Genomic DNA, 141762 nt, shown 5'->3' with positions numbered 1-141762 from the left:
ACGTATTCAGAGGCCTTTTTGTCCCGAAAATATTCTGAAGAAAAAAATTCCAGAAAGTTCCAAAAAACAAAACTTAAATTTGCCCCACTCTGGAAACTTTACATAGTGTTTACATTGTATTTACAATTATTTACATAACATTTACGTTGTATTTAGTAATATAAGTAATCTAGAGATGATTTAAAGTAGATGGGAGAATGGGACTTCCCTGGCCGTCCAGTGGTTAAGAAAGACTCCACGCTTCCACTGCAGGGGGCGCGGGTTCAATCCCTGGTCAGGGAACTAGGATTGCACATACCATGCAGCGCGGCCAAAAAGTTAAAAAACAAAAAGTATATGGGAGGATGTTGCATTGGTTATATGCAAATACTACGCCATTTTATAGAAGGGACTTGCGCATCCAAGGATTTTTCTATGGGGGAGGGGGTGGCGGGGGGGAGTCCTGGACCCAATCCCCCATGTATATGAGGAACAATTCTGTACTATAGGCAGAATCACAAAAGTCCTTTCCAAGGAGCTGTCTCGTTGAGAGATGACTCAAGAGGGAATCACAGAAATTGGATTGCCTTTTCCCTAGGGAAAAGCACACCTCTTTACTTTCTTACTACTGAGCGAAAATGGATGTGCTGTTTTAAGGGGACCTGACGCTTGTCACAGCAGGCTACAGGAAACCATGTTATGTGGCCTCCTTAATTACCCAATGAAGCTGTTATCTCCTGCCTGGCTGCCTGCTCTAAGGCTTCTGCTTGTTTTATCTGGCCTGGCTCCACTGGTTAGCTTCTAGCTAGTTGGAAGACTATCAGATTATAATCAGTCATTTCTTCCATACTGATGTATGAAAAACAGGACCAGCTACATAATTTGTGAGACCTGGTGAAAAATGAAAATGCAGGACTTCTTGTTCAAAATTTATTAAGAATTTTCAGAAGAGCATTAAACAAAGAGTAGAGCCCCAGAGGTGCCACACCCATGAAGCCAGCCTGGATGAAAAGGGACTGAGCCCTTCTCAGCCAACAAAAACCAATCACAGAAAGCTGAGCATCGGGACAATTATCTCCAAAGCGCTTCACCTCCCTTCTTAGTACAAACACTGCTGAAAAGGAAACCACCCATGTTCTGTGTTATATTCGGCTGATTGTTATGGATTGAACTGTGCCCTCCAAAAAGATGAATTCCTAAGCCCCCAGTACGTGTACGTGACACTATTTGGAAATGGGGTCTTTGCAGATGATCAAGTTGAGGTCATTAGGATAAAACCCTAATCCAATATGACTGGTGTCCTTATAAAAAAAAGTGGGGGGCGGGAATTGGGACTCAAAGACAGGCATGCATAGAGAAGATGACGTGAGGGCACGCACACAGGGGGAGCACACTATGAACACGAAGGCAGAGATGGGGGTGATGCAGCTACACACCAAGGAATGCCGAAGATTGCCAGCATGGAACAGATTCTCCCTATAGCCCTCAGAAGGAACCAACCCTGCCTGACACCTTGATCTTGAAACCAGGCAGGGCCCTGTGGGGCTCCTGGACACAGAGGCCTTTTTGTCCCGCATTTCTTGTAGGCAAGACTCCAGCTTCCATGACCTTCCCTGAGTTCCAAAGGGCAGATTCGAACAGTTGCTAATCAAGGGGGGAGCAGCCACGAAGCCACCTGAGGCAAGATTACAGGGACCAGAGAAGCTCCTCAAGATTAGGAGACCCTGCACACACCCTAATCTTGTCAGCACCCCCACCCTTTAGAAACTCCGCAGAAGAAAGAAGAATGTAAGACTATTACCGCCTTGATCCTTATTGAATACCCCTGACCACAAGCCCCGAATATGAGACCTCTCCCTATTCCCCAGGGAGGGGGGGGGGGACAGTTCTTGAGGTGCTGGCCTGCTGTGGTCCCTCTTTGCCTGACAAAGAATAAAGCCACCCTTTCTTTCTCCTCCAAGACTCTGTCTCTGTATCTCATTTTGGCATCGGTGTACAGGGAGCCAATATTTTGGCATCAATCTCAGACTTCCAGCCTCTAGAGCTGTGAGACAATACATTTCTGTCCTTTAAGCCACCCAGTCTGTGGTACTACACCCACCAACCACACCAGGTTCCTCCTGTTACCCTCCTTAAATTTGCCCCACTCTGGAAACTATTTACATGGTGTTTACATTGTATGTACAATTGCCAATGTCCTGACACACCTGGCAAAACAGATGTCCCAACAGGATTAGAACAAGGACGGGCCAGCACAATGTCAGTTTTGTTTTTCAAGACTTTTTTTTTCCTACAGAGGGAGGGAGTGTCTACATCAGCCAGGCCTCTGTGGTCACATTTTAGGAAAACTGAGAAACGTCCCTTCTGTGTCTCAGCCCCAATTTCAAGGAAGTGTGTGTTAGTATCCTATAAAGTGAGGCCTTTTTCGAGCGTCTCCCAGCCTAAGCTGGACTGTGGCCTGCTTGCCACTCATTAGGATGACGTCCCACAGTTAGGGGTACAACGTTCAATTCTGAGGTCACAGGTGAAGGGGCAACATTGGCTCAGATTCCTGCATCCTGAACCCCAGGAAGAATCTCCCTTCTTCCTGGCCCTTCTAAGGCTTGCCGGGTCGCCCTTCCATGTGGGCTCGCAAACGGGGCTCCCCCAGCAGTTCTTTGAGCTGAGGCCGGGGTGGGGGTGGGGAGGCCTCCCCTGGGGGGCCTGACGTCACGGGCCACCCGGGGAAAGGAAAGGGGAAATGGGGCTGGTGTCAAAAGGGCGGAGCTGCTTCTTTGTGAGGAAACAATTTGCAGAGGCTGCCAAACCGGAGAGTCGGCAGGGTCGGCCCTCCCTAAAGTGCCGTAAGCAACTCGAGCTGGGGAGCAAGCCAGTGTCTCAGGGCCGAGGGGCGCCGCGTGGGCCGCGCGCACCCCAGCACAGCCGCCGAACCCAGGGTCCCGGGCCGCAGCCGCGCCTGTGGGTGACGCCACGGCGGCGGGTTGCATCAGCCTGCTCCCACGTGCTCCGCCCGCCCTTCCGCCCACGGAGCCGGGCGCCGATTGGGCCACGTTAGGGCAGTGCTCTCCGCCCCAGCCAATGGGTGGCAGCCACAGAGGGTTCTGTCCGCAGAGTCCGGGCGCGGGGTTCCTATAAAAGGTCCCCGAGACGGGCGCGCGCGCTCCAGAGAAGCGAACCGTTTTTGTGGAGGTTGTGGCGGCGGCGGCACTTCCTGCCTGGCATCTGGGAGCGCCGCCGAGCCCACAGCACCGTCGACATGGAGCCCGAGCCCGTCACGCTCCTGGTGAAGAGCCCCAACCAGCGCCACCGCGACTTGGAGCTGAGCGTCGACCGCAGCTGGAGCGTGAGCCGCCTCAAGGCCCATCTGAGCCGCGTCTACCCCGAGCGCCCGGTGAGAGGAGCCCCCGGCTCCAGCTGCCAGCACTCCCCTAACCCCGGCTGTCATCCTCGCAGCCCTCCTCGCGTCCCCCTTGGGATGCCACGTCCTCCTCCCCTTTCCCTGTAACTTCTCGCTTCGCCGGCCTTCCCCTGCTGCTCCCCAGGTCCCCTCTCCCAGGCCTGTGGTCTCCCCCTTTCTGCCCTGCCGCCGTAGGCGCTCTCTGACGTGGCCCAGAGGCTGTCACTTCCTCGTTCTAGGCCGCCATCGTCCCGCCTTCCTGACGGGCCGCCTTCCCCTGTCACCTCGCGTCCTAGGTCCCCAAACTCTAACGGCTGTCACACTCCCGCCATACCTCTTCAGACCTCTTCCCAGTTCCCTAGATCTGGCTTCCAGCCTTAGCCAAGCCGCTGAAACAGCAGTTTGACCTTGAGTGAGTCATTTCACCCTCCAAGCCTCAATTTTCCCAAAACGTCGGAGTGACTGGGTGTTCCTCGTTAGGATTGCATCCGATGGGTAGGAATAAGGAAGCATAAGTGCTGCGAAATGAGTTTTCTGAATGTAGCCTCTCATTGCAGAGAGGTGAGGGCAGGGGCCAAGGCCTGGCCAGTGGCTAGAGAAACCTGGTGAGCGCCCAGGCAGCGTGTACTCAAGGCCCCACACCCAGGAACAGGACGTGGCGCTTCCCCTCCCTGTGAGCTGGACTCCACAGCCTTTGCTTAGTCCCAGGGAGGAGCCCGGGGCACTTTCCGGTAGAAAATGATTTAGAAGGAAAATAGGTGGAAGGAATCTCCTGGAGTCTGGGTTTTAAGACTCTGGTCCCTCAATTGCAGAGACTTCCTTGCCTTGTTGTGGTTGACATATCTGTCAACATCACCCTTAGGGCCACCCTCCCTCCCCACCACGTGATGGAGGCTATGAGCTGGACCTTCCTATGTTTACTTTCTACTCTGATATTATGTAAGTGTCAACAGTGTTTTTTACTGCCCACAACTGTAATTCTCCATCAAACAGGAGAGGGCATCAGGACAGGAGAAGATTGTGAAATTGTTCTTTCTTATCTGAAGTGTTGCAACGTGTCAGGTTGTAGCTCATGGGTCAGGTTGTTTTTGTTTCATATTGTCAAGAACGTGGTAGTGAGTTTCCCTTCTGAGTCGTTCTTTTGAAATGTGCTTATTTATTTAATAAGCTCCCATTCCTCTAGCATTCGCCTTGGCACTATTTGCAGTTTCACCATAGCTGCTCCCAAGAAACAGGTGGCAGTGCTGCTGCAGGAATGGCTATTAGGTACGCAAATTGGCGAAGCACGTGCAGCCTCTAGTTGCGTCATTTGGTAAAAGGCGGTGTTTTGGAGGAGGGCTTTCCTTTAGGGCTTCCTTGGGTGAGGAACATCATTCCTATTAAGTCCAAGGATCCAAAGTTGTAAATAAAAGGTCTCTCAGGTCTGTATATTTGTGTTTAAAAATTTTGGTTGGAGCACATTCGTCATTTGCTTTCTAATATGAGAAGCCTTACTTTATAATAGTTGTTTGCTTAATATATATATTTTTAAATCAGCCTCTGGATAAAGACGCAGAGTGTCGGTTCAGGCCTTTAACAGGCCTCAAATCACGGTCACCCGTGGTTTTCAAACCTTTTCTAGTGTGAAACTCTTTCATATAATGCAGGACCCCACCTATACAATAACATTTACAAGTCCAGGTTTATAGCATTTACATATGAAGTTCAGTCAGTGAGAACAATGATGAACACAGCATCCAGTATATTTCTGCAGTTTGTTATAGTTGCCCAGTGTCCAAAAAAAAAAACACTCCTGATTTATGCAGATAAATAGGTACGGTTATTTTTTGTTAGTTTTAAACAGCTTTTGCTTTATAATCATGGGCTACTTGGCAGGAGCAGCTTTGTTCCAAATTTTGCATAATTGGTTATTTTGGCAAGAGTAGATTGAGTAGTTGCTGGTGAGCTCCGGTGTACTGACTTTGGTATGTATCACTTGAAGCCATTATTTAAGTCCAGTTTTAAATTTTATTTATGTATGTTTGGCTGTGTTGGGTCTTTGTTGCTGTGCGCAGGCTTTCTCTAGTTGCAGCGAGCGGGGGCTACTCTTTGTTGCGGTGCGTGGGCTTCTCATCGCGGTGGCTTCTCTTGTTGCCTAGCACAGGCTCTAGGCACGCGGGCTTCAGTAGTTGTGGCACGTGGGCTCAGTAGTTGTGGCACGTGGGCTCAGTAGTTGTGGTTCTCAGGCTCTAGAGTGCAGGCTCAGTAGTGGGGGCGCACGGGCTTATTTGCTCCGCGGCTTGTGGGATCTTCCTGGACCAGGGCTTGAACCTGTGTCCCCTGCATTGGCAGGCGGCTTCTGAACCACTGTGCCACCAGGGAAGTCCCTTAAGTCCAGTTTTTAAGGGAATTAAAAATGGATTTTAAAAGTGAGAGTTGTATAAAAGTGAGAGTTGTATAAAAGTGTGTGGCACGACTGTGGTTTTAAAATCACTGGAGTGGAGTGGAGGGTTCGGAATCTTGACTCTTTAGCAGCAGGTGACCTTGGACAAGTGAATTTTAGACTTTCCCCCTTAAAATAAGCATGGTAAATATAGGGTTGTGGTGTGGAATGTTACCACACACCATCTCCTCTTTAGCTGCATTTGTATGTTGGGAAAAGTCTCTTTGAGGGCTTAAGTTTAGAATTGCTTCGTGTTATCTTGGGACAATGCTAGGTGGTTTTAGGGAAGGCTGACTTTGAGTTTTCTCTGAGACCAAACTTTGAGTTTTGAAGTTCGTTGCTGTAGGAGCCCCAGATTTGTGCTTTTTGTGGCAGAAAGCAATTTCCCTGGGAGTTAAGAAGTCAGGTAGCCTGCCATAGGTTTTGTGGACTGGAGGTAGTTTGCCGTCCTAAATTTGTTTGCATGTTAGAGATCAGTTTAAAGTTAAGTACTTCCTAAGTAAAAGTTTTGTATATGGAGCCTTTGGAAAAATGTTTTCCTATGATGCTGGGAAAAACACATGTTTAAATTATTTGTATAAAACAGTTTCTTCAATGTTGGGAACTTGAGGGGGCTAAATGCTGATCTGTGCTGCTCTTTCTTTCCATAAGCATCCAGAGGACCAGAGGTTAATTTATTCTGGGAAGCTGTTGTTGGATCACCAGTGTCTCAGGGACTTGCTTCCAAAGGTATCACTAAATATATTAACTTTTTAATGTTTTTGAGCACTAACAAGGTTGAATTCAGGTCCTAAAGTACCTCATTACTTTCAGCAGGAAACCCGGCATGTTTTGCATCTGGTGTGTAGTGTGAAGAGTCCTTCCAAAATGCCAGAAGCCAGCGCAAAGGTATGTCTGCTTTTTCATGATGATAGCAGTTTGTGTCATTCAGACTCTCAAGGTCAAAATAAAGGAAGTTGGATAAAACTCTTAAGTCTTTTTATCATATAATATTTTGTCTCTTCCCCAGTGAGAATCAGGAATAAGAAACTGTTATCAATACAAGTGAGAGTTCACTATAATAGTAGTAGACTATTCCATTAGTGTTGTAGTGGAAAAGTGGAGTTCTGCAGTACACTCTTTTCTGGGATTTGATTTGATCTATAGTGGCTGTGTATCCAGATCACCGAACTAGCAAGGCAGTCATGAATTTAGCACATGATAAATTTCTTCTAAGGAAACATTGATTTTTATAAAGAGTAAAAAATGACTATATTTCCTTTGGAAATTTTCATTGTGATTATTTGTTTGGATAGGAAAAGGCCGCAGTCTTAATCAAGTGATCTCTTAAGACTTGCTTATGTTAGATGGTCAAAATCCCTCATTTTTCATTTCACAGTGTTAGTTCAAATATACGGTATTAAGGGACTTCCCTGGTAGCACAGTGGTTAAGAATCCACCTGCCAATGCAGGGGACACGGGTTCAATCCCTGGTCCGGGAAGATCCCACATGCCGCGGAGCAACTAAGCCCCCCCCCCGCGCCACAACTACTGAGCCTGCGCTCTAGAGCCCGAGAGCCACAGCTGCTGAGCCCATGTGCCACAACCACTGAAGCCCTCCCATCTAGAGCCCGTGCTCTGCAACAAGAGTAGCCACGACAATAAGAAGCCGGCACACTGCAACGAAGAGTAGCCCCTGCTTTCCTCAGCTAGAGAAAGCCCGCGCGCAGCAACAAAGACCCAATGCAGCCAAACATAAAAATAAATAAATTTATTTTAAATATATATATACAGTATTAATATTCTAATGTGGTGATACATTCTAAATTTGCATTACAACTGTACATCCTGAAACATCTGAATATAGTGTAAGAAATTCTTTAGGTTGCTGGCTGGGTTGTGTTTATAAATCTTATTGGTCAAATTTAATTTCTTAGTAAATTTAACACCATAAGATGTATAGAAAAAAAAAGACGTATAGAGCATTAACAGGAAGCTTTCTCACCAATGATAACTTCATTGGGAGATTTTAGTGAAACTACAGCATAGCTATTCTAGGGAAAAATATGGATTTTTTTTTTAGTATCTGTATTGATACTGTGTTGAACAAATTTTAGAATATTCATGTAACATTGCATCTGTTTGATTTTGTCAAGTTCAGAGGTCAGGGTTGGGGACATAAGCCATTCACAGAGAAAGAATCCTTGAAGCTTGATTTCACACAGTTGCACCAGGCCTTTTGTTCTCATGTTCATGTTCCACTTATCTAGGTTGCTGAACCCATAGAGCAGCCCGCTGGTCTTAGTCAGGGACAGTCTCCTGGGGATTCCTCAAGTGACGGTTTAAGGCAAAGGGAGGTTGTTCGGAACCCTTCTCCCTCCGGATGGGAGAATATCTCGAGGTGAGTGTTGTAATAAAGAAGCAGGTTGTACAACATGAATGTGCATTATTTGCATCAACTTAAGAATAAGCTCTGTTTATACTATATAATCATAGAATTTTTAAATGGACAAAATTTTGCTTTATAAGGACTTCACTTTAAAGATCTCTTCTGTATTTAACTTTTCTTAATACATAGCCTTTTAGGAACATCTAAAAAGTGGAGATGCATGTCCTGAAAATCTGGGCATTTCTCCTCCTACGTGGGTGTGCTTCACATTGCGCTGACCTCATGGTAGGGAATTAGTGCTGGTGCAGAAAAGCAGCTGTTGTAAGCGCTGTGCAGCTGCTTTGCCGAGTGGCTTTGTGCTTTGTCTGTCGTAACAGTGGGTGACAAAAGGTGAAGGGATTGTTTGAGAAATGCTCTGCCAAGTACCCTGTGGGTGGTGCTAGGAGAAAAGGAGCAATTAGAGCTTTCCTTAAGCGCAAAAGCCAGAAGCGACTAAATGCTGTGATGTTCGGATTTCACAGCTCTTGGAACACCTTACTATGAAAGATCCTATGGGAAAAAACAGTTTATTAACTACAAGTTGAAACTCTGTTACTCCCCGAGTCCTCTGCCCACCATTTCCTAGTAGTTTTTAATATCTGATTGTTGATAAAGTCAGGTGTTTGAGGAATGAAGAGTTGGTTTTTTTCTTAATGGAGGTTTTCAAATATACACAAAAGTAGAGGGAACTGTACAATGAATCTCCATATAATGATCAAAGTTTTGCCGTACTTGCTTTATCTATTCCTGCTTCCGATTTTTGCGTGAAGTATTTAAAAGTAATTCCCAGACATTATGTCAGTTCACTTCTACATACTTCAGGATATAACTCTAAAAACCTTTTAGTTATTTTGCATATCTACAGTATCATTATCATCAGAGCTAACAAAAGCACTTTGTTATTTTCTCATTTCCATGTACTGTATCTTTTTTAAATGATCAAAAACAGTATCGTACCAAGACCTATTTGTATTAGAATACAATTTTAGAAATACTCTGGGTATGGAATTTGGTTTAAGTTCCATACCTACCATATAAAGTGGATAATTGAATTCATTATTGGATAGAAACGCTTTAAACTGTTTCCGTTTTTCTGGCTATACGATTTGAGAATTTAGGCTCATATCTGACTATGAATTTTACCATAATAAAACTTGATTTCGTCCAACAAATATTTATTGGACAGCTGGTGCATATAAGTTTGTTTAAGGATAGGAGTTGACCAGCAGAGATGACCACATAACAACTCCTGATCTTTCTGCAGTTCTGTTAGTTTGAATTTTGTGAAGTGATGCCAAAGAAGTTCACTGTGTAGAGTTCACAGAACCAGAGATGACTCCCACACACACCCTGCCCCAGGCTGCGCTAGATGATAGAGGCATGAGTTTGGTGTCAAACAGGTCTCAAATCCAGCCCTACTACTTACAGGTTCAGTGACCACGTGCAGATCCTTTGTCTTCCCTGAGCTGCACTCGGGGTCCCCTCTGTAAAATGGCGGGGTGGAGAGCTCCCTCCCACAAGGTTGTTGGGGATCCTGTGAGATAACAGCCAGGAGGCCTTACAAGGCACAAGTGGTCAGCGAGCATGCATGGGTGGTGCCACACATAACTCTGCTCCCCGTATAGTTCAGATCTAGGGGTGAGGGAGAAATGGGTATTGGGAGGAAAGGAGTATTTCCTGCAGAAAAGACTTTGGGAGAGGTGTGACTTTTTAGAGCTGCTCCCTAAAGAATGAATAGTGGGGTTTAGACCTTCAGTGAGACTCAGCAAGTCTAAAATAAGGGTGGGGATCCACTTAGACTGAAAGGGTCCAGCTTGTTTGTACATCATGGTGATGACATCCTGAGACCCCAGTGCTGGACAGAGGGCTCTTGTCTTCCCGCGGGATCCCGGCCATGGGAGGGGGGCTTTGTCAGTACTTCCTGTGACTGTATTACACAGGTGCATCACCCAGAAATCTACATGTAACTGTCATAAAGCTCAGTCTTCTGTCTCTTTGTTTTGAATTCCTGATTGTAATTTAAACTTAATTTTCATTTATTCATACTAAACCAACTCAAAAAGAGCATTTTTTGAAATCTTTCATAGGCCTGAAGCTGCCCAGCCGGCGTTCCAAGGCCTGGGGCCTGGTTTCTCAGGCTACACAACCTATGGGTGGCTGCAGCTCTCCTGGTTCCAGCAGATATACGCACGGCAGTACTACATGCAGTAGTGAGTCTTTCCTCACGTGCTGGGTGTGGCCAGGGCTCCCAGAAATTGAGGGAACTCCCATCCCTCAAAAATGCCTAACTTACCCATAAAGTTAGGAAGGGTGGGATGAGTGTGTTTTCATCACTTATCTGCAGAGTCCTTTCTGTGGGTGGAATAGAGTATAAATGATAACTACTGATTTGTGTATTGATGCATAGTTTGCTGACTGATCCGTAGTTTGATGACTTTATTTAGAATATGTTATTTCCTCTTTTTTTCTTTTCAATTTGTGATATCTTTAGCATTTTATGAAAATCTTAATTTGCTACTGCACCATATTTTCATGGTGGTCTTGGTGTTTAATTCCAGATGAAATTTACCAAGCACCTTCTCTTAGGAGTAGAAAAGACATCTATAGATATGACTATTAGTAAAGAAGTTCTTCACTAAGTTAAAGAAAAATCAAGTTTGTGTATGCCTGCTTAATAGTAAAAGACCCCTGCGTAAACGAGCTTATGAGAACAAGTCTTCATGGTGCCTTGCTCTCAACAGTATTTGCCTCTGTCATTTTTATTTTAGCTTAGCAGCCACTGCTGCGTCAGGGGCTTTTGTCCCCTCGCCAAGTGCACAAGAGATACCTGTGGTCTCTGCGCCTGCTCCAGCCCCTATCCACAACCAGTTTCCAGCTGAAAACCAGCCCGCCAATCAGAACGCTGCTCCTCAAGTGGTGGTTAATCCTGGGGCCAATCAGAATTTGCGGATGAATGCACAGGGTGGCCCTATTGTGGAAGAAGATGATGAGATAAATCGAGATTGGTTGGATTGGACCTATTCAGCAGCTACGTTTTCCGTTTTTCTTAGTATCCTCTACTTCTACTCTTCCCTGAGCAGATTCCTCATGGTCATGGGGGCCACCGTCGTTATGTACCTGTAAGCAGATGATTTCACTTTCCCTTTTTTCCCTTTACTACAGATTACACTATGTGGTGACTCAAACCGAGTGCAGATTTTCCTCTTTTTTGAGCAGTCTCAGTCAATATTTAAGGAGGTGTATTTAAATAGTATGTCATTCTAGGATTTTCGATGCAAAGAATTGATGGCTTGGTTACGCATTGCCAAAAACACAACTAATTCTGTGTTAATACAGGAACAACATTCTCTTCTTTTCCTCTAGTTAAGTTACCTGCCAGGCTCATGAACCACAATAAAACAGCCATACTGAGGCATGGAAAGGAAAATTGTATTTGTGTTGAATAAGAACATATTTGTCTTTTATCAGGCTGCAGCTGCCTTCTAGGATAAAGGTCAGGCAATGGCTGTGGCATAGTCCTGAAGGGCCAGAGATCCGTCACAGACCTGGCATTTGGCTTCATCCATGGCTTAGAGCAGTGGTTCTCAACCAGGGTAGTTTTGCATCTGCCTCTACCCCCGTCCCCAAGACGTTTGGTGGTGTTTGGAGACATTTTTGACTGTCACAGCGAGGGGGGTGGTCCTGCTGGCATCTGGTTGGTAGCTGTTAAACATCCTCTGGTGCCCAGGACAGCCCCACAGTAAATATCCAGCCCGGTATGTCAGCAGTACCAAAGTTCAGAAACCCTGGCCTAGAGTTATATGTCCTTGTATGTGGTGAAAACTGACAGAAGAAATTTTTCCTCTATAGGAAAAATGGATTTTTATTTTAGTTTTTAAAAATCTTAAAAAAGAAATATTTAGAATAATGCATTAAGTACTCATATCCAGTATTAATCACTGTTATATTTTGTCATATTTGCTTCAAGACTTGGGTTTAATTGGATTTTTCAGATGCAACTTTTAGTTAATTCTTTAAATTCTATAGTCTCTAGAATCATATATGTAGGTGACCAAGTCTAGGTCTTATTAGTATGTTATTACATATAGTCACAGCTGTGTATGTATTTCCCCTTCCCCCTCTGTTCAGGTTTTCGTGTCTAAGGTTTAGGTCAGATGAAGAAGTATTTATTGAGCACATACTATGTGTCAGGTGCTGTTTATGTTGCTGGGCACATGATAATGAATAAAGCCTAGTTTCCATAGTGCCTGTCAAGAACCTGACAGGCCAGTGAGAAAGTCTAGGAGCTGGTGTGGTGGAATGTCTCTGTAGATGGGCCTGGCTGCGAGCTTCTAATCAGGTTCTGCTCTGATGAGAGGAGGGGAGCAAGGGGGACCTCATCTCACTGAGAGGACCCTTAAATTCTTGAGTACATGTCACTCTGATGTTCACTAAGATGGACTTTATATGCTTCCTTTGAAGGCATCACGTCGGGTGGTTTCCATTTCGACAGAGGCCAGTTCAGAACTTCCCGAATGATGGTCCTCCTCAGGAAGCTGCAAATCAGGACCCCAACAATAACTTCCAGGTATGGAGCTTCTGCTGGAGCCCGGCGATCTCGGTGTGAAGCACCGGGCTCTCGAGTCCCTAATCTTTAGACACCTTGTGGTGTACCATTTTATTAGGCTCAGTATTTCAAGATTTTTTTCAAATTTATTCTTACAGCATTAGCTGTTTTTAAAGCATTGTGTCATAAAATCCAGCAGGTATTTTGGTCATGTGGCAATTTGCATTTTGGCATATATATGTAATGTTTTTTTTAAACTCACTATTTTTAGTGTTCATTCTCAATAATATGTTATACCATGGAAACTGCTAATGGAGAGTTATTCTAATTAAGGATTAGGAACATAAGCCTGTCTCACAGAATAGATTTCCTGGAAAATAACATACAGAAATAGAATTTTTAGGGACTTCCCTGGTGGTCCAGTGGCTAAGACTCTGTGCTCCCAGTACAGGGGACCTGGGTTCGATCCCCGGTCAGGGAACTAGATCCCACATGCTGCAACTAAAATATCCTGCATGCAGCAACAAAGATCCCGCGTGCTGCAACTAACACCCATCACTGCCAAATAAATAAATATTTAAAAAAAGAAATAGAATTTTTATAAGGCAGTTTAATGCATAATCCTAAAGGATATTCTTTTTAATATAAAGTGTCACCCTCGAATCTGTTTTTAGAATCCTGTGTTTTCGTTTTTTTTAGTTTTAGTTTTCTTTAACTCGGGACGCTGCCAGAATTAGAAAAATACCCACGTTTAATGAAGTGGCTAACTTAATTACTAGTTTAATAATAGTTGAAGATCTGGTTACAGTACTTCATTTGATCTGATACTTGCTGCCAGGAATATCGAAAACTATGAGAATGTTCCAGCACAGTTGTGCTACGGAGGCTGGAGAAGGAGCTCCGTCCAGCCGGGGATGTCGTCCCCGGGGTCTTGCCTGCCTGGCTTGGCTTATGGGGCAAGGGTCCAGGGAGCCACTCTGCCCTTTCCTGACATTATTGGGTGTTTGTCACGGTCCTCTTTTCTCCTTGTGTTTTATTACCTGTAGGAAGACCCTGATCCTGAAATTGCAGACCCCAACCGCCTCCCTCCAGACAGAGACGTAGTGGATGAGGAGCAGACCAGTCCTTCATTTATGAGCACAGCCTGGCTCGTCTTCAAGACTTTCTTTGCCTCTCTTCTTCCAGAAGGTCCCCCAGCCATAGCAAACTGATGGTGTTTGCTCTCTGGCTGCTAGAGGCTTTGGCAGGCGTGGACTGGATCATCTGGTTCTGGCTAGATTTCCTTACCTGGATGTGGCGACAGCACAGAATTAGTAAAAGAATCAACAAAGAGGATGATATGCTTTTGCGATTCTGCAAAGGCAGAAAGTAAGACGTGAAGCCATGATACAAATTGATGAACAAAAAATGCCTAAGGCTTCTCATATCTTTATTCTGAAGAGCTTTAATATATATTGTTGTAGTTTAATAGACATTGTAAGTAGAAGGCATTAGTGTCGCATGTTTATGCCTGAGGAACTTTTCCAGATGTGTGTGTCTGCATGTGTGTTTGTACATAGATGTCATAGATGCAGAAATGGTTCTGCTGGTACGATTTGATTCCTGTTGGAATGTTTAAATTACACTAAGTGTACTACTTTATATAATCAATGAAATTGCTAGACATGTTTTAGCAGGACTTTTCTAGGAAAGACTTATGTATAATTGCTTTTTAAAATGCGTGCTTTACTTTAAACCAAGAGGAGCTTTGCAGAGGTGAAAACCTTTGCTGGGTTTTCTGTTCAATAAAGTTTTACTATGAATGACCCTGGCAGAGACTCCTGTCATCTTACCAGTTTACTCCGTTTCCATCATCCCTGGTTGGTCAACAGCTGAGTTGCTGATTTTTGAGTAACCTGAATATTGTGCTTCTTTTTATTAAAGGACTGTTTGTACTGATGAAGAAGATAGGGTAAGGCCACGAAAGTTTTAATTTACTAAGATTATGCTTGTGTTTGCCCCCCATTTCCTGATTTAAACAGTACTAGCTTATGTTGTAACCCATCAGAGTTAAATTCCCACGATTTAAAGTTAATGGCATTAAGGACCTTTCATCTGCTCACGTGTCATGCTGAGCTTACTTTTGGACTTTAATCCTTCTTTTAAGTATTATTTTTGAGACTAATCTGAAAAGCAAAGTGCTGTGTACTTTTTTTTTTTTTTTTTTTGCGGTGTGCGGGCCTCTCATTGTTGTGGCCTCTCCCGTTGCGGAGCACAGGCTCCGGACACGCAGGCTCAGCAGCCATGGCTCACGGGCCCAGCCGCTCCGCGGCATGTGGGATCTTCCCGGACCGGGGCATGAACCTGTGTCCACTGCATCGGCAGGCAGACTCTCAACCACTGCGCCACCAGGGAAGCCCTGTGTAATTTTTAACATGAGTGATGCTGTAAGTAGAATGCTGAAGGCCTGGGAGTGTTGTTTTGGGCAAAGTATAATGAGCTTCTTGTGTCATGGTCATGATCATTTGAATGAATTGTGACTGGACACATTGACATCAAATAAACATTCACTGAACAATTCATAGCCAGGTGCTGGGTAGATACAAAGCTGTTTTATGTATGGTCGTGCTTTAAAAAGCCAACTAAGATAATTACGTAAGGCGTGAAATGGCATAGAGTTTCAGATAACACCAGACCTCCAGAACAGAGGAATGGTCAGTCAGGAGGCAGTGATTATTGATGAGTTATGAAGGCAATGTTTGCTTGAAGGAAGAAGTGACTTGAGACTAGAGGTTTTGTAGTTTTACAAGTGAGGAAGTAGGTGACAGAAAAAGCCTGAGGAGCTGGAGAGAGAAGCGTCACAGCCGAAGCAAGAGTGCAAAGATGAGACTTCCCTCCTGCCATGAAGCTGGATTGATGAAAGTGGTCATTAAGAGTTGATACGAAGGCCTTTTAAAACTGTTGGGTGGAAAATCCTATCATTTTGCAGAGCAAGGGGCGTCATCCTTTGGAAGAGGGGCCTGGAGCCCCAGGCAGCTGGCAGTGCCCAGCTCCTGTTTCTGAAGGAGTGGGGCCTCTCTCCCTGTGGTGTCAGGTTGCATCGATTCAACTCCAGATTCCACCAGCCCAAAATAGTTCCAGGATGGTTGGTGCTCCTGAGGACAGCTGACAAGGGTTCAGATTGTCCCAAGCCCCACTAATACAAGAGAAGAACCTTCAGACAAGAGCCAAGGCTTAAGAGCGCTGTTGGGTGGGTGACATGGAAGAAATAACAGTGCTTCCACAACAGTTACTAAATATAGCATAAGGATGTACTACGTATCACTGTTAATACTTCGGAAATTATTGGTTGGGGTCTCTGTTGTTAAGTAGCAATTAAAAAGCTAAAAGCACAAACCAAAAAATTTCCAAATGTTAGCTCAAGCCATAGTAGCTTTTTAAGTTTGCATTTTCCAAGGTGTGTTTTCTTGAATCCTAGTTCTGTAGAAGAAACACTCCAGAAAATGAGCCCATGGTAAAGTAAATTTGGAAACCAGGTTGATTCCAGTTGGTGGGTTTCTTCACTGCAGGATTCCCGGGGCCTTTAATATGCTGATGTACTTCTGAAGGAGGGTGTGTGGTCTGCGGGGCCCCTCTGTTCTGTGAACCTGCCCATGACTGAACGGTGTGCCACGGTTGGGGAAATGCAGTTGTTACTATTAATCAACACCTTGTTTGGCATTCTAAGCAGCAAACAGATGCATGGTGAGAAGTGATGGCATACATCCATAATGAACAATGGAGATAAATATTCTTTATGTGGCCAGGGAGGGGATCAGAAGCCATGCGGATCTATAGTCTGACTGAGAGGGAGAGATTACAGGTCATCTTTGTCAGAAGTAGCTCTTTTACCCATTTCTAAGGAAGTTAGCCCTTTGTCAGAAGAAAGTGTAGTGGCCTCCCCGAGGTAGTTACCTTGAGAGGTGCTGCTGATTCTTCTCAGGACCTATGCCCACCCCACCTCTCTTTGCTTCTAGACCTATAACCAGACTCAAGTCCCAGCAGGCCTCAAGGAGTGAACAGCTTTTTGCTACACACTGAAAGAGCTGCATGATTTTTCCAATTTATACAGACAGATCTTGGGGGGTGCGTGGGAATGGATATTAATGGGTGTGGGTTAGTGGTGGAAGCAACATTGAGTTGGGTCAGGCTGAATTTATTAACGTGGATGCACTAAGCAGAGATTCTGCGTTTACTGTTTTAGCATGAAGAGTGAGGAAGGACACTGATAGTTTAGTTGGCTGAAACATAGTCTAACAGGTGGCCTACACTCAACGAAGTTGAAGTGCCAGGATTGCTTTAGGGAACTGTAGCGGAAGGTATTCTGAATCTTAGGAAGATTGGAATGTTAGAGTGGATTTTTTTTTTTTTAAATATTTATTTTGGCTGCGCCGGTTCTTAGTTATGGCACGGGGGATCTTCATTGCAACACACGCGATCTTTTAGTTGCAGCATGAGGATTCTTACTTGTGGCATGGCTGTGGGATCTAGTTCCCCAACCAGGGATCGAACCCGGGCCCCCTGCATTGGTAGTGCGGCGTCTTACCCACTGGACCACCAGGGAAGTCCATCGGAGTGGATTTATCATGTCAGACCTGCTCACCCACCCTGCGAGGGTCCAGAGACACACCTTTCACCACGACTGAGAAATAAATTTGTGAGGGGAGCCCAGCGTCATTGCAGAGCTCTGTGGTCATTCTTCTCTGTAGGTCAGAAATTACAGTGGGAACCACAGTTACTGAACTAGGATCCTTAAATGCAATAGGGATAATCGGATTCCTGGGTGGCAGGGGCCAAGTGGTAGAACTTAAATCACCAGAGATAAGGTGGCTGTGGATACCATTATGGTACCAGCGGAGTCTAAAAAGAAATAGAATCGTTGGACTTGCAGAGACCTAGGGCATTGGCCAGTTGATCATGGTATCCCTTGGAAAGAAAGAAATGGGGGCAGGCTAACTGAATTCTTGATCTGTGTAAGCAGAAGTGAACAGAAGTCTCAGTTGAATCACCCAAACGGAATCAGCTTCTCCATCAGTTCCCGGACTTGAGACAGTTTCCAGACCCAGAAACCCTCGAATGAAGGGGGGCAAGTCTCCTTGAGGAAGGACCCTGCAACACTGAAAAAATTTACACTGTTTTGCCCAGCCTTCCCCTAAAGGAACCTGAAGCTTTTTATCAAGGTGACTGTGCATTGGGGGAAAGGAAATAATCAGACTTTGGGGGGATGACTGGACACAGCCTCTAAACTAAAACTAATTCAAGGAGACCCAAAACGTGACTGTGGTCCGCCAGTCAAGAGTAGAAACTTATGGGGCTTCCCTGTTGGAGCAGTCGTTGAGAATCTGCCTGCCAATGTAGGGGACACGGGTTCGAGCCCTGGTCCAGGAGGATCCCACATGCCACGGAGCAACTAAGCCCGTGCGCCACAACTACTGAGCCTGCGCTCTAGGGCCTGCGAGCCACAACTACTGAAGCCCTCCCACCTAGAGCCCGATCTCCGCAACAAGAGGAGCCACCGCAATGAGAAGCACGCGCACCTCAACGAAGAGTAGCCCCTGCTCGCCGCAACTAGAGAAAGCCCGCACTCAGTAACAAAGACCCAAGGCAGCCAAAACTAAATTTTTTTAAAAATGCTCAATTAAAAAAAAAAAAAAGAGTAGAAACTTATGGAGGTCAGGTCCATCTCACAGTAGGTCCAGTGGGTCCCTGAACCCATCTTGTGGTTATGTCCCCAGTTCCAGGATGTATAGTTGAAATGGACACACAGGCACATCTTGTTTTACTGTGCTTCCCTTTATTGTACTTCGCAGATAACTGTGTTTTTTTTGCAGATTGAAGGTTTGTGGCAACCCTGCGCTGAGCAAGTCTATCAGGACCATTCTTCCAGCAGCATTTGCTCACTTCGTGTCTCTGTGTCAGATTTCTCTCAATATTTCAAATCCTCCACCAGCAAAAAGATGATGACTCGCTGAAGGCTCAGATGATGATTAGCATTCTTTAGCAATACAGTATTTTTAAATTAAGGTACGTACATTGTTCTATTAGACATAATGTTATTCCACACTTAATAGACTATGGTATAGTGTAAACATAACTTTTACAGGCACTGGGAAACCAAAAAAAGTTCATATGACTCACTTTATTGAGATATTCGCTTTATTGCAGTGGACTGCAACCAAACCCGCGGTATCTCCGGGTGTGCCTGTACTTAGCAACGGGCAGAATCCCCACATTGGTTCCCTCACGTGTGGAGTGAGGGCTATTACGGTGGGAAAGGCCAAGTGCAAGCTATTAGGGCTGCCTCTACCTAGGAAAATGGTAAATGAAAAGCAATACCGCATCCCTGGAGGGACTGCAGAGATCAGCGCCACCATCAAGGACTTGAGAGATGCAGGGGTGGCGACTCCCACATCTCCATTCAACCCCCGTTCTGTCTGGGCAGAAGACAGATGGATCGTGGAAGATGACAGTGGATGATCATAAACTATGATTGGAGGTGGTGGCTCTTCCAGATGTGGTTTCATTACTTGAGCAAATTAACACGTCCCCTGGTTCCTGGTTTGCAGCTATTGATTTGGCAAATACATTTCCCTCCATCCCTGTCCATAAGGACCAGAAGCAGTTTACTTTCAGCTGGCCAGACCAGCAGTACACCTTCACTGTCCTGCCTCGGGTAGATCAGCTCTCCAGCTTGATGTCATTATAATTTGGTCTGCAGGTATCTTGATCACCTTTCCCTTCCACAAAATATCCCACAGGTTTAACATCGATGATATATGCAGATTCCATCTAGAGAACAAGAAGTAGTAACTATAGATATACTGGTAAGACATTTGCATTGTCGATGGTCGGAAATAAATTTCACCAAAAGTCAGGGGCCTTCCATCTCAGTGAAATTTCTAGCGATGCACTGGTTGGGTGCATGTCAAGATATCTGTTTTTTCAGTGAAGGATAAGTTATTGCATCTGGCCCCTCCTGCAGCCAAAAAACCAGGCACAACACCTAGTTGGCCTCTCTGGATATTGGACCTCTCTGGGTGTGTCACTCTGACCCATTTACCAAGTGACCTGAAAAGCTGCCTATTTTGAGTGGGGCCCAGAACAAGAGAAAGATTTGCACCAGGTCCAGGCTGCTGTGTGTGCTGCTCTGCCACTTGGGCCACAGGATCCAGCAGATCTCCTGGTGCTTGAAGAGGCGGGGGCAGGCAGGGATGCTGTCTGGAGCTTGCAACAGGTCCCTACAGATGAATCACAGTGGAGGCCCTTAGGATTTGGGGGCAAAGTCCTGCCATCCTCTGCAGATAATCCCTTTCCTTTTGAGTAACTACTGAGCCATTGGATTTACATCTGCAAAGACTCTATTTCCAAATAAGGTCATCCAGGGTTCTGGATGGACGTGAACCTGGGGGGACGCAATTCACCCCACAACAGGGAGAAGTGCTTTCCGGAGACACAACATTGATGTCATTGAACTGGAAGTTCAGACAGCTACCAGCCACTTTGGGCTCCTTAAGCCTCCGAGTCATCAGGCAGAGAAGGGAGTCATCCTATTGGCTGGGGTGACTGACCCTGACTACCAAGAGGAAATCGGGCTGCTACTATACAATTAAGGAAGAAGATGTGCGGAATACAGGAGATCCCTAAGGCTACCCTGCCTTAAAGTCGATGCAATTAAGGCAGAAATGGAAATGCAATTAAGGCAGAACTACTAATGGCCCTGACTCTTCAGGAATGAAGGTTTGGGACACCCCAGCAACCATGACCAGCTGAGGTGCTTCCTGAGGGTGTGGAATGGGTAGTGGAAGAAAGTAGTTGTAAAGACCAGCTACATCTGTGTGACCAGTTGCAGAAATGAGGCCTGTAATTATCATGAATCATCTTGTAGTTTTCATGTAATTCATCATCTTGTGCTGTTTGTATCTTCATACACAAACTTGTATAGATATATAGTAAGTATAAAGTGAATCTTTTTGTCTTCTTCCCTTATATCCTTATCATGTAACATAAGATGAATTAATAATAGTTAACTTTACATAACAGGATCTTTCTTCTTTGGCCACGCAGCCTGCGGGATCATATTTCCCCGACCCCTGCTGCCTGCAGTGGAAGCACAGAGTCTTAACCACTGGACCACCAGGGAAGTCCCTACATCACAGGATTTAGGTTACAGGATCTCATAGAGAAGAGTAACTGTCACCCAAGGACTTGGCATTCTCTTCTGGGGAAAGGATCTGTGTGTTTTGGGTTATAGACAGGATAGTTGCATCACATTAGATGGAAGCAAGGCTTTGTTAGTTTCTTTATCTGGAGATTAAGTGTGGTTTAAGGACGTGTGCCTGGGTAGCAAGCTGATAAAAGGTGAACTGGGCTAGGCCTAGTCATTCAATCAAACAGTAATCTAGGTGTTGCCGGGAGGTTATTTTGCAGATGTGATTAACATCTACAATCCGTAGACTTTAAGTAAAGGAGATTATCCTCTGCATCTGAGTTGGCCTCATCCAGCTAGCTGAAAGATCTTAAGAGACAAATTGAGGTTTCCAGAGGACGAAGCCGTTAAGGCCGCGGGTGGCAGTATCAGCTTCTTCTCAAGAGTTTCCAGCCTGCCGGCCTGCCCTGCAATGTCAGACTCACCTAGCCAGCCTCTACAATCATGTAAGCCCATTTCTTGAAAGACAGAAACAAGCAAATAATCTCCTATGGGTTCTGTTTCTCTGCTAGAGCCCTGACTGCTAAAGGGCCCCAGCTCTGGAGGTTAGGAGCCCTGCTCCTCAGCCTGGTGCACCACACTGACCAGTGGGGTTGCTGCCAGGCAGGCTGTGTCCCTTGTTCAGAATCAGGCGCCCCCCGGCTCTGCTTGAGACCAAAGGCATATGGGGGCAGCTCCAGAGCAGGTATAAGGCTTTGCTCTGTGCCTCACAAAGAAGGTTTCCCATTCCAGAAGTGAGCTGGGCAGCCTTGGGGAAATGGGAAGAGGCAGCCTCCGCTGGAAGCACGTCCTTAGGGTGGCAGGGGTGGGATATAACGGTGCAGGGAGCAGGAAGTGAGGTGGGGCTAGCTGTCTCCAACGTGACACATCCAAGAGTGGCTTTGCCCGCAGTGGTACCCAGTGGCCCGGCAGCAGCCGACTCGGACGCTCTGATGCCTGTGGTACTCAGGCATGGCAGGAGCTTGCGTTCCCTGCCACACAGCTGGCTGAAGAGCACACAGGCAGGCACGTGTCACGGGGTCGACACTCACAGTTACGCACTCAGGACCTTCCTGGTGCCGGGTGTTTCTGCCCTCATGGAGCTTACATCCTGGCAGGATGACAGAGACTAAAGAAGGAAACAAGTGGACATAAAATGACAAGTACTGGGGAAAAAACAGAAAGAAAAGAGAATAATGGGATGGGGTTAGCAGTTAGCAGTGGGTTTGGGGGAGGACAAGTGGTTAGACAGTGGTCAGGGAAGGCCTCTGAGGAGGTGACACCGGAATGATGAGCTGAAGCAAACCAAGCAAAGATTTGGGGAAGGGTCTTCCAAGTAGAAAGGCGAGTGCAAAGGTCCTGAGGTAGGAACAAGGTCAGCATAGCCAATGCCTTAGAAGGTGGCAGGCGGCTGAAGTTGAGTGAAGGGGGTGGTGGGTGAAGGGATCCAAAAGTGGGGGGACAGATCATATAGGGCCTTCTAGGCCATCGTAAGGAATGTGGTTTCTAGTCAAAGTGAGATGGGATCCATTGGAGGAGTCATAAGGGAGGGAACACTATGGTCTGATGGATTATAGTTCAAGGAGCTGGAGTTTTCTGGGATGAGGGGGAGGGAGGAGAAACGATTTACACACAAGGGGTATAGGAGGGAGGACTGCTCACTGAGAACCTGCAGGGAAGGCCTCAAATCCAGGGTCAGAGCAAGGAGCCGAGGGCATGGAGGAGAGTGCCAGTGACGACAGAAGGCAGGTGGGAGGATTTGGGGTCAGGGAGGACTAGGGGGTGGGTTGGCTGAGGGCTGCAGGGAGCTGCAGAGGGTAAGAGTCCTGGTGTGGGCTGACTGGGAGACCCGCATCTAGGTGGTGCTGGAGACAGACAGGGAGGTGTTGGCAGGATGAGGCCAGAGAGGTCGTCCCTAGGGAAGGGCAGAGGGTGCAAGGGCAGGAGAGCTGGTTTGAGCCCTGGGGCCTCTCCAGGCTGAGCCCCTGCTCCCTCTTCCAAGACATAGACCCCTAGGACATAAAAAACTGCTCTGTCCACCCCACAGGGGCCATGAGGCTCAAAATAACGCAGTGTTCTCCAAAGGTGGCAAACGTGCCCTGGGGTGGGTGTGCAGAACCAAATCTAGAGGGTCTGTCCCTTATTTTAATAACCGTGTTACTTTTCAGTGTATTAGATAAGCGTATTTTTCTACTTAAAGTGGAGATATGGAGTTCCCTTTTAAAATACATTGAAGTAAAAAAAGCGAGTCGGTTTAAAAGGTTAAGTAAGTAACAGTCTAAAGCATGTGCAGAGAAGGCAGAAATCATGGCAGTAGTTTTTGAATGATGGAGGTCAGGAAACACTAAAAGCTTTGTGAACATACAGCCCATGAAAATGTTTAAAAAAAAAAAAGACACGAATCTCATCGCGATCGTTTGTGTTTGGGTGGCTCTCGTGGGTTCATGTGCACACGTGTGGGCGTGTACGTCTCATAGGCAGATGTAGCTGGGGTTGGTGTGTAGGGGACCTGTGTGTGTACGTGGGATGTGCACATCCGTGCACACACGCACGCAAGGCTATTTGCATGTGCACGTGGATTGCTTTATCTGGGCAGGTGTGTGGATTCGGGTACACCAGGTATGCGAGCATTTTGGGTTACAGCTGCCTCCCCCTCCCAGCCCTCAGCGCTACCCAGTGGCCCTGGGCTGGGCCGGAAGCCTGGGGCCAGCTGGTCTCCAGCCACCAGGGGGCAGCAGAGGCCGAGCAGGGCCTTCTTCAGGACGGGTCTCCTCTGAGTTGGGCATGCGAGGCCCTCGGAAGTCTCCCTCTGTTCTGTCCCCACTTCCCCAGATCGCCCCAGGCCTCTGCCAGATTAGCCAGCGGCCCGTGGCTGAGGCTGGCTGGAAGACCTAGGACTCAGAAAATGGACCTGCGGTCGTAGGTGGTGTGGGACTCCTGGGGTCATGGGGGGAAGGGACCCGGGTCCCTGAGGTGCTGGCATCTGGAATTCTGGGGGTGTGTACAGCTGGCTGGCCACTTATGACTCTTCTGCAGGCTGGGCTCTGGGTCTCAGGGGTGCTCTGTAGCTGTCTGTCTCCCCTACTCTCAGCCCCACGCCTGTTCAGAATACAGCTGAACCCTTGGGCTCACCCCTGGCTTGTGGCGAGTAGGCCCCTCCGAGGCTCCCAGGTTGGCATCACAGGGGCAACTGGATCCTAGAGCCCTTCGGCTCTGTCCCCGCATCCAGGGCCACCACCTGCACTAACAGGGAGGAGCACCCCCAGGTCAGCCCAGTGGCGACAGTGACTAACCCAAATCCCGGAAGCCCCCACAGTCTTTCCATCCACAAATATGTAACGAGGTCCTACTGTATGCCGGGCACTGCTGCAGAAACTCACCTTCTAGTGATGGGCGACACTTCTTCCCTGCCAGCCTTGAGGACCACAGAGTATATTAACACCCAGCAGCTTTCCTCCCAGCCTGGAGAAGAGGATGAGCCATGATGATAAGACAGCCGACTGTGGGCCAGGCAAGCAATAACCCCTTTAATTCTCCCACCAACCCTAGGAGATGTGTAAAATGCGCCCATTTTATGCTTGAAGAAACTGAGGCTCTGAGAGGTTAAGTGGCTTTACCCAAGTTGCACAGCCGGTGTGTGGCCCACGCTGGGAGCCACGTGTAGCCTGCTCACATTCATAAGTTCTCTTTCTTTAGAGACCCCTGGGCACGACGTAGACACAGCCGCCTACTCTTTGTTGTGACTGAATATGAAGGAGCAAGTCAGTCCCCCGGGGCCTCAAGGGTGACTTTATCTCCCCCATCCTTGCCCTCACCCCCACCCCAGGTGACCAAGTTACCAATCTAGTGTGTGTCCTTCCAAATAATCCGATATGGCCCTACATATACGTAATCAGGGTCTGGGGCTGTCATCACTATCTGCGTTAGAGACATTTTTCTCCCTCAGTGAAACTGTGGTAAACTGAATACTGCCCCCCTCCCCCCTCCCCCCACTAAAAAGATATCCCCGCCCTAATCCCTAGCTGACTTTTGGCACCTTTACAATCATCGTGATGTAGGATTCCATTTACACAAAAGGTCCAGAGCAGATCTGTGGTTGCCAGGGGCTGGGGGGTTGGGAGGAGTGACTGCTTATTGGGTATGGAGTTTCCCTTTAGGGTGAAGAAGTTGTTCTGGAATTTGACGCTTGCGCACAGCGCTGTGAATATATTAAATGTCACTGAACTGTACCTTTTAAAATGGTAAACTTTAAGGTATGTGTATTTTACCATGACAAAAGTAAAAGAGGATTAAATGAGATGATGTAAACAGCATATAGCTCAGAAATATAGCTGAGATTATGATTATTAAGTTTTAAGAATTTAAGATGCAGGGTTCTAAGTTTGAAGGGATAGATTTTTTATTGAAATATAGTTGATTTAAAATGTTGTATTAGTTTCTGGTGTACAGCAAAGTGATTGTTTTTTATATATATATATATATATATATATTCTTTTTCAGATTCTTTTCCCATACAGGTTATTACAAAATATTGAGTATAGTTCCCTGTGCTATACAGTAGGTCCTTGTTGTTTATCTGTTTTATGTATAGTAATGTGTATCTGTTAATCCCAACCTCTTAACTTATCCCTCCCGGCCAGGGATAGATTTTTTTTTGGTTTTGGTTTTTGGTTTTGGTTGGTTGCTTGGTTGGTTCTATTTGTTTTATTTTGCCTTTTAAACCTTTTTTTTAAAAAATTAATTTATTTTATTTATTTATTTTTGGCTGCGTTGGGTCTTTGTTGCTGCGTGCGGGCTTTCTCTAGTTGTGGTGAGCGGGGGCTGCTCTTCGTTGCGGTGCACGGGCCTCTCATGTCGTGGCTTCTCTTTGTTGCAGAGCACAGGCTCTAGGCACGCAGGCTTCAGTAGTTGTGGTGCGTGGGCTTCAGTAGTTGTGGCTCGCGGGCTCTAGAGTGCAGGCTCAGTAGTTGTGGCACATGGGCTTAGTTGCTCTGCGGCGTGTGATATCTTCCCAGACCAGGGCTCGAACCCATGTCCCCTGCATTGGCAGGTGGATTCTTAACCACTGTGCCACCAGTGAAGCCCTTATTTTGCTTTTTAATCCATTACCCCCTGGGCCTCTCACACTCCCATGCCAGGCCCCCCAGCAGCCAGCTGCACTAAAGGATGGGCATGCCTCCCTTTCTGCTGTGGGTACAGCCGCGACCGCCAGAACCCTGGCCGGGGCACCCTCAGTCACTGCCCTCCACGACCCCAGGAGTGGAATATGAACAGCAGCCAGGAGGACAGTAGCCCGCCAAGGAGTCTTCCCGTTCCTGGGAAATGGAGCCCATTAACGAGGCTCCCGAGCCCCAGCCTGTGGATGGGGGTGTTGGGGATTCCTGGGCGGAATCTCTGCCCTCCAGCCCCCACCCTGGTGTGGCCAATGGGCACATGCCTGCTCATCATACCCTCGCGATGACTGTGGGTATGCACCCCCCAGGGGCTGGGTGCCCAGGGGAAATAGGCCCCCCCCAGCTGGGCCTTGGGAATCCGTGAGGCTCACCCAGCTCTGTGAGTGGGTGTATCACGTGGGGCTAGGGAGGGACCTGCCCGGGAGCCGTCTGGGCAAGCCCTCCCTTTGTGGATAGCATCCTGTCACATCCTTGCGTCCCTGGCTCCCTGCCTGAGGACTCTTGAGAAGGAGAAATCGGCTGTTTGATCTCAGCTGCTAAGGGGAATTCTTGGCCCCAGCTGTGAGTAAAACACCATATGTCATAGTTTTTGAAAAATAATACATTCATGTGACCCAAAATTCAAAAGGTGTGGAATTCCCCCACCCCTTTCTCCCAGACACCCAGTTCCTCCCAGAGGTAGCCCATGTTTTCAGGATCTTGTGTACCCACCCAGAGATACTTTGTGCTGATCAAGCCAAAGCCTATATATAGGACTCTTTTTTTTTTTTACTGGAGTATAATTGCTTTACAATGTTGTTAGCTTCTGCTGTACAGCAAAGTGAATCAGCTATATGTATACATATTGGGTCCACTGCCTTTATCTCCTTGGATGCAAAGGGCAACGGTCAACATTTTCCCATTTTACAGATGAGGCAACTGAGGTTCAGAGAGAGCCAGTGACCAATCCACGGTGACACAGTGAGTGAGTCAAGGGCCAACTAGACCCGATCCCTGACTCCCAGTGTGTGCTCCTACCCACCCCCACTCGGGGCTCGGGGACTTGTGAAAGCCCTCTGCACAGAATACAGACCTTATAGTTAGGTCCTCCTTCTAACGTCTATCAGCTTCATCATCTAGAATATGTTAGTGCACCTCTCTGAGCTCAGATCCCTCACCTATGAAATGAAGATAATAACTGACAGCTCCTTATGAAGTTATCGTAAGAACCAAATAAGATAAAGCATGTAAAGAGCTCAGCACAGCACCTGGCTTTTCTACGCCATTCAACACGCTTTTATTGCGGGCCTACTATGTGCTGAGCACCTACTGTGTGAGGATCCAGGCAACCATGATCCTGGCTCAGGGAGCTCACGGCCTAGCAGGCTCACAATAAGAGCTCAATGAACGGTGGATGTTATTATTCAGCAAATAGTCATCTTGCCTCCTGGTTCTGGGAAGCGGAGGTGAGACCACCGTACCTGAGTCTCCACCCAAGTCTAGAATGTGGGACTGTGAGAGGAGGGGCCGGCATCTTGTTCCCCACCCTCTGTGTCCCTGACTGGGGTCACATTAGTTGAGCAGGTGCTCAGTAAATATTTGTGGAATGAATGTGCAGAGGCAAAAACCTTCGTGGAGAAAAGCCCCTCACCCCCCCCGCCACACACACACACGCATGCACGGACACACACACAGATTGCTCCAGGATGGGAGGACTGACAAGTGACTTGATTTCCTTTTCTCTGTGACTTTTGACTATGCAGATACCAGTGTTATACTTTAAAACTTAATTGATTAATATTTGAAAATGGAATGGCACAGGAGCTCATCCATGGTGAACCATGCTATGTGTCCTGTGACTGGTACTGAAGAGAATTCAGAATGGGAGGGGGTGGCAAGGACGAGGTACGTACTCCAGGAAGGCGTCCTATAGAGGGTGGCCACAGAGACAGACCGTGGCGCTAGGAGCCATGATCACTGTCAGCCTGGCTCCTGTTACCATCTTAGGACGTGGGGTTAAGTTCAGTGTGGCAGAACGCCATTCTCTCGGTGTGTCCCCAGGCCTCCTGCCCCGCTGGACCTAGGCGTCCCAGACCTCCGGAGCTGCAACTGTGAGGTGCCAGGTGAGTGCCAGCACGTCCCTCTGTGTGTTCGCCTGTCGGTAGAGCTCCTGGCGGTGCGGGAGGGGGACACTGACGGTGAGTGCGCTGCTCGGTCCTGGGTGTGGCAGGCGTTCACTCAGAGTTGTTCCCTTCCTACCTCTCAATCCTCTGGAAGCCAAGGACATGGGAACCCAGCTGGCAGGAGTGGTCCCGACACCCCCAAAATACTGTAATCGCAAAGAGACCTTGAAGGGTACCAGCATGGGGCCGGAGGTGTACTCCAAGATAGCCCCTTGCCTCATTCTGCCCCAGAGACAGGCTGTCGGTGAGGGAGGGGGTTTGGGAAGCTCCAAGGAGGGCAAAAGCTCTGGGGAGACAGCAGGTCAATGGGGGCAAAGAAAGAACCCAAGGTGGGGAGGCCCTCTCACTGACTGCTGTGTGGCCTCAAGCAGCTCGCTTCCCGTCTCTGGGCCTCAGCCTCTTGCACAGTTCAATAAGGGAGGCTAAGGGCAATGATCTCTAAACCAGAATACGGAAGTGTGGGGCACGTACCCCTGGGGGCGTGCAAGATGTTGCTGCGCGGTACACAGATGCAGCGTTAAGTACCCTGGTACCAAATTCCAGCGAGGGAAAACCCACAAAGCTGTCTCCCTTTTTGAACTGAGTTTTGATTTACATGCAACAGCATGCCTCAAACTTAGGGTCATTGTCAAGCGAGAGTATCTGGCAACAATGAAATGTCTTCATTTTATTGTCATTATATGTTAGCCTCTTTCTATTTATAGCAAAAGAGATAACGTTTATTTTTACATACATTTGTTTAAGTAAAAAAAAGAATAAATTTTGTTTTAAGTATTAAGCAATTATCCAGATACATAGGAGAGGGCAAACATGGTGCCAGGTGGTAGAGGGGAGACACGCAGAAGGTGGGAATCCTGGCTGGATGCCTGGCTCTGAACCTGAGAGAAGGCCGGAAGGGCAGCGAATTAGGCAAGACCCTCTGCCCCGGAAGTGCCTCCTGTCCCGTGGGAGCTGTGCAGACATGAGCTCCGCGTGGGCCCGCGCATGGCTGCCCGTGGTTGAGAACCACACTCGCTGCCTCTCTCCTGCCCCAAGCCCTGCTGGGCAGTGACCGCGCCTGCCCCAAAGGCATTTTGTCCCAGGCGTTGTGTACCGAGTTACCAAGCCTGCCCTCCTGGGGTGTAAGTACCACCACCACTGCTCTGTGCATGCATCTGTCTGTCCACCCATTTGTCTGTCGGTCCAGGGCTCCTTTGGGGGGCACCCACTGAGAAGGAGACTCCCTGGCCAGAAGCCAGCTCTGATGCAGGGGCTGCCACACTGTAGCCCAGAGAGAGGACAGCCCTGGGCTGAGTGGAGCAATCCTCACTCTCTCCTGTCCTCACCTTCAAGTAGAGCTCTTTGGTGAGAAGGTCCCTGAGGGGCTGCAAACAGCCTGATGTGGGAGTTTGTGTTTGCCTGGGACCCAGGATCATTCTGGGGTTCGAGTTAAGTTTCAGAGCAGAGCCAGGTTGAGGGTCAGGTTAGAAGGTGAAGGTTAGGAGGTCCGTGTGTATTTGGTGTTGGGGATCCTTCCATGGCTGGAGTCAGGGGTTAGCATGAGCCCAGGATGGGGAGGCTCTGTCACTCACTCACTGCTGTGTGACCTTGGTCAGCTCCCCTACCTTCTCTGGGCCCCAGCCTCTTAAGGGCATAGGGAGGCTAAATGCAATGATCTCTAAAGTGGAGGATCTCAAAGTTTGAGTCCCAGGACCAAACACTCAGTTTGTATTTAGGGGAGGAGGTGTCCCAGCACAGTGACGGGTGACGCTGGGCTTAGTGTGTGGCTGGGTTCAGAGGCTGCCATTTGACTAGGATCATGGGGTTCCTGTGTGTTGGGATCCAGAGGCTAGGGTATGACTGGGATCTCTGGCCAGGGTCAGGGGTCAGAGCTCTCCCTCTATGTGCCCTGAGCGTAGCCATCTAACTTATGCCAGAGTGAGGCCAAGTCCAACCCCTCATCCCAAAGAGGCTGAGCCACAGCTGAGGCCAGGGGACAGGGCACTGATCCTGGGCCTGCAGCCCCTCACCACTGCCCTCCCTTCTCATGAGCCAGGAGACCACCAAGGTGATCCAGACAGCCTCCAGCGATATCAAGGGCAAAGGGCCATGGTGATCCTTGGCCAAGTCAAGTAAGGTCTGCACAAGTGAGTCAGGCCTGGGGTGTGAACAGTTGGGGATTTGTGGGGAGTAGCCTGAAACTTGCCCCCGGCCCCCAGAGAGCAAGGGCAGCCAGGAGAACTCAGACCTCCCCACCTGACTTGACACCAGGGCCAGAAGCCTGGTATTGCACGACCTGCCCCCACCATGCTGCTCCAACCCACTCACCGTCCCCCAGTGCCCCTGTGGGGATTTATTGGAAGGTAGCAGTCTCTCCAACAGCCCCAGGAAGATTCGGGCCTTAGAACAGCCCTTTCTCTCCCCTACTGATGGGGTCTTTTTTGGGTAGAGGGAGGCAGGGTAGTAAGATCTCTTGGCAAACTGAGTCTCCTGACTTCACCTGGGCTGAGGCTGTGCTATAGGCCAGGCGCCTTTACAAACAATACCTCATTTTACCTTCAGCGCATCCCTCTACTGGCCCTGCTTACTGCACAAGGAAACAGGAGCTCGGAGAGGCTAAGCAGCTTGGAGGTCACACAGCGAGGCTAGCAGCGGCAAGCTCAGGTTCCAACCCAGGTCTGAGCACTGGGCTTGGCCCCTGGAACACGACACATCCACCTTCCGGGCCCCTCAGGCTGCAAGGGAACAGATTCTGAGTCTGTATATCTGTGTGAGCCCTCAGGGATGGGGAAAACACTGCTCAGGGACCTAATCTTTGTCCTAAAACCTCATCTTCCCCAACCCCCCCCCCCCCCAAGGACAAACTCAATAAAGGTGGACTCTGATTTGCACAGGTAACCAACCTGGTGCTGGAGTCGGTGTAAACATTTTACTACCACTAGGGGGCGCTGGCGATGCTGAATGCCACCGTTACCTCTTGGGAGGAAAGCACCTGCCGCCAGCAGCTGGAGTGGGGGTATCCCAGGTCTAGTGGGGCGTCCAACGGGGCTGCCCCAGCCCTGCACTCTCTGTGTGACATTAGGCTTCAGTTTCCCTTCTATAAAATGAGGATAAAGCCATCTTAGACCTACATCACAAGAGGTCAGAGATGGCAAAGTTGCCTGGAGAAGTTAAAAGAGATATTACCCTGAATAAATCATCAACAATTCAATAAGACCAAACTTCCATAGAATAAATTTCATTAATATATAACTTATCCAAAATAAACATGGGTGGAGTAGAGATTAAATGTGATTGACCATGACTGATACTAGGTGAAGCTGGACTCAGCTCCAGGAGGATAGGGCAGGGCTTTGCCCACTGCATCCCTGGGCAGCGCAGGATGACAAGAAGTGGAGATGTGACAAAACACCCCCTTGCCTTTTCCCAGGCCCCCGACGCCCTTCCTTATTTCCCTTTGTTCTCCCAGCGTCCAGATCAGCCACCTGTCCGTCTCCAGCAGCCAGGTAGAGCTGGTGGAAGACAAGTCCACCAATGTCTCCATTCAGAATGCGCCTGTGATCTTCAAGGGGACGCTGGGGCGCCTGGAGATAAGCATTCCCATTCAGCTGACATGCCTCTCCCTGGCCCTCTCTGGGCCGAGGGCGGAAAGAGGGTCTTGGGCCGTGGCCTCCTTGCAGGTTGAGGGTTGATCAGCCTGTCGACTTTGAAATCGACTCTACTGACCTTCAGGTCAACACACACAGCTGAATATGTGTCCTACTCCCTCTGGGGAGGCAGAGAGGCTGGACTCCAGGAATCGGCCGCAGCGGAGAGGGAAGGCTAGGCAGACCGAGGATTCTGAGGCTGCCAAAGACAGTCCAGCCCGGGAAGTTTGCTGGCTGGGGGAGCCCAAAGCTAGCCTAGCTCCTGGCTGGCCTGGGCAGCACATGGGCTCTGCCTGGAGGCCGAGGCTGCCCTGATGTGGTGTCAGGGGACTCTGCAGCCTGTGATTCTGGCAGTGTGTGGACCAATGTCCCTGAATGCTACCTATCTTTCCACAGGCTGCTCCTGCATCTCCAAGGGGAGTGCAAGTAAGTATGCTGCCTCTGTGGCCCCCATTTCTACTTGTGCCCCTTCCTGTTAGCATGAGCCCCAGGAGTATGGAAGGGTGGTGTGTCCACTGCCCCTCCGAGGGTCAACCCCAGACCATGCCTGTGGCAGCCAAACCTGGGGGATCAGTCTTTTCAGTGGGGTCATTACCTACCTCTCCCCATCAACGCCCCCTTAAAGGCTGGAAAAAAATAATCGCTTACAGTTACTGAGAACTTGCTATGAGCCAAGCACTTTTCCAAGCCATTTGCATGGATTAGTTAATTACATCCTCACAACCCAACCCTGGAAGGTAGACTGTGTTATTAACCCCATTCTTACATATGGGCAAACTGAGGCACAGAGAGCTTAGGAAGGAAAGAAAAACACATATCTGCTGGCATCCCAGGCATCACACAAGTTCGCAGCTACAATTCCTAGCCAAGCTAAGTAACTGGCTGAGGACACACAGCTCGCCACTAGGGGATGGGGGCAGGATTTGAACCCAGCAGCCCCCTGACTCTGGAACCTGAGATCCTGAGTACTCTACTCAGATCTTTGTCTTGGCCAACCCTCTGTCAAATTGCTGTGAGCATCCCTGATTCAGGCCCCTCTCTGCCCATGGAGCAGATGGACACGTGTGTGAATCTGGATTCAGGCATATCCGTATGTGTGAGTGTAACAGGTATGAACATCACAGGCAATGGGGCCTCCTGAGGGACTCTGGGCTGGTTAACACTCAGGTCTGAGGCTCCTTCTGAGGCTCAGTGTTCTTAGCTGTGAAATGGGGTTATAGCTGGGTTATGGGAGGATTCCAAGGCTGGCAGAGCCCTGAGCAGTGCCTGGCACACAGTAGGTGCTCAATGCATGCACAGGACTGGAGCACCGCAGCACTCGCTCCCTTCAGGCCCAGGTGGACCAAGCAGCTGTTCACAGACTTCATTTCCTTCACCCTGAAGCTGGTCCTAAAAGGACAGGTGAGTGGGGCTCGCCTACCCCTCTGGCCCGACCACTCGTTGTGGGGAGCAGTCCAGGGTTATGCCCCGAGGTTGGGTCCTCCTCCCCCCACTGCCCTTCCCTGAGAAACAGCCACCACTTCCCAGTGTGGTCAGCCCCCTGTGCCTATTCCCAGCACTGCCACCTCCACGTGGCCCTGCCCCTCTTCTGGTCTCCTTTCCAGCCTGGTGAGCCACCTGCCCTGTCCGCCCCAGATCTGCAAAGAGATCTGCATCATCTCCAACATCATAGCCACCTTAGTACAGACAAGGGCTGGTGAGTGTGCTTTGGTCTGCATGCCTTGGAAGGCAGTGGTGGGAACCAGGAGGCCACCTGTGGTCACTGTGAACCTTGGGACAGTCGTTGCCCCTATCTGTGTCTCACAGCCCCTGTGTGGCTCTACCGTTTGGTGATTAGTTATGGTCAGGCTATGGCAAGTCACTTCCCTCAGGGCTGCAGCCTGCCAGGCTGTGACCTTGGGCAAGTCACGTAACCTCTCTGAACCTCAGTTTTCTCATCTGCAAGATGGGGGTGATAATAGCAACCACCCCATATGGTGGTTGTGAGAATTGAGTGGAAAAAAATGTATATAAAATGCTTAAGATGGTACCCGGCCCAGTTGGTCCCTATTATTACTACTGCTGTTACTAGCCTGGTACCCCCAGCATGAGCATACTGTCAAGTACTTCTCAAGCAGCAGCAAACAACAGGTGAAAGCTAAGAGGAAGAAAGTGGTTTGGAGATCTAAGACTCCCTGAGTCTCTTCCCTCCCTTCCCATACAGCCTTGGGCTAAGGGGGAACTCCCACAAGGCTGTGCAGTGAAGAAAAAACTACTCAGGACTCAGTTTTCTCATCTGTCTAATGGGGACATCACCGGGCCTTTGAGAGAGACCCAGGACAAGAGGAGAAGGTGATCTGAGAGGTAGGAAGCACTGTCCTGTCCCAGTCCTAACACGAATACAAGCCAATGTTTGCAGAACGTGCTACCAACCAAATACTTGACTTAGATTAACTGTGGAATGCTCACAATCACCCCATTTTATGGATAGAGAAACTGAAATTTAGGGAGTCGAGGGGAACCCATCCCCCCTCCCCCAAGCTGGGAAGCAGAAGAGCAGGATTTGAGCCTGGGCCATCTAAAAATTCCAAGTCCCTGTTCTTACTACGTCATAACTGCTCCCACTGTGGTTGGCCAGCAGAGGGGGAGGTGGCCAGGCTGAGGGATGCGCCCGGCTCTTTGGACCCTGGCACGTGGTAGGTACTCAGTGAACAGAGGCAATAACGGACAGTGAAACCCACTGGGTAGACCCTCTGGGCTCCTGTGGGGGCCTTAGGAGGGGAGACCCCTGGTGGCACCAGGTCCGGGGCAGTGTGGACTGGCAGTGGAGGGGTGGAGGAGGGGGTGGAGTGAGCATAATTGCGTCTTCCTATGTGCTAGGTCCTTCCCCCGACCCCACTCCCATCACTGGCCAAGCCTGGAACGGGAACCTTGCTCGTCTCTCTGGGAGCACCACGCCAGGGGCTGTGCCATCAGAGTGCACGTAGGCAAAGCTAATGCGAGGGTGAGGCCAGCCTCCCTGGACAGGCCCAAGCAGCTGCCAGAACACAGACAGGGCCAGGGGCCCGGGGGCCTCACCAAGGGCGTGGCTCTGGATGCAGTACCACTACACTCCCCCGCCACCCTCCAGCCCTCGTGCTGGTTCTGCACCAGGAGTTGGAAACTACCTCCCGAGGGCCAAGTTCGTCCTGCTGTCTGCTTTTATAAATAAAGTTTTATTGGCTCATGGCCACGCCCACTCATGTAGATGCTCTTGCCTGTGACTGCTTTTGCCCTGCAGCGGCAAAGTGGAGTCGTTGCACAGAGACTGCATTGCTCGCAAAGCCTAAGATATTTACTATGTGGCCCTTTACAGATAAAGTTTGCCGACTCCTGGTCTGGCCTGTTGAACTCCATGACGCAGACCAGAGCTGGCGGTGGGGGCGATCTCCAGGTTTCTCTTGGGAGAAGATTAGGAGGAAAATCAGAGTAGCTCATGTTACTGGGCGCTCACCCACTTTTACCAAATTGTTCCATTAAATACATAGCTCTGAGGTGGATGCTCTCATTGGAGACGAGGACACCGAGGGTGCTGGGGGTGAGGCTTGGTCCCTGCCCACGGATCACCCAGCAGTAGAGGGCTGGGATTACAGCCCACATCTCCGACTCAGAGTCCCACACTCTGAACCACTCTTCTAGAAGGGCTCCTGCAGGGCAGGGCCACCCAGACAGACAGAAGTTGAGAAGAGGGAGAATGACAAAGTGCACCCTGTGCACCCCAGGACCCATTTTACAGATGGGAGCCCTGAGGCTGGAGGCTGGGGGCACCTGTGAGTGTTGGGCAGGGCCAGGAGGAGCAGGTGACTCAGGGCAGGCGCCCCATTCTGAGGCTCCACCCTGATCTCTCCCTCCCCACAGCCAACATCCCCTCGGATGGAGACGTCGGGTGGACGTTTCCCTGACAGGATTGCCTGTCATCAAAACCACCCACCTAGGGTCCCATCACGAGGTGGGAGTGGTGGGAGGGCAGCCTCCACGCCCTCGCCAGCATCTGTTATTTGTAGACTTTTTAAAGATGGCCATTCTGACCAGTGTGAGGTGGTACCTCACTGCAGTTTTGATTTGCATTTCTCTAATAATTAGAAATGTTGAGCACATTTCCATGTGTCTATGGGCCATCTGTTTGTCTTCTTTGGAGAAATGTCTGTTTAGGTCTTTGCAGCTCAGAATCTTAAGCTTGCCCTTGACTTGCTCTTCTCATCATCCCCATTACGGAGTCCCTATTATGTCCTCAGTATTTCTGGAGCCTGTCCACTTTTCTCTGTTTCCATCTCCACCTGGGCCAGACTACCATTATCACTTGTGGGGACCCATCTACAGCCTCCTGCATCCTGACATCTCCTGAATCTGTTCCCCACAGTAGCCTCCAGAAGCAAAGCTGATTGTTCACTTGTCTGCTTAAAACTCATCAAGAATAAAAGTCTTAGGATAAAAGCAAAATTCTCTGACATGGGCTCCAGGGTCATGTATTTTCTGGCCCCTGTTTACCTCTCAATCTAGTTGTTTTGGACTCAGCATAAGCATTCAGTTTAAGGGATGGTGTCTTTCAACAGGTTTGGAAATTTCTCAGCCACTCTTTCTCCAATTATTGTCTCTCCTCTATTTTTTCTATTCTTAACGTCTCGAATTTCCACTAGACGTATGTTGCGCCTTCTCTTTCCATTCTATGTCTCTTAGTTGCTCTGTCATAGTTTCCATCTCTTTCTATCTCTATGCTAAATTCTGAATCATTTCTTCAATTATCTCTTTCAATTCACTCATTCTTTTTATAGCTGTGGCTCATCCGTTTACTCATTCACTGAGTTTTTCCTTTTAAAATTAATAATTTTCATTTCTAGAAATTCTATTAAGTTCATTTTTTAAAATTGAAGTATAATTGACCTTCAACACTATGTTAGTTCCAGGTGCACAACATAGCGATTCAGTATTTCTATAAATTACAGAATGATCACCATGATAAGTCTAAGTACCATCTATCACCTGAGTTATTACAGTATTATTGACTATATTCCCCATGCTGTACATTTCATTCATGTGACTCATTTATTTTATTCTATTTTTTAATTTATTTATTTTTGGCTGCTTTAGGTCTTCATTGCTGAGCGCAGGCTTTCTCTAGTTGTGTTGAGCGGGGGTTACTCTTCGTTGTGGTGCGCGGGCTTCTCATTGCAGTGGCTTCTCTTGTTTCAGACCACGGGCTCTAGGCACATGAGCTTCAGTAGTTGTGGACCGTGGGCTCAGTAGTTGTAGCCCACGGGCTTATTGCTCTGCAGCATGTGGGATCCTCCCAGACCAGGACTTGAACCCGTGTCCCCTGCACTGGCAGGCAGATTCTTAACCACTGCGCCACCAGGGAAGTCCCCATTTATTTTGTAACTGGAAGTTTGTACCTCAGTCTCCCTCACCTATTTCATTCATCCCTCCAGCCCCCTGCCCTCTGGCGACCACCTGTTTGTTCTGGGTATCTACGAGTCTGTTTCTGTTTTGTTATGTTTGTTCATCTGTTTTGTTTTTTAGATTCCACGTATAAGTGAAATCATACGGTATTCGCCTTTCTCTGTCTGACTTATTTCACTTAGCACAGTACCCTCTGGGTCCATCCATGTTGTCGCACATGGCAAGATTTCATTATTTTTCATGGCTGAGTAATATTTGTTATACCACATCTTCTTTATCCATTCAACTATTGATGGACACTCAGGTTGCTCCCATATCTTGGCTTTTGCAAATACTTCTGCAGTGCACATGGGGGTGCATATCTTTTTGAATCAGTGTTTTTGTTTTCTTTGGAAAGATACCCAGAGGTGGAATTGCTGGATCACATGGTGGTTCTATTTTTAATTTTTGAGGAATCTCCATACTGTCTTCCATAGTGGCTGCATGAATACGCATGCCCATCAACAGTGCACAAGGGTTCCCTTTTCTCCACATCTTCTTGAGTTTATTTTCAAGTTTTCCTTTTCAAATCTATCTTTTGTTTTTTCCCCCTGGAGTCCTATGCTTTCATTATGGATCTATTTCTTTAATCATTGAAAAATTAGTTCCTTTGTAGTTTCTTCCATGTTCTCTCATGTCAGAGCCTTGAGGTGCTTACCCTCTTGCTGGTTGTGTTTGCTAGCTCTCTCTCGTGGTTTCCTTGTGTGGCTTGTAATATTTATTTTCTTAGAAGCTCACCTTTAGTGGAATTTGGTTTTTCTGTGGACAGACTCTGCTCCCTGAATCACCCACATTTCCTTAGAGAATAATTTTGCACTTATTACTGCCAGGGACCCCAAAGGTTACATCATTCATCCCTTCCTGGCTTTGTAGGTCCATTTCTCAATTCAGGAAGTCCTGCACCATGCTGGCAGTATAAATACATACATAATTCAGAGCTGCACATCTGAATTATGCTGACCCGGAGCTGCAGGCTCGGGTTCTCAAATTATAGCCTCCCAGACCCACCTTGACGTTTCTTGTGGCTTCCTTTGGTGGGTGAAGTCATTTGGTCTCCTTTTCACTGAGAGGAGGTATTTCCATCCCCCCTCCTCTCACTTCTCTCCCTCTGATAGTGTTAAAACCCCACTTTAGTGTGGTCTGAACCCACATCCAGTGCCTGTCTCTCTGGGCCACCTTACTTATGGTTTTAGCTCTCATTTCCCTCTTCATCTTTAGTATCTGGGATTGTCCCTTTCTTTTGTTTGAGCTCAGCTGTGTATTAAATAAAACATTTCGTTGCAAGGCACCTATTGGTTCAATTTTTTGATGGAGAGAGGTCTCCCTGAGCCTAGCCCAACAGTCTGCAAATCGGAGGTCCTGCCCTCCTGCCCAGGCCACCTCGGGCCGTACTTCCCAGCCCCTGGCTGCCTGTGCATTCTGTGCATTGACCACGTTCCCCACCCACCACAGGGCTTTTGCACATGCTGTGCCCCCCTGCCCAGAGGTGTCCCCTCTTCCTTGCCCCATCTGATTACTCCTTAGCCTCAGAGAGGGCCTCCCCATTCCCTAACTAGGTGAGATTTGCTCTCCAGGGCTCTCAAACCACAGCCCGGTGGATCCATCCTTTAAGACGCTCCTCAGGTGCCATTTTACATTTAGTTCTGGGATTATCTGATAAGTGTTGAGCCTCCTGAAGGTAGAGACCAGGTCTGTTGAGCTCTGCACTGCCCCGCATATCCTCACCCAGGGCTGAAGCATAGTCAGCGTTTCGTGAATATTGTTGCACAAAAGCAACGGCGGCTTCTTTTGGAGGGTGACCATGCGCAGGTCCTTCTGCAAGTTCTTTATGTCGATTCTCTCATTTAATCCTTGCAACAACCCTCGGAGGTAGGTACTATTATTATCCCCATTTTACAGCTGAAGAAAGTGAGGCACAGAAGGCCTTTCCACACGCTAAGAAGTGGGCAGGGCAAGGGATTACTTCACTATCACACAGGTGAGAAAGCCAAGGGCCAGAGAGGGCAAGAGTGATGCCCAGGTCACTGGCAAATTAGTGATGGGGTGGCCTGGGCCCCAGCCACTGCCCTAGCTGCTTCCTTTTTTTCTCAGCCCTGGGAACCCCGAGTCAGCTTTGTCCCTTGTGTCTCCAGAGGCAGTGGCCACAGCTGTTCTGATGGGCCCCCATCCTAGCCATGGGACCCCCTCTGTGTCTCCCACTGCTTTCCCATAGCTTCCCCGCCAACCAGGCCCAGGTAACTGTCTACAGCCTCAGGATGTGCAAGCTCTACTGTCAGAACAAGGGTATCATGGTTCTTCACTGATGGTATAATTCCCCTCCCTACGCCCAGGCAGCCAACTTTCTGTGGCTTACACTGTTTTTTGGCTGCACCAGCAGCATGTGGCATTTTAGTTCCCCGACCTGGGATTGAACCCACGCCCCCTGCATTGGAAGCACAGATTCTTAAGCACTGGACCACCAGGGAAGTCCCTGAGGCTTACACTTGAAGAGGTGAAGTGGGTACAGACAGAGGAAGGCAGGGAGATGGGGAGGCCGGTAGTTGGCAACCCCTCCACAGATGGACCTCTGAAACCTCCAAGTTCTTCTCACTGCTTCTGCTGTGACTGGTTGTTTCTAAAACATGGCTGTCCTCCTGATCATCAAAATCACACAATACAAGTTATGAATGGGGTACACATGGGAGTTTTGACAGTTTTAGTAATATCTTATTTCTTAACCTGGGTGGTGGGACGTGGGTGTTTGGAACATAGGTCCCCAAACCGCTGTCCATCTCCATTAGGGCCACATGACTTTCCAAATCCAGAATTTTGTGTATTTTAGAAGGTAGTACAGGTACATGCACACTGGATATATTGCGGGACACCCGCATGGGGTCTGGGGTGGCACCCCACAGTCAAGTCCACTGACATTTCTCTGCATATGAATTTTCACATAAAGCAAGATAAGTACTATAAACAGCCTTCCATCCAAACGGCCAGGTTTGCTGACAAACTTAAGAAAAAAACTTGTAGTCTTCAGAGCGTGTTTGATTTTGTCATTGTAGGTAAGGAATTGATGATCAGTACTACTCCTAATGCCCCTCTGCATGTCTTCAATATTTCTTCATACATGAAACGGCAGACAAAAGTAATGTAGGCACAGAGTGGAAAACAGAGAATAGTATAAGGAAGAAAAACCACCACGGTCATTCACAACCATGGCACATTTGTTGTAACTTAAGAGATTAATGTTGGTATATTGCTATTAACCAAACTCAGACTTTGTTTGAATTTCACCAGTTTTTCCACTGATAGACTTTTTCTGTCCCAGGATCCAATCCAGGTTACCACACTGCATTTAGGTTGTTTTTTTTAATCTTTTTAAATTTTGTATTATTTACTTTTTTTTAAATCTAGGAATCTGAAAAGCTTAGAGTACTCTTAACACCCAGCTGTAAACTCCACCTCCCAGAATATCCCATTTCATTTCCCCTCCCCTTACTTTTCTCAGAGTCCCCTGTTGTTTCTGGGTCCTGAGGACTTCCCTTCTTGCTTTTGAGTCTGACTGTGGACATACATGCTTTTTAGGAATCTATTAACCAAGACTTCTATGTACTGGAGTGCTTCCAGAAGGCAGTTTGGACTGGCTCTTAAGGGGCAGGGAGAGAGCCAAGCGCAGGTGTCCTGCCTGGGGAACAGCAGTGACAGGACCGGGGGAGGAAGGAAGCCCAGCGTGGCTGAGGGAAGGGTTGTTTGGGGGTAAAGGAGTTGCAGATCAGGCCAGGAGTTAGGTTGAGATCATGTCAAGGAGACTTAAAGGCCAGAAGGAAGCAGTAGAAGCTCCAGAAGGCTTTGGGGTGGGGTGTGGGAGGAGATGCCTTGGTTGGCGCTGGTGCGGGATGGCTGGATTGGGGAGGCGTCAAACTGAGCCTCTGCTAAAATGGTAGAGAGCGGCGTGGCCCTCAAGGGTCAGCTGGACCCACCCCTTCACTGTACAAAGGGAGTTCCAGAGGCTGAGAACTAGAAGGACATTTGTTCAAGGTCACATGTCACATTCATATCAGAGTCAACAGTTTCTGTGGCCCCAGCATTTTTATGTATGGATGGATGGATTTTCAACAATATCTGTTGAGTTCTTACTCTGAGCCAGGCCCATATGGTTTATGACTTTGTGAAGCTTATAGTCTAGGGGACATAGGCAGAGATAGATAATATCTAGCCAAACAAAAGACTATATAACCACTAATTGTGCCTGGAGCTATGAAGCAAAAAGGGGTGGGTGGTTGGGTGCTTATACAACTCCTAACCCCAAATCAAGAGGCTATTTGAAAGTTATCTAGTGCTATGGGTCTCAAACTTTGGCCTGTATCAGAATCACCTGCAGGGGTTGTTAAAACACAGATTCCTGGGCTCATCCTCAGAGTTTCTGGTTTGGTGAGCCTGGGGTAGGGCCTGTGAGTCTGCATTTCTAACAAGCTCTCTCCCAGGTGGTAAAGCTAATGCTCCTGGTTGAGGATCCATACTTGGTCTCTGGAATGTAAAAATGCAGCTAAATCCAACTGCCAGCAGATGAAGTGTCACCTTGTTTTGCTGATGGTTTCATTTCGAAGGTGGAGGAAGTCCTGGTGCAGGTTCAAACCAGGTGGAGGTGGAGGAAGTCCTGGTGCAGGTTCAAAGCAGGAAGAAGCTGATGGGAATGTGGATGAGTGAGAATCCAGGAGAGGACGTGCCACAGAATCCCCACGCGGCAGGTCCTGGGGAACTCCCTTGTGTTTGTAGACTATCAATGCTAGGCTGACCCCAAGAGTCCCCAGGGTCCACCTTTCCCCACACCTCTCCCATCACTCAGCATAGAGAGTTGAGGGTCCTGGGCTTGGGGGTTTCTCTCTGCTCTGAGGAGGGCCCCTGCTCACAGGGAACCTGGTTTCTCTCCCCAGGATACCACCTGTGGGCTGCAGTCTGCAGGCCTGGGAGCCTTGTAGTTGCCCAGCCTCAAGACCATTGGGGATCTTGGACAGAGGATCTTAAGCAAAAGGTTCTGGAGCGACACCTCACTGGTTAATGCCGGACAGGGCGGGGGTGGGGCGGGGAGAAGGAGGCTACCATTCATAGCGTAATTGACATCAGGTGGGGTCATCAGTTACCAGGGAAACCAGCAGCTGGGGCGTGTCCCTCACTGACCCTCAGGTTAAGGACCATCAGGAGGGCAGTTGTTTCCCTTTAATGAACTAGCAGGTGGAGCCACTCTGGCCTAAGGATTAAAACAAGCACTAGCTGGGCGGGGCGGGGCGGGGCGTGGGGGGCGTGGAGGGCGTGGCGGGCGTGGCAAATGCGTTAACGTGAGTGGGGTGAAGGTGAAGCGGGATCTGGTCGAGCACGGGATGTGCAAAAAACAAGAGAACTTCTCGAGTGGCCTGACCACACACCATCACTACCACCCAGGCCTCCTGCTCCAGGAAGGAGAACTTAAGCCTCTTGGATTCCCAGTATGTCTGCAGAGAGGGGTGAGTGGTTGACTCAGCAAATCCCTCCCTTGTCACTCTGATGTCAGGCACAGGATATTGGTGGGGAAATATGGCTCCTTCCCTCCAGGACTTAGGACCTGACTTCTGGGGGGAGAAGACTCCTCCTAGAGTCTTAATTCAGAGGAAGAGGCACCATGAAGGAGGGAGGGAGGGCATAGCCAGAGGAAGGGCCTGCCTGAGCAAAGGCCTGGTGGCTGGAATGGCAAATCTCATGAGAGAGCTCAAAAGGGCTCTCTGTGGAGGGCCCTAAATATAGACGGAAACACTTGAAATAATTCCTAGAGTTTCTTTTCTGGGGGGTTGGGAGCACAATGGAGGGCCAAATTCTCATCTTTTTGACTTCAGGATTAAACTGACTTTTCCCACACTGACCAAGGTAGGTGGTCTTGGGTGCACCTGGAGAAATGAGCGCCGTAGCGGGACTTCCCAGGCCGGCCAGCGGTCAAAGCTCCGCACTTCCACTTTAGGGGGCAAGGGTTCTCGGGGTGCGGCCAAAAAATAAGCCCCGTGTACCTCATGTCTTAAAGAAAGTGGACACAGAGTCCTAAAGGAAATCAGGCAACGGGACCAGATAATCCCTCCCTTATCTTGTGACCCTTCTGCCTGTGTGTCTGTTGGGACGACGCTGAGATTGCAGAAATGGAACCCTGGTGGTGTGGATTAAGGGGGTGGAGAGGGCAGGAGAGCACTGGCCAGCTGGCCGCTCGCCGGGCCTTGGTTCCTTGGATGGGATGCAGTCACAGCCCTCCCCAGGGCCTAGGAGGGACCACTCGGGAGAGGTACCATTTGGGAGGTGGGGACGGGAAGAGAGGGTGGGTTGAGATGGAGTTTTTCATGGGCATATAGATGAAGGCCCTGCAGGCTGTGGGGCCGTCTGCCCCATGGGTCACCTCTGTGCCCCAGGGAGCACTCACAGTGGGCTTGTCATCTGAGGAGCAGTGTTGAGTCTGCCCAGAACCTCCTGTGGACAAGGGTCACCACAGTGGGCACCCCTGAGGTCATGTCTCGAAAGTCTGGGCTGGAGGAGGCTTTGGGGACACATGCCTGACAGGGAGGCTCTCATTCATCTTCTAGGCCCTTCCCAGGCGGAGCTGCAAGTGCCCCTGGTTCTCCAGTCATCGAAGCTTAGCAGTCCTGGGTCCCCTTCCCTCAAGGTGCCTCCTCCTGTGGGTGGCAATGCACACCCATGACTTGGCCAGAGCGTGGATCCCTGGTCCTGCTTCACTGGAGAATATTGTCTCTGCCACCCCACGGATAGCTCAACCCCCCTTAAGGGCACGGGTCTCCTAATGGCACCTGATGTGGCAGGAAGAGCCCTGGGCTGGGAGGCTCGTTCACGCCCGGCCCCGAGCCTCAGTTTCCCTTCCTGTAAAATGAGAAAGTTAGACTTGATGATCCCCAAATTCCCTTTCCATGCTGACCTTGTAGGGTATTTGTCCACATGAGATGACTCTAATGGTGGAGTCTCAGGCTCCATTACTGGGGTGTGCAGGGGGTATTCTGGAGAAGGCCCTGCCCAGAGCTTTCTGTTTCCCCACAGGATACGCTGAGCTGACCCTGCTGTCTTTTTGAATATCTGCCTGTGCGTGTGGCTTTGGTAGAGAGAAAGGGAGCAGGAGCTGGCTGGGTTTCTTTCTTTTTCTTTTTTTTTAAGGAGAGGTTTTTTAAATTTATTAATTAATTAATTTATTTTTGCCTGCATTGGGTCTTCCTTGCTGCGTGTGGGCTTTCTCTAGTTGCGGCAAGTGGGGGCTACTCTTTTTTTTTTTTTTTTTGCGGTAAACGTGGGCCTCTCACTGTTGTGGCCTCTCCCATTGCGGAGCACAGGCTCTGGACGTGTAGGCTCAGCAGCCATGGCTCACGGGCCCAGGCGCTCCGCAGCATGTGGGATCTTCCCAGACCGGGGCACGAACCCGTGTCCCCTCCATCGGCAGGCGGACTCTCAAACACTGCGCCACCAGGGAGGCCCGGGGGGCTACTCTTTGTTGCGGTGCACGGGCTTCTCATGGCGGTGGCTTCTCTTGTTACAGAGCACGGTCTCTAGGCGCACGGGCTTCAGTAGTTGTAGCACGCGGGCTCAGTAGTTGTGGCGCACGGGCTTAGTTGCTCCGCGGCATGTGGGACCTTCCTGGACCAGGGCTCGAACCCGTGTCCCCTGCATTGGTAGGCAGATTCTTAACCACTGCGCCGCCAGGGAAACCCTGGCTGGGTTTCTTAGCCTCCCCATCGGTCAACAGAAAGCGTCTCTCAGACCATCTCTCTTCCCTCCCCCACAGCACTGGGCCCTCTTCCCCACCCACCCACCGAGGTCCCATCTCCTGTTCTGACCAGCTTTCTGTATGAGGTGTCACCCATTCTGTGTTCCATGTGGTTCCAGTGCTGGATAGGAAATATGGGACCATAGGGGCTTCAGATCCAGAGGATGGCAGGGAGGGTAGGGGGCCCTCACAGAGGTCTGGTTTCTGGTAGAAGAGGACGAGGATGGAGCCTCTAAAAAGCAAATCAGACTTTAACATGGAAGAGTAACCTCGTATGAGCACCAGCCAGACCACCTTATGATGCGCAAAGCGTGTCTTCTTCCCACTCAGGCTAGAATACAGAAGGCTTCTTTCTGCCATCTCAGTCTTGGGAGGTACCAGGCTCCAGGGAAGGTGTGTGAAGAAAATCCCTCGCTGCCACATTGGCCAAATGGAAGGGGGAAAAGCATAGGAAGACTCTGGCATGTGCAGAGTCCCTAGGAGGAACCATAAGAGAGTCAAGAAACTTAAAGGAGGCCGGAGTAGCACGGAGAGCAAAGAGGAGAGGGAGAGAGAGGAGGTCAGGGCCCACACCATGAAGGTGCAGAGGGGGCCTGGCCTTTACTTTGACGGGCAGGAGAGACGGCCAGGAGGCAGGATCTGGGGTGGAGCTTCGCAGAGGGACACCTCTTCAGGTTTGGGAAGACTTGAGGGGAAGGCACCATCTTCTGAGCCCGGTTCCTTCCTCCTTGGTCCCCTCTAAATGCTCTCTTGGGCCTATTTCTCTTCCTCCCTCAGGGTCCAAAGAAAGGGTCTGACCCACTAAGCTGACCAGGAGTGCTCCTGGGGGCTGGAAGGCAGGGCCCCTGGCACAAAGAGTCAGAGTGGTTTCACCAGTCCCTAAGTCCTGAGTCCAACGTGGAAATTCCAGGCCTTGGGATGTAAGCCTCCAGGATAGTGACACCAGTCGGGAGACTCACTCTACTCAAGAGAGCACCCCCAAAAGGGTTGGGAAGCCCAGGCCCCCAACTTGATGCCCCAAGGACAGTATCAGGATGACCTGGCAGCCCCGGGCAGCTCCTTCCCCAAAATGAAAACTTTCAGCATCACAAGGGGCAGACAGAGAGCTTGCTTGGAGTCTTGCCCCTTGTGGACCCCAGCCCAGCTGGGACCCTAGAGGGCCCTGGGGCTCATTTCTGCTCCAGAAAGGTGCAGCCCCTCAGCTTCCTTTGCCGCCCCAGGCGCAGGAGAGCGTCTCAGCCAGGTCTGCACAGGAGGACTTACAGACGTGGAACCCCAGAGCTTGCCAGGACAGCACCAACTTGCTGGACCCCTCCCAGTCCTGGCCCTTCCATCCAAGCCCAGAAACTCAGACCTAGGCCTACGACAAAAGACCAGGAAGTCCCCCAGCATGGGTGGGGGCATTTGCTGTTTCCTCCAGGGAGGAAACAAGGGCTGCCCAAGGCCAGGTCCTGTGGAAGCACATCCTGCCCCCTGGGCTGCTGACCCAGGACAGGATAGGCCCCTGGTATTCCGGACCAACCTTGGGCAATGGGGAACGCAGAGGGAAGGCTTGGCCTTCAAATCTGGGTCCAAAGCCCAGTATCCTGAAATACTAATTTTGGGTCCCTCTGTGCCTCAGTTTCCTCGTCTGTTAAATGGGATGATAATAATACCTTCCACATAGGGTTCTGGTAAGAACTGTGTTAGCCTAGAGGGAGTATCACATGGTGACCAAGAGCAGGGGTTCTGGAGCTGCCCTGCCTGGGTCCAAATCCCGGCTCCTGTGCTGCTAGCTGTGTAATCTCGGCATGTTACCCTCTCTGTCTCTGTTTCACCTGTAAAAATGGATAAAAGGGCTGCCATGAGGATTAAAGGAGCAAGCCCACGCACCCAGAACACTCTCTGGTATGTCCTCAGTGCTCACAAATGCCACCTGTTGGCTGTACTCCACAGAGATGGTACTTGGCACACAGAGGTGCCCAGTAAATGTGGGCTCCATCCTCTGGTCCCCGTGACTCTCACATCTTGTGTTTCCTACCCCCAAATCCAAACACCCAAGATTCCCTTTGATCTCCCACCAATAAAATCTTATTAGCTTATTCACACTCAAGTGTAAATGATGGATGGCCATTTAACTTATACCAGAGGAGCATATGCACGCCTTCAGCCAAAGGAGCAATGTGCTGATGGTGGACTCCAGGCCACAGGCCGGGCTGGGGGTAGGGAGCATTTGGGAAGGTAGCTCTCCCAGAGTGCTTCAGTGATAACCACCTCAGCAGGCCAGGTATCTCCAGGCTGGAAAGGGTATTGGGTTTAAGACCCAGCTCTGCTCCTGATTGCTGTGTGACTTTCAGCAACTCACTTGACCTGTCTGAATCTCAGCTTCCTCATCTGCCTAATGGGATAACTTGTCTTCTGCCATCCTCAAGGGGCTGTCCAAAATTAAATGCATCTGAAAACGGTCTGCCTTTGTCTCTCAGGATTGTGGTTATTTGTCCACGTGTCCATCTGCTCTTCTCAGCCTGGATAGGGAGCACGTGTTCAGTGAACATGAGCTGAACTGCAGTGCACATCCTGATCTTGGGGCATAATCCCTCCTGTGCACCCAGTCACAGCCACATTCGCATTCTCATCCATTCCCCACCATGCCCCACAGTGGCCCGGGGAAGCTTGGAATACCCCATTTAGCAGATGAGGAAACTGAGACCTGGGGAAGTCAGGGCATTTACCTGAAATGGTGGAGCTGGTCATCACCCACAAGCACTTGACTGCAAAATCCGTGCTGTCACGTGATTTCTGGCTATCAGAGTTGGTGCTGGAAGGGGAGCAGTTTCCCTTCTCACAGGGACGTGGGACCAGCAGAAGGAGACAAAAATACAAGGACACCTATTGGCTTCAGGCACAGCCTACATTAGCCTGAACTTTAGGTCATCAGATTCTCATGACCTCTCTGCGTGGAGGGGTTCTTATCCTACAGATGGCAAACTTCAGGCTCAGCGAAGTAAAGGCATTTGGCCAGTAAGCTGAAGAGGAGGACTTGAAGCCAGGGGTGTCTGACACTGATGGTTGTGCCTGTGACCATCACCATGCAGTGCCCTCACCCACACTCACACACACCCGGCTGGCTTGAGAGGCAGGGGGATAGAAGAGCTGGGAGTGGAAGCTGCTGCACTCTGGGGATGTCGTGGGAAGGTGGGCGGATGATCTTCCTAGAGGGCAGACCTGTCCACGGGGATGGATGTATCCTCTGCAGGACAGGAGCTCCTGTCCCCGGAGGAATGCAAAAAGCCAGGGAGGTTGTAGTCAGCTCTGAAAGGGTAGTGGACTAGTGGCCACTCAGGACTGCTGCTGACCCCCGCCTGGGGGAGGCTTCTCACCCTCCTTCTGCTTCTCCTGTCCTCTTTGTCCCATCTCTTCCTCATCTCTGCCTGTGTCCCTTGTGTGACTTGGACAAGTTCCTTCACCTCTGTCCTAAATTCATAGCGTTTAACACCGTCCAAAGGGCCAAGGGCTCAGTAAAGGCAATTATGGTCATTTTTCTTTTCTCCCCTCCCTCCATCCTGGAGAGCACTGAGGAAAAGGAGGCTGGACCCCCTGGGTTCTAAGTCTCCTCCTGCACAGCGAGCATCTTCTTCCTATCCTGTCCCATACCGTCTTAGTCTCCAGAGAGGCAGGGAGAGCCGAACTCAGCCCGGGGTCTACTGGCGCGACCCGGGTGTGCCAACCCTCATCCCTTCGCCTCAGTATCGCATCCAGGAAAGGGGCGAGCGCTCCCCGCGTCCCTTGGTGCCGTCTCTGGGTGTCCTCCGTACAGGTGGCTGAGCTCCAAGAGGCGCGGGACGCGGGCCCTGCAGGAGGGCGTGTGCTGCCCCCGCCCATCCCGCGCTCGCGCCCTCGCCGGGGCACCGAGAACCCACGTGATTTCCCGGCAGAGGCAGCCGGCTCCCCGCGCCCGTCGCCAGGCTGCTCTCCGCGCCTACTTTCAGTTTCGTGCTCAGCGCGGGCGAAGCCGGGAGCGCAGCCGGGAGCGCAGCCGGTGAGTGCCCACCACTTCGCGGGGCAGCGGGACTCGGCTGGGGCGAGCTGCGCAGGGAGGTTCGGGGTGCAGACGCCGCGCGGAGCGGGGAGGAGGGTATGCCAGAGGACTCTGGAGCTGGACGTACCCATGGCCAGGTAGCTGACCTGATGGATGGTCGGGCCGACGGACGGCTGGACTGATGAACGGGTGGGCAGATGGGGCGCCGATGGCGGGGGAGCGCTCAGCCTGCCACCCTGCAGAGTTTGGGGGATGAGTTTCGAGCCGCAGAGGAAAGCAGGTCTGGGTTACCCGGGTTGGGTTTCGGGACGCGGCTGCGTTCCCGCTCCCTCCCATTCCTCCCCACCTTCGCACCGCTCCTGTCACCTCCTGGAGCTTCACCTTCTAATTGTCTTTTAAAGAATTCAGAAGTCCCCGCTGCTCATTGAGTGGGACTTTTTAGCCTAAAAGAGCTTTTTATGATGGACAGTTCCAAACATGTGCAAAAGTAGAAGGAATAGGGGCTCCCTGGAGGCGCAGTGGTTAAGAATCCGCCTGCCAATGCAGGGGACACGGGTACGAGCCCTGGTCGGGGAGGATCCCACATGCGGTGGAGCAACTAAGCCCGTGCGCCACAACTACTGAGCTTGTGCTCTAGCGCCCGTGCTCCGCAACAAGAGAAGCCACCGCAGTGAGAAGCCCATGCACCGCAACGAAGAGTAGCCCCCACTCACCGCAACTAGAGAAAGCCCGCGTGCAGCAACAAACGCAGCCAAAATAAATAAATAAATAAAAATAATAAATAAAAGTAGAAGGAATAGAATTAGGTTGAGCTGTACAAATATGTCAGTTTTGATATAACCAAGCCCCACGTAACCGCCACTTAGGCTTCAACAGTCATCACCCCAGACCAGCCCAGTTTCGTCCCTACCACACTTCATTTTGAAACAAATGGCAAACAGACACAGCAGCATCTCAACTGAACTTTCCCACAATGTACTAAATTAAGAAGATTTTAAAAAGACATAACCACAATACCATCAGCATAACTTTAAACATTTTAACAGTAATTCCTTAATGTCAAATCTCCACAGGCTATTCCTGATGAGCGTTTTAACCTCATAAGTAATAGGTGAACACATGGGTGCCCTTTTGTTTACATGGGTGTCGTTTTGCTACTTGCTTTTTGCGTTTCCAAGTCGTTTTCAGCCATTTTCTCACCCAGGGGGCCAGGACCTGGAGTTTGCTGGGATGGCCATTTGGGGAGGTGCAGGGAGGCCCCCCACCTTCAGCACCGTTTGCATCCATTTTATACGTTGGGGTTCTTATGTTTCCTTTTTAAGAGGTTGGGGGTTCTGCAGGCTTCAAAAGCAGTTTGAAACCCAGCACTTCCAAGCCTCCCAAACCTGGGGATGGCAGGAGGTAGGGTGTACCTGGGGCCAGTACGTGGAACCCCATCCCTCCAAATTGCTTTTCTTTCTAAGAAGCAGTAAGCTCGGAAAGCACTAGGCTTGATCTCTTACCAGAGAACAGAGCAGGGGTGAATCTGATGATTTCATGGTGCATGCAGGCCCCCCATCCAGCGTGCTTTCCTCAAAACTTACCGATAGCACCGAGTGGCCATTGATTATGCCCACCTGCCTCCCCTCCAAAGCACAGCACCAGGACTTCCCTGGTGGCACAGTAGTTAAGAATCCGCCTACTAATGCAGGGGACACGGGTTTGATCCCTGGTCCGGGAAGATCCCACATGCCACGGAGCAACTAAGCCTGTGTACCACAGCTACTGAGCCTGTGTTCCGGAGCCCGGGCTCCGCAACAAGAGAAGCCACCACAATGAGAAGTCCACGCACCCCAATGAAGAGTAGCCCCCGCTCGCTGCAACTAGAGAAAGCCTGCGCAGCAACGAAGACCCAACGCAGCCAAAAACAGAAACAAAAACAAAGCACAGCACCAGCTAGATTGGAGCCTGGCATGGGAGGCAGAAGGACCAGGGCTCTCAGCACCTTGAATTTGCTTGGTGACCATGGACTATTTTATCTCTCAGAACCTCAGTTTCTCATCTGTAAAATGGGGATGATAACATGTCCTTCAAGGTACTGCACCAGCATGAGGAGTGATGGGTCCTTGATGAAAGCAGACAAGCGGAAGGGAAAGTTCCTTGGAAGAGTTTCCCAATACGCTTGGCCATATTCCTCCACCAGATACAGAGGTGCCTGGATATTTGTAGGGCCAAGTCAGTCTCCTTACACCCAACACATATACCCACCTCCCCTCTGAGAAAAATTCAGCCAAATTACTTAGTATGTCTTCCCCTGTCTGTTACGGATTGAATTGTGTCCCTGAAAAGGATACGTTGAAGTCCTAACCCCTCTACCTCAGAATGTGGCTTTATTTCAAACAAAGGTCGTAGCAGATGTAATTAATTAAGATGAGGTCATACTACAGTAGGTGGGTCCTTAATTCAGTATTATGAATGGTGTCCTTATAAGAGAGGAGGCCAGCATAGGAATATTGAGATACACGGGAAGAAGACAGCCATGTGACACAGGCAGAGATTGGAATGAGGTATCTACAAATTAAGCAGGTCCAAGAACTGCCCAGAAACCACCAGAAGCTAAAAGAGGCATGGCAGGGCCCACCCCTAGAGGTTCCAGAGGGAGCATGGCCCTGCCCACACCTTGGTTTCAGGCTTCTGGCCTCCAGAACTGTGAGAGTATAAATTTCTTACATTTTAATCCACCCAGTTTGTGGTTCTTCGTAGCAAAGCTAGGAAACTAATTTGCCATCCCAGAATCTCTCCTCTGCTTTCCACAGAGTCCCACTAAGGATTAAGCAAATTAAATACAGGTGCAAATACTTTGTAAAAACTTTTTGGAGGCCTTCTAAGGATGTAAACTACGGGTTTTCTTTACCGGATCTATTTTTTGAGTGTTGCTGGTAGCCCAAAGTCTATCTTGGATGAAACTCAGTCTGCAAGGCAAACACCCAAATGATTTGAGAAGGAAACAAACAAAAAGTGAAAAACTGATCAGTCTGATGGTTAGTGCAGGCTGTCTGGAGAAGGGAAGGCTTTTGGTCCCTCAGACCACCCTGAAGATCATATCTCTGTCATCCACTGCCCTTAAAACCAGGAGGAAGTGGTGAGGCAGGCAAGCACTTGGTTATATGTGGGACTTGTTACCCATAAAATAAGCATGCTTATGTAACCTGTATGCCATCTGGGGTTTCCTAGATCCTTGAGAGCTGGGTGAAATTGCCATGAACCCCCATTATGCTCCTTTGGGGGGCCCTAAGTATTTTCAAGCTCTCTGTGGATCTGGAAGGTGGAGATGAATGTCAGAGTAGTGCTTCTGGCCATCTCTGACCCCAGACTCTTCTTCTGCTCTGCAGTCATCCTCTCTCACTAGTAGAGCAGGGCATGAAACCAGTAGGTTTCCTGGGGTGAAAAGATGGGAGACCTGCGGAAACCTGAGTTCACTCATTTACCCTGCCTGTTTCAACCCTGATTCTCTGTGATGGGACTCCTGCTACATCCTGTGAGTCACTCCAAAGTCTTCTGATAAATTCCCAGACACAGGAGTCTTTCCCAGAAAGGTATTTAGCAGCCCTTCCAGCTGGGATGCCTCTGACATTTGGCAAAGGAGAACCTCAATGAACTTGAGGGAACGTTGAGTTCACACTCAGATGACCTCTATTCTCAGTTTGCTCTTCTTCCTTCCAGACTTTTTTCTATATGTGTATATTCCTATATGTGTATATTCCTATCTTTTTTAGTGGACTCATAACATAAAAACCAAAATGGAATTAACACTTTTTAACATGGAATTATGTATTAAAGGAAGATTAAATGCTATGATATCCTTTTTTTAATTGTTTAGTTTTTAGTAGCTAGTACATTCACATAGTACAATAATATAAAACAAATAAAAAGGTATGTAATGAAAAGTAAGTCTCCCTCCCTCCCCAGTCTCCTGGACACCTGATAACCCTTCCTGAAAACAACCAATGTTATCAGGTTCTTATGTCTCCTTCCAAACACAGTCCAGGTGGGCACATGGAGATATATATATGTGTGTGTGTGTGTGTGTGTGTGTGTGTGTGTGTATATACACACATATATATGTATATATACATATATATACACACATATATACATATACACATATATATACATGTGTACATGTATATACATATATACCTGTATGTATACATATATGTATGTATACATGTATGTATATATGTATATATGTGTGTATACATATATATACACATATACACATATATATACACATATATATATACACACATATATATACACACACATATATATATCCCCTTCTCACAAGTGGTAGTATACTGTATATAGTGTTTTTTATCTTGTTTTTTTTAATTTAATGTAATTTGGAAATCTTTCCACATCAAAACAAAAAAATCTGCCTTTTTTCTTTTTCTTTTTAACAGCTACATAGTATTTCAGTGCGTGGCATAATTGATATAACTGTTGTTGGGCATTTAGGTTGTTTCTCATCTCTTGTTATTTCAATCAGTGCTGTAACAAATATCCTTGTTCAAGCATCGTTTTTGTCTACGTGAGAATAAATCTTTAGGGAAAACATCCAGGAGTGTGTTTGCAAGGTCAAGGGGAAAATATGCAGTTTGAACTTTGATAAATCTGGCAAATGACCCTCCTTAAGTGTTGTACTAACTTTCACTCCCACCAACAGGTATGAGGAGGCCAGCTTCCCACCCATTCCCCAACACGTTATCAAACTTCTCCATATTTGCAGATCTGGTAGACAAGTAATGGTGTCCTATTTTTTTTTCATTTCTCTTATTATGAATGATTTTGGGCATCCTTTCAAATATTTAAGGCTCACTTATAGTTCCTTTTCCATAAACTGTTCATATCTTTTGCATACTTTTCCATTGAGTTGTTGGTGTTTTTCCTATTGAGCTGTAAAAGCACTTTACACATTAAGGAAATTAGCTCTTTGTAGTATGAGTATACTGTCGTCTTAAGTGGCTGCATAGTTGTCCAAAGAATGGCTGAACCGTAATCTTTGTTAAACATTTAATTGGATCTTGTTTTCTCCTACTACATATGGACTGTTTCCTCTGTTTTATATAAAAAAAACAAGAGGTAACATTTTAATTCTTTCCATAGCCCTTCCCAGAATTCCTCTCAGGGAAGGAAGTATTTCTGGAAAAATACCTTGATAGGATTGGGGTGGGTGGGGCCTGTGTGCAAAGAGGTCAGCAGGGACCGGGACATGTCGGGGCAGGGCAGACTCGTGGCATGGAGCATGTGTATGTGCTGGGAGTGCCATATTTGCCCCTGAAAAGAAGGAAGAAGGAGAGGGGAGAGAAGGGAGGATGAGGAGAAGGTGGAGAGAAGGTAGGCCACACAGGAAGAAGACCCCCAGAAACTTCTTGGGGATAGGATAGCCAAAGGGCATTTTCGCTAGGGTGATGCCCCTACTTCCTGCGAGGTGGGTAACTGACAGCACAGACTCCAGCACAGGCTCCATTCTGCAACCATTAACCCGCTCAGCACACATTTGCTGAGTTTCTACATGCCAGGCCCTGCACTAGGTACTGGGCTACAGCTAGGAGTACGACAGAGTCCCTGCCCTGGGAGCTGATGTGCCAGTAGAAACAGACAGTACACAAGTACACAAAGATGTGCGGTAGACATCAGGTAGTGGTGACTATGGTGCAGGAAGACAAGGCAAGCGAAGGGGCAGTCATGGTGGGGGCAGAGGGAGGGTTGTGTTTGGAACAGAGAGGCCAGGCATGACCTTTTCATAAGGGGCTCTTGGGACAATTGAAGGGAGTGAGGCAAGGAGTCGTGAACCATGATGGTGCCTGGAGTGGAGAAGGGAGGGGAGGAGGGAAGGGAAGGAGGAGTTGTTAAACTCACAGTTGTTTAAGCCTCTTATGAGTGAATTTTTTACCTGTAATTTAACAAAGGGCTGGACCTGGATCAGGAGCCCTCTGTCCGAGGAGCTCTGCCTGTGGGGAGGCCGTAAGCTGCCCCAGGCCATGGTATTTCAGGTGGCTGTCTGAGCCAGTTCATCTGTAGCAGGAAAGATGGGACTGCCCAGGTTGACATCCAGCCTTGCGGTGAACATCCTGGTGACCAGAGCTCTGCTCGCAGTCTGGATGGTTTCCTTCAGCTCCACTCCCATATTCTAAAGCGATAGATGGACTTTAGTTTTATTTTTTTTATTGTGTTAAAATACACAGAAAATTTCCTATCTTAACCATTTTTAAGTGCACTACAGTTCAGTGCTTTTAAGGACATTTACGTTGTTGTGACTCCATCACCACCGTCCATCCCCATGACTCTTTTCATCTTGTAAAACTGAAATCCTATGCCCATTACCCAGTAACTCCCCATTCTTCCCTCCCCCCTGCCCCTAGCAACCATCATTCTACTATCTATCTCTATGGATTTGACTACTCTAAGTATCTCCTATAGGTGGAATCATACATTATTTGTCTTTGGGGGACTGGCTTATTTCACTTAGCTTAGATGTCCTCAAGGTTCATCTATACTGCAGAATTTCCTTCCTTTGAAACACTGAATAATACTCCATTGTGTGTATAATCACATTTTGCTTATTCATTCACCCATCAATGGACACTGGGTTGCTTCCATGTTTTACCTATTATGATCAATGCTGCTATGAACATGGGTGTACAAATATCTCTTCAAGGCCCTGCTTTTAATTTTCTTGAATATATATCCAGGATCCAGGGTCATAGGATAATTCTATTTTGAATTTTTTGAAGCACCTCCATACTGTTTTCCACAGCACCTACACCATTTTACATTCCTACGAAAAGTGTACAAGGGTTCCAGTTTCTCCACATCCTCACCAACACTTTTTGTTTTCTGGTTTTTTGATAGTTGCCATCCTAATGGGTGCGAGGTGGCATCTCATAGTTTTGATTAGCATTTCCCTAATGATTAGTGATGTTGAGCATCTTTTCATGTGCTTATTGGCCATTTGTATATCTTTGGAGAAATGTCTGTTCAAGTCCTTTTCCCATTTTTGAATTAGATTGTTTTGTTGTTGTTGAGTTTTAGGAGTTCTCTCTATATTCTGGATATTAATTCTTATCAGATTTATGTTTTGCAAATATTTTTTCCCATTCTATGGGTTGCCCTTTTACTCTGTGGGTAGAGTCTTTTGATGTATGATTTTTAAAATTTTCACGAAGTCCAATTTTTCTGTTTATTCTTTTGATGTCTGTGCCTTTGGTGTCATCTCCAAGGAATCACTGCCAAACCCAGTGTCACAGCTTTCATCCTATGTTTGCTTCTAATAGTTTTATTATTTTAAGTCTTACATTTGGGGCCTTGATCCATTTTGGGGTTTTTTTTGTTTGTTTGTTTGTTTAAATTTTTATTTATTCATTTATTTTTGGCAACGTTGGGTCTTCATTGCTGCATGTGGGCTTTCTCTAGTTGCGGTGAGCAGGCTTCTCATTGTGGTGGCTTCTCTTGTTGTGGAGCCCGCCTTCTCTAGGCGCGTGGGCTTCAGTAGTTGTGGCACTTGGGCTCAGTAGTTGTGGCTCGTGGGCTCTAGAACACAGGCTCAGTAGTTGTGGCGCATGGGCTTAGTTGCTCCACAGCATGTGGGATCTTCCCAGACCAGGGATTGAACCCGTGCCCCCTGCATTGAAAGGCGGATTCTTAACCACTGTGCCACCAGGGAAGTCTCCCTTGATCCATTTTGATTTAGTTCTTATATATGGTGTGAGGTAAGGGTCCAACCTCATTCCTTTGCATGTGGATATCCAGTTTTCCCAGTACCATTTGTTGAAAAGACTGTCCTTTCCCCATTGAATGGTCTTGGCATTCTTGTCAAAAATCATTTGACCATATATGTGAGGGTTTATTTCTGGGCTCCCTATTCTGTTCCATTGGTCTGTATGTCTGCCTTTATGCCAATACCACACTGTTCTGATTACTGTAGCAAGTTTTGAAATCAGGAAATGTGAGTCCTCCAGTTTTATTTTTTTTTCAGGATTGTTTTGACTATTTGGGGTCCCTTGAGATTCCATATGAATTTTAGGATGTGTTCTTTAATCTCTGCAAAAAAGAAGTCATTGGGACTTTGATAGGAATTGCATCGAATCTGTAGATCACTTTGGGTAATATTGACTTCTTTTTTTAAGGAAAATACATTTTTATTTTTATTTTTAGTTTTTTAATATTTACTTATTTATTTGGTTGCTCCAGGTCTTAGTTGCAGCTCTCCAGCTCCTTAGTTGTGGCGCGTGGGCTCCTTAGTTGTGGCAGGCAGCCTCCTTAGTTGCAGCTCACCAGCTCCTTAGTTGCAGCTCGCCAGCTCCCTAGTTGCAGTATGCGGACTCCTTAGTTGTGGCATACGAACTCTCAGTTGTGGCATGCATGTGGGATCTAGTTCCCTGACCAGGGATTGAACCTGGGTCCCCTGCATTGGGAGCATGGAGTCTTAACCACTGCGCCACCAGGGAAGTCCCAATATTGACGTTTTAACAATAGTGAGTCTTCCAATCCATAAACATGGGATATGTTTCCATTTATTTATGTCTTATTTAATTTCTTTCAGCAACATTTTATAGTTACATTGTACAGATCTTTCACCTCCTTGGTTAAGTTAACTTCTAAGTATTTTATTCTTTTTGATGCTATTATAAATGGAATTGTTTTGGTTATTTCCTTTTCAGATTGTTATCTTTCATATTTAGAAACACAACTGATTTGTTTGCGTTGACTTTGTATCCTGCTGCCTTGCTGAATTCATTTATTAGTTCTAACAGGTTTTTTGTGGAGTCATTAGGGTTTTCTACATAGAAGATCCTGTCATCTGCAAACAGATTATTTTACTTCTTCCTTTGCAATTTGGATGTCTTTTATTTCTTTTTCTTGCCTAATTGATCTGACTAGAACTGCCAGTTCTGTGTTGAATAGAAGTGGTGAAAGCAGGCATCCTTGTCTTTTCCTGATCTTAAAGCAAAAGCTTTCAGTCTTTCAACATTGAGTATGATGTTTGCTATGGGTTTTTCATATATGACTTTTATTATGTGGAGTAGTTTCCTTCTATTCCTGGTTTGTTGAATTTTTTTTTTATCGTAAAAGGGTGTATAATTTTGTCAAATGGTTTTTTCTGCATCAATTGAAATGATTGTGTGGGTTTTTCCCTTCATTTTGTTTTGGTTTTTGGTTTTTTTTGTGGTACGCGGGCCTCTCACTGCTGTGGCCTCTCCCGTTGCGGAGCACAGGCTCCGGACGCGCAGGCTCAGCGGCCATGGCTCACGGGCCCAGCCGCTCCACGGCATGTGGGATCTTCCCGGACCAGGGCACAAACCCGTGTCCCCTGCATCAGCAGGCGGACTCTCAACCACTGCGCCACCAGGGAAGCCCTCCCTTCATTTTGTTGATGTGGCATATTACATTGATCAATTTTCATATGTTGAACCATCCTTGCATTCCAGGAATAAATCTCACTTGGTCATGGTGTATAATCTTTTAAATTTGATGTGCTGAATTTGGTTTGCTAGTATTTTGTTGGGGATATTTGCATCATTGTTCATAAGGGATATTAGTCTCGAGTTTTCTTTTAGTGTCTTTGTCTGGCTTTGGTATCAGGGCAGTGCTGGCCTCCTAGAAGGAGTTAGGAAGTGTTCTTCCTCATCAGTTTTTGGGAAAACTTTTGGGAAAAGTTTGGGAAGGATTGGTATTAGTTCTTTTCTAACTTTCTGGTAGAATTCACCAGTGAAGCCGTCGGCTCCAAGACTTTTCTTTGTTGGGAGATTTGTTTTATTGCTGATATATCTCCTGACTAGTTATAGGTCTATTCAGATTTTCTACTTCTTTGTGATTTAATGTTGGAAGGTTTTGTGTTCCTAGGAATTTGTCCATTTCATCTAGGTTATCCAGTTTGTTGACATACAATTGTTCGTAGTATTCTCTTACAGTTCTCTTTATTTCTTTAGAATTGGTAGTGATGTCCCCACTTTCTGATTTTAGTAATTTGATTCTTCTTTTTTCCTTAGTCCAAAAGGCTTGTCAATTTCATTGATGTTTTTGAAGAACCAACTTTTGGTTTTATTGATATTCTCTATTATTTTTCAGTTCTCCTGTTCCTTTATCTACACTCTTATTGTTATTATTTCCTTTCTTCTGTTAGCTTTGAGTTTAATTTGCTTTTCTTTTCTAGTTCCTTAGGTTGTAAAGTTAGGTTGTTGATTTGAGATCTCTCTTGGTTTTTTTTTTTTTTGCGGTACGCGGGCCTCTCACTGCTGCGGCCTCTCCCGCTGCCGAGCCCAGGCTCCGGACGCGCAGGCCCAGCGGCCATGGCTCACGGGCGCAGCCGCTCCGCGGCATGCGGGACCCTCCCGGACCGGGGCACGAACCCGTGTCCCCTGCATTGGCAGGCAGACTCCCAACCACTGCACCACCAGGGAAGCCCTCTCTTGTTTTTTAATGTAACATTTATAGCTATAATATTTCCCCTTAGCACTGCTTTTGCTGTGTCCCATAAGGTTTGGTATGTCGTGTTCTTGTTTCCATTCATCTCTAAGCATTTTCTAATTTCCGTTGTGATTTCTTCTTTGATCCATTGGTTGTTTAAATGTGGGCTGTTTTGTTTCCACAATTTTGTGAATTTTCCAGTTTTCTTTATGTTATTGATTTCTAACACCATTGTGGTCAGAGCCTATACTTTGTATGATATCTATTTTTTAAAATCTATTGAGACTTAATTTGTGCCCTACATATGGTCTATCGTGGGAAGTACCCCGTGTGCAATCAAGAATGTGTATTCTGTTGTCATTGGGTGGAGTATTCTGAATGTATCTGTCAGATCTTATTGATTTATTGTATTGTTTAAGTCCTCTATTTCCTCACTTATCTTCTGCTTGATTATTCTACCCATTATTGTGAGTGGGTATTAAAGTCTCCAACTATTATTGTTAAACTGCCTATTTCTCCCTTCAGTTCTGTCAGTTTTTGCCTTGTATGTTTTGGTGGTCTGTCATTAGGTATGTAAATGTTTATAATTGGTATATCTTCTTGCTGAATTTAACTTTTTATTAACATATAAAGTCCTTCTTTGCCTCTTGTAAACTTTTTTTGATTTAAAGCCTACTTTATCTTATATTAGTACAACCACTCCTGCTCTCCTTTGGTTACTATTTTCATGGAATATCTTTTTCCATCCCCTTACTTTCAATCTGTTTTTGTCCTTGAATCTCAAGTGAGTCTCTTGTAGACAGCATATAGTTAGATCATGTGTTTTTATCCAGCCAATCTCTGTCTTTTGATTGGAGAGTTTAATCCATTTACATTTAGGTTATTACTGATAAGGAGAGACTTATTTCTGTCATTTTGCTGTTTGTTTTTTATATGCCCTATAGCTTTTTTGTGCCATATTTTTTGCATTCCTCTCTTTTTTTGTGTTTAGTTAACTTTGTGTAGTGAAATGTTTAAATTCTTTCTTAATTTTGTGTATATTCTATGGCTATTTTCTTTGTGGTTAACATGGGGATTACATTTAACATCTTAAAGTTATAACACTCTGATATGAATATAGTGGCTTAACTTCAATAACATACGAAAACTCTGCTACTTTACAGCTCCATCCCCACTGCTTTCTGTTGCTGATGTTACAAAATTACATCTTTATACATTATGTGCCCCAAATATAAAATAATAATTTTTAAAAAACACATTAGTCTCCCAGTTTATGTAGAAAGCAAGATTTGGAATTACAAACCAAAGTTACAGTACTGTATACTAGCCTTTACACTAATAATTGTTTTTCTTTACATGTAATAGTCTCTTAAATCCTGTAGAAAACCAAAAGTACAGTTACAAACTATTGCTACAATAATACTAGCTTTTATAATTGTCCATGTACTTACCGTTATTTATATCTTTATTTTTCCTTATGACATTGAGGTACTGTCTAGTATCCTTTCATTTCACCCTGCAGGACTCCCTTGAGCATTTCTTGCTGGGCACATCTAGTGGTCTAGTGGTCATGAATTCCCTCAGCTTTTGTTTATCTGGGAATGTCTTGATTTCTCCCTTTTTTGTTTTTTGTTTTTTTTTTTTTTTGGCTGTATCAGGTCTTAGTTGCGACACGCAGGATCTTCTCTGAGGCATGCGGCATCTTTCGTTGTGGTGAGCAGGCTCTTTGTTGCCGCGTGTGGGCTTCTCTCTAGTTGTGGTGTGCAGGTTTGTTTTCTTTCTCCTCTCTGGTTGTGGCACACAGGCTTCAGGGCGTGTGGGCTCTGTAGTTGTGGCACGCAGGTTCAAGAGTGGGTGGGCTCTGTAGTTTGCAGCACGTGGGCTCTAGTTGAGGCACATGAGCTCAGTAGTTGTGGCATGCAGGCTTAGTTGCCCCACGGCATGTGGGATCTTAGTTCCCTGACCAGGGATCTAACCCATGTCCCCTGTATTGTAAGGTGGATTCTTTACCACTGGAGCACCAGGGAATTCCCTCTCCCTTACTTTTGAAGGACACTTTTGCCGGATATAGCATTCTTGGTTGACAGTTATTTTCTTTTTGCACTTTGAATGTATGGACCTCCTGTCCTCAGGCCTCCAAAGTTTCTGAGGAGAAATTTGCAGATAGTCTTATTGAGGAGCCCTTGTATTTGATGATTCACTTCTCTCTTGCTGCTTTCAAGACTCACCCATTGTCTTTGGTTTTTGAAAGTCTGCTTATAACGTGTCTTGGTGTGGGTCTCTTTGAGTTAATTTTACTTGGAATTTATTGAGCTTCTTGAATGTTTATATTCAGCTTTTTCATCAAATTTGGGAAGTTTTTAGCCATTATTTCTTCAATTTTTCTCTCTGTCCTTTTCTGTCTCTTCTTCTGGGGCTCCCATAATGTGTATGGTGGTCCACTTAATCATGTCTCACACATCCCTTAAGCTCTGTTCACTTTTCTTCATTCCTTTTCTTTCTGTTTCTCAGCCTCGATAATTTCCTTTGTCCTATCCTGAAGTTCCCTGTTTCTTTCTTCTGCCTGCTTAAATCTGCCTTTGAATCCCTCTATGAATTTTTCATTTTAGATACTGCATTTTTTCAGCTCCAGAATCTCTTTCTGGTTTCTTTTTAGGTTTTCTATCTCTTTATTGATATTTGCATTTTGTTAACACATAATTTTTTTGACTTTCTTAGTTCTTTAGGCATCTTTAAGGCAGTTGTTTCAAAGTCTTTAATATATCTGTCGTTACATTTTTTTAAGAGACAGAGTCTTTTGAATTGATCTTTTCCTTTCAGTGGGCCATTGTTTCTTTTGCATGCTTTGTGATTTTTCTGTTGTTGTTGCTGAACACTGGACATTTGAATCTAATAATGTGGTAACTCTGGAAATCAGATTCTCCCCCTTGCCAGGGTTGCTGTTTTTTTGGTTTTTGGTTTTTGTTTATCATTTTTGGTTTTTTGTATCGTTGTGAACTGTCTCTGTGCCCAAGATCAACCTGAGGTGTTAACTTAATGCCTTCTTATGTCTTTTCATCTCCTTATGTCTTTGCTGAGCCTTTCCTTGGGCATGTGCAGTCACTTTGTAATGTTCCTCATATGTGCAGTTGTTTCTGAATGTCCTAGTCTTTAATGTCTGGCTTCCAAAAGGGGAAAAGCAAAATTGAAGGAGGGAACAAAAGGCACAGGCCCTTTAAATCGCCCGGATGTCAGTTCAGCTGGCGGGGGAGGGGCTTGCCACCACGGAGCGGGTGGTGGAGTGACAACAACGGCTGCCTGCTTTGGTCTGCACCTCTGAGGTCAGAAGCAGCAGTCAACAATTATGGTACAAATCTCCGGGATCTGGAGGACAGGGTCCTTTTTACCCACCCTCACTCCTGCAAACTGCGTGCAAGCTGCTCAAGGAACATGTGCACAGCTGGCTGCCACAAGACCATGGGGTGGGGGGTGGCTACCTACTACTGTACTAAGAGCTGAAATTGACCAAAATGAGCCCCCCAAATTTTTTTTATTGGAGTAAAGTTGCTTTACAATGTTGTGTTAGTTTCTGCTGTACAATGAAGTGAATCAGCTATATGTGTACCTATATCCCCTCCCTCTTGGACCTCCCTCCCACCCTCCCATCCAACCCATCTAGGTCATCACAGAGCACCAAGCTGAGCTCCCTGTCTATTTTACACATGGTATTGTATTTATGTCAAACCTAATCTCCCAATTTAAAATTAACCGAAATTTAAGAGTCCAGATTAACCCTGGAAGCCGTAAGCTTTCAACAGACTCTGGAGTTCCAAAACAGTTATACCAGATTCTGCTCGTATGATTTTTGTCTAAGTGAGGAGACAGATTCCTGGTGCTTCCTACTCTGCCATCTTCCCCGAATCCTCACTGGAACCATTATTTTCAAAATGTTTGAGACCGTGTTGCTAAATTTCTCTCCTAGAAGACTGTGTGGATATAGAGGTTTCAGGCAGCTGGAAAACTGCCTGATCCCTCAACACCCATCTCCTGTGGGGAGGGATGGAGCTTGTACCATCACGAAACCCCAAACCCCCATCAACCCCTTGCCAGGGCGGTTCCTTCTGCCCCTCATGCCAAATGGAGGGAGGACTCAAATCATGGTGAGCTGGTACTCTGAGGTATTCAGATCTCGTCACTGCATCTTGTTTGAAGAGAGAAATAGCGTGCCGTTTTATTGGTCTCACAGTAGTCTTTTCCCTAAGTTCTTGAAGGTGTCCTGTGCATTTCTCAGCCTCAGAATTCTCTTCTTGAAATGGGCAGGTAAAGGTTTGCCTCGTTAGAGACTTACACGGTAGAGTCAGCAGGATGATGTTTAGGAGGTGCATGGATGAGGCAGTGGGCTGAATCATAAAGTGAGAGCAGCTGTCCTCTTTGCACTTCTCTTTAATCCTTCCTGTTGAGTCAAGGAGAAAGTCTCAGTTGGCCGCTAATGTCTGTAAGGCCTCTTACATTCCTGATCACCTTTTCCACAATGCGAGGCCAGGCCTCAGGCCATAGGCAGCCACGCCCAGGTCCTGTTCAACGGGCATCATTTTGGTTTTGTTTCCCTTGGGTTTCTCTTTTAGGGGTTACCTTCCATGCAGGGCAAATGATACTTTAGAAAATCAAGTTCAAAGTGAAATGATTTCTAGAAAATTTTTAAGGAAACGCTACTCAGATTCTCAGATAAAGCAAAAATGTCCTCCAACATGGGTAAAAAAGTCTTGGAAATTGTATTTCTATCCCTAAAGGGTAAGATTGTGGGAAAGTTCACGTTATATATTTCCGCAATGTTTAGAACTTTTCAAATGAGTGCAGATTATATTTTATAGCAGAAAAATAATCAAGAGCTATGGGAATGATCATTTCGTTTGCAAAGAAGATCGTTGGTTGAAGGTAGTATGGTGCTTCAGTTAGGAAAGCACCTCTGGGTTCAGCAGAGGTTTTAAATCCACTCTTTGCTTCTTGACTTCCCAGAGTCCATTTCTTCATCTGTAAAATGAAGGCAACATCTGCCTGGAAAGGTTGACTGAGGATCCACTGAGGAAATGCAGGTGGAATACTGTAGCATGATGCCCAACCTGTGCTGAGAACCCAATATATGAGATTAGCATCAACTAGCATCAGCTGCGCGTGGGCAGTCCCCTCACTGTGCTGTAATCTTTGTATGAAGTATTGTCCGCCATCCTCAGAATGACCCTGTGAAGAAGATGCAAAATCATCACTGCATTTGCAGATGAGGAACATGTGGTACAGGAATGTTAGGAAACTTGCCCTTGGTTGGGCAGCACAACATGTTGAAAACCGGATTTGCACCCAAGCCTCCTGACCCCAAAGGCTCTTTTATCAGCTCCACAGACCCCTGTGAGATGGGCTGATATTAACCCTGCTTGACATACAAGCGAACCATGGTCCAGAGAGGGCAGGGACTTGCCTGCTGTCACCTAACAAGTCAGTTTGGGGCAGTGGGGCTCAGAACTGAGGCTCCAACCAACCAATCCCCTAACCCCCAGTCCCAGCCCCAAGCCTTTCTCCTACCCGTGTTTTGTGTGTCTGGTCACTGTCGGCTGGCATGGGACAACATCGGTCAGATGATCCGTCCCGGAAGCAGAATTCCTCTTCTAACTTCAAAGAGTCCAGCTTTCTGGTCACTGATCTTCGGTCTTCTTTCACTTTCAAAAAACTGTATTCAGTTTAAACCATACAGGTAATACATGACTAAATTCTCTTTGCAGAAAGCTAAACACCTTATACATCATGCTAAAATCTCCATTACTCACTGCTTCCCGCCCCAGGTCTGTCCTCTCCCAGTTTGAGGTAACCAGTTGGGTGTGTTGCCTTCCAGAACTTTATCTAAGCCTTCGCATTAAAAAAAACAAGCAAGGTAATTCCCTGGCGGTCCAGTGCTTAGGACTCTGCACTCTCACTGCCGTCGGGGAACTAAGATCCCACAAACTGTGCTGCGCGGCCAGAAAAAAAAAAACAAAACCCCAAAACACTTAAATTGGGCTCACTCACTGCAAGGCCCTGTTTTAAGTGCTTTATGTGTATTAACTCATTCACACCCCTGTGAGGAAGGTACTGTTATTATCCTTGTTTTATAGATGAGAACATTGAGGCTCAGAGAAGCTATACAACCTGCCTGAAGCCTCACAGCCTGAAAATGGTGAAAAGTTTAGTCCCAAACCTAGACAGCCTGGCTCCAAAATTCATGCTCTTACCCTCTAAGTTATAAAAACATGTTATTATAGAACTGGAGTATGGGTGTTTTGTTTTATATGTATTCTTCAGACAAATGATGTCATATTATGCATATCATTATACGTGTGTCTTGTCTATTCAGTAATACATATGGAGGATCCAGCCGTATCAGTGGCCTTCATGCCCATAACCCAGAGGCGTGGTAAACCAAACTATATTAGGTTATGAGTTGTTCAAACGCAGCTGCAGGATTTTCTTATGTAGTGCACTCTGTGCCTTGCAGGCCATGTGGCTCTCCCTGTAGATTTCTGCCAAGCAGTTTGGTTGTAGAGTCAAAGGGCGGACACATTTTTTTTTTTTTTTTGGCTGTGTTGGGTCTTCATTGCTGCACACAGGCTTTCTCTAGTTGCGGCGAGCGGGGGCTACTCTTCGTTGTGGTGTGCGGGCTTCTCATTGGGTGGCTTCTCTTTTTGTGGAGCACGGGCTTGAGGCGTGCAGGCTTCAGTAGTTGTGGCTCACAGGCCGAGTAGTTGTGACACGCGGGCTTCAGTAGTTGTGGCTCTCAGGCTCTAGAGCGCAGGCTCAGTAGTTGTTGCAACGGCCTTAGTCGCTCCGCGGCATGTGGGATCTTCCCGGACCAGGGCTCGAACCCGTGTTCCCTGCATTGGCAGGCGGATTCTTAACCACTGCACCACCAAGGAAGCCCAAAGGCCGGACACATTTTAAGTTTTAGAAATCATTGCCAATTTGCCTTTGAAAGCGGGCAGACCAATTTCCAGGCTGTGAATTCGAACCTCAGGATCTAACTTCTCTCCTTTACATCCCGAGCCTTCTGCATCCCCTCCTTGTCACTGGAAACCAGCTTCCTGGTTTCCAGTGACAAGGAGAGAGAAGCCTTGTTGGGTTTGGAACAGGGGCCTCCCAGGCCCAGGCCTGAGGCCCAGAGTGCAGGCTTGTGGCACCTCCACAAGGGCTTTGAGGCAAGAAGATGTTTGTTCAACTGTCAGCTCTGCGACCGTCTAGCTAATGACCTGGGGAGGCCCCCTCACTGCTGGGAGCCTCGGTTTGTGCTTTGGTAAAGCATGTGACTGCATTTTAGGTCCTGCAGGACCTTGTCATTGTGAGGGACAATAAAGATGAGTGTGTTCAAAGGAACAGTATTCTCCTATGTCATCATCACCCCATGGAAATATGCTGTGTCAAGGACCCCTCTTGCCCTCTATGCCAGCTTTTGTGGGTGAGGGAGGAGATGGCCGCTGACGTCCCCCTGAAGATAACTCCCATGGGGCCTCATGAGAAGAGGGTGATTCCTGGGGTGGGGCTGTATCAGTCCCCCAGAAAGAGCCCACTGGGTCAGTCTGGTCCCACTTCTGCTTCTTATTTGCTGTGAGTGTCAGCAAGGCCTTCCTTTCTCGGGACCTCTGTTTCCCAATCTATAAAATGGGCCTGGCATGGACCCCACTGCCAGGATTCTTCCAGCTCTCTTCCCCTTTGCATCTGGGCTCAGGCATCCTCTGAAGCCTCGGACTACGATCAGCTGCCCCGGGGGAAGCAGAGGCCCTGGGTTCCCGGTCATCAGCCCTGCAGGGCTTGGCGTGGAGGATTCCCAGAAGGCCAGAGGGCCTCTGTGGACTCTGGTCCACCCTGGGGTCCCCAGGCCTGACCTGTCCACTCAGTCCTGAGAAACCAACTTCAGTAGCACTTTCTTTTCTCAATTTCGGTGATATTTTGGTCCAAATGTCTTGAGTGGATGTCGTGGCCGGGGGTACTGACCCCGCCAACCGCATCCTTCCTGACCCTGCCGTTAGCATTGGCAGCCTTCTTAGTTCTGTCCCTCTCTTCCCGCTGCCTGGCCTCAGTCGCCCCCTTCTGTCCTCTTTTCTCCCCACCCGGACCCAGGAGCTGGGGCAGAACCCCGGGGTCTGCCAGTGCCCGGGGGGGACAGGGCTTCCAGCCTCCCCCAGACCCTGATCCTCGGCCTGACCCTCCCAGACAGCCCCGGGAACAGGGACAGCAGGTGGTGTCGCCCTTGTAGAGATGAGGAAACAGATCCCAGCAAGTGGGAGGGGTGCTGCCAGCACCTGTTACTCCTGAGCCCCGGCCTCAGGTGGGCTTCCTCTCCATCCAAGCAGGGAGAGGGAAGAAGCAAAAGGACAGCAGCTGGAAGTATGTGACTCAAACCACATCCTCTCCTCCCTCCCGCCCTCCCTTCCTTCTACCCTGTGCTAGGGGCTGGGGCTACACAGGAAATAACAAGAACAACAACACTGGTAATAATAGCTAATGGGCCAGATGCCGTGTCAGGGGGTTTGCCTGCTTCATCTCCCAGCGACCTTGCCAGGTAGCTATTAATACCCCCAAGGCTGACCCGGCTGGGGTTCCCTCTCACCAGTCTCCTGGACCCCCTCATAGGCCAGTCCCCCTTCCCCCACCCATTGTGGGTGTAGGCCCACTAACACCTGCACCCCGCCCTGAAGGACTGCCCGTGTCTGATAGGAATGCCCCTCCTCCACCCCTTAGGCATGGCCCGTAGCCAATGAGTGGCAGATGTGACGGATATGGGGGGGGGAACAGCGCCGCCCCCTTGCCTCTTGGCAGGACAAACTCTGGAGTGTTGTTCACATTCCCAGAGTTCCCTGTGGTCAGGCTAAAGCTAGACTGCTCCTGAAACCGCATCTGTGCTTCACTTCTCCCCCCACCCCATCCTGCTTCCCTTCCCACCTTAATAAATAACTTGGACAGACACCCCTGTCTTGGGCTCTGCTTTTAGCAGCCTGACCTAGAACATCCCCATTTTACAGATGAGGACGCTGAGGTACCAAGCCATGGAGTAACCAGACCATAGCCACACAGCTGGTAACTGTGTAGTAGAGATTCAAATCCAGGGCCCTGGTGCCAAGGCATTTGCCCTTATCCACAATCAGGCAGTGTCCCTGCCCTGGAGGTGTACCCAGCTGCTGAAGGAAGGGTGGGCCAAGAGGAAATGATGATGCAGAGTGACAAGCCCTGCTGTGGAGGAGAAAGGAGAGATTGCTAGGGGGGGAAGCCCAATACTGGGGGTGCCACTCGGTCTGGGAAGGCAGCTGGGAAGACTTCCCTGAGAAGGGAGCAAAAGTCGATTGGAGCTGGGTCCAGAGGAGAAGGAAGAGTTTGCAAGATGGAAAAAAAGGGCAGGGGGTTCAAGGCAGAGCAGGGCATGTGTGCAAGGCAAGGGGTTGTGAAAGAGGATGCGGGGTGGGCATGGGAAGATCACACCCATGGAAGCATGGTCACATGGCAGGGCAGCACGGGTGGTGTGAGGGGGCCCGGAGATGGCCAGGACCCAGACGGTGAAGGACCATTCGTTTATTCATCCTTTGAGCCTTTCTTCGGCACCTGAGGTGGACCGGCTTTGTGGAAGTCATGCTAACGTGGTGCCACTTCGTCTTGCAGGTGGTGGGAAACTACAAGAGGTTTAGACAGAAATGAGGCCAGACCAGAGCTGAGTTGTTTGTTTGGTTTTTTTTTTTGCGGTACGCGGGCCTCTCACTGTTGTGGCCTCTCCCGCTGCGGAGCACAGGCTCCGGACGCGCAGGCTCAGCGGCCGTGGCTCACGGGCCCAGCCGCTCCGCGGCATGTGGGATCTTCCCGGACCGGGACACGAACCCATGTCCCCTGCATCGGCAGGCGGACTCCCAACCACTGCGCCACCAGGGAAGCCCCAGAACTGAGTTTTAGAGACAACTCTGGCCAGAGGCGTGTGTGCTGGCGTGCGTGCACGTGTGCATGCCTGTGGACTGGAGGTGGGGGGGGTGTCTCCAGGCGCAGAGAGCAGCCAGGGCAAAGGCCCTGGGACTGGGGCAAAAGAACTAGCTGTGATTTCTCCACTCCACCGCCTAAACTCCACAGCAGTGGCGTTTCCTGGATGGCAGGAGATTCCCCAAGGGCACAGCGATGCAGGCAACGGAAGGGGCTCTCTGCTTAAAATTGAAGCCAGGATGGAGTGATCTTTCCATGCCCTCCCCTCAGTGAGACTAGCACCCCAGCAAGGTCCCCTGCCCTTTTCCCTCTTGCTGTCTGGACCTGGAGTGGCAGGAGCACCGGACTGCAAACCCACATGCCTGGATTCCCTTGGTGTGTTGACTGTTTCTGATTGTGTGATGCTGGGCGTTTCACTGCCTCTCTCTGAGCCCCATGTTTGATCGCCCTATCCCAGGGATGCATTGGTGACTCTTAGAAGTAACACTTTTTTTTAGCCGGAGATCACGGTGCTAAAAATGCAAATATGAAGGCTTGAGAGTTTATTTTCTTTGTTCTATTAGCAGCGCTCTGCTATCTTGCTTTCTGTAGAGCAGTAATAAAATTTTATGCATTTGGGTAACATGAACCCATAAACTTAACATCATTTAAAATTTGTTGGGGCTTCCCTGGTGGCGCAGTGGTTGAGAGTCCGCCTGCCGATGCAGGGGACGCGGGTTCGTGCCCCGGTCCGGGAGGATCCCACGTGCCGCGGAGCAGCTGGGCCCGTGGGCCATGGCTGCTGAGCCTGCGCGTCCGGAGCCTGTGCTCCGCAACGGGAGAGGCCACAACAGTGAGAGGCCCACGTACCACAAAAAAAAAAAAAAAAAAAAAAAAAATTTGTTATTTAAATTCATATTTAAATTTAAAAACTGCTAGCCATGCATGGAGAAATTGATAGAAGCACAGTGACTAAGAATGTCTCTCTCATTCTTTGATGGCTACCCCAAACCACATAGACACCACCATAGGAGATGTGAAGGACAACCACTATAGGTGAGGTAATAGATATATTCGATTTTTTAAAAATTAATCTTGTTTAGGTAATACATGCATACAACATAAAATTCTTTTTTTTTTTTTTTTTGTGGTATGCGGGCCTCTCTCACTGTTGCGGCCTCTCCCGTTGCGGAGCACAGGCTCCGGACGCGCAGGCTCAGCAGCCAGGGCTCACGGGCCCAGCCGCTCCGCGGCATGTGGGATCTTCCTGGACCGGGGCACGAACCCGCGTCCCCTGCATCAGCAGGCAGACTCTCAACCACTGCGCCACCAGGGAAGCCCCAACATAAAATTCTAAAAGTTCCCCTCCCTGGGGACAATTACTATTATGAGTTTCTTCCGGAAATATTCATGTATTTAGAAACATACACTTTTTTTTTCTTTACACGAATGCGGCATAGGTACCCTATTCTGCCCTTGACCTTTTTGAAAATGTGATGTATCTTGTTCCATATCATTCCACATAGTTCTGCCTCTTTCTTTTTAATGGCTGCATAAGATTTCATTGCATGAATGTGCCACAGTTTTTCTCTTTTTTTGGCGGCTTGGCCTGCGGGATCTTAGTTCCCCAACCAGGGTTTGAACCTGTGCCCTCAGCAGTGAAAGCGTGTAGTCCTAACCACTGGACCCCCAAGGAATTCCCAGGACCTTGTTGTTTATCTGTTCTTCTAGTACTTTCATGGTTTAACTTTTTACATTTAAATTTTGACTCCAAGTAGACTTTATTTTGGTATAATTTGTGAGACAGAAATCCATCTTTGTTGAAAAGAGTATCTTTTAAATGTTCAAGGAGTATTTTTAAATTTCTCATATACCAAGCCAAAAAGGGAACTCTCAACATATTCCCGAAAGCAGCAATTAGATAGGATTTATTCTTTGTACAGTATAGTAAAGCAAAAAATTAATGACCAAGATTTTTAAAAGAGCTCACCCCTCTATTAAATGACTCAGTTCAAAATTATAATCTACTAGTAATCCAATATAAATTTGCTATAAACAATATAAATTTATGGAAATTGGCCAAAAGTTCTTTTAAAAGGAAAAAACTCAAAATGGCCTAAGGCGTAAAGTTCAGAAGTTTAAAGAATAACAGTCTCAGTAAATCAGGGGAAAGAAATAAGACAATAAAAACAAAAATTATAAAACTAGAGAAGGGAAAATTCTACAGAACTGATAAAAGAAAACAAAAGTTTGTTTTTAAACATAAGAGATACCAACTGCTGGCAAATTTAATAAGGAAAGAAAGACAAAGTAAGAGAAACTAAATTAAGTACACAAATGTGAAATTTAAAAGTACAAGAGGGAATTCCCTGTTGGTCCAGCGGTTAGGGCTCCACGCTTTCGCTGCTGATGGCTGGGTTCAGTCCCTGGTCGGGGAACTGAGATCCTGCAAGCTGCGTGGTTCGACCAAAAAAAAAAAAGGACAAAAAAAAATATTATACACAACTGTGTGCTGCATACTAAGTTTGAACGTTCGTGACGAACTAAGAAAATTTCTCAGAAGAAAACCATAAACTACCAGAAGTTAATTTAAAACTAAGTGGAAAACAACCAACACAGTAAGGGGAATGTTACAGTTAGCACATGTGATTTTTCGTGTAACTGTTCAAACCACTTGATGGTGTTGAGAACTTTGGCTTTTCCTCAGGGTGCGATAGGAAGGGGCAAATGTATGTGGTGTGGGCCATGTTTTAACTTGACCATCTGGCTCTCTCTGAAGGATGTTGGGGGTAGGCCTCCTGGTGCAGGAATCCAGGTAAGAAATGATGGTGCCAGGTCTAGGTAGCAGTGGAGGAAGTAAGATTCTGTGATATGCTTGGCAGACTTAAGCCACCTTTGGCCTGAGCTTGAGGAAGCTTGAGGCCGCCCTGCACTGGAATGGGGAAGGGGGTGGGTGGAAGGGGCAGTTTGGGAGGGGAGATCAGGAGCTCAGCTTTGGACTGGGAAATTTTTTTTTTTTTTTTTTTTTTGGCCACACCCTGCAGCATGACATGCAGGATCTTAGCTCCCCAACCAGGGATCGAACCTGTGCCCCCTGCAGTCGAAGCATGGAGTCTTAACCACTGGACGGCCAGGGAAGTCCCCGGAAATTTTTAAATGCATAGGAGGCATCCAAGAGGAGTAGCTGTGAGAATTAAAATAGATGAAGCCTAAAGGCACTTGCCTGGCATTTAGCAAATATTCATTACATTATCTGTTCAACTTTTTCAACACTTTCCCAGTGAAAATGTAGGTTTGTCCCTATAACACACACAGAAACATTAAACAAAAAGTAGAATAGGGGCTTCCCTGGTGGCGCAGTGGTTGAGAGTCCACCTGCCGATGCACGGGACACAGGTTCGTGCCCTGGTCCGAGAGGATCCCACATGCCGTGGAGCGGCTGGGCCCGTGAGCCATGGCCGCTGAGCCTGCGCGTCCGGAGCCTGTGCTCCGCAACGGGAGAGGCCACAACAGTGAGAGGCCCGCGTACCGAAAAAAAAAAAAAAAAAAAAAAAAAGTAGAATAAAGTATTTCCTCGGTGTGTATGAATTACTTTTTAATTTGAATTTTCAGTCTCTATCTGTCATACTTAATGCAGATATTTATCCTCACTTATTGCCTTCCTAATTCTGTTTTCGTTTTAGTGTTTCACATTCTGTAGGGAACTTCCATTCATATGAGCAGCACTGATGTTTTCCTGTGCTTACTCAGCACTGTGAATTTCTCTTCCTTACACATTGGGGAAATGTCTATTCTAGTTTTTAATGTGAACGTTTTATGGCTTTGAAAAAAAAATTGAAATGCACCCGTTGAAAAGTTTTAATGGTACAAAGTGGTCCAGAAGAGAACGGTCGTCCTTCCATATCCCTGTCCTCAGTTGCTCAAGTCCCTTACATAACATGGCGTAGTACAGTTGGCCCTCCGTATCCGCGGGTTCCACATTTGAGGATTCAAATCCACAGATGCAGAACCCACAGATACAGAGCGAACTGTACAGTGTAAAGGGCCCTCCTTTGCCTGGGTCCCCCAGGTTCCCTCCCCAGACACAATCCTGTCACCAGTTACTTGTGTAACCCTAGAGTTGGTCTCTATGTATGCAAATGCACACAGCACATTTAAAACATACATGTGCCACAGCTTTTAAAAGTTGAATTCACTTACTAGTATACTTTGGAGCATTTTTCACTTAGCATGTTTTTGCTGTTTATCCATGTTGCAGTATGTATTGTTTGTTCCTTTTTGTTGCTAAATAATGTTCTATTGTATGGATAGATACACCATATTTTGCTTATTCATTTGTGAGTTTTGGGACATTTGGACTGTTTTCACTTTTTAGCTATTAGGGATGATAAACATTTGTGTACATGTTTTCATGTAGATGTATATTTTCATTTCTCTAGGATATAAACCTAGGAGTAGAAAATCGCTGGGTTATAACTCTCTGTTTAACATTTTAAGGAATTGCCAAACTTTTTCAAAGTGGCTGCACCACTTTGCATTCCCACCAGCAGTATATAAGAGTTCCTGTTTCTCCACATCCTCATCAACACTTGTATTATCTTCTCTTTCATTACAGACATTCGATGGGGGTGTGAAATTGTATCTGGTTGTGGTTTTAATTTGCCCATACAGAAAAATTTAATTTAATTATGTAACTAAAAATTAATTCTTAAAAAAAAAAGGAAATCCCCTGGCGGTCCAGTGGTTAGGACTCCGTGCTCTCACTGCCAAGGGCCCAGGTTCAATCCCTGGTCAGGGAACTAAGATCCCACAAGGGGCGCAGCACAGCCAATAACAATAATAATGATAATTCTTTCCATTTAAAACACTTGTATTACTATGTGTTTTTTATATAGTTGATTTACATACAATGTGTCAGTTTCAGGTATACAGCAAAGTGATTCAGTTACACATACATATATATATTCTTTTTTTAATAATCTCTTCCATTATACCATTATAGGTTATATACGTGCTGTGTTTTGTTTGTTTGTTTTTGGCTACATTGGATCTTTGTTACTGCGCGCGGGCTTTCTCTAGTTGTGGCAAGTGGGGGCTACTCTTCATTGTGGTGAGCGGACTTTTTATTGTGGTGGCTTCTCAGTTGTGGAGCACAGGCTATAGGCACACGGGCTTCAGTAGCTGCCGCACGCGGGCTCAGTAGTTGTGGCATGCGGGCCCTAGGGTGCGCGGGCTTCAGTAGTTGTGGCGTGTGGGCTCAGTAGTTGCGGTGCACGGGCTGTAGGGCACACGGGCTCAGTAGTTGTGGCACATGGGCTTAGTTGCTCCACAGCATGTGGGATCTTCCCAGACCATGGCTCGAACCCGTGTCCCCTGCATTGGCAGGTGGATTCTTTTTTTTTTGTATAGTATTTTTTTATAAATTTATTTTTTTTTATTTATTATTTTTAGCTGTGTTGGGTCTTCGTTGCTGCCTGCAGGCTTTCTCTAGTTGCGGCGAGCAGGGGCTACTCTTTGTTGCAGTACGCGGGCTTCTCATTGCAGTGGCTTCTCTTGTTGCGGAGCACGGGCTCTAGGCGCCAGCATCAGTAGTTGTGGCACGAGGGCTCAGTAGTTGTGGCTCGTGGGCTCTAGAATGCAGGCTCAGTAGTTGTGGCGCACGGGCTTAGTTGCTCTGCGGCATGTGGGATTTTCCCGGACCAGGGCTCAAACCCATGTCCCCTGCATTGGCAGGTGGATTCTTAACCACTGCACCACCAGAGAAGCGCCTGGTACCATAAAGTTTTAATGACAGTTACTTTATAAAATGCCTTTGTTTGGAAGCCTCTCCATTATTGCCTGCCTCTTCCAATGAATAGTCTTTGATATAATTTGATATAATTGCCTTTCTTTTTTTTTCTTTTTATCTAATTCTAATTCAAAATATTTATTATGAAATAGTTAAGGCATACAAACACTTGTCATATCTGCCATTTTTTGTCTAAATGACCATTATTATAATTTTACCAAGTTCTCAGAAGTATCCTACTGTAATATATTTAAGGCATTGCCTTAAATATGTCTATTAACTTAGAGGGTTTTTTCCTTTCACTTTCTGTAGTTCTGGCAGTCATAACAGAATACCATAGACTGGGTGGCTTACACAACACACATTTATTTCTCACAGTTCTGGAGGCTGGGAAGTCCAAGATCAAGGTGCCAGCAGATCCGGTGCCCAGTGAGAACCCTCTTCTTGATTTGCAGATGGCTGCTTCCTCCCTTTATCCTCCTCATGTGGCAGTGAGCAGAGAGAGGAAGCACATCTCTCCTGCCTTTCCTTATAAGGGCACTAAACCCATCATGAGGGCTGCATCCTCATGACCTAATTACCTCTCAAAGGCTCCATCTCCAAATACCGTCACACTGCAGATTTAAGCTTCATCATATAAGTCTGGGGGGAACACAAACATTCAGTCCATAGCAAGGCTTTATTTCAGTTTGCTCATGCTTCTCTCCATTTCTTCTGTTAGAATTTGAGAGTTTTCTTTTTAAAAAAGCCATTATTACCTCAGTAGCTCTTCAACAGGCCGTGTTTTTTTTTCCTTGTTTCTAACTACAGTACTTATCTCTGTTATATTAGAATATGCTCTCCTTTTTAAAAATTTATTTTATGAAGTGTAGTTGATTTACAATGTCGTGTTAATTTCTGCTATATGGCAAAGTGATTCAGTTATACATACACACACACATACACACACATATATATATATATATAGTCTTTTTCCTATAATTTTCCATTATGGCTTATTATAGAATATTGAATATAGTTCCCTGTGCTATACAGTAGGACCTTGTTGTTTATCCACTCTATACTAATAGTTTGCATCTGCTAATCCCAAACTCCCAGTCCATCCCTCCCCCGCCACCCCTCCCCCTTGACAAACACAAGTCTGTTCTCTGTGAGTCTGTTTTGTAGATAAGTTCATCTGAGTCATATTTTAGATTCCACATAGAAGTGATATCATATGGTATTTGTCTTCCTCTTTCTGACCTACTTCACTTAGTATGATAATCTCTAGTTGCATCCATGTTGCTGCACATGGCACCGTTTCATTCTCTTTTATGGCTGTGTAGTATTCCAGTGTGTGTGTGTGTGTGTGTGTGTGTGTGTGTACATGTATATATACATATGTGTATGTGTGTGTATATACATATATGTGTGTGTGTGTGTGTATATATATATATATATATATATATATACGCCACATCTTCCTTATCCATTCGTCTGTTGATGGACATTTAGGTTGTTTCCATGTCTTGGCTGTTGTGAATAGTGCTGCTGTGAACATAGGGGTGCATGTATCTTTTCGAATTATGGTTTTGTCTGGGTATATGCCTAGGAGTGGGATTGCTGGATCATATGGCAACTCTATTTTTAGTTTTTTGAGGAACCTCCATATTGTTCTCCATAGTGGCTGCACCAGTTTACAACAGTGTAGGTGGGTTCCCTTTTCTCCACACCCTCTCCAGCATTCATAGACTTTTTAATGCCGGCCGTGCTGACCGATGTGAGGTGGTACCTCATTGTAGTTTTGATTTGCATTTCTCTAATAATTAACAATGTTGAGCATCTTTTCATGTGCCTATTGGCCATCTATGTATCTTATTTGGAGAAATGTCTATTTAGGTCTTCTGCCCATTTTTTGATTGCATTTTTCATTTTTTTGTTATTGAGTTGTATGAGATATTTGTATGTTTTGGAAATTAAGCCCTTGTCCGTCACATTATTTGCAAATATTTTCTCCCAGTCCGTAGGTTGTCTTTTCGTTTTGTTTACAGTTTCCTTTGCAGTACAAAAGCTTGTAAGTTTGATTAGGTCCCATTTGTTTATTTTTGCTTTTATTTCTCTTGCCTTGGGAGACTGACCTAAGAACATTGGTACGATTTATGTCAGAGAGTGTTTTGCCTATATTTTTTTCTAAGAGTTTTATGGTGTCATGTCTTATATTTAAGTCTTTAAGCCATTGAGTTTATTGCTGTGTATGGCGTGAGGGTGTGTTCTAACTTCATTGATTTACATGCAGCTGTCCAACTTTCCCAGCACCACTTGCTGAAGGGACCATCTTTTCCCCATTGTATATTTTTGCCTCCTTTGTCAAAGATTAATTGACCATAGGTGTGTGGGTTTATTTCTGGGCTCTCTATAGAATGTGCCCTCTTGGTGTGGATTGATCTAAAGTCTGGAACTTTGTTGTTACATTCCTCATACTTCGGAGATAATCAGTGCACACTACTCTCTTGCCTTTCTTCCGTTCTTCCATGTACTTTTTAGCCATCTTTTTTCTTCTCTATTTCTTATTGTTAGATGAGATCTCTAAAGCTGTATTACATAGGCATTTGTGCCAGAGCATCATTTTATTTTATTTTTTATTGAGATATAGTTGATGTACAATGTTATGTAAGTTACATGTGTACAACATCATGATTCACAATTTTTAAAGGTTATACTCCATTCATAGTTATTATAAAATATCAGAGCATCATTTTATTGTCCTCTTGGTGAGATAGTGATCGATGCCTCTGGGTTTTCTCATTAAGAATGTTTGCTCTTGATTATTTAAAAACTTCTTCATGACGTATTAAGAGAGAAGACTGCACATTCTAACCTCTTTGGAGTTTTATTAGGAAAGGAAGCTGACATCTGTGGTAAGGATTATTCCATTTTCATCCAATAAATTAGCTGTAATAAGTCTGCTGAATTTGAGGAGCCTGCAGTGACATCACTAGTCACTGTAAGGGGAATGTTCAAGTTGGAAGAGGAAGAGGGGCATCCTCTGGGCCAGATACGGCGGGAGGTGACACCAGGGAGGGCTGGGCTGTGAACAGTCCAGGGACAAAAAGAATCTTGGTTGGGGAAGAAGAAGATCTGTACCTGAAGACGAGGAGACTGTTTCTGGGTCTCTGTCCTCAGCGGTGTCAGGGGTATAGGGGTCAGTGCCTTCTTTACAGAATTCCTCTTGGAACTTGGAATAATGATGGGGAGAGTGCACTGTCTCCTCTCTCTTAGGGGCCTGTCCTATGGAAAGAACCTGAAAATCCAGCTCGGGAACTTGGCCCAGGAACCCATGAGACCCTCTCTGTGGACATCCTAGAACATCTATGATGAACCAGGAAGCCAGGTAGGTGATCATTCCCCTTTGCCTCCTCTCTTTCCCTCCCATCCACTCCTTCATCCCCCACCCTCCTACTGCCAAGACTGCACCCTACTGCTCCCTGGACTGCCCCCAATATAGCAAAGTTACCCTTAGTCACCCTTCAGCATGAGCGTGAGAATCATCAGACGCAGAACGTCAGCAAGGACCTGCGTCAGCATCTACTCTTTCCATGGATGGTGTGACCAAGGCCCTGACAGAGAAGAGATTTGCTCATATTAAGAGTGTATCAGGGCTTCCTGGTGGCGCAGTGGTTGAGGGTCCGCCTGCCGATGCAGGGAACACGGGTTCGTGCCCCGGTCCGGGAAGATCCCACATGCCGCGGAGCGGCTGGGTCCGTGAGCCATGGCCGCTGGGCTTGCGCGTCCGGAGCCTGTGCTCCGCAACGGGAGAGGCCGCAACAGTGAGAGGCCCGCATACCGCAAAAAAAAAAAAAAAAAAAAAAGAGTGTATCAGTTAAGATAAGCTAGTGTATGCTGCAGTAACAAACAACCTCCAAAGTCCCCGTGGCTTATGACAACATAAGTTATTTCCTGGTCTCAGTTCTTGTCTAATATGAGTCGACTGGGGCCTCTAGTCCACATTATCCTCTTTCCCGGACCCGGGCTAAAGGAACAGCCGAGATCTGGAACTGAACAGAGAATTAGTTACAGAGCTGGGACAGGCACACCCGTCTCCTAACTCTGGGGCTGACGCTCTTTCTACTATGAACCTCTGTCTCCAAGGCTATTTCCCACAGACTTTCACAATGACCAATAATAATATAATGTGCTTTTTCTTCCAGGGATGGTTATTTTTAAAGAGCTTAAGGTCTTACCCCCAGGGGATAGAGCACTCATGGTGGGAACAATGGCATCATGTTAGACTGTCTAGAGGGGAAATTTGAATTTGAAGGACTTTCCCAGAAATTATGCCATCCAGGCACTCCTCACTTCCGCCTGGCACCTTGCTGCCCTGGATGATTTCGTTATGGGCCATATGATTTTGGACATTATAGTCCAGAAAAGAAACTGTGCCCTAGGCCATGTTCACATCCTTGTGCCAAGATCACACAAAGGGCAGGGATCAGCCCTTGTCTGGTGCCACCTAGGGATCTCAAGCCTTGGAAATTTACTGGCCTGAGAGGTAAGAAATCTCAGTTCTGAGCCTGGCCCTGCCATGGACTTGTATGATGACCTTGGGCATGTCCTTTACCCTTCCTTGGCCTAGTCTTTCCATCTCTTCAGTGGGGATGGTGATCCCTGCCCATGCCATAGATGTGAGCATGTTTCATGAATTCTAAAGCCCTGTGCCTGAGCAAGGAGTTGTTGCTATTAGTTTAGTTGGGGAAGGATGACCAGAGGGGCTGGGGACATATGCCCAGTAGGCCTCTGCTGAGAGTCAAGGGAGAAGCTGGGGTCTGAACCCCAGGACACATGGTCTTTGCCCCAGCCTCTGGGAGTTGGTATGGCTGGACCCTGGGCAGGCCTCCTACCTTTCTCAGCGTTAGAAGTGGAGTCTCTGGAATTGTGATAATTAGATGGGACACATAAAGCTCGTAAAACAGTGCCTAACACATAGTAAGTGCTTTCTGAGTGCTTGCCTCTATTATTAAGGAAATAGTACCAGAAAGTACATTTGCAAATGTTATAGTATATTCCACTGTATTATGGATAACCAGTTAGTTAATCTCCCACTGTTGGATATTTAGGTTGCTTCCAATTTTTTATTTTTTTAATTTTTTTATTTTATTTTATTTTTTTGCGGTACGCGGGCCTCTCACTGTTGTGGCCTCTCCCGTTGCGGAGCACAGGCTCCGGACGCGCAGGCTCAGCGGCCATGGCTCACGGGCCCAGCTGCTCTGCGGCATGTGGGATCTTCCCGGACCGGGGCACAAACCCGGTGTCCCCTGCATCGGCAGGCGGACTCTCAACCACTGCGCCACCAGGGAAGCCCTTTTATTTATTTATTTATTTTTGCTTCCAATTTTTAACTATTAAAAATAATCCTGCAGTGCACAGCTTTGTAACTAAAAAGTCTGTGTACCTCCATGATTGTTTCCTAAGGCTAGAGTGTTAGAAATGGAATTGCTGAATCAAAGGGCCTACAGACTTTTTAGGCTTTCACTACATGTGTCCCTTGCCTTATATTAGTACTCCTACCAGCAGGTTGTTTGAGAGTTCCAGTTTAGAAGGGGAGAATTTGCTTAGAGAGAGAGAGGAGATGGTCTGTATTAGCTAGGATTGTATTTCACTGTGAATAGCAGAAAGGCCCAAGCAACAGGGGTTTACACAGAATAGAAATGTATTTCCTTGTCATGTAATAGAAATTCAAAGTCAGAGAGTCCAGGGCAGGAAAGCTTTACCCTCCGTCTTCCTCAGTACTGGCTTCTACCTCATAATCCAACATGGCTGCCCAAGTTTCAGTCATCACATCGGCATTCCACCCAACAGGAAGAAACAAAGAATGATATACAACATTTCCGCCTACATCCCATTGGCCCAAATTTAATTACATGGATACATCTAACTACAAGGGAGGCTGAGAAATATAGTCTATTCCAGATGACCAGGGAATATTCAGGGGTTCTAGTACTAAGGAAGAAGGGAAGAACAGATTTTGGGGGACAGCTAGTTGTCTCTGCCATGAGCTTAGCTCACACAGAGAGCAGCACAAATGGGTCCATGGAAACAAGAATGAATTAAAGCATCATCAGGGCATTATCCACGGGGGATGAACTAGACCATTCCAGAGCCAATACATAGGCACAGATTAATTTTGCAAAGGATGCAGAAGAAGGAGATTAATTTCTGGGACCGAGCTCTGGGCAACGGCATTGAGACTCCACGGAGAGGACACTTCTTTGTCTTCTGTGTCTGTCTCTTCTCTTCCCCTCAGATGTAGGGGGTGGTTTGTGACTTCCCCTCTTGCCTTCTCCCCAGCTGAGTTGTCCCCCAGCTCACCTGCCTACCTGGTCCCTGCAGGGCCGGGCTGCTCACGGACCCCATCAGCCTCCAGCTGGGCACCGAGAACCTGTGCGGATGTCTCGTGAGGCTGCTCAGCAAAGACCCAGAATGGCTGAGCGCCAAGGTGAAGTTCTTCCTCCCCAACATGGACCTGGGCTCCGGGGACCAGTCCCCAGACCCCACACAGAGGGTCATCCAACAACTCAACAAACTGCACACCCAGGGTCAGAGCACCTGGCAGGAGTTCATCCACTGCGTGTGCATGGAGCTGGACGTACCACTGGAGCTGGAGGTGCCGTTGCTGAGCATTTGGGGCCACGGAGATGGTAAGAGTGGCCGTGAGAAGTGGGGAGCCAGAGGGGCCCAGGCGAGGCCAGGACCTGTCTGGCTCAGAGACAGCATGGCCAAACCAGGAACAAAATTCCATGTTTCTGCGCACCTGCCGGAGCAAATGCCCTAACACCACCAAATCCACTGGGGACCTGGAAGACTCCTCCTTCCACCTTGTACCACCCCAGTTGCCCAGAAAGGCAGGATGCACAGAGAGAAAGGACCAGGTGACTTCTTCCTGCCAGGAAATTCCAAATAGCCTGTAACACCCAAGAGGTTTCTTTTCGCAATGCAGTCAGAAAGTCAGAGAGAGAGCCCTCGGACTACTGCTTCTGCACAGGCTGACTGAACTCTGTTCTGTCCAGCGAACGTTTCTTGGGCTCTTTCTATTTACACAGCACCGTGGGGAAGCACAGAACATTGAGGGGTGACGGTGTTCTTGGAGAGAAAGTGAGAACTTACTCAAGAACTCTACGAGGCAGAGTGCAGGGCAGGCGGGGAGGCACAGTGTACACACACATGGATACACACGTATGTGCATGCGCACAAGCAGGCATAAACGCGTGTGCGTGCACATGCACACCTGTATGTGCACAAACCTTTAGATATGCACACGTGTCTGCCCCCAGCTGCCTTCAAGGCTCACCACCAGCTGTGCCCTCCACAGATCGCTGAGTGTAGATTTCTCCCTTGCTGGGAACCCACCCTGAGGGATGAGCCCAGAGCCAGACATGGGGCCAGAGCTGGTCCCAGGGCATCCTAGCACGTGCCCATAGCATATTATCTCCTCCCCTCTTCCAGGCTTCCCCAGGCAGCTGGACATTGGCGAGGAAAGCCAACCAGACTCTCAGCTCCACCCTGGTAAGGCCCGGGGCTGGGGAGTGGGAGTGGGGGTGAGCACGCGAAGTCCACCTCAAACCCAGAGCAGGCTGGTGGTGGCTGGTCACAGCCGTTTCCCATAAACCAGCCTCCTCATCCTTGGACCCATCTGCACGCTTCCCAGGTCCCTCACCACGACTCCCAGCCTCACCCGCACCCCCTCTCTGCCCCTCAAGGCTTTGGCCTGTCCTGATACATGTTCCCAGGAGTCTAACCTGGAGCCTCCTGGGAGAGTCTGAAGTTGTCAGCCCTTGACCACGGCCAGAATCCCCTCCCTGGTTTCACTAGGGGAAGCCCGTTCTCACTTCCCTGTCCCCAAGCCTCAGGGCCTCGTGCTCCAGCCCCACAGACTCAGGCCCCTCACCATTCAGACACCCGCAGGCCTGACACTAACCCACAAACTGCCGTCCACACCCAGGGGGCCTCTGACTGATTTTCTGACGGAGCGCAGCGAGCTCAGCGATCAGATGGTCCGCCTCACTGATTCACAGGCCACACTCTGTTCAGAATCTTTCTTTTGTTTTTCTTTTTACTGTGGTAAATTACATGGAATCAAATTTACCCTCATGACTACTTTTGAGTGTACAGTTCAGTGTATTAAATACACTCACATCATCATGCCACCACCACCATCCATCTCCATAATTCTTTTCATCTTGTAAAGCAAACTCTACCCATTAAACAATAGCTCTCCATTCAGCCCTCCCCCAGCCCCTGGTAACCACCATTTACTTTCTCTCTCTATGACTTTAGCTACTCTAAGTATGTTGTATAAGTGGAATCATACAATATTTGTCCTTTTTGACGGGCTTATTTCGCTTAGCATAATGTCCTCAAGGTTCATCCATGTTGTAGCAAGTGTCAGAATTTCCTTCCTTTTTAAGGCTAATATTCTACTGTATGTGTAAATCACATTTTGCTTATCCATTCATCCTTCGGTGGACTCTTGGGTTGTTTCCATATTTTAGCTATTGTGAATAATGCTGCTATGAATATGGGTAAACAAATATCTCTTCAAGACCCTGCTTCAATTCTTTTGAATATATATCCAGGATCCAGGGTCATATATCAACTCTATTTTTAACTTTTTGAGACACCTCCACAGTGTTTTCCACAGAAGCTTCACCATTTTACATTCCTACCAACAGCGCACAAGGGTTCCAGTTTCTCCACATCCTCACCAACACTTTTTGTTTTCTGTTTTTTTGATAGTTGCCATCCTAATGGGTGTGAGGTGGTATCTCATTGTAGTTTTGATTAGCATTTCCCTAATGATTAGTGATTTTTAAATATTTATTTATTTATTTATGTTGCACTGGGTCTTAGTTGTGGTATGCGGGATCTTTAGTTGCAGCGTGCAGGGTCTTTAGTTGTGGTGTGCGGACTCTTAGTTGTGGCATGCGGGACATAGTTCCCCGACCAGGGATCGAACCCGGGCCCCCTGCATTGGGAGTACGGAGTCTTACCCACTGGCCCACCAGGGAAGTCCCAATGATTAGTGATGTTGAACGCCTTTTCATGTGCTTATTGGCCGTTCATATATCTTTTTTGGAGAAATGTCTGTTCAAGTCCTTTGCCCATTTTGAATTGGCTTCTTTGGTTTTTTGTTGTGGAGTTTTAGGAGTTCTGTCTATATTATGGATATTAATCCCTTATCAGATATATGTTTTACAAATATTTTCTCCTATCTGTGGGTTGCCTTTTTACTCTATGGGTAGGGTCTTGTGATGTATGATTTTAAAAATTTTTATGAAGTCCAATTTTTCTTTTTATTCTTTTGATGTCTGTGCCTTTGGTGTCATCTCCAAGAAATCATTGCCAGTCCCGGTGTCGTACACTTTCATCTTATGTTTGCTTCTAAGAGTTTTATTGTTTTAGGTCTTACATTTAGGCCCTTGATCCACTTGGAGTTAGGTTTTGTATTTGGTATTAGGTTAAGAGTCCAACTTTATTCCTTTGCATGTGGATATCCAGTTTTCCCAGCACCATTTGTTTAAAAGACTGTCCTTTCCCCCACTGAATGGTCTTGGCACCCTTGTCAAAAATCACTTGACCATATATGTGAGGGTTTATTTCTGGGCTGTCTATTCTATTCCATTGGTCTTTATGTCTGTCTTTATGCCGATACCACACTGTTTTTGATTATTGTAGCTTTGTAGTAAGTTTTGAAATCAGGAAGTGTGAATCCTCCAGTTTTGTTCCTTTTCGGGATTGTTTTGACCATTTGGGGTCCCTTGAGATTCCACGTGAATTTTAGAATGGGCTCTATTTCTGCAAAAAAAGGCATTGGGATTGTAATAGAGATTGCATTGAATCTGTAGATCCCTTTGGGTAATATTGAAATTTTCAACATTATTAAGTCTTCCAATTCACGAACATGTGTTTCATTTATTTATGTCTTCTTTAATTTCTTTCAGCAACATTCTGTAGTTTTCATTGTACAAATCTTTCACGTCCTTGGTTAAGTTAATTCCTAAGTATTTTGCTCTTTTTGATACTACTGTAGATGGAATTAGTTTGGTCGTTCTCTTTTCAGATTGTTCTTTGTTCATGTATAGAAATGTAACTGACTTTTTTTTTTTTAACATCTTTATTGGGGGTAACTGACTTTTGTGTGTTGACTTTATATCCTGCTACTTTGCTGAATTCATTTATTAGTTTTAACAGCTTTTTTGTGGCTGTCTTTGGGGTTTTCTGCGTATAAGATCTGATCATCTGCAAACAGAGATAAGTTGACTTCTTTTTTCCAATTTGGCTGCCTTTTATTTCTTTTTCTGGCGTAATTGCTCTGGCTAGAGCTGCCAGTTCTGTGTTGAGTTGAAGTGGTGAATGCAGGCATCCTTCCCTTGTTCCTGATCTTAGAGGAAAAGCTTTCCGTCTTTGACCATTAAGTATGATGTTTGCTGTGGTTTCAGAACCTTTATTTCTATAGAAATATTGACTTTTTACTTATATCTGTGCATGGCTATAACAGAAAACATCCATCCCGTAATCCTAGCTCCCCAATAAATCAAAACTGTTTGATACCTGGTCCCTCTGTCCCTTATCACTGAGCTGGAATACTTGTCACCTGGCTATGACCAGGCCTGGTTGATATTTAGCTAGTGAGTCCGTTATTAGTAAAAGACTCGTTAAAATATTGAAATACAAGGGAATTCCTTGGTGTTCCAGTGGTTAGGACTCAGTGCTGTCACTGCCGAGGGCGCAGGTCAATCCCTGGTCGGGGAACTAAGATCCTGCAAGCCGCTCAGTGCCCCCCAATATATCTTACACTGATTCCAGCCCCTCTTCGGGACCCCTGGGTTTCCCTGCAGACCAGCATCTAAAAGTTTAACACCTGGCGGGGCAAGAGACCTGCTCCAGCGGCCGTTCTGATTGATCACCAGTGCCTGGCTCTAGGAGTGTCCTGCTTTACTTCTTAAAATTCTTCCATAGCCCTCTTTCTTTCTTCCTCCCCTCCTTTCCGTCTCCCCCTCCTTCTTGTTCTCCTTCTTCCTTTCCCAACCTCTTCTGAAAGGTATTAAAGTGACTCTTGAAAATCCATGCAACCAGACAAGAACTCATGAAACTAGTAAGAGAAGTGAGGAAGTTTGGAAGATGTGAAAAAAAAGGGGATAAAACACACCGGTACAGGAGGGAGGGCACAGGCCTGACGAAGCCTCGTGGAAGCTCCACTTTTCCAACCAGCAGTGCCCAGAGCTGGGTGCTTTCCAAGCCATTTGGTGCTTGAGGCTGTTGGCTGTGGGCCCTGCTTCCTGCGTTCTGGGCTGGGAGATGCCCAGGCCCAGAGCCTCCAGCCCTCTCACTTGGGCCTGGGACCCCTCTGCAAACAGGAACTGATGCTGGTGCAGCCTTTGCCTGCCGTCTGCCTTCACTCAGTCCCTGCGCGTGGATATACTTGTCTGGCTGCTGCCTGTCTGTGGAATGGAGCTCCCTGAAGGTGCTGGCTACCCCCTCAGCCCAGGCCCCCAGACCTCACCCCTTACTCCTTCCTTCATCCTTTCCAGGACTCAAGCGGCCTCATCAGAGCTGTGGGTCCTCACCTCGCCCAAAGCAGTTCAAGAAGCAGGAGCAAGGTGGGTACCAAGGGTGGGGGGGGGCCCGAACACTGGATTGGATTGCCTTGGGGCAAGGACACAGATCCTGGACTCTGTCCTCTGATAACAGGCTTCCAGTCATGGGCCCCCTGACTCTTGTCTTCCAAGCTCCCAGGAGGGAAGAAGAGGAGGTCCTGGGTGGGTAGAGGAGAGAGCTAGGTCTGGCAAGGAAGCACCTTGCCCAGTGGGCCACAGCAGGGCTTCTCCAGAGACGGCTCAGCTGAAGGAGCTCACAGCATCCCAGCAGGTCGCAGCTTCACCATCCAGGCTTTTCCGGGGATACTCCCATGTCCTCAGGGTTGAGGGAGCTCCAGGGATGTAAACAGCATGACCTCAGAACTGGGCTCCCATTGGCCAGTTTAGGGCTGAGCTGGATAGCAAGGCAGAAGCCTTGGGGGCCCCTGGGAAGACATGGGGGCTGCTGTGGACCGGTCAGGCCGGGACAGAAACTTCTGTCATTCTCCACCAGTTGTCCCACCAGCTGGGAAACCCAGCCCCATGGGGCATAGCCAGAGGATTCACAGCTGGTCAGAGGATTCATATCTGTATAAAATAGGACACTATGTCAGGCGCCCCCCCAGCAGGGGTATCCAGTGTCCCCCAACAGTGGCCCCGGGCCCTCCCCTGGGCCACCCAAGATCTCCCAAATGACCCTGCAATTAAAGTCAACACCCGGCAATGTAGGTATTGACTATTGACCAGCTTCCGCAGTTCCAATTGTCCAGTGCCTGGGCCCACAGCGTGTTAGTGGTCATCGTGGGCATCACACAGCTGAAACACTGTGGGGATGGAGGCCGCAGGCAGGTTACTTCGATATCACAGTGAAAGCTTGTTCCAATAAGATACTGCAAAGGAAGTGCCCCCCTTCCCCTCCCCCCATCTCATTGAAAACTTTACATCACTTACATTGTTGCAAAACAAATAGAGCCGTGGTCCACACTTCCCCATTCCTACTTCCCTGTGTAAACGGCTGTCAGAGCCTGTGCTTCTGTAGAGCCAATTAATTCTAGGAATTTGGGGGGCATAAGAGCACCTGTGTGCTCTTGCTGTCCCCCATCCCCATACGTACATGGCCAAGGCTACAGGCTCCCAACAACCTGATACTGTGGTGAGTGGCGCGGGGAGGCCCCCGGCTCTCATGCAATCTCCCTGTCCCCTGCAGAGCTGGCCAAGAGGTACCTGCAGCTGCTTAGGACTTCTGCCCAGCAGCGCTATGCCGACAGGACCCCCAGGCCAGGGCAGCCGCTTGCCTTCCCCCAAGTCTACATCCCTCCAATCTTGCAATGGAGCCGGGCCTCAGCACCCTTCGACGCTCAGGAGGGGGCCGTTAGAGGGGACCCCAAGGCAGAAGATGGCACCGACGTGAACATTCGGGACCTCTTCAATACCAAGGCCAACAGGGGCCCAAGAGTGACGGTGCTTCTGGGGAAGTCGGGCATGGGCAAGACCACGCTGGCCCACCGGCTCTGCCAGAAGTGGGCTGATGGGCAGCTGGACCGCTTCCAGGCCCTGTTCCTGTTCGAATTCCGCCAGCTCAACGTGATCACAGGTTTCTTGACGCTACCCCAGCTCCTTTTTGATCTGTACCTGAGGCCTGAGGCTGGCCCCGAGGCCGTCTTCGAGTACCTGCAGGAGAATGCTAACGGAACCCTGCTGATCTTTGATGGGCTGGACGAGGTCTTCCACCCCTGCTCCAGCAAGGAGACTGCAGGCCCTGAGGACCCAGCATCAGCCCTCACCCTCTTCTCCCGCCTCTGCCGTGGGACCCTCCTGCCGGGCTGCTGGGTAATGGCCACCTCCCGTCCAGGGAAGCTGCCCGCCTGCCTGCCCACCGAGGTGGCCACAGTCCACATGTGGGGCTTTGACGGACCACGGGTGGAGGAGTACGTGAGCCGCTTCTTCAGTGACCAGCCATCCCAGGAGGCAGCCCTAGCAGAGCTGAGGGCAGACAGACGTCTCTGGAGCATGTGTGCCCTGCCCGCTCTGTGCCGAGTCGCCTGCCTCTGCCTCTACCATCTGCTCCCGGGCAGCTCTCCAGGCCAGTCTGCGGCCCTCCTGCCCACCATGACCCAGAACTACGTGCAGATGGTGCTAACCCTCAGCCCCCAAGGGTTCCTGCCTGCCGAGTCCCTGCTGGGTCTCGGGGAGGTGGCCCTGCGGGGCCTGGAGACAGGGAAGGTCATCTTCTCTGCAGGTGACATCCCTCCACCCGTGATGGCCTTCGGGGCTGCCCTCGGCCTGATGACCTCCTTCTGTGTGTGCACGGGGCCCGGGCACCAGGAGACAGGCTATGCCTTCACCCACCTAAGCCTGCAGGAGTTTTTTGCTGCCCTGCACCTGATGGCCAGCCCCCAGGTGGACAAAGATACACTCTCCCAACATGTCATCCTCACTTCTCGCTGGGTACAGCGAAGCAAAGCTAGACTGAGCCTCACAGACCACCTCCCCACCTTTCTGGCGGGCCTGGCATCCTGTGCCTGCCGCCCCTTCCTCAGCCTCCTGGCACAGCAGGACGAGGCCTGGGTGGGTACCAAGCAGGCAGCAGTGGTGCAAGCACTGAGGAAGTTGGCCACCCGCAGGCTCACAGGACCAAAGGTTGTAGAGCTGTGTCACTGTGTGGGTGAGACACAGGTGCCTGAGCTGGCTGGCTTCACAGCCCAGAGCCTCCCCCGTGAAATGCCCTTCCACAACTTCCTGCTGACCTACGCCGACCTGGCTGCCCTGACCAACATCCTAGGGCACAGGGATGCCCCCATCCACCTGGATTTCGAGGGCTGCCCCCTGGAGCCCCGCTGCCCTGAAGCCCTGGCAGGCTGTGGGCAGGTAGAGAATCTCAGGTGAGAGTAAGGACAGGGGAGCTCTGGGGGGTACCTGGGAACATCCCTGGGAGAGAACTGGACTTTTGGGAGAACGGAGGCCAGCCAGTCTCGGCAGAACCCAGCTGAGGAAAACTGAGGAAGAATCTTGAATATCAGAAGAGATAGGTCCTTCCTTACTGCCCCCTAGCCTGTGACACGGTGAGGAAGGTCCTTGCCTCTCCAGGAACTCTGGGGTCCAGTTAGATCTCCTCTAGTTATGGTTTCTGGATTCAGTCTTTCCCTCTTTTTCTCTCAGTCATGGGCTGGAGCATCTGATCCAGGCTGTGCTGTTAGAGCCTCTTTGCTTTGGACAGGGTATTTAACCTCTCAGCCCGAGTCTCTTTATGCCTAAAATGAATCAGTAATAATACCTCCTTGATAGGGTTGTTGGGAGAATGAGATGAAATAATGCATGAAAAACACTGCGTGGCACAGTTCCTGGCACAGAGTAAAGGCTCAATATGTGTAGTAGCTAGAGAAAAGTTTAGGCTGCAATAACAAAGAATCCCTCCCCCTCCATATACAGTGGATTAAATAATGTGGTGGTTTTTGTTTTTGTTTTTTTTTTTTCACTCTTATGGAAGACTCAGAGGTAAGTGGTCCAGGTCAGTGGGATGGCTCAGCTCCACACGGCCATGAAGAGACCCAGGTCCCTTCCATGGTTGCAGCATCATCTCCTTGGGCATCTTGATCTGCATGGTCAGAGCTGGATCACAGACACATCTGTGCTCTGGCTTGGGGGAAAGTAAAGAGAGAACACGGATTAGACATGCCCAATGGGTTAAAGCTCAGTCCTGGAAATAGAGCACATCCTTTCCATTCACATTCCAGTGGTGACAACATAGTCGGAGTCGTATGGTCACACTGAGCTGCAGGGGAGGCTGGGAAACCATGTTCCCAGTGATAGCTACAGCGGAGAATGGGTTTTGGTAGACGATTAGCAGTGTCTGCCATAATATGTATTTGTTACTACTACAACAATTACAGCAACAACTACTACTATTGACATTACTGGATTAAATTCCATCTCTCAGAGGAGGGAATGGGTGATGAACTCTAAGCCCTGCCCACCATTGATCTTCTGCCACTTCGCCTCTTCCCGTGGCAGCTTTAAGAGCAGGAAGTGTGGGGACGCCTTTGCCGAAGCCCTCTCCAGGTGCTTGCCGACAATGGGGAGCCTGAAGAAGCTGGGGTGAGTCAGGGCTTGGGACCGAGATGGATCCTCAGCCGGCGATGCTTGGAACTCTCCTCCCGCCCCTCAACCCTGCACAGGGCAGATTCCTGGTCTGTCCCCTTTCCCATCCCCATTCTTCCCACTATCTTTGCTTACCCTGTAGGTTAGCAGGAAGTAAGATCACTGCTCAAGGCATCAGCCACCTGGTGCAGGCTCTGCCCCTCTGTCCACAGCTGGAAGAGATCAGGTGAGTGAGCTCCAGGAGGGCTCGCTGGCTGAGGGGAGGATTCACTGTCCAGGTCCCAGGGCCCCCCTTGAGCCTGGACTGGGTCCTGTATATTCCATTAGGGTCTGGCCACTACTTTTTCAGTGAGACCCAGAGAGGAGAGGCATCAATCCAAGAACTGGGTGGGACTGGATCCAAACACAAGGCTCCCAGAGACCCCAGAGAAGTGCTAATATTTTGGGACATCTTGAAGGAGCTTGAGTTTTGAGGGTCCCTCCCTTCTTTCTGTGACCCTGAGAGAAGGCAGGTGCTGTGTGGGTACACATAAAGGCATGAAACACACACATACGTCCACATTCATGCACATATGTGCACACACACTTGCACTTGCCTGCTCACTTAAGTATATGCCACACATACATGCACATGTGCAGCACACACATGCCTGCACACTTAGATCCACATACAGAGGGCCTTTCCTCCTAGCTGGGCCTGCTGGATACCACGAACTTCTCGTAGGCCCCTATCTTGTGTCTCCTGCATGAAGATGGCCACGCCTGTCGCCTGCCACCTGGGGCTCCCAAGTCTCTCAACCCCAAGGCTGAGGGACTGGGCCTCGGTCTCCCTACAGTTTTCGGGACAACCAGCTCAAGGACTGGGAGGTGCTGAGCATCGTGGAGGTACTGCCTTGCCTGCCGCGGCTCCGGAAGCTTGAGTAAGCTGTCTTTCCACCACCCCTGCCTGAGTGACCTCCCCCTCCTCCCTTGGAGAGCAGAGAGAGTCTGGGGTGGATGGGATGGGGGATTCACTCCTGACACCTTTGCCACAATCATGCAGCCTGAGCCTCAGCAAGGTCTCCGTGTCAACCCTCCTCTCCTTGACGAATGTGGCAGTCACGTGCCCCACCGTCAGGATGCTGCAGGTCAGGTGAGCAGGGGGAATGGGGTCCTGGCCTTCAGGGTCTTGAGAAAAGGGGAGGAGAAAGTGGGGATGGGAAAAGGAGGAGGCCACTGGTCTGCAAGACCTACGTGTGCATGCCTGAGTCTGTTTTACTCACATCAGTATCTCCAGAGCCCAGCTCAGTCCTGGCACCTCGTACTCAATAAATAGTGAATGAGTGAAAAGATAAATGGATAGACGGATGGATGGGTGGTTGAGGGAATGAATCAACAAATCCAGGAACAATAGGCAGAGCGGAGGGAATCCTGAGTCCCGTGTCGCTCTCCGTGGTGCTGAACTAGCCAGTTGGGGTCGCGGGGTAGACGAAGTGTAATGCCTCTTAATCCCAACACTGCGGCTCCTATAGAAACTCTCAGCATTCCTAACTTTTGTAATTTTTCTAGCAAAAATTGTTTTCCTGACTTTTTAAAACACTCAGGATTCGTCTAGCAACGACATAGTCACAATTTTACATGTCTGATATTGAGCACTTATGCCAGTTCTGTTTCTGTGTCGATTACAAAATCAGCTTTCTCTGGATGTTTGGGGCAGCACAGGGTGCACAGGTAGGGCTGGTGTACTGGTTTCACGGCTCAGTGTCTGACCCTGCAGGAAGGCGGACCTCATCTTCCTTCTATCCCCACCCACAGAGACGGCTACAGAGCTACAAGGGTAAGAAGCTAGGGATGGGGTGGGTTTGGGCTCATTCTGAGAAGCAATCTGGGCTTAGGTAGTTGTGGGGAAAAGTGGCAAAAAGAGTTTAGGAAGAGCTGGAATGCGGGGATTTTTCTTGCTACTGCTCCCCTGGGAAATGACTGACTTCTCAGAGTTGGCCAAGGACTGAGCTTCCTCTAGTGTCTCTGGACCACATCCAGCTCCTGTGATGAGCGGGCATCATCAGAAGTCTCAGAGTGAATCAGACCCTTAGGGAGGACATGAAGATATGGTGAGACTGGCGATACTATGCAGGGAAAACTCTTCCAATTAAAAAAGGAGGAAGGCAATTATGGTACCAACATCTTAGACTTATTCTGAGAATTAAATGAATTAACACATTTAAAGTGCCTAGAGCACTGCTGGCATCCAGTTGCCATTCAAGTGCTAGCTGTTCCAGCTGTGCATGGATTCCAGCTTGGCCAGTCCTTACTGGGCAGAAATAGGGAAGTTGCCTTTCCATTAAAGAACTTTCTGTGTTTCCCTCACATCCCTCCCTGTGAGACTCAGAAACACATGAAGTTGTATGTCCTCATGCAAGTCCTTTCCCTGCTCTGAGCCTCAGTTTCCTCACCCATACAGGGATCTGGGAGGACCAATGTCTTTTTACCCTCTGACTGCAGAGAGCTATGATGCCCAATACGGTAGCTACTAGCCCATGTGGCTATTTAATTTTATATTAATTAAAATTGAATAAAGTGATCATTTCAGTTCATCAGCCACTTTAGCCACATTTCAAGTGCTCAATGGCCACAGTTGGCTAGTGGCTCCCATAGTGGATGGAACAAATACAAAACATTTCCATCCTTGCAGAGAGTTCTTTTGGACAGCACTGATCTAGAAGTCTATGAAAATCCATGATGTTCCAGCATCCCTGCAGACCCCGGTCCTCCCCTGGCCCAGTTGGAGAGAACACTTGGTGGTGCCTTGGCTTCCCACAGCCTGCACCCACATGCGGTCCATGCTCCTGGCCTTCTGAACCACAGATGGTACATCTACAAATGGAGACTATGGCATCTTAGACAACAGCAGCTTCTTTTCACTAAGCCTGCACTTTGCTAAGCTTGCCTATGCTGGGCACTTGACCATACATCGTCTCATTCAGTCCTTCGGTCACTATGTGTTGGATGTTGTCATCCCACTTTAGAAAAGAGAAAACTGGGGCTCAGATGGGTGAAGTGACTTACCCAAGGCCATACAGCTATATATGGCAGTGCCAGAATTTGAATAAAGGTCCCAATTGACCTTAAACCTTTTCCCCTGCTGCTTTGCTGAGTAGCACCTTTAGTACCTTCAGGCAACCATCTTTGTTATTCATTCACTGTGGGTCATGCTCTAGGGTCTTCAGTTCCTAGAAACCAAGGGAAGAGGTTTGGTCCCTCAGGCCCTGGACTCTTGAGCCCAGGCCAGTGTTGGATTTGTTCTTGCCAGAGACCCAGACCTATGGGGCAATGCCAACCAGAGGAAAGAGGCTCAGAGGAGAAGCCTGGCACTCAGGTACCTCAGTGGGATGGGATCCATTGCTTTGAGGGGAGGGATATGATATGGGGGGAGGGTCCCTTCCCAGAGGAGGCACGGCAGGGGCAGGGAGGATAAAGGGAGAAGCAGATGTGGAGCGGGGAAAGGACATGAGTAACCCATCCCTGCCTGAGCAAGGAACACTTGTCATAACAACAATAATAGCTGTAATTTAAATGGCCCTTGCTTTGTGCTTGGCACTGTAGTATTTTATATCCATTACCTCATTGTGATTCTTTTGAAAACCCTGCAAAGTACACATTATTCGTCCCATTTGATAGAGGAGAAAACTGAGTCTCAGATAGGTTAGGTGCCTTATCGCAGGTCACCCAGCTACTGAAAAACAAGGCCAAGATTAGACCCAGGTCTGCCGACCCCCTGGCTGCTGCAGCTCCTTCCTGGTAGCCGCACTCAGAGCTTCAGGAGGCATAGCGTAGCTTCCTACCTTGAGCCTCTCGGCCCTACTCCCGCCGCAGGCTCCAGAAGTGTCAGCTCGGGGTCCGTGATGTGGAAGTGCTCATAGCCCAGCTCCGGGAAGGTCCACGCCTGGATGAAGTGGAGTGAGTATGATGGGGAGCGCTGGGACAGGAGACAGAAAGGGAGGGCAGGGCAGCGTAGGCAAGGCCTCAGCTTTGGGTGGGCGGTGTGGGGAAGGGCATGCTGCTTCATTAAGAATTTGGGGGAATCAGATCATCCTAACAGCTCCCATTATTTAGCACCCGTCCTGTCCCAGGTGCTTTCACATACATCCTCTCATTTAATCCTTGTATCTCTATGATGGAAATACTGTTACTATGTGCATTTTATAGTGGAGGAAATTAAGCCACGGAAGGGTAAATTTGCTCAAGGTCACAAGGCTAGGAAGAGTCTAGGCCAGGGTTCAGGCTCAGACAGTCTGGCTCCTGGCCTCATCCTCACTGAGATCTGCGAAGCAGAAACCTCATCACGTGTAGTCTTGTCTTCCAGACCACAGCCCTCAGGGTCCCCTCACGCTATCTTCCTCCCAGAGTAACATGAGATGACCTTCTCTTTTTGGGCTGGAGAAATTCCCATGATGTCCAGCTCCTGAGCAGAGCCTTTGAGAGTGGGGTTTGGGGATTGGTGGAGGTCCTGTCATGTCACTGGGAAGGGACCCCTGCCATGGTCATCCGAGGAAATCAAATGGGCATGAAGGTGGGGTGATGAAATGCCATCATGTATTTTGAGTGGCCCCACCCTAGGGCAAGATGGACGGGGTGAGGGTTGCCTTGGTGACCAAAGCTTGAGCCTTGACCTTGTCCCATTGGGAGAACCAAGACAGGATTAGAAGGTGGTTTTTACCCAACTCACATACTTCCACCCACCTCGCCACCACCAAGCCTGTCCCTCCCCCAGTTTTTTCACCAGCAGGTGTGCCCATCTCCCACCTGGTTACACAGACCAGACACCTCTCAGCTCCCTTGCCCTCCTCCTATAGCCAGTCCATCCTGAGTCGACCTACCCCCTATAGAGTTCTCAAAACCGTTCTCTTGGGGACTTCCCTGGCAGTCCGGTGGTTAAGACTCTGCGCTTCCACTGGAGGGGGCATGGGTTCGATCCCTGGTCAGGGAACTAAGACCACACATGGTCTGGGACTAAGATCCTGCATGCCGTGCAGCACTGCAAAAAGAAAAAAAAAAAGTTCTCTTTTCTCCATCCTCTTCATCCACCTCCCTAGTCCAGACCACTCTCATCTTTCACTTGGATACCTCCTCACTCGGCTTCCATCCTGGCCACCTCCACCTGGCAGTGAACTGCCTTTTACTGCCTGCCCCCTTCCCAGTGCTCAGGATAAGCCCAAATCCTAAAATGCTGTGTGATCCAGAACCATGCCCCCAACCCCACAAGCCCCATCTGACCCCACCCTCCCACTCCATCTTTAATGCAGACATACCTGCTCTTTTTCAAGTCCTCTAATGTGCTATGTCATGGGATCTTTGACTGTGCTGTTCCTACTGCCAGGAACACCCTTCCCCCATCTCTCTCCCACCTCTTACCTATTGAACTCCTAGTTTTTCTAGCAAGTAGCTCAAACATCAGGCAAGCCTTTCCTGGTCCCCAGACTAGATCAGATTTCCCGATAAGCGTGGAGCTCACCACAAGAAGTAATTATGTAGGTTGCAGCATAAAGAAACAGTTGAGGATGGGGCCTTGAAGTCAGGCTGCCGGAGTTCAAATCCCAGGCCCAACGTTGAGCAAGTGTTTTAACCATCGGTTAACTCATCAGTAAAATGAGGATAACAATAGTGCCTACTTCACACGGTTGTTATGAGGATTAAATATCCAATAATTGTAAGAGCATCTAGGACGGTGCCAGGCATGTGGCACACAATCTTTCAACGTTCATTATAATTGAGTCTCATTTGTTGGAGGGATGCTTTGACTGTGTGAACGCTGAGGGTGGAGGGGCAGCACAGGACATCAGACCCCTCTGTCTCAGTCTCTCAGGGAACCAGCTGGAAGATGAAGGCTGTCAACTGATGGCGGAGGCTGCACCCCAGCTGCACATCGCCAGGAAGCTGGAGTGAGTCGCCCACCCCACTGTCGACTACCAGGGAGGGCCCAGGAGAGCCCCAGCTGGTCCCCGCCACCCCTGGTCCCTGTGCCCACCAGTCACGAGAAACAGTGCTGCTTCACCGGCCAGCTCTGCTTTCTCTCCCACCTCCAGCGCAGGCGGAGTGGTTCAAGCATGCCTTGCATGCCTCTGGCATGAGCTACTTTGTTCCAGTTATTAAAATCCCTTGAACATGTAGAACGTGTTCACCGTACATCAGTAGCTTGTATTCCAGTTTGTCCTGACAACGGCCCCGGGGTGGGGTGGGATGCGGAGTTGCACTGGGGCAGCGCTAGGGTATTGGGTGGATGGGTGCTGGGCTGTTGGAGTGGGAAGTGGTACGGTGGGATATGGTTGTGGGGTGAAGGGGTGGGTCGTTGTGGTGGTGGAATGAGAAGAAAGGGTAGTAGGCTATTGGGTGTGCTGTGGTGTTGCACGGTGTGGGCTAGGGGTGCTATTGGGTGGGGGGGATATGTTGGGGTCTTAGCGTCAAGTGGGAGTGGGAGTGGGGGAGTGTTGAGGTTAGGGTATCAGTGGTTTGGAGTCTTGGCTTTGCATTTAGACCCTGGCTCTGTCACTCAGTAGCTTTGTGACCCTGGGGAGGTAACTTCCTATCTCTTGGCCTCAGGTTCCCCATTGGTAAAATGGGATTAAAATGGTGAGTTTTTTTCAGACCAGAAAACTGAGGATCAGAGAAGCAAAAACAGTGAGTCAGCTCTTACTGCTCCAGCTGGAGGACCTTATTCTCTGTGTGGGGCAAGAGGTCATATGCTTCATGGCTCACCCTTTAAGATGCCCTGGTTAAAGACCCAGGACATTCCACGAGTGACAGCCAGCCAGCTGCTGAGCCAGGAGGAGGCGGCTGGAGCTGTGTGGCGCTGGGGACTCCAGCCGCCTGCTAATGGCCATCTCCCTCCTCCTCTCCGCAGCCTCAGCAGCAATGGGCTTTCTCTGGCCGGGGTGTGCCGTGTGCTGAGTGCAGTGAGCATGTGCCGGACCCTGGCAGAGTTACACGTCAGGTAGGGACTCCCAGTGGACCACCATCACCCACTCTCACCTCTAGCGTGGAGCTCTTGGGCTCTCCTGTCGTTCTCTCGTAAGTCCTTGGAATTCTTTCTGGCCCCAGGCCTTTGAGACCTGTAGAAGATGCTAGTGCCCCGCCCAGACCCCCTTTACAGCTGGGTACCCGTTCCCAGCTGCTGTGGGTGTTGGCTGCGCACAGCTTATACCTCCTCCAGAGAAATGCCCTGGGCCGCTACGAGCCAGTGATGCCTGGGAGGTTACACACCCCCTTATCCTCCCAGCCAGGAGTGGCCAGTGACAGAGGCAAAGGTGTAACCCTCCGGCCCCCTTACCTCCGGTGAGACAAACTTTTAGTGCTATTGACGTTACCAAGTCCAAGCTCACTCTGCTCGCCGCTCGACAGGCCAATGGATCAGAGACGAGATGTTGAGGCAGACCAAGAAGATGGCAGTCTAGTGTCTCCGAGAAACCATCTTATTGGGGTTTGGATGCCAGTTTCTTTTATAGCACAGAGAAGGGGAGGAGATGAGGAAGTAAAAGGGCCATAAGTTTTGCAAATATCCCCTGGAATGGCCAGCCTTGGGGAGGGGGTGTGTTAATTTCTTCTTTCTTGCAGCCAGCCACAGGTAGGCGGGGTCAGGATGCTTCCCTGAACGAAGGCACTTTGGTTTAACATTCAGGCAGAGGGGCAGGGTTCTCCAAGGCAGGCCATTATGTCCAGACAGTATCCTTTTAGTGAACAAAAGCAACGGGAAGCAAAGGTTAAAGTAAAAGAAACAGATCCAACAGGTAGTCAGATTTGGCTCTTCTGTGTTGCATTCATGCTTCCTGGGGGATCAGGCTGAGGACCTGCCCTGTTCTGCTTCCCTCGGTCCCTGAGATCAGACTCTCAGTACATCATGTACACAGCGACCAAGTGACTCTGCTTCTAAGGGAACCCGACCTCAGACAGGGCCCAACCTTATTTCTGTAAGTCTCCGCATTCAGTCTGGGCAGCTGAGGACAGATGCCAATTAATGTCAACACAGTCCCCACCCATAGGGGCTCTCCTGCTTTAAACACCCCTTAAAGGAGGAAAGAGAGACCAGATTCACCCACGCGGTGGTACTAGGGCCCTTGGTTCACTGTATACAATGATTCAGTAAAGGCCCCTAGGGCATTCCAAATGACACTCCATTCACTTCTAGGAATTTATAATGAAGAAATCACGTGACTGTGCAAACACTTTAGAGGTCCCTGGAGGCCAGGCTAGAAATAAGACGTAGCAGCAGCTGGGCCCCCCAGCAGCTGCCTCCTCCCTCCCCTCCTGTCTGCAGCCTGCTGCACAGAACTGTGGTCCTCAAGTTTGCCCCAGAGCCGGAGGAGCAGAAGGTGACCCAGAAGAGGTAGGGCCAGGACCGTCCCCTCCTTGACCGCCACCGCTGGACAGTGTAACTCAACAGCCGGGGGGACCTTGACAAATTCACAAAGGCGCAAGAAGCCAGCAGGCTTGGCTGGGGATGAAGCCCTAAGGGGAGGCTCAAAGGACAAACTGCCTCCCCATTTCCCAAGTGGTACCTGAAGAGAGCCCTGGGATGCCAGATGCAGACAGCAGACTGGGGCAGGGGTGGGGTAGCCAGAGAGCTACGCATGGGAGACGGAGGCCCTTCAGCCTAAACCCAGAGGATAGCCTGGCGTGTAGCTCTGATTCCGGTCAGAGCTTCTGGCTCCCTTTGGCACAAGGACCCTTTAGAGGGTGTTTGCCTCCACCAGGGTGCCTTCCTGGATTGCCCCAGGCCAGCACCTGAGCAGAGACTCAGCTCTTTGCTCCTCTGTGCACCTACAGTCTCTTCTGTAGGGTCTGAGCTTTAGAAGGCTTGCTTGCAGCTGAGGCTGACGTTTTTGAAGGCACTGCTGGTGATGAGATTAATGAGCCTAAGAGCCAAGGTTAACTGAGCACTTACTATGCACCAGGCAGCAAACTAAGACAATTCACCTATGTTCTCCCAGTACCAGGCTAAGTGATTTGTCCCAGGTCACACAGCCAGGAAGCGGAGAAGCCCAGTTGGAACCAAGGTCTGACTGTCCCCAGGTCTCATATAGGGATGGAATGGTGGGAAGTGAGTCTAAGGCTGGAGTCTGAGGCAGTGGATGAGGTATCTGCTCAGCATGGCCTTGGTGTGTGTCCCTCCAGGGCTGCGTTTCCTGGCAGCCTTACGTTCCAGATGCCCTCTGATCCGCTTCCGTGCGCCCCAAGGATCAGGTACCGTGATGGCCTGCGGGCCCCGAGCATGGTTCCCGCCTCCCCCCTTCCTGGGCACAGAGCCTGTCCCGGGTCCCCAGTGCCAGGTGCCCCCTGGAGGACACAACCTGCTGTCATGTCCTGGTTTTCCTGCCTCCCATCTCCCCTGCCCAGCCCACCCCAGAAGGGGCTCACACGGCAGACCCCCAGTCACCTTCCCTGCCCACGGTTCCCGCCCCCCTTAGCTCCCCCATCCTCCAGTAGCTGAGGGGTTGTGGGAACTGTGGACGGAGGAAATGGGGAGCACGCGGCCCCTTCGTTCCTGATCCTGGGGCCTAGGCCTGGGGACTCAGCTCAACCTCCACAGGGCTCCCATCACAACTCTTCCAGCCTCCTCTCTGATTCTGTCCATCTGAATACCCCTCCCTGTCTGTCTGTTCTCCTCTGGCACTCAGTTTCTCTCAGTCTCTTTCTGTGTCTGTCTCCTTCCCTCCCTCTCTTATCTCGGTGTCTCTCCATCTTGGTCTGCCTCTCTCTGTGTCTCTGACTCTCTCTGGCTCTTCTCTGCCCATGTGACACCTCACGTGTGCTGTGTGTCGGTCCCTCTTTGCCTGTCCGGGTGCCCGATGCATCCCAGTCCCCTTTCCACAAGCCTCTCTGCCTGTGTTATCTGGGGGTGGGGAGCCCCGCTCGCCTCTGTTGAGCTGGGCAGGCGCTGCAGGGTTGTGGTCCTACCCTCCCTAGGCTGACACACTGCGCCTTGCAAGCCCAGCACCTAGAGCACCTCTGCAAAGCACTGGGAGGAAGTTGCTGCCTCTGTCACCTCGAGTGAGTGGTTGCTGGAAGGCGGGGTGGTGGGGCCCATTAGTGGGTAGGTGTTAGTGTGTTGTGTTTTGTTCTGTGTTTTAAGATTTAGGGTCATCTATTCTTTCCCCGCTGCAATCAGGAACCCCTTAGAGAACCTGGTGAAAGTTGTGCTCTTCCCCCTAAAATACAGGTTCCCCCATATTTGACACTCTCTGAAGCCCAAGCCTAACCCCTCAGGGGTCACAAACCTGAGGATGAGAACCCGAGAGGAGGGACTTCCCTGGAGGTCCAGTGGTTAAGCCTCCATGCTTCCAATGCAGGGGGCGCGGGTTGAATCCCTGATTGGGGAACTAAGATCCCACATCCACATGCTGGGAGACCCCAGCTGATCCAGTGCCATGTGCTGAGATCCGGCCTGGCAGCCCAGGACCGTATCCCAGTTTCGGGAGAAGCTGAGTGACTGGGGTGGAGAGGCGAGCTCCTGCTGTCTCCACCCCCGCCCTCTGCTGACCTGTCCTCTCCGCGTGCCCCTCCCAGCTTATCAGGCAATGCTCTCGGGGACAAAGGTGCGGCCCTGCTGGCTCAGCTGCTTCCAGGGCTGGGCGCTCTGCAGTCCTTGAAGTGAGTAGCCCTCTGGGCAAAGCCTCTGACGTTTGATCTCTGGATGAGAGCATGTGTGTGGGAGGGGGGGAAGGAGATGACGGGGTGGGGGGATATTCTGTGTCCCATCTCACTCCCTCCTCAGGTTATCATAAAGGTTACATCAGACAATGCATGTCAGCCACCGGGGCCAGTCCCCGACACGTGGCCAGTGCCCAGGACAGGGTAGTTACTACTGCGTTTCTCACTAAAATAGACACTGGTCTCTGTGACTCAGCGATCCAGCTGCTGAGTTAAGCCTTCGTTTCTCAAGCTTGTCTCCCTGTCTCTGCACAGGCTCTCTGGGAGGCCCAGGCAGGCAGGGCTGGGAAGTATTACCTGATTAATATAACAGCTGGCAGCCATTCTGGCCCTGGGGTGGGGGGGTGGGGGGGTGGGGGGGTGGGGGTGGAGGGGTGGGGGGTGGGGGGTGGGGGTGGAGGGGTGGGGGGTGGGGGTGGGGGGGAGGGGTGGGGGGAGGGGTGGGGGTGGGGAGTGGGGGGTGGGGTGGGGGTGGGGAGTGAGGGGGTGGGGGTGGGGGTGGGGGGTGGGGGTGGGGGGTGGGGGGTGGGGAGGAGGGCCGTTTGACTGGGGGGCCCTGGCCAGGTAGGCAGGGAGGGTTTGGACTAGAGGAGATACCCAGGAAGGGTGCCCGGGGAGATTTGAGAGCCCTGAGCACCTGGCAGAGATGGGGGAGATGTGCACTATGGGAGGGAGGCCCTGGAAGGAGGCCGTGAACCCCCAGACTTAGCCTGCAGCCAGCCAGAGTTTCTAGGCCCTTAAAGCTCCCTGTGCTCCTAGCTCACATGCCCCCCCCCCTCCTCCCTGGCTCTTCTAGGCCCAAGGGAGAGGCTTCCTGGCCGCAGGAACCTGGTCACAGACCCCAGATTCTCAGTGTCCCTGGACAAATTACATCACCTTCTCTGAGCCCCTGGTTCCCAGTCAGTTAACACATAAACTCTGGAGGCAGTGGCTATGGTTTTCGCTGTAACCAGTGCTGTGGCCTGTGGGCACTGCCTGCTCAGGCCACCTTTCGTTGGGAAGCTGGGACCAGAGGAGGTTGCTTCTGTTCCTGTTCGGGGCCTGCAGGGGGCGGGGGGGGCAGGGGGGGTTGGGAAGGCCTTGCTGCCATTGCAGGCACATTTTATGCAAATTGGAGTTCCAATCTCAGCTCTGTCACCAACATGTCTCATAATCTTGGGCAAGACCTTGCTGCTCTCTGGACCTCAGTTTCCCCATCTGTGCAATGGGGAGTTGGCAGAGGTGCTCTGACCATCCGGGGTTCAGTGTGTTCCATTGTCTGGAACAGGGAGGGACAGCCCTCCCCTGCCCTGTGCTCTGACCCCAAAAAGGGTGTTTTTGAGTCCTGAGTGACTTCTGTCAGCATGATCCCTCTGATTCTCCAGCCTCAGTGAGAACGATCTGTCCCTGGATGCTGTGTTCTGTTTGACCCAGTGCTTCTCTACTCTGCCGTGGCTTTTGCACTTGGACTTCAGGTGAGAGTGTCCCTGGGACCCCACTCTGCCCCTCATCTGTCCCATTCACGATATAGCATCCTCAGGGCCCTGGTATGATACCAGGTCCAGTGAACATTCAATGAGTGTCTGTGAAATGAATGAATAGATGAATGAGTGAAATATAGCTCCAGGGACACTCAAATTTCTCCAGATTCACCGCGGGGCACAATCCATCGACTCTTCTGTAGTTACTCTCTGGATTGCCCTGGGAGACTTTTAAGGAAACTGGGAGCTCCCTGGTGGGAGCTTGAGTTCTTAGGGACCCGCCTGAATTGTGGGGTCTCTGGAGCTGATGAGAGTGTAGAAGGGAAGGCAGCTAGCCAAGTGGCCCTGGCCAAGGCAAAGCAGATCAGCCATGGTTTCAGGTGAAGTCCACCTAGTCCTCCCCTCCCTGCTTCCAAGAACGGGTGTTACGGTAGCAGACAGACCACGTTCAAACACAGGCTCACCACCCACCTGCTGTGCCGCTTTGAGCATGTCACTGCATCTCTTGATAGCTCAGTTTCCTGATCTGTGAAGCAGGGGTAAGAATACTTCCTTAAAACCATAAACAAGATGGAAAGACAACCCTCAGATCAGAATGGGAGAAAATATTTGCAAACAAAGCAACTGACAAAGGATTTATCTCCAAAATTTATAAGCAGCTCATGCAGCTCAATATCAAAAAACCAAACAACCCAATCCAAAAATGGGCAGAAGACCTAAATAGACATTTCTCCAAAGAAGATATACAGATTGCCAACAAACGCGTGAAAGGATGTTCAACATCACTAATCATTAGAGAAATGCAAATCAAAACTACAATGAGGTATCACCTCACACCAGTCAGAATGGCCATCATCAAAAAATCTACAAACAATAAGTGCTGGAGAGGGTGTGGAGAAGAGGGTACCCTCTTGCACTGTTGGTGGGAATGTAAATTGATACAGCCACTATGGAGAACAGTATGGAGGTTCCTTAAAAAACTACAAATAGAACTACCATACAACCCAGCAATCCCACTACTGGGCATATACCCTGAGAAACCATAATTCAAAAAGAGTCATGTACCACAAGGTTCATTGCAGCTCTATTTACAATAGCCAGGACATGGAAGCAACCTAAGTGTCCATCAACAGGTGAATGGATAAAGAAGATGTGGCACATATATACAATGGAATATTACTCAGCCATAAAAAGAAACGAAATTCAGTTATTTGTAATGAGGTGGATGGACCTAGAGACTGTCATACAGAGTGAAGTAAGTCAGAAAGAGAAAAATACCGTATGCTAACATATATATATATATATGGAATCTTAAAAAAAAAAAAAAAAAAGGTTCTGAAGTACCTAGGGGCAGGACAGGAATAAAGACGCAGATGTAGAGAATTGGACTTGAGGACACAGGGCCCGGGAAGGGTAAGCTGGGACGAAGCGAGAGAGTGGCATGGACATATACACACTACCAAATGTAAAATAGCTAGCTAGTGGGAAGCAGCCACGTAGCACAGGGAGATCAGCTCGGTGCTTTGTGTCCACCTAGAGGGGTGGGGTAGGGAGGGTGGGAGGAAGGTTCAAGAGGGAGGGGAGATGGGGATGTATGTATACATATAGCTGATTCACTTTGTTATACAGCAGAAACTAACACACCATTGTAAAGCAATTATACCCCAATAAAGAGGTTAAAAAAAAACCACTTCCTTACCTCACAATTTTATTGTGAGAATCAAAGGAAACCATATCGGTGGTGTGCTTTGTATGTATATTTATTGTCCTATTTGCTGAGAAAACAGGCCAGCATCCAGGTCGTGCTGGGCCCGGCCTGTCTGGTCTCTTGCTGCTGCCTGGGACGGGGCCCCTTAGCCCTTTCTCAGGCTGCCACCTCCTCTCTGCCTGCAGCTCTGAGAGCCAACGCGTCATCCTGAGGGGTGATGGAAGAGACAGGTAAGGAGGGAAAGCTCTGAGGTTGGGGGGCCTCCCCTCTCTGTCTCTGGTCCCCATTTCTTATAGGTGCCCCCAACCCCCAGACCCATGCTGACTGTTAGCCCAGGTCTGGCAGGCTGGAATTAATCACTTCTGTAACCCCTCCCCCATGTAAGTTTGCAGTAATCAGCTGCTTTCAATCTTTTCTAAGAAGGAGGGCACATGGGAGGGAGGGGCTGACGGGTGATGCTGCAGCAGAGCAGGTGTTAGGAGAGCGGTTGTGTGGGAGGGTAGAGGGGAGCCGCTGTGTTTCTGCCACTGAGGACCTTTGCAGCACTTTGCAGCGTCCTGACTTCATATGAATCCCTGCCCTTTCACACTCTGAGTATCACATTAGAGAAGCCAAGAACCGTTGGTGCTCTGAAAAAGTTTCCACATCTTTGCGGTAAACTAGTTCTCCGCAGGTGTTCCCGGCTGCCCCCTAGTGGAGCCCGGCACCCTGGTTTCACCTGGGCAAAAGCACAGGGCTCCTGAAGCGGGGCCAGCTGGGCAGAGTGCATTTCCAGCTAATGTGTTAGAGAAAAACACTGCTGTAGCAGGTGGGCTGCCTGAAGCCGGGGTGGTATTGCTTGCCGAGCTAGGGTCTCCATTTCTGGGAACTCTCTGGGTTCTTGAAGCCAAAAGAATGGAGGCACAGATAGGTGGATGATACCTACAGCAGTGGTCAGAAAGAGGAGGGGGCTCTGTCCTAGCTCCCCTCGACCTGCTCAGGTGCTGCCCACCTGGACAGGTATAAGCTGCTGGCATCCTCACTCTGGCTTCCCTTCCCTGGGCCTCAGTTGCCCCATCCGTACAGGGAGGGGCTTGACTGTCCCGAGGGCCCCTTCCAGCCCCGACTAATGAGTCTAGCCTTCTGATGTGGATGCTTTGAACTTTCCTTTCAAAGTGACTTCCCCACTCCTAGGGATCTGTTGCCTGCTGGATCGTTGCCAGAGTTCCAAGCTGGAGCCCAGTTCTCGGGGTTCGGTCAGCGCCGCATCTCCAGGAGCTTCTGGTACCATCTTACCCACTTCTTGTTTAGGGGTAACCACAATGGGGTAAGGGGTGAGGGAGTGGAGAGCCTGGGGGTTGGGAGACAGGGGAAAGAGAGTTTGAGAGAAGGGGGAAGAAGTGTGAGGGCTGGTGACGGGGCTGCTGGCTCCGGCGTTCCCTGAGGAGAAGATTCTGCATTGTTTTCTCTGAAGACTTCCCAGCTCTGCCATGAGGGGCTGTGAGACCCTGGCTGGGCCCCTCCCCTCTCTGGGGCTTGATTTCCTCACCTAAGAAGAGAGACACGTTAGCTGGGGCCTGAACAGGGTTCTCCGGGGACGGGGTGGGCAGGATCCCAGGCAGGCGGGACAGATCGTGCAGAGGCCCAGGGGAGTGAAGCCTTGGCTCTGGGGAAGCATTTCTGTGTGGCTAGAGCTTATTATACAGGGAGAGTGGAGGCGAGTGGAGACATGGGAAAGGTGTTTTGCTTTTAGCCTAAGGATGATGGGGAGCCGCAGAGAGTTTTCAGCACAGGAGAGGCTGGCCAGGTTTGTATTTGTTAAAGCTAAGACGCCGGCAGGGTGGAGGATTGCAGGGAGGCAAGAGGGGGAACCCAGGGGGTGTTCAAGTGGCCCAGGTGAGTGACGAAGATAGCCTGGATGTAGGCAGGGGCAGTGGGGAGGATTTGGGACTGGACGAGGGCAGCTGGGCGCTCAGGGTCCTTGACTGTTTCTGTCGGAGTGGGGGGACTGGGGGCTGTAAGGGGTGGAGAGTGTGCCCTGTTGGCACTGCAGGGGCTGGCGGCCTGCAGGTTGGGGAGGAGAGTTGTTGGGAGAAGCGGAGAGCCCTTGGGGTTGGACAGGGACCCTGAGCCCTCCCTGACCCCCTCGCCCTGCCCGCTGCCCCTTTTCAGCCTCAGGGAATGTCAGCTGGAACCCTTGAGCCTCTCCCGCCTCTGTGAGACTCTGGAGAAGTGCCCGGGGCCTCTGGAAGTCAAGTAAGTACGGAGGACACAGCCGCAGGGGCACAACGTGGGCACCTGCCCAGTGACCTGGGGTGGGGTGTCCTGGTTAGAGACCAGATGAGTCCCTCCTGGTCCCTTCCTGCCAGACCCCGTAGCCCTACGCCATGGGAGTTCCCTAACCCATTGGTGGAAGGCTCCTTGCCTCCCAATGGCCCCAGCTTCAGACACCTCATCCCTCCCACTGAGAGAGGCCGTGCCGGGCCCAGGGCTTCATCTCCCCATCGGCTCAACTCAGGGCACCTGGGAGCCCCAGTCTGCCCCCCTCCACCCCTGGAGCCCCACCCTGGCACTCAGCTGGGACTGCCTCTGTGGCTGGAGCCTGTCAATTCTGAAGGCCCCTCCTCAGGGCATCCCCCAGCCAGGGTTACCAGCTCACCCCAGAACGCCTGGGTCTGTGACCAGAGACTGGGCTTAGAATCAGGAGTCCTGGCTCAGCCACCAACAAGCTGGGTAACTTTGGGCAAATGGCTTTAACCCCTCAGGCCTCAGCTTTGTCATCTGCAAAGTGGTCGGTCAGACTTTCCTTCCCTCATCCTCGTTGTAATTTTATTACAATAATTACCTTAAAGAAACCCAAGACAAACCTCCCTCATCTAAATAACCCCGTCCCTCATCAACTCAGTGTTGTCATTTGTCCTGGTGACCTTCTCCATTTGCATATACAAGTTTTTTCCTGTTCGAAATCACAGGCCAGCTGCGTTCTGCAGTTTCACTTTACATCGCCCCATATGTGGTTTTCCATTTTGCTACAGTTTTCTTTTTTTTTTTCTTGCTTTCTGGCTTCCGCCTCAATTGCCCTCTGGTCCTTGCAACAAGCTCATTATCCATGTTGACAACTGGGGTGTGTCCTTCCATACCTCTCCCCATGTTCAAACACTTATGGATATGGAGGAAGGTGGTTTTGATGTTAACGGATACAGGATCTTAAGATTTGCAGCGAACTTTTGTCTCATAATAGAACATTGTGGCTTTCCTAGAATATCAGGATGTGTGGAACCAATGAATTTGCAAATAAACCATTTATTTTAGAATAGTTTAAGGCTTGCTTTCAGAAAAGTTGCAAAACTAGTGCAGAGAGTTCCCCCCACACTTGCCCCTGGTTTTTAATACCACTCATCACCATGGTACATGATGTGTACATTTTGGCATTCCAAATGCAAAAATAAAGGTAAAGGTTCTGTTGCTTAAAAAAAAAAAAAACAACAGTGTGTAAACCCCACATTGATCCCAAGCAGAGGCCGTAGCACTGTGTGTATTTGGGATCCAGTGGAAAGCCACTGGTGTTTGTGGTCAGACCACCCCTCAGTGAACGCCTCTGCTCTGCCTGTGCTCAGAGCCCCAGGCCCAATCCCGGGACAGAGCGAGTAGTGCTGAGCCTACAGCCTGGGCCCTGGCAGAGGCTCCTCGCTTCCAGTTCCAGAACCATAGGTGGCCCCTTTTACTGTTCCCCGCAAGGTGAAGCTGGGTCCCCCTTCAGCCAGACAGTAATGCGATGGAGATGGGCCAGGCTCCTGGCAGCCCCAGTGAGGGGAAAGGGCAGCCTGCAGGGGACAAAGAAACAGGGACAGAGAGAAGGGGCAGCAAAAGGGGAGAAAGGCAGAAGGAAAATACAGTCCCAACGCCTCTGGGGGTCAGGAAGTGCCTCTAGACTCTCAGGGAGGGCTGTATGTAAACCCCAAGGTGCTTAGAGACTCTGGTTGACCCAGTCCTCCAGACAGAGCAGAGACCAAAGGATGGATATCAGGAGTTTCTCCTAAGTGGACTGGCTTCTGATGAATTATCTAGACAAGTGATCAGCTGGTTGGTCTGGTTTTGATGGGCAGTCAGGGACCCGAGCTACCCTGCATCTCTCCTTTGCTGACCTGTTAACGTGCCTGAATTGCCACCATTATGTTCACTACTTTGGGTTAAGGCGGCATTCTCTTCTTAACAGGTGTGTTCTCCAGGGTACCAGTCTTCATGGCCCTCAAAATGATAATCCTACTAGTCCATGCCTTTTGGGGGAAAAATGTCTACTATAGCCCTTTAGAAATTCACGATGCACAAGGGCAGATTAAAGGCTCTGAGAAGTCCTGCAGCAAAGAAAACTAATGGGGCTTAACCCAGCATTTTCCAAGCATATATATGACCTTCCCTTTCCTCCAGCCTCAATGATAACTCAAGGACCCCAGTGTTCAGAGGGGATGTTTTGGGCAATCCTGGCTTAGGACCCATCTAGCTTTTCCCAAGATTTCCCCACCTCATTCAGATGCTTTGTTTCACAGATTGTCCTGCAAGGTCCTGAGTGACCAGAGCCTGGAGACCCTGCTGCACCACCTACCCCGGCTCCCTGAGCTAAGCCTGCTGCAGTAAGACTGGTTTCCCCATTTCACTGTGCAGGGCTGAGGCTCTTGCATCGCAAAGCCATCCCCTTCTGCACCCTCCCCGCTTCTCTTGGGCTGCTTCATCATTTTACCTGGCACAACTGGGAGCTCAAGTCTGCTTCCAGCTCTTCCCTAATACCTTGTCAACCTCAGGGAGGAGTTATTTGACCCCTCTAGGCCTCAGTTTCCTTATCTGACAAATGGGACTAATATTCTTCAACCCTTCCCCCAGGGTTGGGATTCAAACAAGATAGTTACTCTAAAAGCACCTTGAAGAATGGAAGGCCTGTGACAAATGGGCCATCATTCTTCTCTCCACCCACAGAAAGGTCACCTACTCCTATAAAGAGACTATAGTTGTAGGTCGTGTATATATCACACACCAGTTGGGTTTTTTTGGTAATTTATATATATATATATATATATATATATATGTATTTTTTTTTTGGCTGCATTGGGTCTTCATTGCTGAGCACGGGCTTTCTCTAGTTGTGGCAAGTGGGGACTGCTCTTCATTGGGGTGCACGGGCTTCTCACTGCGGTGGCTTCTCTCGTTGCGGAGCACGGGCTCTAGGCACATGGGCTTCAGTAGTCGTGGCTCGCGGGCTCTAGAGCACAGGCTCAGTAGTTGTGGCGCACGGGATTAGTTGCTCCACAGCATGTGGGCTCTTCCCAGACCAGGGCTCGAACCCGTGTCGCCTGCATTGGCAGGCAGATTCTTAGCCACTGCCCCACCAGGGAAGTCCCCACTCACCAGTTTTTAAAGGTCACCATCTAATTCTGTAAAAGGGGAATTTAAGCAGCATCCCCAAAGTATTTAAAACTCTATTTTCTAATTTCAGCTCAGACTGGTTAGAATTTAAAAAAGGATTTACTTTAAATATTTTTCCAACGGGGCAAGAGCAGCTACAGCTGATTTGGAAGAATACAACAGGAAATTAAATCATACCATTAAAAACAGCAATATAAGTACTCCTGCTAAGGATCTCTGGGACACCTGAGACAGCCGACATCACATCCAGGATCTCACCTATCCCTGAGTCCTTTTGGGAGGGGAGGGAGGAGATGTGTGACTTCCCAGAGGTGGGCAAGTGTGGCAGAGCCCATGTCAAACTACAGAATCCACTATGGTCCCACCCTGACAGGAAAGGACGGATCAGGAAGGGTTCCTTTGGACACAGAAGTTGTGGGCTAACATGAATAGATAGGAAACCTCAGACCAGAGAGGGACTTCTCTATGCCCAAGTCACACAGCATCAGCCCCCAGCTCCTCATCCGTCTTTGGAATGAGGTAGCCGGCCTGACGGTCACCAGTGCTTAAGCTTTGTATTGGGTTGGTCAAAAAATTCATTCGAGTTTTTCTATAGTATCTTACTGAAAAACCCAAACAAACTTTTTGGCCAACCCAGTATTATTCAGTCCATACTGTTTGTGCACTGCTGTGGACCAGGCACTGCTTGGGCTGCTGGAGACACAGCTGAGAGAGGAAAAAAAAAAGACGAGGTCCTTATCTTCTTGGAGCTTACCGTGTAATAGAGGGAGCTGGTCAACAAGCAAAGTGAAAGCAAATCAGATGAATTCAGAGAGTGATAAAGTATTTTTCTAGAGAATGTGGTAAGGAGTGATTGTGGAGGTGATTCAGACAATGGCAGGGGTGGTCAGGGAACGCCTCTGAGGAGGGACGCTGGGGTGCTACCTGAAGGAAGAGAGGGAGCCAGCCTTTTGAAAAGCAGGGAACAGCATTCCAAGGAGATGGGACAGCATGCATGAGGCCCTGAAGCAGGATTGAACTCAATGGGCTCGAGGAACAGTCAGAAAGGCCAGTGTGGCCAGAGCACAGTGGCCGGCAGAGTTGTAGGAGAGAAGGTAGAGAAATGAATCTGGGCCGGGTCACACAGGGCCTGGTAGCTGTGGCGAGGAGCTTGGGATTTTGCCCAAGGCAGAGGAACGATTTGTCTTTTCAAAACCTTAGTCTGGCTGCTGGGTAGAGAAGGGACCGGGACAAGCGTGGAAGCAAGAGCAGGGAGGGGGTTGTACAGCCAGGGTAAGAGATGATGGGGGCTGGGAATTGGTGGGGAGAGAGGGAAGTAGGTAGATTCAGGGTGGATCTTGGGGGTGTAACTAACAAGACAAGCTGATGGAGGGTTTATGGAGCGAGGGAAATGGAGACCCCAAGGATGCCTCCAAGGGCAAGATGGAAGCATCTCACTTTCTCTAAGGCAGTGGTTCACAGCTGGAGGGTGATTTTGCCCTTCAGGACACATTCGGCAACGGAGACATGTTTGTTATCGTGATGGCAGAGGTGGGTGGGAGGTCATGCTACTGCTGGCATCTAGTGAGTAGAGGTCTGGGATGCTGGTAAACTTCCTACAGGACAGCCTCCAGATCCAAAGAATTATCTCTGTAATGCTGAGCTTGAGAAACTCTTAAGGACCTAAAGCTTCCCGCTCCTTGTCAGCAAGGACTCACCTGTGAGTGCTTAGGATAAAAACAATATAATAATAACAATAAGCATGGGTATCGTGCTGGCAGTGCACAGGCTTGATATGATTCAGTCCTCATGACACCCTAGAGGAAGGTGTATAAGTAGTTCTGTTTTTCAGATAAGGAAACTGAGGTTCAGAGAGGTTAAGCTACTTATCCAAGGACACACAGCCAGTAAGCAGAACTAGGACTCAAACCTCAGTCCACTTGACCTCAGGCTCCTATTTCTCGCTCTTGAGTTCCTGTCTCCCTCCTTAATGCCTGGCTGACCCACCAGCCCCCATCCTTTTCATTCGCCTCCAGCCTGTCCAGGTTTCTTGCCCACTGATCTCCCTTGGTTCCAACTTGCTCACCTAGGGCCCCGCCCCTTTCCTACTCAGGCTGACCCAGATGGAACTGTCCCCAAGGAGCCCCCTCCTGCTGGCTGACATCTTCAGCCTGTGCCCGCGGGTTCAGAAGGTGGATCTCAGGTGAGCATTGCCCTGGGACAACCAGAACCTAGGAGGGTGGTGCCTGGAGCCTGTTGGATGTGAAGGGCTAGGATGGAGATAGTGGGACCCAAATCAGAGACTCAGCTGCTGGAGGAGGGGGGCCTGCCCCCTGGGGGCATGCTGAGGCTGTGGTCAAGGGTGGCTGACCCAGGTGCTGTCTGCTCCAGGTCCCTGCATCACGCGACCCTGCACTTCAGGTCTAGCGAGGAGCAGGAAGGCGGGTGCTGTGGGTAAGTCCCCTGGAACCGTGCCCGAGCAGCCCGTGGGGGTTGAGGACGGGCAGACTTGCCTCCTGGATGTCCAGAGCAGAGGACAGACTGAGAGGGCTGGGCTCCGTCACGGGCAAACATGGAGTCCACAGCAGACAGGATTAGAGCTCAGGGGCCTGGTCTGCGGAAAAGCTTTAAATACCGACCCCACAAGGGCCTGGCACCTTGGGCAAGTTCCTAAACCTCTCCAATCCTCAGCTCCCGCAGCTGGAGAAGGGAGACGCTATATTTCAGGCCGTTGGCAAAGAGGAATTGAGGCAATGTGTAAAGCACGAGAGGCACTCACAGTTATGAGTGTCCCCCTGCGCCACACCGCTGACTCTTGGACCAGTGCTCTGTGGTTGCCTTGGTGACAGGGGAGCCAGCATTGCACAGGATAATGGGGCCAGAGAATAACCTCTAAGTACAGAGATGACGTTTCTGGTAGCTATTTGATGCCACTGGCTCACCGAGTGACCTTGGACCAGACCCTTCTCTCTGCGTCTCAGCCTCCTCAGCTGCGAAATAACAATAAATAAAGAGCTGATGTTTGCTGAGCATCTGTAGGGCACCATTCTAAGAGCCTCGTGCAGATTACGTCCTATAAGCCTCACAGCTGTGGTCATGCAGCAGGAAGGGGTACAGCTGGGACTTGAATCCAGGGAGTCTTATAGCGCTCCTGGCCCAGGGGCAGGCAAACTTCTTCTGTAAAGGGTTAGATTGTAAATATTTGGGGTTTTCCAGGCCATAGGGTCTCTATCACAGCTATTCAACCCTGCCGTTTTAGCTTGAAAGCAACACAGACAATATGTAAACGAAGGCGTGTGTCTGTGTGCCAGTAAAACTGGAGTTATGGACACTGAGACATGAATTTCATGTAATGTTTGTGTGTCATGAAATGTTACTCTCCTTTTGATTTTTTTCTCAACTGTTTGAAAATGGAAAGACTATTCTTAGTGTGCAGGTCTTATAAAGCAGGCGGTCTTGGGCTGTAGACTTTCCAATTCCTGTCTTAACCCAACACTATCGTGACTTCTAGAAGACCTTCATAGTTTCCAAGTCTGTGATTTCCAAAATGTAGGACAAAGACCAGGGTGGGATGATTTTTAGGGGGTTGGGCCGATGGTAGAGTACTTCAGCTTCATTGAATTCCTCCCTTTTCAATTCTCTGATTAAGGCCAAGAGGAAGCCTCAGTTAGGTGTTAGTGTGTCTACAACACCTCTTAACATTTGCTAAGCTCCCTTTTAAATAAAGAGAGAGCTCTCAGCAGGTGCCAGTGTCTGGCTCGAATTTAATGATGATATTTTGCTCCTGTTTCCTGTATCCTTATGCTTATGGTCTGTTTGGGGCAGGCAATCCCAGTTTTCCATTGGAGTGAGTGATACAGGGTTTCCTTTTCCAATAAATGCATTAAATAAAAAGAATGAGCTGATTTCAAAATATGAAGTAGGGCTTCTCTGGTGGCGCAGTGGTTGGGAGTCCGCCTGCCCACGCAGGGGACACGGGTTCGTGCCCCGGTCCGGGAGGATCCCACATGCCGCGGAGCGGCTGGGCCCGTGAGCCATGGCCGCTGAGCCTGCGCGTCCGGAGCCTGTGCTCCGCAGCGGGCGAGGCCACAACAGTGAGAGGCCTGAGTACCGCAAAAAAAAAAAAAAAAAATTAAAAAAAAAAAAATATGAGGTAAACAGTAGGGTAATAGGGAATTTAGGACCATGGAAAAAATCATGAAGGAGAGTAACAATAACAGATAAAAATTTTAGATACTGGTTTTAGGCACTTTCTCATTTTAAGATTTTTTTTTTAAGTTGCTGGCTGGCCGTAAGCTGTTCATTTACCTTATTGTGTAGTCTCGGTGCAGGCCTCTCAAAGACACTTACTATTACTTTTGATTCCAGCATCAATAACCCTCTGCAGGAGCAGACATCACCCTTAGTCTCCTCCACTCCACCCTCATGTCTGTCGATTAAAGTGACCGCCAAGAGCTGTAGTTCACCTTGAATCAGAATCAGTCTGGAGAGCCTTGTTCCTAGAGCTTTTAATTCAGCGCATTTGGGTTGCGTTCCCAGAACATGCCTCTCACCGAGTTCCCAAGGGATGCTGGTGGGGGTGGTCGGGGACCACACTTTGAGAACCACCTCCCCAGAGGGAGAATGTTGGTGGGATCTGCTGTGGAGGGAGGTGGGAGTGGTGGATGCTGGATGTTTCCAGAGAATCCAAGCTTGGGTGAGGCCCCGCTGAAACTCAGAGGCCACACCCAGGACTAGCCAGGGCAGAGGGTCTGAGTGGCCCCATCCCCGGTTTGCACCCCTTCCTGCAGCAGATTCACAGGCTGCAGCCTCAGCCAGGAGCATGTGGAGCCGCTCTGCTGGTTGCTGGGCAAGTGTGAAGACCTCAGTCAGCTGGAGTAAGTCGGGCAGGAGGGGGGAGAGGAGCCCGGGAGCGTGTGCCTGGGTGGCACCGACGGGGTGTGTGTGCATGCGTGTGTGTGTGCACTCAGCACCTCTCAGGACCAGCTAACAGGGCATGGGATGCCTGGGACTCAGTCACGTCCACGTGGTTTCTCTGTCCCCATTTTATCCCTACCATTCCCCACTGCCACCATGGTGGAGCTAATTCAGGGTATGCCCTTGATCTAATTTGGGGAGCCCTTCGCAAAGGGCCACAGGAGCCCCTTGGCCTCATGTTGATCAGGGCACTGGAGCTCTGCTGGCTGGTGGGGCCTGAAAGAAGGGATCCGTTGGTTGGCCTGGCAGGTGGTTAAGAGCAACAAATGCCTCAGCCTGCGGAGGGCCCTGGAGGGTGGGGATTTGTGGGCTGTCGTATGGATGAGAAGTGGTATCAGTGTGGCCTGTCTTGGGTGCCCAAATAGTGCAGCCCGCATGGGTAGGTGAAACAAAGCTAATACCTATTGAGTAGTTTCTCCACTGTCCTAAGTGCTTTACATATTCTTTTTATCCTTCCAACAACCCTAAGTACTGTTATCCCCATTTTATAGATGAGAGAACTGAGGTACAGAGAGTTTAAGAACCTGCCCTAAGTCACACAACTAGTACGATGCGGTCTTTGCTCAAAACTGTTAGGAGTCCAGCTTAGGACAAGCAGGATGTAAAGAGAGCTGTCTACCCGAAAAAACACAATTTAAGTTCCTGTTGTGATGTGGCCAAGGAGAGAAATGCGGCTGATGAAAATCATGTATTTTAAAGAAAGATGAATAAGCAAGATGTCTTTAAGTTTTCCTGTTTTTTCATTATAGAGGGAACTTTTGCTTATTTTAAAGATTACTTTATTAAGTGTCTTCCTGAGACAAACTAGTTTTTCATTTTTAAAATTTCTCAGGAAAAGACAAAATAAACAAGGCTTAAAAGTGTCATAATCAGGGACTTCCCTGGTGGTACAGTGGTTGAGAGTCCGCCTGCCGATGCAGGGGACACGGGTTCGTGCCCCGGTCCGGGAGGATACCGCATGCCGCGGAGCGCCTGGGCCCGTGAGCCATGGCCACTGAGCCTGCGCGTCCGGAGCCTGTGCTCCGCAATGGGAGAGGCCACAACAGTGAGAGGCCCGCGTACCGCAAAAAACAAAAAAAAAAGTGTCATAATCAGGGGCAAAATGAGTTCAAAGATGCAGGACAAAAATCAGATATTCCCGGGCATGCTGATTATATTGTTTCTTAAACTGTAGCTAAAACCATAGAATGCTACAATAAAGGGAAATAAGAAAGTCTTCCAGTGCAATTTCAGATATTGCATTCTCAAATTAAAAGAAGAAATGTGATGGATAAATACATCCTCCAAATATCTTTCTTTTTCCTGAATTTACTCTTGTTCAAAAATTATGGCTCCCAACGGATGCAGGCCAAGTGCATGGCAAAAGCTAATTGGTTTTTCTCTAACCCCTGAAAGCCTGCTGGAGGCACGTGAGTCCTGGGAGTGGCCACCAGATACTGAACGGGAAGATGAGGCCTGGTTAACTGTGGTGCTGATGAGGGGGATGGTGGTGATAATTCTAGTGGTGATGCCTAGTAGCAGTGATGGGATGGTGCTGGTGGTGATGACGGTGCTGTTGGAACAGAAGTAGTGCAGAGTGGTGGAGGGGATAATGGCAGTGCTGAGTGGGTAGAGTAGCAGTGATGGTAACTGAAGAGAAGGCACGTCTGAGCACCAACAACCTCCTCGTACCTCTTGCAGCCTTTCAGCAAACCTGCTGGGTGATGCCGGGCTCAGGTGCCTCCTGGAATGTCTCCCTCAGGTGCCCATCTCCGGTTCACTTGAGTAAGTGTCGAGCAGCTTCAAAGACAGCAAGGAGGAAGACTCCCCAGGGCCAAGAACATTAGTGGGCTTCTTTTGAGTCATCCCTAGAGAACTGCAGAGGACAAGGGCTGGGAAGGGGAAAGGGCTGATTCTTACCTTGACCCCTGCCTACCTTGGGTCCTTTCTTCCTTCCCTCATTGCCCGCTATGGGCAGAGCTCCCACCAGACACCCAGGAAAGGCTGTGGCTAAAGCTTGGTGATCCAAGCTGACTCCGGGTAGGGAGCAACCGTTCATCTCTAACCAGCTGCTGGGTCTCAGTTGTCCTGGCTCTTGGTCCATCCCATCCCTGAAGCTCCTCTGACCAAATCTATGAGACACGGATTTGCGGATGTCGCCGCAGCAGGGAGGGTCCCTAGGAAGTCATCCTCACTCACTCAGTCGCCCCAGTGACCTGGGAGACTGTGCTCTGGGCACCCCTGACCCCTGTGGGGCTGGAGTTGCCAGCCTGGCCTCATCGTCACGCAGTCTCAGACCACAGGGGCAGCTCTCAGAGACTCACAGTCTGGTGCCTGACCTGCCCCGTGTGGGGATAGCGCCCCTCTGGCCTCTCTCTGGACCTCAGTGTCTCCACCTGGAGAACGGACACTCGGACACTGAGGACGCTCCTCTGGGAGATGACAGCTGGAAGGGAAGAGACGAGGGGGGCTGGGCAGGGCTCCACTGAGGTGCTTCCCCCACCCCCCCATCCTGAACCTCTTTTCTCTTCTAGTCTAAGCCACAACGGTATCTCTCAGGAAAGTGTCCTGTGCCTGGTGGAGACTCTCCCCTCCTGCCCACGTATCCGGGAGGCCTCAGTGAAGTAAGGCGACGTTGGTGCCACGCTGGTGGGGAAGCAAGACTCGCACACTCAGTGGCCCTCCATCTGTGTGACTTGGGCAACCTCCGCCCTCTCTGAGTCTCAGGGTTCACTGAACGTGGGATCATAGTTTCCATCCTCTGAGGCCCGTGTGCCACAGGGCCTAGGGAGGCCACGGGTTAGGGAACACCAGGTTTGGGGTCCTTGAAGAAGGAGGTGGGAGTCTCCTCGGGTCGGCACGGGTCTCTCCTCTGGTCGTCGAGGGTCTCTCCCGTGGCTTCCACCCGCCCTTGCCCCTGAAGACCCAGCCCCCTTCCCTCCCGCACCCCCTGGTGCCTGGGTCCCAAGGATGCCGGCGAAGCTGGGCCCTCGGCTTCCATACGCCCCTCTCTCTGCAGCCTGGGCTCCAAGCAGAGCTTCTGGGTTCACTTCTCCCGACAGGAGGAGGCTAGGAAGACACTGAGGTAATTTCTGGTCTGGGGGGACGGGAAGGGGGGACAAGGGAGAGGAGGTTGACCCTGTGGTGGCCTCCATGCCTCCTTCCTCTCTGGGTCCTGTCCTCCTTCACACACCCTGCTTCAAGCTACTGCCTGGGTTTGCCTCTCCCCCACATCTGCCCCCAATCTCCCCTTACCTCCAGCCCCTGGGCTGGGCCTTTGAGTGGTATTTGTGCCCCTTAGCCACGTCCTAACTATAAGTCTGGAGGCTTCTGAGTTAAGAGATCAGACTCTGGAGCCACTTGGGATAAATCTTAGTTCTACCACTTAGCAGCTGTGTGACCTTGGACAAGTGACTTAACCTCTCTGTGTTTCAATTCCTCATCTGTAAAATGGGAATAATAGCGAGACCTACCCTTTAGGGTTATTGTGAGGATTGAATGAGTTAATATATGTAAAGTGCTTGGAAAGGCCCTGGCTTATTTGAGTGTTGTACCAGTTGTTTATTATTACCGTTATTATTATCCCCCCCGGTAGCCTTGAGCTCTGTCTGTCTCTCTCAGCCTTGGGTTAGTTCCTCCACATGTCTTACTTCACCTTTGGTCGTGGCCTCTGAATCGGTCCACTGCCTCTGGCTAGGCCTCCTCCAATCATCCCACAGCACCTGGAGGGGTCTTCCCAACACACATCTGAATGTGGTACTCCGTTGCTCAAAGCCCTTCGGGGGCTCCCAATTGCCCTCAGGATAAAGTCCAAATTCCTTGGCCTGGTCTTCTCCCTCAGAGTCTGATCTGGCTGTCACCTCCCGCCATATTCCTCCTCACTCCCCCCACCCCACTCCACACACACACCACCCTCACACCAAGTATATACACACCACATACCACCCACCCACACACACAGCACATGTGCGCACAAATCCAGCCACAAGGGATCTTTGTTCACCAAACACGCACTGCCTGATGAAGCTTCCCTGCTTCTGCGCACTCAGCCTGACGTTTTCTTCCCTACCTTTTCTGAGATCAAATTCTCTTAATCCTTTAAGACCCAGCTCACATGTCAGCCCCTCCTGGACACCTCTGGTGGCCCCTGTCCTATGAGAGGGAGCGGCCCCGTGGTGCTGTGCTGGGCCCTCTTCTCAGCCCGTCTGTCTGTGAGACAGTGTCCCGAGGCCTGTCTGCCGGCCACACGGGGCCAGGCAGTGGGAGGGCAGGGCCACAGCAAGAATCCCAGTCCCTCCTGCCCCCGAGGGAGCCTGAACTAGGGTGGTACTGGAGACTAGGGAAGCGGTCATGGGTTTGGGGTGTGGAGTCAGGCTGACTTGGATTGAAACCCGAATCTGTCCCTACTTCTTACCAGCTGTGTGTCCTCGGGTTGGCCACTTTCTCCCTCTGTAGGTGATGCTTTTGGGGTTCAGTGAGATACTACCTGTAAGGCAGGCACTCCTGCGTGCTCACATGGTGCACCCAGAGGCTGGCCCAGGGCCTGCCGTATAGTCAGGGCTCAGTAAATGACTGACTCCTCGCACCTTCTTGGGAGGTGTCTTTCCAAAGAGAAGAGAAGCTCCCAGAGCAGGGGTTGCATCTTTGGCCTTTTCTCAGGCCTTTGGTCCAGGCCTTCGCACTCAGTGGAGGCTCCCCCGTGGGTCCTGGCAGTCCCAACAGGCCTCGCCCAAACTCTGACCCTTGCCCTCTGCCCTCAGGCTGAGCGAGTGCAGCTTCGGGCCAGAGCACGTGCCCAGACTGGCCACTGGCCTGAGCCAGGCCCTGTGGCTGACGGAGCTCACGTGAGTGACCAGGCCCCGCCCGTGGGGGCAGCTGAGGGGTGGAGAGTCCCTGCCAGAACCTCCCTGGTAACTGACCTCTGTCTGCAGGCTGACCCAGTGCTTCCTGGGCCTGGAGCAGCTAACCATCCTCCTGGGTCTGCTAAAGTGGCCGGCAGGGCTTCTCACTCTCAGGTATCGCCTGCCCGTGACCCTGGGAGGGGGCCGTGGTGGCAATGGGGGGCAGAGGTGGGCTCTGAAGTATGGGTCCCCCCGAGGTCATGGTCTTAGCCGTTTCCTGCGTCCAGAGCCCTGCCACCTGCCTGTAGGACCACCCTGCCCATTAGTCCCAGAAACCCGCTCAGGCGCAGAGAAGCCTCCCTCCCCAAGGTGGGGCCTATGTTTGGAGACTTCAGAAAAAGAGGAAACTGAAAAGGACACCGAGCTGAGGTCAGAAATAACATGTAACAAATAGCATGTTTGTATGTTCACTGCGATCATTTTAAAACTTTCAGAAAAACAGAAGATTCCAAAAAGTAGAAAAACAATTCTGAAAACCCATTTTCTCATCACCTAGTTCTGACAGTTGTTCCTGGTTTTCCATATTTGCCTCGAATTTTTACTTTTTAGCTGAAGTGTCTTAAAGTAAGGTATAGATCTCATAAAATATCACTCCAAAATATTTCACCACAAGTCTTTAAAAAATAAGGACATTTTCTACATAATCACAGTTGAGTTAGGACACCTACAAAAATCAGTAGCAATTCCTTAGTGTCAGGTATTACCCAGTCCAATCTAAAACCTCCCGCTCTCCCCAGATGGGACGGCTGGCTCTTTGGATCCAGGATCCCGTCCAGGTCCCCATTTGCATGGAGTGGTGATGGCTCTTCGGACTCTTAATGGGTGAACCGTGGACAAAATCGGTCCCCTGTGCTGTAGACCGTCCCACTTTCTAGCTCTGTCTGGTGCTTCTTTGTGATGTCATTGAGTTTGTTCCTCTAACCCCTGACTCTCCTGGAACTGGAAAGGCTCCATGGGATTTGTGTCTAAAACTACCTACTTCATGGCCAATACTGTGCACTTTTCAACTCAGCCCACGATGAGGCACATAGAGTCTGGTTGTTCCCCAACATGACATTTTTAAAAATTGTGGTAGAATACACATAACATAAGATTTACCATCTGAACCATTTTTAAGTGCACAGTTCAGTAGTGTTAAGTACATTCACATTGCTGTGTAACCGAAACTTTTCACGCAAAACTGAAACTCAGTACCCGTTAACCGCCCCCCCCATTTTCCCCTCCCCCCAGTCCCTGGCTTTCTACTCACCTTTCTACTCTGTTTCTGTGGATCTCACTCCTCTAGGTACATCATACAAGTGGAATCATACAGTATTTGTCTTTTTGTGATGGGCTTATTTCACTCAGCATAATATTCTCGGGGTTCATCCTTGTTGTACCATGTTATAGAATTTCCCTTCCTACTTAAGGCTGAATGATGTTGCACTGTGTGTACACACCACATTTTCTTTAGCCGTTCATCCATCAGTGGACATTTGGGTTGCTTCCACCTTTTGGCTATTTTGAATAATGCTGCTACGAACATAGGTGTACAAATATCTCTATATCTCAGCTTTCAATTCTTTGGTGTAGAATCGCTAGATCACCCCAAATAGCATTTTAAAATAAAACTTGTCTTACTCTAAAAATAATGTGTACTCCTCGTAGAAATTTGTGGAAAACCCAGAAGAACGTAAGAAGAAAATAGTCCTTTGAAAAAAAAATTCAACATAACTTTAGAAGCAGCAATGTTTTAAACAGCTCTCTTTTTTCCTGCTTCTAAATTAATTCATACAGGGACTTCCCTGGCAGTCCAGTGGTTAAGACTTCGCCTTCCAATGCATGGGGTGTGGGTTCAATCCCTGGTCGGGGAGCTAAGATCCCACGTGCCTTGTGGCCAAAAAAACAGAACATAAACAGAAGCAATATTGTAATAAATTCAATAAAGACTTTTAAATAATGGTTCACATCCAAAAAAATCTTTAAATTAATGCATACACATTGTAGAAAGTTCAGAAAATACTGAAAACTAAAGAGGAAATAAAATGAAAACACTTCAAGAGAATTCTACAATTGAAACAATCATCATTAACATTTAATATATTTTTCTCACAGCTCTGTCTCCCTGTTCCTCACCATATGCGTTTTTCCCTTTCCATATATATTTTTCCTTTTTTAAATACAAAATTGGGATCATGTTTCATATACAGTTTTATTTCCTTATCTTTGCAACGTGACGTTATGTAGACCTTTCCTTAAACCTAAAAATATTGTTTAAAAAAATAATATTTTCCCTTTGGACGGTTGCATAACTGTTAGAACAAGGATGATGTTAATTTTCTGTTTTATGCTTATGCCTAATTTTAAATTTTATTGTTTTTAAAATCAGCAAAACCCAGAAAGCCTCTAGGCAGCCCCCTTGGCACTTTCCTCCCCGCCCCCACTAACCCTAGGCGACCTTCGTCTGTGTCCACCTCTGTGACAGGGTGGAGGAGCCGTGGGTGGGCAAAGCCGGGGTGCTCACGCTGCTAGAAGTCTGTGCCCAAGCCTCAGGCAACATCACTGAAATAAGGTAAGTCCAGGGAGGAGGCCCCTCAAGTTCTTCATCTTTTCATGACCGTTGGGACCATCCGTCATCTAGACATTGGTCTCTTGTCCTGTGGGGTAATAGCTGCATCCCTAGTGAGTTCTCTGGGTCCCCAAGATGGCAGGAGCTCCTGGGGCATATGTGAGGGGCTACACAGACTTGTTGGGACTTGTGCAGTAGGCAAGCCGCAGGACCAGAGAGAGGGAGGCAGCCCCAGGTTCAAGACCAAGAGCTGTTAGATCCCAGACAGACACTGCTGGAAGTCAATGCTGGTTGTCTGGAAGGGGCCCCTGGTGACAGTAACACACACCATGGCTCTGTGACCAGAGGTGCCAGGATCCCATGGACTAGCTAAGAGCAAAGGCGCTGGTGTCTCACTGACCTACGTCCAGATCCCCACCGGGTCTGGGAGCTCAGTCGGCTAAGCAGCCCCAGTCCCAGCACAGCCGATACGGGAAAGCTGCTGTGGGCCTCACGCTGGCTACCCCTTCCCTCCTCAGCATCTCCGAGACCCAGCAGCAGCTCTGTATCCAGCTGGAATTTCCCCATCAGGAGAACCCAGAAGCCATGACCCTCAGGTGAGACCCAGTACCTGGGGCCCCAAGAGAGAGGCTGGTGATGGAGGGAGGGGGAGAGGGGGGTACTGCTGCTTCTGACCAATAATTCTCATGCCCCTGCTCAGAGTCCTTTGATGCCCAAAGTCTCTACATGGCCTGTGAGATCTAGCCCAGCCTACCTCTTCATGCTATCTATCCCTACCCCAAACCCCAGTCTAGGCTCCAGCTAAGCTTCCAGTACCTTAAACACCACCTTGCTCTCTTTGACCTCAGGGCCTTTGCACAGGCTGTTTCCTGCCCAGAATATTCTCTCCTCCCTTTCCTTCTTCATCCTTCTTCAGCTGGCTAACTCGACCTCATCCTTCAGGTCTCAGTTTAAATGCCACCATCTCAGGGAGGCCCCTCCAACCCACCCAGACTTAGTCAAGTCCTCCCATCATCCATTCTTAACAGATGCCTGGGTTCACAGCTCCTCTAATCCATATAGCACGTTTCTGGAAATTAACATGTCACCTCTTTGGGGGAATGCAGCCCTGCAAGTATACATTGTGAGGACTAGACCATACCTGGATCTCAACCCCAACTCACTTCCTTGGCTGGGTCTCCTTGTGCAGTGAACAACCTGCACGGCCATACCAGGTGCCCCATCCTGACCTCTCCTTCATAGTACTTCCCATGATTGATTAGTAAATTGGGGGACTTTATTTGATTAGCATTTATTTACCACCGTAAGAAACGCTCCTTGCAGGTAGGGACTGAGTCCCTGGTACTGAGCCAGGTGTTTAGAAGCTGCTGCCTCCCTCTCCACCTCCAGGCTGGCTCACTGTGACCTTGGGACCCACCACAGCCTTCTTGCCAGGCAGCTGATGGAGAACTGCGCCCGGCTGCGGCAGCTCAGGTCAGCACCCTGAAACGCTGTCTGGGGCCCTGAGTTCTCTGATTGACCCCAGTGCCCGCTCCAGGCCATAGGTGAGAGGCTGGCCAGTGCAGGATGGAGATGAGCAGAGCGTGGGGCTGCGCTAGCATTCTTGCTTCCCTCTGCAGGAGAGAATCACACCTGGCCAGTGGGGGAGAGCCCCAGGGTGGCAGAGGGGAGCCCTGCCCCACTGGGAGCTCTTGGGTGGGTCTTTCCCCTCTCTTAGCCTCCCCATCTTTGTGTGATGTTTGATCCCTGAGGTGTGTCCAGCCTGAAATCCTCTGTAACATGCTTGGGCCTTTTCAGCTTGTCCCAGGTGAACCTCTGCGAAGCCAGTGCTCTGCTGCTACAAAGCCTCCTGCTGTCCCTCTCTGAGCTGAAGCACTTCCGGTATGCAGACAAGACTTTCACTCAGGGCCTCCCCCGCCCTCCCCGCCCCCTGCAGCTCAGCCCCGCCCCCACACTTCCTGTTCTCCCCAACCCTGCGCTCAAAGGAGCTCTGTGTCCCCATCCCGTGGGCTGGGACCACACATGACCCTGGAGATGATGCCAGGGTTCACGGTCATCTACATGGCCATGTGGCATGAAGGTGATTCCCTTTTGAATGCTCTTTCTTTTTCTTCTCTTTATTATTTGGAAATAATTGCAAACTAATAGAAAAGTTACGAGAAGACTGAGAACCTCCATATGCCATTTTCCCGGATTAACCCTTTGTCAGTTTTTCACATTTGCTCTTTTCTCCCCTCCCTCCTTCCTCAACCCTCCCCTCTCTTCTCCACCCCCCCTTTCTTGTTCTGAACCATTTGAAAGTAAGTTGTATAATTATGCCCCTTCGCCCCTTAATATTTCAGTGAATTTCCTAAGAACAAGAACATTCTCTCCCTTAATCCAGTAAAAGTATGAAATTCAGGCAATTTAACATTGATACCCTACTATTATCTAAGCTACAGTTTATATTCCAATTTTGCCAATTGTCCCAATAATGTTTATTGCATTTTTTTTTCAGTCCTGGATTCCATCCAGGATCACACACTGTGTTCAGTTGTCATCTCTCTTTAGTCTCCTTCAGTTTGGAATGTGTCCTCAGCCCCTCTTTGTGTTTCACACTGTCATGACATTTACATGGCAGCTAATTTGTAGAATGCCCTTCTACTTGGCTTTCTCTGCTGTTTCCTCATGCTTAGATTTAGGTTCTGCATTTGGGGCAGGAATATCACAGAGGTGCTGCTGTGTTCATCTCAGTGTGTCACATCGGGAGGCACATGATGCCTACTTGTCCCCTTATTGGGGATGTTAACTGTGATCTCCTGGTTAAGGTGGTCTCTGCCAGGTTTCTTCACTTGCAAAGCTACTGGTTTTCCCTTTGTAATTAACCAGTTATCTGGTAGGAAGATACCTTAAGATGATGTAAATATCCCGGTCTTCCTCAAACTTTCACCCACGAATTTTAGCATCCATTGATAATTCTTGCCTGAATCAAATATCAAGGATGATGGTTGCAAAGTGGAGCTTTTGTAACTCTCAGTTCTCTTTTAATTCAACCGATCACATCGGGGGAAGGTCTCTTTTTGGTACTAATATATCTTTAACACCCTCTCCAATACTTGCTACATTTTCTGTTTAAATAAAGATGCAGAGCTCATGGTAAATGACAGTAACTAGCTAGACTTCACAGTGATGCCTGATTATGACAGACATTGTGAAGTTGCTACCTGAATGATTGTGGTTTAAACAAGTATTCAACTAGTCCATGTTCCTGCCTCCAAGCTATGTCTTGACTTAAAGATTCCCTGATGGGAGAGATTTATGAAGGGAAGGAAGGTCCCCTCCCACTGCCCCCCAGGAACCATTCCCCACCCCACCTCCTTGCCCTCTGCCATCAGCATCCAGAGCTCCCAAGACCCAGAGCTCCTACCTGACCTGCCTCCCTTTGGCCCTTTGACCCCCACCAGGCTGACCTCCAGCTGTGTGAGCTCCAGTGCGCTAGCCCACCTGACATCTGGTCTAAGCCACTGTCACCACCTGGAGGAACTGGAGTGAGTTGTGGGGTGGAAGGGTCCGGGAGGGGATGGCCCAGCAAAGGCAAAGGGTGGGGAGGACAGTTGTGCCTTTGGTTAAAGTGGGGGGTGGGACTTCAGCCTATCGCTTTTCTCCCTGATGAAGCCCGGCAACTCTGGGTGTGGCCTGGGGAAGGCTGAGCGCTGGGTTCTTGGTCCCAACTTTATCACTCACTCAGAGTGACCTTGGGCGAATAACTGTGCCTCTCTAGACTTGGACAGCCTCATCTGTAAAATGGGGCTCATCGTCCTTCTCTGCCTAGAGCGGCTCTGGGTGTTGGGTAGAGAGAGAGCTAAGGGACAGAAGGGATCATTGCGTGTGTGTGTGTGTGTGTGTGTGTGTGTGTGTGTGTGTGTGTCATTTGTCCCTGGCTTCCTCTGGTGCAGCCCTCATCCAGGGCATCCTTTCTCAGCTGGGTCAGCTGTGACTGCAGTGCCCACCTCCTCGGGGACCCCAGAGCCTGACCCTTGGGGCCAGGAATGTCCCTGTGCAGCCTGGATAGGAAGGGTGGTCTGGGATCTGTGGACCCAGAGCCAGCCTCCTGGGGGGACTGGGGTGGTAAGGGGGGCTGATTTGACAGCTCAGCTCCAGGGGCTGGGCAGGCTTGTCTAACCCTCACCTCATGCTTGGTCCCCTCCAGCTTGTCTAACAATCAACTTGGCGAGGAGGGTACCAAGGTGCTGACGGGGGCCCTTGAGGGCAAGCGCCGGCTGAAGAGGCTTGAGTAAGTGGTGGTGGTTAATGGGGGTGAGAGCGGGGGAGTTGGGAGCATGTCTAAGAACCTTTGCATCTCTAGTGAACACCACTGTCAATCTCCTGGATGGACTCAGGTGAGCTGAATGCCCTCCCTTTTCCTTCCTTACCTGGCTCTGGGTGTTATCAAAATGCTTGATCATAAGAAACAGAATACTCAGTCAAAGCAACCCAACCCAGAAATGTATTAACTCGTGTCACAGAAAATAATAAGGCAACTGATTTCAGGCTTGGCTGGATCCAGGTTCTCTATTTGTTCCCCCTCCTCCCTCCCTCCCTCCCTCTCTCTCCCTTCCCCTCCCTCTCTCCTCCCCACCCCCCATCTCTTTACTTCATCCTCAGGCAGGCTGTTCCTGCAGCTGCAGCTCACTTTCCCTGTACCTACAACACAAGTCCCTAGAATAAGTCTCACTGGACTAGCCCAGGTCACATGCCCACCCCTAAACCAATCACTGTGGCTCTAAGCACACGATAATCTGATTGGCCAGATCTGGGTCACATGCCCATCCAATTATCTGGACTGAGTCAGGGGTGGTATTTCAGGGGACTATTAACACAAGACAGGGAGACAAACTCTGGGCAGAAAAAAACCCCATAGATGACCACTGCCATGTGCCTACAATCGTTTCCTTAGTAACTGGCAACTTTTACTCTCACCTATAATTTGGAGTCACCAAATTCTTAGAAACGGTGGAAACAGCCTCAGTCTAAAGGACAGGTCCCCATCCTGCACACACGTGACAGTATCGAGACAGAACACGTGACAAGGCATCTTCTGCTTTTAATCTCTAAGTTTATCCGTTGACCCAAAATACACACGAATTATAAAAAGTTCCATCATCATAGAAATATGTAACAACGAACATGAAATCCCTGGCAATGACACCCCCTGGGAAAACTTCTGTAAATGAGCAGTTTGTGAGTTTTCCTCCAGATATTTTGGACACATTTTTGAATACAGTTTAAAAGCAGCTCTCTGACTTTTTGCCCCTTAACAATGAATGAAATTCTTCCACTTCGTCCCTCTTTGCATATCCTGGCAGGGGTCAGGGGGTGGTATTAGGGAGACCTTTGACCAGAGGGTCACTGTCTTCCCACTGAGATGTTTCTTTGGCTTCCCCCCATGTGCCTGCACCTCTGCTCAGCCTCCCTTTCTTCTGGAAGCTTTTATTTGGGGTGGAGTTGGAGGCCCAATGAGGTCATCCATTGGCTCATTCATGCGTTTAACATATATGTGTGTTCACCTGGGCACCCAGGCCAGAGCCAGGAGCTGGAAGTGCTTCAGAGAACAGGACATGCGGGATCTTAGTTCCCTGACCGGGGATCGAACCCATGCCCCCTGCATTGGGAGCACAGAGTCTTAACCACTGGACCGCCAGGGAAGTCCCAATGATTCCTTTCTGTCTGAAGGAAAGGGATGGATCTTCACTCCCCAGAGGCCTCTTCCAGTTTCAGATCTGTCGTTTCTGAGTGTCTCCTCTCCAACAAGCAGCTCCCCTCAGATCCAGCCAACTTTTCCCACCTGTCCCTCTGGGTGAAATGGTTAGGGGTGTAGGTGCTAGTTAACAGCCACACCACCTGGGTTCAACTCCTGGCACAGTAACCAACTGTCCCAGTTGAGCTGGGACAGAAAGTCCCGCATCCTGGAAATCTCAGTTCTGGGCAAACCAGGACGGTTGTCACCTCTCGGTTGTACCTCAGTGTGTGAGCTTAGGCAAGGTACTCAACCTCTCTCTGTCTTCTTCCTCATCTTAACTCTGGGGATAATAGCTGGACCTACCCCCTCAGTGATTGTGAGGATTAAATGAGATCACACACATGAAGCACTTAGAACAGAGCCTGGCACAGAATTCACACTCTACAAGTATTGGCTGCTATTATTATTAGTACTGTTATTGTTATTATTCCTCTCTCCTGCCCAAGGTGGGGCCATAAGGAGCATGGTCCATGGGTAACACATGGTTGGGCCCAGGAATGGGAATCCTACAGCCTTGGGTTCTGTTCCTGATGCTGCCACTTTCTGTGTGTGACTGCTGGGCCTCAGTGTGCCTCATCTGTACAATGGGGATAACTGTATATCATATCATCTCTAAATGGCCCTTAGTATGTGCTTGGTATGTGGTCGCTATGATGACTGATCAGTAGTCTGGGTCTAGTGTGATTCAGAATATAGAACTGCTGCCTGGATGGCTGTAGTCATTCTTACAGAGGAAACAGCATTTGGATTTCCCAGTGCAGTTTTGTTTGTACAGTTTTTGGGGCTTTTTTTACACTGTGTGGATGTAAGTGGCTGTCTTGGAGATCACTGGGCATTGCTGAGCACTCAAGGTCTGCGTCAGGGACCCAAGACCAGTATGCCAAGTCCTCCTGTGGCCTCCTCTCCTCCAGCCTCAGCCACCTCCCCCTGGGCGGCTCTACCCTGGCTGCACTCACTCAAGGACTAAGCCACATGACCCTCCTGCAGAGCCTCCGGTGAGTAACCAAGTGACCCCGTAGGAGTGAGTGGGAGGAGGTACTTCCAAGTTCTGCTGGGACCACCCATCTAGGGAAACACTGGGGCACCTCCCTGAGAACCCTCTGTGGCTCCTGTCCTCGGCACCTTCCTATAACCCTCCCAGGTCGGTGTCACAGCTCTTGCCTTTTACTGCCACCAGCTTCCTCTGCGCTACACAAGTGACCTGAAGGAGCTGAGCCCAAGTCCTAGGACAACCCTTCATGTGCACAAATTCATCCTCTGTTCTTGTTCATGTTTCTGATTCACGGTTGTGGGTTGTCTAGATTCTGCATTTCAAGCTCCCAGGTGATGCCAGTTCTGGGGGCCACAGACCACACTTTGAGTAGCGATGGTCCAGCCTCAGAGCTGATGACCTTGATATTCTGGCCTTGTGCCCCTGGCCACTTTGAGAAACAAATAGCACACGTTCTTTTCATGTGATTTTTCAAAATATGAAATATTGTGACTCTCAACAAACCCAAGCAATGACACAAAGCATTGTTTTGTTTTTATCCAAGTCCCCGCCCCCCACTCTGGCAGGGTAGAGCATGTAGGAGATGAGCTCAGAGAGTTTGGGGGACCAGGTCATTTCACCCCAAGTTAATTTACCGAAAGGCAGTTCCCTAAAAATTAATTTGCAAAACGAAAGGCAACAAAACAAACAACCCTCAGACTAATACCTCTGCATCAGCTGTTTTGTTTCGTTTGTCTCTTCCCCCCATTCACAGAGGCAGGGTGTGGTCAAGTGCAGAAAAGACCATAAATAGACTGGGTTTAAGGAAAAGCCCACTATTTTTATAGATGAAAACAGGATGAGTTGTGAGAGACACGTGAAACTGACATTCAGCTGGGCTGGCCTGAAGATCCCTGACATAGGGGCAGAGGCAAAGCCTGGCCGAACCAAAAAAATGTGGCCACTGCTCCAGGCCAATGGCTCTGGCCTTTCATTTCCACCTTGCCTGTGAGGCCCTGGGGGTCTTTGGCCCATCACCTCCTCCCTGAGCCTCCGAATTCTCCTCTGGGTATTAGGTACAGTCTGCCCACCTTGCCCATCCCCCTCCCTCGGACGTTTTGTGACTGACATATGAGTTCCTGGAAGTGTAAAGGCTTTGCAAACTGTGGAGTTCTTAGCACTGCACTTGCAAATGCCTTTACTCCTGACTAAGGCTTCTTGGCCCTGCTTCTCCAGTCTGAGAGCTGCCACCAGCTCAGAGGAGCTAGGGTGAGTTGCCTGTCCCTCCCCCGGACCCAAGACAGCTTTGGCAGGGGAAGGTGACAGAAGCAAGGAGCTCCTGGAGGACACTCTTCACTTCCTAGTGTCGTCACCTTCACCCACTTATATACTGCATCACCCCAGACCCAGAACCTCGGGAAACCCAAAGACAGGCTATGAGAGTGTTGATTGCAGCAAGAAGGATTTAGGTCAGACACCAGGGAGAACATCCTAAACAGAAGACAAGAGTTTGGAGTCCTCACCCAACATAGGGCGAGAGGACTTTATCACTGTGGCTGAGGCCTTTCTCTAGACGTTGGCCTCCTCTTCTGGGATGAGGACACACACAAGATGAGATGGGTGGCAGGCTGATGGTTGCAATTCCCCTGCTGTTCTCTCCCCAAGCTTGAGCCACAACCAGATTGGAGACACCGGTGCCCAGAACTTAGCTGCTGTCTTGCCGGGACTGCCTGAGCTCAGGAAGATAGAGTGAGTGGCCAGCCCTCCTGACGGGTCCTCAGCAGCTACACCACGGTCCAGGGAGACTCTGGCTCCCCCCCCCCCCCAACCTCAGTGTCCAGGCCCTGGGGCTGGTTACCTCCTGGAACTGTTGATCTGGGGACCTTGAGCCAGCCCAGCCCCTGCTCTTCCCTGGGCCTCTCCGTCCCATCAGGCTGGGACAGCGTGTGGCGAGAGTGCTGTCTCTTAGGGCCCTAGCAGATGTGGTGGGGTTGGCGGGGGACGGGGGAGTCAAGGGTCTGACGTCAGCCCCTCCTCAGCCTCTCAGCAAATGGCATCGGCCCGGCAGGGGGAGCACGGTTGGCGGAGTGTCTCCCGCTTTGCAGGCACCTAGAGGAGCTGATGTGAGTGTCTGCCCGGGTGGGCTACCCTCTGTGTCCCCGCAGGCCACCTGGCCCTTGGGTCCCCCAGTGGGCACAGGGCAGGGGTATGGAGCAGGCCAGCCTGGTGCTCAATTTCATCCCCTCTCCTCTTCCAGGCTCGGCTACAACGCCCTGGGAGACCCCACAGCCCTGGGGCTGGCCAGGGGGCTGCCCCGGCACCTGAGGGTCCTGCAGTGAGTGGCCCCCTGCCCGCGGTGTGTGCAGGGTTAGCGGGAGGGGTTCCCCAAGGAGCACTAGGGGACCGAGGCTCCCATCGGCTGAGCTGCCCTGCCTTAGGGGAAACCGTGGCGTGTGCTGGGGCTGGCTGCCCCTCCCCCACCTGCTTCTCCCCTGCCTCTGGAGCCTGGGGCAGGGAGATCAGGAGACCCAGCCTCGTCCTGGCTCTGCCACCAGCCCCCTGTGGGCCCTTGGCCAAGCCCCTGCCCCTTCTGAGTCTCAGTTTCCTCATAGCTCAGCGTACCCTGTGGGCCAGTCTCCGAGGGGGAGTGAGGAAGTGTCAGCAAAGGGCTATGCAGGAGGAAAGCGACCTGCCACTTTACAGTTTGTGTCCATGGTCTCATCTGAGCCCTGTGAGGCCGGGATTCCTACTTGCTCCATTTTCCAGGCAAGGGAACTAAAGCCCGGAGAGGTGTGGAAAGCTTACCCTATGAATACATCAAGGAGCCAGGCCTTGAACTTGGGATCTCAGACCCCAAAGCCAGGGCCCTTGATACCCACCCAGGTCCTATGTCGGGGGGAGAGGGGTTAGGGGGGCAGTTACCCAGAGACTGTCAAAGGTCTGGCAGTGCAGCCTGAGACAAGGCTCAGGGTGGGGGGATCTAGCCCCCCCAGTTCCCATACCTGGTCCCCCAGGCTCCCCTCACCCCTTCCCTTTCCTCAGCCTGACATCCAGCCATCTTGGCCCAGAGGGAGCACTGAGCCTGGGCCAGGCCCTGGATGGATGCCCACACATGGAAGAGATCAGGTGAGTAGAGGCCGCGGAGCCTGGGCAGGGGGCCAGGCCCGGGGGGGGTGGTCTGGGCTTCCTCTCACAGGCGTCTCCCCTGCCCTGCAGCTTGGCAGAGAACAACCTGGCCGGAGGGGTCCCACATTTCCGTCTGGGGCTCCCACTGCTCCGGCAGATCGAGTAGGTAGCCTCCTCTGACTACCCGGGGAGCTGGGGTGCTGTAGGGGGCAGTCCTTCTCTGGCTGAGCCTGATACCTGGGAAGGCTTTTGAAGTGACAGAGGCCAGGTATGGGGGAGCCTGGAACTAAAAAAAGAGGGTGCACTTTCCTAAGACTCCCAGCCTGCCCCAGATGCTGGCCACTCTGCTTCCTCCTGCTGTGATTGCAGGGTGGGGAGAGGGCCACTAGGCTTAGGGTGCCCCTGACTCACATACCTCCCTCCCATCCCCTTCTCCGTCTCCATCTCCAGCCTGGTGTCGTGTGAGATTGACAACCAGACTGCCAAGCCCCTCACTGCCAGCTTCGTCCTCTGCCCGGCCCTGGAAGAAATCATGTGAGTGCCTGGGAGAGCCCTGAGCTGGGCAAAGTGGGCACCTGGGGGCCTGGTTCCTTCCTCCCTGGAGGTCTTCCCATCTTGTACAGGGAAGGTCATTCTTTCTCAAAGCTCCTCTCGAGGAAGTTTTAACACTTGAGCTGCGAGTGTTGTTTGTCTAAGCCATTCACCCTTTCCTGCCCATTTCCCCATCTGTGGAGGGTGAGAGGAGCAGTGGACCAGATGGAGATGGTTAGGACCATTTCCCGATTGTCCCTTTGGGAAGCGTCTGGATAGACTACCTCACGGGTTTATGGAGCCTTGATTTACGCACCACCTGTTGGTAGTGAGGAGTGGCTGAAAGCAGCAGGCCCCCCGACCTGCCCGCTGGCCATGCCCACCTCCCTCTTGGCCATCAGAGGTGCTCAGACCTTGGGGCCTGGCAGTGCTGCCTCAGGGATAAACTAGATTGCCAGGACTAGCCCGGGACCCTGAGCATGGTGGAAGAAAATGGGATTTCCTTAAGTCCAGGACACAAGGGATTACAAGATTTTAGGTTTGCATCCTAAAGATTTTAATTCTTCTCATTACTTTACACCAAAGAGAAAGTCTCAGATCAGGGCTAACTCACCAAACACTGGTGATTATCCCTTTTTAGCCAGCAGGGGGCAGACCACAGGGTTAGCGCCTTAGGAAGGACGCAGGTTCCAGCTAGAAGTTAATACCATTGTTTGCACTGTATTTATCCTTGTAACTACCTTCTACTTAGGGTCCTTAACACAAGTCTTTCATTGATAGCAGTGATAAATGTTTCCTAAGATCAGTTTCTTAAAGTGAAAAAAAAAGAGGGACAGAGGACTGATTTAAAGAAAAATATGAAACAAATAGTACAGGCGGTACATGGATGTAGCAAAGTCAGGATGGAGGCGTACGCACGGTGGAAGTTTGGATCATGATGTTTCCACAGACCTCGTGTTCTGAACTCTCAGGACAGCCAGCTCCTAAGCTGTCTGGGTTCTGAGGGATGAGCGGCTCGGGAATGGGGTGGGGAGGTAGGAAGGAGCCTCCCGTGCCTTGTAAAGCCTTCAGGGAGGGCCCGCAGGACCCCGTGGCGCTCCCCCATCCCCGTGGCCCCCAGCCCTCCCCACCTGCCCCCTGTCTCTACCCTCACTGCTCTCCTGCCACTGACATTGGCACGCCTACCCTGCAGGCTGTCCTGGAATCTGCTCGGGGACGAGGCAGCTGCTGAACTGGCCCGGATCCTGCCGCAGATGGGCCGGCTGAAGAGAATGGAGTATGAGGGGCACATCCGGGGAAGCCAGAAGGGGGTGGGGAGGACCAAAGGGGGACCTGTGTCCTGGGGAAAGCCAAGAGTCCACTGGGTCAGGCCCCTAACTCCCAGGAAGCCCTCCTGGATTTGCTCACTCCGGTCCACTCCAAGCCCCTGTCAAGCTTAGCTCTCCCTGGGTCCCGGCCTTCCGCCTTCCCGCTGCACTGCTGAATGTTGAGTTCTCTAAGCACATGTGTGGGGAGCCTTTGTTCCCCCCGCCCAACTTGGCACAGGGAAGGGACACAGGGAATCACCCCTCCGGCCGCCTCCTCCCCATCTCACCATCTCACGTCAGTCTCTTTCCCCTTCCTCCGCCATCCGTCGGGAAGCCTGGAGAAGAATCGGATCACAGCTTATGGAGCCCGGCTTCTGGCTGAAGGGCTGGCGCAGGGGTCTGGCATCCAAGTCATTCGGTAACAGGACTTGCAGGGGCAGGGATGGTTGGGGCTGGGGTGAGCACACCAACCTCTACAATGTAAAGGCACCTCCTGTAGGAGAAGGCAGGACCTGGGTCGGGAATTACCCAAAGAGACTTGGACCGCACCCTCAGGGATTTGGCAGCAAGCCGACTTGGATCAAATCCCAGCGCTGCCAGTTGCCGATTGTGTAACTTTGCATCAGTAACTCAAGCTCTCTGAACCTCAGTTTCCTCCTTTGTAAAATGGAGGTAGTGATAGTATCTACCTCAGAGAGGTGCTCTGCAGAGTAAATGATTATATAAAGCACTGAGCGCAATGCCGGGCACATAGTAAGCACTTAAAATGGTAGCTATCATCAGGACCACCACATACAGTTGTATAGGTGGTGCACTGGACATCAGGGTATTGCATCTAAGGGACACCACTCACATAGTAGACGTGTTAGGTTTCTAGTAGTAGTGAAGCGCCTCGCTCTATAAAACAATATATTATGACAATTTCAGACGATGGAAGTAAAGTGTCTTAAAGAAGGGGAGATTTTCCTTATTTGTCCAATGTGTCATATGAGCATGGCCTGGGGAAGAAGCTAGCTCCCGGGGAAGAAGATTGAGTGGAGGGGACTTCCCTGGCGATCCAGTGGTTAAGACTTCACGCTTCCTCTGCAGGGGGCATGGGTTCAATCCCCGATCAGGGAACTAAGATCCCGTATGCCGTGCGTTGTAGCCAAAAAAAAAAAAAAAGATTGAGTGGAAGAAGTCGGGGTGGGCATGGGGGATACCATCTCCCTAAGATAGCCATGCTGGCCTAATACCTGCTGCTGCCTACCAGGTAACTCTGGAAACAGCTCTTACCCTTTGGGGCCTTGGTTTCCCCATCTGTAGGTTGGGCAGAGGGCAGAGACAAGACAATAAGTGAGCAGCTCCCAGTGCTGAGAAGAGTCTGTCTCTGTGCCCCCACAGCCTCTGGAATAACCCCATCCCCCCGGACATGGCCCAGCGTCTGCAGAGCCAGGAGCCCAGGCTGGACTTTGCTTTCTTCGACAACCAGCCGCAGGTCCCTCACGGCACTTGATGGCCCCTCGAGACCTTTCAAATGCAGCCGAGTGATGCCAACTTCCACCCACCGGGATAGAGAACTCAGGAAAAGAGCCTCAGCTGGCTGTCCCTGTACCCTGCCCCACGAGGGGGAGACAGGTTTTTCCTGCAACAGTCTTCGGGGAGGACTTTTTTGGCAACAAAGGACCTAGTATAGCCAATAGACTACCCTACATCCCAAGGGACATGCATGACCAGCCAGAAACATGTAACACAATGAGCATGTCATGGTGTGATGCGTGACACAGAAGGTCACACGTGACAGCATTCCATGTGACATTGCATGAAACCTGCAGTGTGGCCTGTGGGTTAATGTCGTGGGTCTTAGCACTACATGTAATATATAAGACATGACAAATGTCCATGCCATGTGGCTGGCCAGATGCCCTCAGGCAGGTCCAAGATCTAATTTATTACTTTTTTAAACCAAGTGTGTATTTATAAATTGCATTTCCAGAGCAGCTAAGCCAGAAAATGTCTTCCGCCCAGAATGGGATGGGGAGAGCATCCAATCACTGACCAGCCCAGTGGCCTGAGGGCCAAGGCCGTGGGCCAAGCCAGGGATTTAGCCATGAGGCTTCCAGATGAGTATCCTCCTGCCTCAAGCCTCAGTTTTCCCATCTGTGAATTGGATCACCCACTCTCCCTTAGTTTCCAGGGACTTTAGGCCCAGGTCCAGGTAGAGCCAGCCTGACCTTGGACAGGCCCAGTCCGTGCTGAGTAAGGGACGAAGCTATGCCCTAAGGGTGCAGGGGGTGGGGACTGCCAAAATATTCAGGTGAGGCCACTGGATCAAGCCACTCCCTCAGCAGAATCTGAGTGAGCTCCCAGGGGCTGCATGTGTTACACAGTGTTCTCATTACTTCCAAGAGGGCCAAAGGGTGGCCCTGCTACACTGTAAGCCAGGTTTGGCCAATAAATGTGGGTGATCTTCCAGCCTCTAGCCTGAGTCTGATGTGTCCCACCACCTCACCAAAGTCAGAAGTGGTTCACCCCCTGCCCTGGGGACTGGAGAGCAGGGCAGACTACAGAGAGAAATGCTGAGAGGAACACTGGCCTGGGAGTCAGGAGGCATGGGGTCAAGTCCAGACTCTGTCTCTATATGTGGTCATGTGATCGTAGGCAAGTGACGACCTGTCTCCAGAGCTCACCTGCACCATGAGGGTATTGTAGAAGCTCATAGTGTTGGAAACAGTCTTTGTTTGGCTGGCATTATATTTACACTCTTTTCTGATTTAACTGTCAGTATTTTAAATTGGGAACTTTGACCCAAAATTCAGATTTTCAGCTTCTCGTAGGTGCTAGTCCAGCATTCCCACTCAAGAGTAATCTGCTGGGGACGTATGACTGTGTCCTTTAGATGTGGCGCACATCCGTCAGTTTGCCGCAGTCCCCACCACTCCCCGGTGTATCCCGTCTCACTATTGCTGCTTGCCTGGTCCTTGTGAGAGCCTGGGAACTCCTGGCTAAAGGATTTCCACAGGCAGGTGGTACATCAAGAACATGGCTTTGCAAGTCAGACGGGCACGGAATGGAATGTGACTTGACCCCTTGCTGCCTGTCCTCAAGGCCAGGAACTGTTTCTGTACATGTTAGTAACACCCCTGGCCTCCAGGACTTTCAGAGGGGTCAGGGAAGCAAAGTGTACAAAGTCCCTAGTATCAAGAAGTAGGTACTGGTTACATGCTCGTTCTCTTCCCTTGTAGGGCTGAATGTCGTATGAAGTGAAGAGGTGTTTGAAATGGCAGGAGAACAGCACTGCCTCTCCATCACCTACCTGTGGGTTGAACAAGTCCATATCTGGGGAGCCTTCCTCCAGAGCTGCGCTCCACTGTAAAAAGTGGAGCAGGGAGGGTGCAGTTACTACTGAGCACCACTGGAGGGCAGGCTGGCCCACTGGCGAGTCCTGAGATAACTTCACCACTGTACCCAGAATGAAGTTAGGAAGTGATGCTAGAGGCTGTTCCCACCTGGCTTGGGAACCTGGGATGTCCCAGCCAGCTTGTGGCTCACCTGGATGGCTTGGCCTTGACCTTTGCCACCCTCCATTTTGTCCTCGGTCCCGCACCAAGCATGAGGAGAAAGTCCTCCAGCCAAGTGCCAAATACCCACACCCCACACAGGGACACTCTTTATCGGGCCAGGATCAGGGCACACCTGGCATCAAGTGGGGCCATCAGCCTGGTCCTGGGGGAGGGGATGGGCAGGTAGAGGATCCAAGAAGTTTACCTGGAAACCTTGAGTCCCAATTCAGTCTCTCCCTTCTGGGAAAGGATGCCAAGGCCATCAGGGTGCACCTTCACGCCAAGGAGGGTTGTACTGCTTCCTCCCCTTGCCTAAGACTGGAGTATGAATTCCACAAAGCCCGAGGAGCCTTTGACCGGGAAGGTCACAGATGAGGAAGGAACAGAGCACCGACCAGAAGCTCCAGCCCAGGTGAACCGCACACCACGCAGAGCCCGGAGCTCAGAGACACTTCATTTGCAGCTTATTTGTTTTCCTTTTCCCTTCTTCTTTCCCCTTTAGCTCTGCCCAAGTTCTAAACGCCAAGAAACTTGCAGCAGCTGTCCTGAAATACACCACAGTACTGTCAGCACCGCAGAGCCGCCTGGGTCCAAGTCAGGTGCGGTCACCATGCTCATTTCATTAAGAAACTTCCTCTCCTGCCACCTACTTGTTTGGAGGCCTGGACTATTTTTCTACCCCATGCTGATGAGGTCTCCCTGCCCCTTTCCTCCCCAGAGTAAGCTCAGTTTAAACAGATCTATGAAAACAGATAAAATTCGAAGAAAAGTAGGGCTCTGGGCCAGTAAGCAGTGTAATCAAAATGGCGCTCCCTGTTTCTACACGTGAGTCTTCCCACTAAGAAGGTAATCGGGCTGGTAAGTTCCCATGTCTAACTGCCAGGCTGGGATCAGCTCATTTTGCTGCTTTGTCACTTGGCCTCCATCCTATGGTTTTACAGATTGAATATCCACCTTTCTGATGGGAGTCACAGAATCTTCCTTCCCACCCGCTCCGGTCTCAAATCCTCCCAAATTGCCCCCTGTGTCCTTCCCCTAAACATACACGTGTCTGAAATCCACTGTCCAGGCCAGTACCTCTCGAACTGAAAAATCATAGTTACAGACACTGCAACGTGCATTGAATCATCTGTGGATCTCGTTAATTTGCAAATTCTGATTCAGCGGGTCTGGGACGGAGCCTGGGATTCTGCATTTCTAAGAAGCCCCCAAGTAATGCTGCTGGCCCACACTTAGTGAAAGTGCAGACCGGTGAGTAGATCTCAATCCTGACTGCACATTAGAATCACCTGGGGAGCTTTTAAAGCTGCCTTTCTAAGACTAGAGTGGTATTTAGAAAGCTCTGCAGGTGGTTCTGACGTGCAGCCAGCATTGGAGACCCACTAGTCTGGAGTATGCTGCCCCTCAGAGAGGCGAGGTAACCCTTTGCACCTACCTTATTTTTTGTCCTGGTCGATCCTGGTGACCCTCCTTTCTCAGATGAGGACACCGAGACCCAGAGATATTTCCTAACTTGCCCAAAGTTAAGCTAGTAAGTATAGTAAGTGAAAACTAGTAAGGGGTGGCACCAGGAATTGAACCTGGGTCTTCACAACCTTTTTTTTTAAACTTTTTTTTCTTTCCAGTTTTATTGAGATATAATTGACATACAGCACTGTATAAGTTTAAGGTGTGTGATATAATGACTTGATTTACATATACTGTGAAATGATTACCATGATAAGTTTATTAACATCCATCATGTCCTATAAGATACAAATAAAAGAAAAAAAAAGTTTTTTTCTTGAGATGAGAACTCTTAGGATCTACTCTCTCAACAACTTTCAAATTTTGTGACTCTTAATCCCACAGGTGCTGCCCCGGTTTCCTCATCTGTATAGTGAGGGCACAAGCAAAATGAGTCAGAGCACGAGGACCTACTTTCTCCAGTTGCAAAGATGACCTTATGCTTCATCTCTACACTCCCTCAGGTGGGATCTGAATCCTCTGTCTCCTGCCTCACCCGGTTACAGTTCTGTAGGGCTTCACCCTCTGGGACCTCCTCTAGACCCATAGCCACAACCTCAATAACAATGTCCTCCATTTTACGAATGAGGCCCAGAGAGAAACAAGATTTGCCCAAGATTCCACAGCAAGTATTCAGTGGAGCTCAGATTCCAACTCTGGAACACACTCTGGGGTGATCCTGGCTGGGGACTTAACTGGTCTGTGGGTCTGTATGTTCAAAGAGAAGGGTCCCCAGGAAGGCGAGAGGGCCATATGACCTTCCTGACCTTGCCTCTGGCCCCCGGCCCCTCCCTGCCCTGGCCAAGGCCAGGCCTGAGGGCGGTGGCCCCAGCCAGAGCTCTGTATGCCCTCTGGACACATCCCGAGCTTCCGAGAGAAAAGACCTTGCAGTGGCTGGTTTGGTACAGATCCTCCCAGGATTGGGCCCAGGGACCGCTGGTCTTCCTCCCAACCCCCAGCCTCGCCAGTACAGCACGCCACCACCCCGTGTGTCTCGAAGCCCCCCAGAGCTGGAGTCCTCCCTCCCCTTCAGCCCTTGGCAGCCACACCTTATTGCTCATCCCACACAAGCCCCAGCCCTGCCCTGGCTGCCCAGAAATCAACCTTTGCCCTGAGGAGGAGGTGACAGAAGAGGAACTTTTGCAAGAGAACAGAGGCCAACTGGGGTCCCCAGGTTGAGTGTCTTAAGCCAGAAGTATCAGTCTCCTGGGCTGTGCCCATAGGCCCCGCCCCTGCACGCACATGCATAGTATAGTGCAAGACTGGGGCTGATGGAGGTGTCTGGGGCTGACTGGAGGGCCTGGGGAGGTGGAGGGAGGCATGGGCATCCTGACCCTGGAAGGGGATATCCCTGCATTAGAGTGACCACAACCCTGGATCTTAAAAGTAGCAATAACAACATGCTAGCCCTGGGGTCTAGGCATGCCTGGTACCAGGCTAGACACCAGATACTAAATCCATCCTTACATTTTACACAGGAGGAAACTGAGGCCCAGAGCATTGAGTGATGTCACCCAGGCAGTAACTGGACTGGCTGAGATTCAAAGCCGGGGCCATGACTCTAGGCCCGAGATGTAGGAGTGCGGTGAGCCACACCCACCTCTCTCCGTGAGATCCCGGAGGGGATGTCTCCATCGCTGATGCGTCTCCACATCAACCCCCTTTGTGGGCAGATGGTATTTTCCAAAGATGGCCACTGTAACCTCTCCCTGCCCACGTGCTCTTCCTACAAATGACAATGACACTCCTCTCACCTAGGGGCGGGGTCTATGGAGAGAGCCAGTGACTACGGCAGAAGTGACATTATATGAATTCCAAGGTCCAATAAAAGATAATGAGGCTTCCACCTGGTTCCCTTGGGATACTCATTCTTGGAACCCAGCCACCATGCTGCCAGGAAGCCCAGGCCACATGGAATGGTCACGGGTAGGTGTTCCAACTGAGGTCCCAGCTGACAGCCAGCATCAATTTCCAGACAAATGTGTGTGAAAGCCTTCTAGGTAACTCTAGGCCCTGTCATGGTCTGACTGCAACTGTTTGAGAAATCCTGAACAAGAACTGCCCTAGCTGAGCCCAGAGGCCCCCCCAGAGCCATGAGAGATGATAATGCTTGGGGTGATTTGAGATGTAGCATAGATAACTGGGACACCCTCCATCCTCTCCCAGCTCACATACACCTGAGTCCAGCCAGGGCCTGCTACGCAGGTGGTGCTATTTCAAGTCACTAATTCACAAGCCATATGCGCATGTGTGCACATACCCGACTATCAGCCTATTTAGGGAAACTGAGGCCTCCCAATCGTGCACAGAGAAGTCTCTATCAGGGCAAGGAAAGACTTCAG

The 141762-nt window shown here is 49.5% G+C and overlaps 3 protein-coding genes across 3 annotated transcripts; all 3 read left to right on the top strand.

Annotated features, from left to right (window-relative positions):
- The first annotated feature begins 3154 nt into the window (after positions 1-3154).
- HERPUD1 (homocysteine inducible ER protein with ubiquitin like domain 1) lies at positions 3155-14089 on the top strand. Its single transcript, XM_082862489.1, has 8 exons — positions 3155-3370; positions 6450-6527; positions 6612-6686; positions 8048-8178; positions 10293-10415; positions 10974-11324; positions 12667-12772; positions 13798-14089. The coding sequence occupies exons 1-8, from the start codon at positions 3236-3238 to the stop codon at positions 13960-13962; spliced, it is 1164 nt and encodes a 387-aa protein (XP_082718615.1). The 5' UTR covers positions 3155-3235; the 3' UTR covers positions 13963-14089.
- A 12322-nt stretch (positions 14090-26411) lies between these two features.
- On the top strand, positions 26412-39673 carry CETP (cholesteryl ester transfer protein; the record flags this gene model as incomplete). Its single annotated transcript, XM_082861879.1, is given in 12 exon segments — positions 26412-26488; positions 28169-28230; positions 28273-28328; positions 30326-30368; positions 30371-30402; positions 30406-30416; positions 31739-31863; positions 32255-32342; positions 33248-33317; positions 33552-33612; positions 35793-35820; positions 39583-39673. Coding segments are annotated over 12 exon segments (744 nt in total).
- A 38482-nt stretch (positions 39674-78155) lies between these two features.
- NLRC5 (NLR family CARD domain containing 5) lies at positions 78156-135867 on the top strand (the record flags this gene model as incomplete). Its single annotated transcript, XM_082862548.1, has 49 exons — positions 78156-78220; positions 78582-78693; positions 81690-81997; positions 82803-82862; positions 86888-86956; positions 88140-89814; positions 90944-91027; positions 91173-91256; positions 91867-91950; positions 92073-92162; positions 92787-92846; positions 94320-94385; positions 94883-94966; positions 96865-96948; positions 97908-97997; positions 99318-99386; positions 99991-100056; positions 100175-100243; positions 100967-101050; positions 101567-101650; positions 103075-103164; positions 105064-105108; positions 106052-106141; positions 107030-107113; positions 109405-109488; positions 112368-112457; positions 112646-112708; positions 115045-115131; positions 116912-116995; positions 117745-117834; positions 118230-118295; positions 119971-120054; positions 120142-120225; positions 122576-122662; positions 123178-123255; positions 124049-124132; positions 124457-124540; positions 126103-126186; positions 126849-126932; positions 129350-129433; positions 131074-131157; positions 131448-131531; positions 131666-131743; positions 132451-132534; positions 132625-132696; positions 132985-133068; positions 134258-134341; positions 134707-134790; positions 135756-135867. Exons 2-49 carry the CDS (start codon positions 78674-78676, stop codon positions 135865-135867), a joined length of 5622 nt encoding a protein of 1873 aa, XP_082718674.1. The 5' UTR covers positions 78156-78220; positions 78582-78673.
- Positions 135868-141762: the final 5895 nt, after the last annotated feature.

The sequence above is a fragment of the Leucopleurus acutus genome, assembly GCF_964270905.1.
Source record: "Leucopleurus acutus genome assembly, chromosome: 20".
In the NCBI taxonomy this organism is placed as follows: domain Eukaryota; kingdom Metazoa; phylum Chordata; class Mammalia; order Artiodactyla; family Delphinidae; genus Leucopleurus; species Leucopleurus acutus.
The sequence above is the reverse complement of the archived record's forward strand: the minus strand, read 5'-3'. Positions and strand labels throughout refer to the sequence as shown.

What these genes read in the sequence shown, in the direction of transcription:
- HERPUD1 (XM_082862489.1), top strand. Translation starts at nt 3,236, where the DNA reads ATGGAGCCCGAGCCCGTCACGCTCCTGGTGAAGAGCCCCAACCAGCGC. An exon ending in TCAGGGACTTGCTTCCAAAG is followed by an intron (nt 6,528 to 6,611) that starts GTATCACTAAAT and finishes CATTACTTTCAG; the next exon opens with CAGGAAACCCGGCATGTTTT. An exon ending in TGCCAGAAGCCAGCGCAAAG is followed by an intron (nt 6,687 to 8,047) that starts GTATGTCTGCTT and finishes CCACTTATCTAG; the next exon opens with GTTGCTGAACCCATAGAGCA.